The sequence below is a fragment of the Nylanderia fulva genome, unplaced genomic scaffold (assembly GCF_048542155.1).
Source record: "Nylanderia fulva isolate GAGA-0341 unplaced genomic scaffold, ASM4854215v1 Scaffold13, whole genome shotgun sequence".
NCBI lineage: Eukaryota > Metazoa > Arthropoda > Insecta > Hymenoptera > Formicidae > Nylanderia > Nylanderia fulva.
In genome coordinates this window covers 610,953-755,131 of record NW_028189518.1, presented here as the reverse complement: position 1 = coordinate 755,131, position 144,179 = coordinate 610,953, and the positions used below count along the sequence as shown (strand labels likewise).

Genomic DNA, 144,179 nt, shown 5'->3' with positions numbered 1-144,179 from the left:
GATGCGCGTGATTATAAATGAGCCGTGTAATGTAGGATATTTATTTGATTTAAAGAAGAAACAAGCAAGACGATTTTCGAAAATATATATTTCATATAAAGTGTTATTTATCTTATCGTGATATTCTCGTTGAGTAAAAGAATGTGTAAAAATTTGACTTCCTCATCTTTGTGATTTATGTTACTGTCTCTCGTCGAAGGCCTCTTAAATTATATGTATCAGGTATTTTTGAAACAGTTACAAAATCCGTTCTCGGTATTGTTGATATTCCTTCGCGTAAATTGCGAAGGAATTTCTAACACGAAAGGAAGGAAAGTCGCACGAAAGAAGAGTCGTCTGCGAGAATTCGAACAACTTGAGAGTTATACTTACAGAGTTCTAAAGTTAAATCAGTGGGCCGGCATGTGCTCTAATAAAGCTAGGAAGAAATTGCCCTTTTTCGCGTAAAAACCACCTTCGATGATCGAAGGACGACACTTCGTGATGCCCTTGGTCTTTCTCTGGCTAACCCGAAATTATTGTTCTCTCCGTGCCGATGATGATTCTTTGAATGCCAAGGACGCTCTTAACGCGGTCCTCTTACTCGACATTGAGCATTATTGGGAAGATCATTGGTGTGACCTTTTGTTAGTAATCGCAATTTGTAACGCAATCGGTAAAAGTTTAAATCAAATATATTGTACAATAATCCAATTCTCGTTTTTACTTATGTAAAACTATAAGTATTACATTAATATAACGATAAAAATACGTTTCAATTTTGTTTTAAAATTTATTGCATAAAAAAATGAGATACAATTTTCATATGCAAAATTATTATTTATTACTTATTTATATCATTTTTTATTGCTTATTTATATCATTTTTTATTACTTATTTATATCATTTTTTATTACTTATTTATATCATTTTTTATATGAAATGTCAAAAGCTATAATTTTGAATCATGTGTCAAACGTTGACACCTTGTTAAAAAAAAGATGTAGCGCGCGCTTTTTGTGTAGATTTAATTAGCGGTAAAATCGTTTACACACATCGAGATTAGATCGTACTTTGTTTTTATACGCGCGATAAGCATTTTATACGCTCGTGCGCTTCATATTAAATAGCGCGTCGTAAAATGCGCTTCTTTCCCCGTGGTTATTAATTTTTTTCACCCCGGCGAAATAATCTCCCTACACAAATCTCGGAGTCGACGAGTTACGAACAAGATCGTTGCCTCTCGCGAGGAGAGTATCCACGGTCTGCGCGTCCAGCAGGACGTAGGGTACCACGTCATTAATTAGGAGCGCGCACAGCTCCCTGCATCCCAGGGATTCATTTGGGCTCGGTAATGAAACTCGAGCAACATGCAACCGAGGCGTATCGAGCAACAGCAGTAAGCTTCGCTCCGTGTATAAATAAAGTGTGTAAAACATCGCGAGATCAAAAAGACGATGGAACGAATTGTTTTTAAGGATCTCTGGGTGTGATTCCTTTCTTTGCAAAGAAATTTATTCTTTTATTCGAAATAAATAGAAATCATCGCGTTAGACACTTTTCCTTACATCGCATCGTGTCCATCATTTATCATGAAATTATTCGTAACAATTTTTGTAGTCATATATTTTATCGGTTGTGCTATAAGATCTTATTTGCACCACTTAAGAACTGCATTCTTCGGAAAAGTAAAGTTATCTAATATGTAATAGCAAAGCGTAGCGTACAGGAAAAAATGATTAACTCTGATTTCTCGAATATATTTTGATTCAGCATATTTCTACTGCAAGGAATTATCATAAAATACATTTTAAATTTACACAATTAATGAACGTAGGCAAACCTTCACCGTTTATCTTCTATTATTAGAAATCTAGTATCTTCCACCGTGTCCTCGTAAAGTTATGTTCAACGACAATGTATTGCTGCATTACGAAACACGCAGCAAGGGCGTTCGACAACACCCTAAGTCATACCGCGCTCTGTGACGTTTTCCATCGTACTAAAAAACGTTTATTTGCATACCTATCGATTACGGTGCAATTTGAGAGAATATATGGCGAACATGGTCGAGGTGTTCGCATAATACGGATGCCACAAAGTGAAACTCGTGGCACGGCGAGTGAGATAGGCGATCTATACACAGGAGCGGATTTAAATAACACAGTTTCCGAAATTGATTATTACAAATAATTTATAAAAAATGCATTCAAGTAAATACATGTTAAATACATTCATACAAACATGCCTATTACGTTGTAGAAAAACATTGGATAATAAAAATAATTTCTATCCTATTGTATCTTATTTAGCGAAAAATTCTGTTAATAAGGAATAAGCTTTTTCATCATTTTCCACTGTATGAATAAAAGTTCAAAATTTAATTTAAAGAAAATATAGATATATAATGTATAAAAGTCCGCATATATACATATATGAATACTTAAATAAATTATAATATTCGCCTTCTCTCACACATCGAAACATATATACACGTAAAAATAATATACGAGAAAGAAATGGCTAAAAAGGACGATCGAAATTATGGCTTTGCGGAAATGACATCATCCCCCTAGATACTGGAAAGATTAAATAAATCAGGAATTTGTTCTACAAGATACGTTTATCTCTCCTCGAGACGTTGCCTCTCTAGATCCCAGTCTCACGGGTCCATGGCTAAATCCAGCGCTGGCGGCGGCGTGAAAACTCGTTTCCACGCGGCTCGCAGCCGCGGCTAGACATGCGTAGGCGTGCGTAACGTAGCGTAACGCGCGCGCGTATAAGAGGGAGGCCGGAATGGCAGCCAGGCATTTCCAGATAATGAGCGGCACTTAGGCCCGCGTGGGTGGCTGGAAATAGCCCCGTACCGGACGATACCGGCCGTCGTGTGGCCTGTAATTCGAGCCTCGGTCAGGTGCGCCGGGTCGATTACCTTAATTCTCGAAACTCGTTCCCTTCTCGATTTACAGGCGCACCCAGAGAGGAGGAAGCGCTGCATCCCGAGAGGTTGCGGTAACCTCGGTAATACCATCACCTCTTCGTCAGGCGCTAGCCCAGGGAATTGCTCACTTAACTTTCAGTTTGAAAACAAAAAAGTTACGAAATTGAAATATTGTACTTAAACGCGTATCTCGCTCGCGATTATCCTCGCCGCGCCGTTTTATTTAAATCCTCTCGGACTGCTTTTTATTCGAGCAAGATCCATCACCGCTAATATACAGTAGTCTTGTTCAGAAAAATTGCGTATTCATTTATTATTTTATATGTTTTGTAAATGTCTTTTTCGCAAAGATATTTTTATATTTTCGAAAGATTATTCTTATTTTTCTATATGCATTCAATTTTCGTCGTTTATTCATGAAAGGAAATTGACTTTAAGATTATCTGTAAAACTAAAGTACAATTTGTCAAGTGTCAAAATTTTGTAGAGATTTAAAAGAATTTTTCGCCGATGCAAATACATGTGTATATGCATCCTGGTGAACACGTCAGCGGGTCGCAGCCATCAAACTTAAACACGAACGAGTATCGGACAACGTGTGTAATGACGCTCTTTCCTCTTCGCGCCGACATTAGCCGCACCAACCATCAAGTATCTTCGCCGCGATGTTCTTTAGGAAGGAATAATAACCGAACGTACGTAGAAGAAGCTTGTTAAAACTCTAGTTAATCATGGCTCGAACATCGGTCACACGTTGTCGTGCTTAATTCTCCAAGTACACGTCGTTCCTCGTTTGTCCTCCGTTTGTCCCACACTGTCCTCTGATCCATTCTCTATCACCTGGAGAGTCTCTCTCATCTCCTAACTCTCCTCTTTTTTCCCCTTTTTCTCTCGGCGTATCGAACATCCCACATAGATGTATCTCGGTCTCCGTATCGCGGAGCTGAAAACTCAATTACCGCTTAATGAATTGGCACGAAGACTCTCCGGGACTCGAAGCAGGTCAACGCCTCCTCTTTCTTTCTTTTCTCTCCCGGTTCCGAACGGGGTCCCGCAACTTACCGATAACAAGCCGGCCGGTAACCCGCGCAACCTGCACGTATATATACTTCGGCTGGGAGGAAGATACGAAGCCTGAGATACGGAAATCTGCCGAGAATCGATTCTCCCCTTTGCGCGATCGGCTAAACGCGCGCCGTATCAATCAATCGCGCTTCATCTCTTAGCACGTACAGATCGATCGGCGACCGCGAGATCCCGTAATCGGCGATTTCCCTGATCCGAGATCGGCACCCGAAGGGGGAAGAAAGGGAGAAGAGTATCGGTCGCGCGGCCTCAAATTTGATGAGAGATACTGCATTGAACGAGATGGGCGGGATTGAAAAAGTTCCGCGTGCGCCGCTCACGATAATCGCGAGTACGTGTGTAAGATTTAATGAATAAATCTTCCACCGTGTCTGGGAAGAAGTCGTTAACTTTCGTACTTTCGGTATCGAGAAATCAGCCAAATACCCGAAACTTGACCGAAAATCCACGACTTGCCGCGATATATTACTAACGCAAGAAGTATCAAAGAACTCGATTATATATTGATTTAAACAATTCTATAAAAAAAGAAATTCTATATATAACATGAAATTAAAAGTGTAGATATGTTTACTTAAATAAATACCTATATATATATTTTCGATCATTCGTTCTCGATTTATCTGCGTTCGATCGTGAGAATCGGGATGACCGTTCGAAAAGTCGTATATTACAACGCAAGAAATATCAAAGAACTCGATTATATATTGATTTAAACAATTCTATATATAATATGAAATTAAAAGTGTAGATATTTTTACTTAAATAAATACCTATATATATTTTCGATCATTCATTCTCGATTTATCTGCGTTCGATCGTGAGAATTGGGATGACCGTTCGAAAAGTCTTGTCAAGAGATAACTTCATTAAACACAGCTGCGAAAGGATCACGCAAAATTTATCTTACCAAGGCAACCACGAACAAGCAAGGTTTTAATAAAAAGACGGGATGGATCATTAGCGCCGAACGAATATTTACGAGCGGCAAGGCGCACGAACGCAGAGTTTAGATTCTGACGTAAAAATCAGGGATATATAAAAATTGTTCTGCTCCAGCTTTCGCGCACGTACCGCCTTCTCTGCGCACTAATAGGTCGTCAGGATATACTTGTTTTCCTCTTGTATTTTGTTTCTTCCTTTTCGAACACGTACAAAGCGAAGTAAAAAAAAGCTGTGGGTTTCACGAGCACGTCTGCTCCTCCCGTAGAAGTAGGGACGCAATTAAAAAGGGCCGCATAGAAATATCGTGCGATACGCAATTTGGCGCTAAATCCATGAAATACCGGCGACGTTAATCGCCCGCGCTGCGATCATAAATGTAAGACGTAAACGCGCCGAGAACCGCTACGGTTATCTTGAACATTTTGACGAGACTCTTCTCGTCCCGAGAAAGAGAGAAAACAGCGGAACGAGAAGGAAGCCGACGAGCTTGTCAAAATGATCTCTCGAAGACGCCTCGTTAATTGTCGTCAGTAACATTGCGCTCGACGAAAAAAACTTTACCTAAAACTGAAATTTATTTTTCAGCTTGTATTAACACTAGTATATCAAATTGGAATTATTTATACAATATTTCGAGATACTTTCCGGATGGATGTGCCTCGTGTAGACTTTGATGCTTGGTAAAGCGATTAGTCGGGAAAGTTCAACGTCTGCATACGCGATGCTCTAAGAAAGCAACCTATTTCCACGATATTCTTTTATAAATATTATTAAATATATTTAACTATAAAATATAATTAAAGTATATAATTATATAACACAAATACTCATTTAGCTGTCAGATAGATTCAAAATAAATATGTTTGTTATATTGTATTCGTAGAGAAATAATTTTTAGACTTATGAAAAAATGAGCTTCTTTTGACATATCGTCTGTAGATTCGCAAATTGAAAAACAATGTTTTAGGACAGAAGAGAGCGGGAGATGTTGCCTTGTAAAAGAAGTATGTTCCTCGCGAGAGCATGTCGAGGTGTCTTTGGCCATCGCGTGGGCGAGCAACGCCGATAGAGCCTACATGCTCCACGCCAGACTTTGTGGTTGCTCGACTTTTTCGATTACCTTTCTGCTTTTTTTTATTAGCCGCTCTACGTCGGGCCATGAGACTTGTCGCCGAGAGAAAGAAAGAGGAAGAACCCGATAGTTGACGCGTGGGAGGAACGAACGGTCGAGTTTGCTTGCCTGGAGAATCGAATTTTAATAACCTGGATGCCTCGGAGATTCTGATCGATCGCGCAATTCTTGTCGTAAAAAAGTGAGCGATGTCGAGTCATGATTGTCGATATAAATATGTATACAACATATGTCGAGATTTATGCTTGTAAACGTGAAATAATATATGAGACATTGATTTTTTTTATTAATATAGTTTTCTCGATTTCATGACGCGACAATTAATCTGAAATCTATTGATAATCACTTATTATTCTCGTGGAAACGATGGAATTTTAATTAAATGTTTCTTTAACTGATACACATAAAATTAGCATACTTAATTCGATCGAATAAAAATATTCTTCGACTTTGGCAGATATAATTATCACCGCGACGTAACAAACATTGTCTTAAAAATTACCCTTCATTCCACAACAAGATACGCTAATGGGCGCGCACCTGCTCGCGAATATTGGCTCTTCCACGAAGACCCCCGCTTCGTCGAAATCGCATCGCGGAAGGTTCAAGGCACTTCGCCTGTAGATTATGCATGCCTGTCCTCCTACTCCCCCCGGATGGCGAAGTGGAGCATCGACTGCACCCACGGAATGAATATGCAACGCGCGTCCATTGCGCGAGCGTTGTATTAAGCCTCATCTTTAGTTGAGGATAAACAAGACAAGCTAACATAAAATTACACAAGTCTACCTGTGCCTATATTTAAACTTTTTTTATACATAAGAAATCCAAAGATATAATATATTATGATTGGAATAAAAATGCAATTCAATAAAACAACGAAGATATAATATCAAAAATAATACAGTGTTGCTTTTATTTTATATAATTGCATTTTTATGTAAGCTTCATCATATTTTATTATATTAATCAAAAGAGCAAGAGAAATAGATAATTCAGATTTAAATTAAACAAGTTAACAAATCCGTAAATTTAAATAGATTAAATTTTTCAGATATTAAGTTCAAAATATTTTGATAGTTCAGATGTTTCTCATCTTAAATAATTAATAATTTAATAATAATTCGAATAATCTGTATATTTAAATATTAGCAAATTCGAATTATAATATGTATTTATATCTTTTTAAAAACGTTCAGAATAGAGTACCAGATCCTTTTAAATAATATTTATTAGAAAGCAAAGTTTGAATAGTGCATTGAGTCTTACACACCACTCGATATTTACATTAAAAGTTATGAAAATTATGCATGCTTGAATGAATTAAAGACACGACTCACACGTGCGTGCGGCAGCATATGGTGACGAATATATCATAGAAAAAACAGTATCTTTGAAAGAATGCAAATATGCCTTGATTCAAGTATATTTTATCCTTATAATAGCACCAAATATAAATAATTTTGGATAAAGGATAATTTATCCTTAAAACAAAGTGCAAAATATTCTCGGTTGAAGCTGAAATTTACTTATAAATATTGCAAGGACAAGTGACAAGTGAGCATCGGATATAAGCGGTACTTTCAAGTATATATAATAATTCTTAGTTCAAATGTGACTAAGTTTGTTTTTACCATATGCAATTTTTAAAACAAAAATATATCTTAAAGATAAAATATACTTTACACAAACTTATTTATTATTAAGGCAAATGAAAATTTGTGATTACAAAGAGCATTCTATGCTTAAATCAATCAAATAGCGTTCAAGAATAAAAATATACTTGAATCAAGGATTCCTTTTTTTCTGTGATGCTGTGGATGCGGTACAATAATGTCGATAAAGACGCGTGTAAAATCGTACGCGTTGCATACGTGCATGCCGAGGGTAAAACGCACATGTGGGTGACTTATTTCTTTCTCTCTCTTTTCCGACTCCACCCACGCGTTCGCTCCTTGCTTGCCTTGCGCGATGACTGTACCTTGGATGGTAAATGGTGATAAATATCAATGAACTCTTTTCGTACCTGTCCCGCGTTAATTACCCGAGACCATTGCTTACTCACGCAGCTTGAGAGCTCCGAGAAAGATAAAGGTCCTCTTAATTACTCGTAGCGGACACCCCACTTCTGGTGCTTTCATTCAGTTCTGGCTCAAAGGGGACCGGATATTAAGAGGGTTTTCGAGTTTTTAGTACCGTTAATGGTTATAAACATTATATTAATAAGATATAGTGCTTCAACGTATAAATCTGCCATTCGAAATCTCGATAGCTCAAAAGATCGAGTAATTTAATCTTATAAATTAGTTTTATGTTCGTAGTCCGTTAACTCGTGGAATTCTACAAGTAAATGCATTGAACGCAGATTTAATTAAAGTACTTTGAAAATGCGAAGAATGCTGCTAGAATCTTGTAAAATTGTAAATAGAATTCACAGCAGGTAATGCAAAGCATTTAATTAATTATACATATAAAAATAAAATATATGAATATGCTATATAAATATATGCATACTTATAATCGTAAAAATACACGAATTTATTATAAATGCGGAACAAAAAAAAATATTATACGCGAAATATGAATGTAGACTATAATTTGTTTTTTTCATTGAAACATTTAAAAGATAAAAATAATTATGTACTTTTATCGACACTTTACGGAAGATCAGCAGTCTTTCAAAGTTGTAACAAAAAAGAGATAAATAGTAAAACGAGAGAAAAAAAAGAAAGAGTCATAGAGTAAACAATGAGAAAGTAACTTTCGACACTCGACTGAAAATGGAACCGAGAAAGAATAGATAGATATATCAGCAGAACAACTGCAATGCATGTTTTTATGTGTTTTATGTTGCAATTCTCTTGTCCGCATAAACTCTGCCGCGTCAGATAAGCCTCGATGCCCGCAAACACTTAAATTAAAATTATCTATACCTGCACACGTTTTACATGAAGTTGTGTCCTCGATGTTTCATTCGCGTTGATCTTTATATTCATAAAAAATAAAATTACTTTGTGTTCTCTATAATCGAATTTACCAAGTGCCCAATAAACAGATTGGAATAAAGAGAAATATAATAAAATTTTAAGATAAAATAATTTATAATTTTTTTGCAAAAATATAACTGTAACATATAAACTTCAACATTGCTGAAACGCATATAAAATAAGTTCAATAAATAAGCATGACTGCTTATAATAATGCGCATGCATTATTTATAAAATTAAACATCTCATTCTATACGACAGCATGTAATAATTGTGTCTCATATTTTTGCTTTATCGTCTACATTATTACGAGCGCATTATCATATGCGCATGTGTTATCAAAGCCATGTCTCTCAGAGAGATACAGGTACTCCATATACGTCGCGTGTAGAATCGATATCCGTCTCCTGAGATCTCGTGATACGTCGACTCACGCATTATGTCAGCCGAGAGAGTACCGGATTTATACACGAATCGTCGGCTGACCGGCGCTTTTATCGTCGTTCCGTTCAGGTTTTCAGGGTTGTCGAATCGGTTTCGGTTATCTAAATTGCATCGGAATCGATGTCGGTGCCCACGGTTTTGCCGCGGCATCATAAACCAGCACCTGTTGATACCGACACGTGCACGGGGTGGTCCCGCACGTTGTCGATGGACGACGTGTAAAAAACATGAAGACCGCGAATATTTTTACTTAAAGTATAGTCGTTAAAAGAATGTGGGTATTTACAAATGTAAAGACCAGAGTCGAGAAATAAAACAGAAGTTTTATGCGCCAGAAAAAAATCGACTACAAATTATACACCAAGCAGCATGTTAGAACAACTTTTCTCGACGAATCTATTTATCAGGCCTTATTTATTTTCTTATAGATAGTTTGATAAATAAACTTACCTCCATAAAACTAAAATAATATTTATCCGATTGAAAAATACTTATATCCTTTATTTTTTAATCAACAAAAGTTTATCTTTATTCTCAATACATTTACCGTTTGATATTAAATTGCTTAAAGCAATTTTTACTTAAAATAAAAGTGATTTTAAAATGATGAAAAAATGCTGTCTTCAGTAATTTTCCGTAGAAAAACATTAGAAATTCTCTATTGAGACATCGTGAAGTCTCGAGCGAACGAGCCAACAGTAAAGTGGTGCAAAACTTGTTTGAAGGTGTGTATTTTGAGTTCCCGTTGGCGCAGAAGGGCCACGAACGAGGAATTCCTCGAACTGGTCGACCACACAGCTCTTGCCGCGTGCCCGCGTCCGCCAGAAGGTAAGCCAGCTCACTACCTTTGTGGAATATTTCATCGTCTGATTAACGCGCGGCCTCTAATCACTCACACGCGCGTTTCTCACATACGCAGCGCGTACGCGTTAACTTAACTCGCGTACATACACGAGCCGAGCCGCGTACTCGCCGCGGGACGAGCAACACTTGTCACGGTACGATAATCTGACATTGAATAATGAACTGTGAATAATTACGCAAGGTGAAAGGCGCGCCACCGACTCCTCCGGCTCTTCGAGACGAGTTTTGACGTTCTGGAAGACTCGCCGTCTAACCATCGATCGTGGGTGAAACTCGCAAAGTCGAGGTCGCCACGCGACCTTCTAAGATGACCAAGACGAGACGTAACATTTCAACGTAAATCTGTCTAAACGAACTATCTCTCACATCTCTTACATCAGTATTGTTTGACAGTCTTTCATTCATTTATTTCGGATAGAAAACATTTTTATTTGCGTTATGTCTTTTTCCCTTCAATTTAAATTAAATATATGTATTATATAAATATTTTTTACATACAAATGTTATAATTACAAATTTTGTACATTTATCTCTAAATATATATTTCATTTATTTGATTCATTTGATATATTTGATATATTTGATATCTAAACCACATAGTTATTCTTCCATTTTCTATATATTCTTTTATTTTTTGCTTGTCACTATGCTTGTCGCTAATAATAATTCTTAAGTGTCATGTAATTATAATACTATTTTCATAACATAAATTAATTTCGATAATTGATAAATTATAATTTGATGATAAAATTATTCAATAACCACTAATAATTAAGTACTGATAATACTGTTAATGACATTAATAATAGAGTACTGTTATATCGCGCAACTTATAATCATATACTTTATGATTTCAGTCAATTTCTTAGGATTAATCTTAGCGGATAACATAATAATGAATATTTCACTCTTTATCTCTTTCTCTTCATTCTTCCTATAATTCTCTATTTTTTTATATATGACAAAACAGTTATAGAGAGGAATTCTTTATTCTATTTCTATCTTTAGAAAGTAGCAGGAAAGATCAGAGTTTTCAAATTATTTCTCTTTCCATGATATCGTTATGAAAGCTATTCGATTACATTCCATATCTGAAAAGGATTATGTTCTCTATAAACTGCAGTGATTTATTGGTAGATTGACGTTACGCGCTTAGAAGAGAACCGTGTCGAAACATCGAGAGACAAAGACGAAACGAGTCGGCTCTACCGACTCATTAATTTTCTCTATTAATGACTGCAATCAGCGGTACAAGTGTGCCCGGTGAGCGCTCAATTCTGTTCTCGATTACGAATGATCCTCGAGATGCGATGCCGACGCCTAATCACCATCAGTAGGAGCGCCGGTAATCATTGAAGACTCAGCAAAGATCTCTCTATCAACCTTATAATATTGCCAATTCACGTTCGGAGGATTCCGATGCAAACAAATTAAGGCAATCTGCAATCCGCAAAAATCAACTATTGGTGATACCTGTTATACATTTGAAATGGAAAAGATAATATCAGCAAATATAAATAAAATTACAAATTCTGAATAAAATAATTCTGAAGAAATGTTAACTCAAATATTCTCTCGGAGAATATCTCCTCTCTGCAGTATTTTGTATATTCTTCAAAAATAATATATGATTGACTTTTATACAATAGATTAATAAATGTTGACAAGAATTAAATAATCAAATGTTTCAAAAATAATAAATATGGAAGAAAATCTTTTACTACTAATTATCTATAATAAATGATTGCCAGTTTGGTCGACTTTTACCATTGAGGAAAGATTTTTGAAAATCTTTTACTCTACATCTTTCCAATAAAAGTATGTTAAAATATCATAACTCACAATTCTAAGAATTATGAAATATGAAGAGGAAATGAACTTCTCTAGAGAACATTGAGCAAGATGCAGATTAATCCCACTGCTTAGCATAAATAACAAGAACAAGTACATATATGATAAGTGCCTACAGGCGACTCGGAATGTCAGTTCCTCGCTAGTTGAACGGAGAGATAATCCTTCGTTGAAGGGCTATGAAAAGAGCTACTTCATGGCACGCCTCTACTCTCTAGCGAAAGGGAGAGTAAAACGCGTCCTCCTTCCTACCTCAGCTGTCCGAGTTTCCCACAGTTCCCCGCGAAGGGGTGACCTTTGTTTCGGATAAGACGACCTAGCCACCCATCATCCTCCCTTCTCTCGCCCTACCTTGCGTTTTCACTACCGGCGATTTATCGACGGCGAATCGTGAAAGTTTATGTACCACATTGCGCTGTGTTTGCGTCGGGTTCTCTTAACGACCGGTTCCATTCCGAAGGACGAATCGAGGAACGCACCCTCTCCCTCTCTTGTTCCCCAAGAAAACATGATGCGTATCGATTCATCATCCTGAAGGGAACTTTATACCATCAACGAATTTCGTGGCAAAGCTGTGTAGCTGCTGTTATTTCCTTGAAGGACGAAAAGTGCAGTGAAATTTCAGAACCATCGTTACGTATCTTAGGTACAGATGCTAAAAGCAAGAACAATAGCGGTTCATTCAGAGTCAAAGCATCAATGGTTGCTGGAAGCATGATGATAATTAGCTTTGTTATTTAAATTGATTCATATATTCGAAGAAATAGCTTTCATTCACCACTGGTTTAACAGGTATCTGGTTTTTAAAGATCAAAAACTGAATACCTATAGATAGGATCTAGCGATACGTCGATCATCGAACAAGAAAGACAATTAAAAGAATAGGTAAAAATAAGATAAAGAGAAATCGATTTAGAGTTCAGCAAAACCAGATTAATTCCATTCGGCGCTGATATTGGATAGAAAAAGGAAGCAAAAAAAGAGTTAGTGGGTGTTTGCATATATATATATGTGTTTGGCTTTCCTCTGTGCAATATGAACCGGGAGCTCGTTAATGCGCGTGCATGCCAGAATATAATGCGCCATCGGGCACGCTAATAGTTGTTTCGTTCCGACGACAACCTCGTGAAATAGGCCCCTCGGGCCGGTCCATGTATCGTACGCCGGTACTTGTACGATTCAGCCGCCCACGCGAACCGCGGATGATTCACGCGACGCCTTCTTCGAAGAGCCGACGCGACGCTTCTAAAGGACTGTAAAGTTGCCTTCTTTACTTTCTTTACTCGAGCCGTTTTGTGCTATATATACATATAATAGTATCCCTTTTTCATATAATATTTGATGAAAATTGACGACCACGCCTAAAATTTTTAGTTTAATTGTCTCATCAATATCTATGAAAAATCGTGACATACAACAAAGTATACATTATCTGTGTCTTAGAAAATTTTAATAGTTCATAAAAAGAAAGAAACTTTTTATCACCAAATAAAATTAATGATAAACGAATTTTAAATCCAAATTGAATATAATTGTTGAAATAGGCCTTTTTAAATAAAAATTAAATTATTGCTTTAAATTAACTATTTATACATACATGTTAAATATTTTAATTTCCTATTTCAAATATATTTTGTCCAACTTCGCCGTCAATTTGTGCCAACTCGGCTATAACTCTCGTTGTAACAAGCGACGTTATTACATCGTAATGTCAGAATAATGGCAACTCTTACTAGAACAATGGTGTTGGCGACACGACGACGTACCGCCGTCCCAGACACCTTTGCTCGTGGGCAAACACGATGTTTCTTTCCTGCTCTCGCAAGAAAAGGCATTGTGTGGTGTGGCAGACGCGCCATTGTGTATCGCGGTCTTCGCCACCCACGTGAAAATTTCAGAGACGCGGCGCGACGAGACGCACAACGTCTCTCTACTTTGCATGCGCATTCGGCAGGCGGATCTTGTTCCAACCAAGCACGTGTCAGATCTTAATGTACGGGATAAGGTACTGTGAAATGCGATGGTGTGTTAAACACGACGGTATGAAAAACAAACTTTCCGCATTACATTATTATCATGAGAAAAAGTTATTAGGGTATCCCATATAATTAATGATTCTTGCGTTGTACACCCAAATTTTTAATATTCGTGCAAACGTATCATGTTTCTTAATATTATAAGATTTCTTTCCTTTCTGCATATTTTATATTTTAATATCTCTCCATCAAAATTAAAATAAATAATAATCAAGTCAACTTTATTTACTTATCTTGCGCGTCTCTCGTTTCGCTCAAGAAACTCTAAGGGATGATCTCGATAATGTCATCGACCCTTGGTAAAAGGCATCCAGGTGTATGCCCTGACATGTCTTCCGGGATCTCGGCACGCATGAAAACGCAATCGGACGACGGATATTGATGGAACGCTAGAAAGAGGCGAGTCTCTTAGTTTTCCCAGCCAAACAGTAAACGGTTTCCCTTCGCATCTTGCGCAATCAAGAGAAAGAGAGAGAGAGAGAAAGAGGGAGGGAGAGACGTGTTCACGTGTAACGAAGGTGTGTCGCGCAAAAGGCAAAGGAGAAAAAAGAAGGGAATGCAGCCTCACAGTTCTTCCGAAATATGCATTCCGGCGGGACGAACTATGAATACTCGCACACGTGCGCTCGCTTCCGTCGAAAAAACGTGGGGGGTGGCGGTATGTACTCCACGTAGGAGCTTGAAAAATGTCCTCAACAATACTCGTTCTCCCACAAGCTCGATCTAAAGAAATGTCATCGTCCTTCGCGTAACGCGCATTATTCCGGCGAGTCAGATTCTGACAGTCTTTCACGAAAGGACTTTCACAAAAATTGTAATCGTACTATAAAAAATTATAATATCAAACTATCGTGTTTCCAATTGATTTTTTCTATATACACACAACTAATTTTATCGAAAAGAATTAATTATATACTTATTAATAAATTCCTTACTTTTATTAAATTCATTATTTGTTTATTTTAATCGTGTTTAAAAATTTATAAAACTAAAAAATATTGAGATTTAAAATAGCTGTTCAAAAGAAAGATTTTACTTTTTGAAAGCTGTGATTCGGGTCTTTATATAAGCGTCCGTCTTTTATTGATTTTATAGCTCATTGATTTTATAGTGAACGTTATAGTCACCTGCCAGAATTTTGGCGGGAAAGCCTCGACGAGGCCGCACCCTCGATGCATCAGATCCCTCGCATGACGTGTCGGCAGCATGTGTCGAGCATGACGTAAAAGGTTCTCCGACGAAGGTATTTTTGGCGGGAAGCAATAAGGTGTCCCGCTTTTGAGACGCGTCTGCGCAGTTCCCACACGAGTAAAACTGTACGCAGCTCCCGAGATTTCTCCTCTCCCTCTCGTCATCCCCTCGTTAATAACTCCCTCCGTGACAATAGAGGGATCCCTCCTTCGTGTTCCTTAAGCAGGCGGAAGGAGGGGGATGCTGACTAAATAAAGAGACCCGGTCACCACCTGGAGGCACCGTACTCCCAACGTGGGAGCTGTTTGTCTGTGATATGTTTTATGTACAGGCAAATTTCGAACACGTACAGAAATTTCAAGTGAACGGTATGAAAGATTGGAATGTATATATATTTGATTTAAAAGGTGTAATTAATTTTTTTCAAGCCGACGAGCAAATATTAGATATTACAAATAATTCGTAATCTATGACTGACAAAAGCAGGGGCCAAAAGTTCGTTTGACGCACAGAAATGTCAAACAGATATTGAAATTTCGTAACTCGTACTCATCGTTAACTCAATGTATAAGATACAGTTTACGATTGGTATCCAAGCAATTTGCGATCTGGTACGATTGGCGTACCTGTTGCGCGTCGACAGCACGGAAGGATCGGTCGTACATTCGTTATACGAGAGCGATACATTCGGGATTGCATTGTGGGATCGACGGGCCGAGGTCAGGAGATTCTGAATCATCTCGATCCTTATCGGTCCTGTCGACTCTCCCGAGTTGCACGGCGAAAGGTATCCGAGACAGGTAACTCTCGGTCGCCTCGGAGATAAGTCACTGCATGTCTAAGCGCCAGGGCCGATTATCGTCCTCGTCGATCGTGCTCGATTATCTGCAATTCAAAATGCCACCAAGACGACGACGACGAAGAAGACGACGAAGAGGAGGATGACGACCGCGCTGTCTTTATGCGGGAGTCGCTTCTGCCTCCGGCGAACGCCGACTCGCTCGCAATCAGCCATGTTGCTCGCATTCGCATACGCGTCACGTATAAAGGCGTGCAATTTGTAGTACGACGGATTGAAAGATTTTGCATCGGTGAAGCCCGAGTCGCAAAGTGGCCGGCAGTAGTGCAAGAGTAATTGAGAGAGTGCAAGAGGACTGTCGTAATTTCTCACGCAGAACTTGGCAATGCTCGTCCCGTCTCTCCAATTTATTTCAATTATTGATGCAGTATTTCAATTATTGATTGCGCCGCGTTACTTCATATCTTCTTATTCTTCAAGTCTTCGGAAATAAAAATGTGGGATAAAGTAATGTGAGAGTTAGAGCAAAGCAGATTAATGTAATCAATTCTGCTTTGCTATAAATAACAGGCTTCGAAAGAAACAAAGCTCGCACAAATCTGACGATCGATTAATATAATACATAGTATGATATACATGATAATAAGAAATGTATGCAATATGTAACAAAAAAAAATGGTTATTCTCGATCCTAATTTCTTTGACACAGTCGCATTGTGCCTAAACGGAAGCAAGGCATAATCATACGCGTAACGTACAATCAGTCTCGGAACAAGCAGGTCACAATCGCATTGTTACCAAAGCACAACTAGGAGCAACAACAACGGTGGACCTAATTAAAATGCTGGGGCGAATAGCGGAGGGCGGTCGTGGGAAAGGCGTAGAAATAAAGAGCGGCGATATTTTCGAAAGAGGATATCGAGAAACTCCTTATTTCTCTCCTCACAGAGGAGAGATCTCTAGCCAGGGATTTCGGCGCCCTCAGGGTCGCTCGAACCCTTAACCCCTTCGAGACGTGGACGGACGTCTCTAATTTGCATGCGCGCGCGACGCAATGTACAATCTTCTCCCTCTTTCTTCCTACTCGCATATGTTTTCGTTCTCTCCGTTTGACCAAGTGAACGGAGTGTAAAACGTGACGTCACGTCACGTTACCGAGAGGAACAAGCAACCCCCGGCGAAACAGCTGCTCGCAGATTTCTCACGCGTCCAAAAGCCACCGCGAGACAATTGAACTTGATTCCGGTTCGCCTGGGGTGGCTTCCTCGAGGTGTAAGAGACGAGGGCGAAGAAACGAGGGAGAAAGAGCCAGTCTACCCATATGAGCACGCACCTTCCGTCACCGACCGAGGAGCCCGCCCCGATGACGCTTCCGGAAAAATCGATAGACAGGTGGAGCAGATGCAATCAGATGCCGCTTAGACAATATAAAAATCGCTGTTGAACGTTTGAGGGCAAATTATTTAATAATTTAGCGATAATTTATTGTTCAAATTTTTTATTATGTTAATTGTTATCAATATCGAGTCAATTGCTCAAATATAATAATATAATATAATATAACTTTATATAAAAATATCCTAAAAAATATTTTACCTAAAAATATATATACAAAAATAAATTATGACTTATAAAATAATAAAATTAACTATCATATATTGGCTAAATAATTAATAGAAATTATTAAGAAATGAGAAATTGTAATAATCTTAAGATTAAATATTGCGCCAACTATGAAATAAATCATGCAAATCTTAATAGAAATTGTTGAACTCTGCGTAGACAAAATCACATAATTTTATTGTTCAGCTCAGAGGATCTTCTGGCAAACGAAATAAAATTGTTCTTTTGAGGACACGCACACATGGTCAATCCTGTTAGATCCTGAATCTAGGTCCTCGTCGAAACATTGTGGTTATCAAAGTTGAATTATCTCCAGACGATTTGGCGATTCGACCTCATATTCAGAGCTGTGGTCCTTGCATCCTGATCCCGCTGTTCGACTCGACTAGATATCCTAAGGTAATATGCATTCGCCGGTCAGTCGAATGAATTATGCAAACTCTCAGGGATCCGATCGGCACAGTCTTTATATGCATCGATCTTCCTTCTTTCTTCTACGTTATTTTCGTATCCTTTCTACGTCGCTCCTGCTGACCTAGAATCTACAAACGTTTAAAAAAAGATAGGTTCTAAATAAATATATTTTTGATTTTCCTTACTTAATCAGCAGTATAATAAAAAAATTTGATGGCAAAATTATATAAAATTTAAGAGATTTATAAACATAGTAGATTAAAAAAATATTCGAATAAAAGGGTAATAGATCATGTATATAAAATAGAAACAATGGAATAGAAAGTGGCACTTGTCGATTGTTTATTATTCGCGACGACGGCACTGTCCGAAATATGAAATGCGAACGTGTTGCTAAGCGAATTCAGGCCGAACCTAGTATTGGAAACTGCACTTGGCGAAGTTACGAATCTAAATTCATTTATTCGACCGCGCACAGATCAACGCAGTCTGGTATCTGTAAACGATGCAAATATTGAACGACGAGGCGTGGGTCTGTTTGCAATTGCCTCCCACTTTCTAGTGCCACTGATAAAAGATAAATGTAACTGACTATGCGAGGAAGTTTGTGTTTATTTATATCAAAAATATACAATACTTTGTAAAAATTCATAGAAAAAAATATAAAATATATAGAAAAACATATAGAAAAGAATAATAAAATTGATGTTGTATTTTTCTCAAAAATTTTAAAAAATATTTACATCAATTATAAATGTTTATATTATAAAAAATTAAATTAATCCAACTCTGAAGCATAGATATAAGAAATATATTAATTAAGAGTAAATATGTATAAATAAAAACTTGATTTTTATTTGTAAAATAAATTAAATGTTCGAAATAAAATTTTAATTAACATACAAATAAATCATTATTTTATATATTAATAATTGATTATTTCAGCAGAAAGCAATAACTAACTTTTATTTTCCATTTATTTTCCATTTTATATTATACTCGTTCTCATTTCTTTTTGTTCGATATATCCTCGATATATTTCATCGCCAATGTCGCTATTTAATGTTCTCATATAGAATCACAACGAAACTATGGCCGGATTGCGACAACATGGAAACGTTTAATTGACGCTGCACTACGACGACACGCCACGCGCGATAATTATTCACGATGTCGACAACCATGTTGCTCGGCTGCCCGTTAATCATTCGTTACATCGGTGCGCTCGAATCCAGCACGCTCTCATTCGCACTTGGCAAATGACTTATTATCAAAGATCGGAATTAAGATTAAGTAACGGTGGACTTTAATATTTATGCAGATCGCTTTTTGCAAAGCGACAATACACGAGACTCGCTGTTATATATATACATATATATATATATATATATATATATATATGTATATATATGTATATATATGTATATATATATATATATATATATATATGTATATATATGTATATACGTATATTCATAAAATGTTACTTTCGGTAAATTAAGATTCTGCATCGTATATCAACGTAAATGCATGAACACGTGTATAACCTTTCCACTATTCATTAGCAATATAATGTTAAGTTAGTACATTCGTAATACAAAGTTAAATGGAAACACATAATCTTATATGTATTCGTGCCAAAAAATTTTGCAAAAATATTTTTTAATACATGTGACATTAATTAGTGTGACCCAACAACTTTGCAGAAATAAAATGTAAAGATTCCTTTCTCGTAAATATTAATGATATTTATTTATTTAGGTCGGTTAAACAATTATTGTTGCGATCAGTTGTCAGAGACAGCACAAGAGTCCAGTAAAAATTTCAATGCGATAATTTTAATTAATTAAGCCAGAGAAAAGGTTGATCAAGGGATCTGAAAATTGTAAGAAACTCACTCTACACAAGTTTACAAAGGAAAGGGTAAAAAATGGAGAGAGGTCTATCGCGACGCGCTTCGTGACATATACGACAGAAGATGAATGCTCTGCGCTTTTGTGAGCGAGCCGCAACTTCTTGGGCGGGACGTGTGTTTCTTTCGTCTCGGCTCCGACACCGGTGTATGCGTAACTCTTATGATGAATGTCTCGACATTAACTGAAACAATAATTCAATTAAGACTACCGTTACTCGCGGTTTGTTGGCGTCGCGAGGTCGACAGGTAGGTATGTACCTCGCTCATGCGCGCGTGCCTATTGTGTACATTTGCGTATAATGTTGATGTCGATCGGAGGATATACGATTGAAAGTCATTTATAGTCGATACCCGATTTGATGTCGGCGTTACGAAGCAGAATACAATCGCGATTGTACGAAACCGTATCGCAAGATATGTATATGATTATATATTGGTGCGATTGTCGTCGTGACCTCAGAAAAAAATAATGATAAATAATGAAAGAAAAATATAATGTCTACTATCAATAAGCAAAATGTGCAAAATTATCTTCAACTTTGATAAGTTTCAATAAAAGACCTATATTGTATTCATTGATCCAAAAATAAAATTATACTTTGTTATTATTTTAAAACTATATAAATTTAATTTCTTTCGCTTATAATGTAATAAAATATAATATATTGTATAAAAATATAATTATACTCTATATTTATCTACGAAATACAAAATTATTATCTGAACTTGTGAGTGCTATTTTATAATTCCTTTTACAATTTTTTTTATCGTAGAAGAAAATTATCTTAAATTATAATCCTCGTTGCACGAAGAAAATTCGCATTCATTATTTATGACATTGATTCGATCCATTCCCAAACAAGTTTGTATGCTCTCTGGATTCGTGAATGCGCGGGACCATATTGTTTCTACGTTTCATTTGCGGCTGTCGGCTTCCACTCTCGCTCTCGGCGAGAGATAACGGCGTAGGAGAGAGAGATGAGGGTCTCCCAACCAAGTATAATTATTAGTCACGCTGTGGTCAGGGAATGTATACCTGGATGTGGCCGCGGTCCGACCGAGACCAGCGTAGATTCCATGTTATTTCCGCTGATTACATTCATTATCGGATTTAAAGTTAGTAGACCCTTAGTTAAGAGCGTCTCGAACGTGTGTGTGTGTGTCTCGTTGGACCCGCCGAACCTATGACTTTGACTGGGACTCTTGACGCACGAACACGGTGAAGAAACCGACGAGAACCGTATATTAATTTTATTGAGCCACGCACGATTATTTCGAACTCTGCTGTTCGCGTCTTTTACCGCGTCTCGTATTTCATTATTTCTCGTTTCGCCAACGCGAAAAAAAATGTACATCATTGCTCCGAAACGACTAGGGGAAATCAAATCAATTAGATTGAATTTCGTATAAAATAAAATGACATCTCTAAGCATCTAGATACACAAAGTAATTTCAAATTAGTATCCATAACTGCGTTGTGAAAATTTTACATTAATATACATAGGATACAGGATAAGATTTTTCTTTTAAAAAATTTGCCATGCAAATTTCTTCAACATTTCACAATATAGGTATAGGTATGCAATTAAAATTTTGTTTAAACTAATATTCTGTTTAATAACAAAAAATACATTTATTTCATTTATTAATACTTCTGCAGCGTCGATGAAATATCAACATATTAGTTCAATATCTTTTTGTCAAAAGAAGTCTAAATTGGTACACAATTCTTATTATGTGAAATGAGACATAAAATAATAAATTTATCAACACTATACTACCTTATATCACTAACATAAAGAATCTCTTTGATGATAAATGTTCGTTAATTACCTATATCATTATTAATGATAATATCCGTTAATTATATCATTATTAATGATTGTTTATATACCTCTTATATGCATGTGTGATTAATGATTTGAGTTTGAAGCTACGAGAGAGACAAGCTTTCAGATATCACATGTCACAAATACTTGCGAAATACAGAGTCGCTTATCAGCGGTGGGATTGCTACGCCCACGCAAGATAATGCGAGAATCGCGTACGTGTATATACGGTACATTATCGAAAGTATTCCAAAAATAAGCATTCTCTCTCTTTTTCGCGTATACACGCGTTGTAAAACGTTTTATATTTTTCTCGTATATACGGCGGCATGATATCGTGAGTTAAAGAAAAAGTTTCAATCGAATCAGGTTAAAGAGTTATCGTCGGAATTTAAAATATTTTTATCTTCTGATTTTGACACGTCTTATGATTAACACATTTTTACTCTTATTGTTAGAAAAATTAAAGGAGAAATTAATATATTTTCTTCTAATAATAAACAGAAAATCATACATTCTGAGATTGTATATTTATAGAAGATTTAATTAACTATAACTCTTAATATTCCATATAATAATAATTACAATATATAATTTAATCTTTCACTCCTTCTATATTATAAATTCAAATTTATTTTTTTTTTAAATATTTTTTTAGATTTTATTTAGATTTAATAATATTATTATACAGTCATTTATTCCCTACTCTGCTATAATATATCGAACAAGATGAGTTTAACCTTCATCTTGCAAATGCATCAAAGCATGAAATGTTTCAATGAAATCTATGGCAGCATTCTTCCACGGAGCAAAGAAAACACTGATCGAACGATGATCATATTGACCCCGATCGATACAATTGCGGCCAATTGTCGATGTTCTCATTCCCGATCAATTGAATTTGCGGTGGGTGCTGAATAGGAAAACAATGTCGTATTAATACAGATACGAACAGCGCGATCAATGAGTAGCGTTCGAGACGCCCACTCTGGAAATTACACAAACAGTTGATAAATCTGGCTTTATTTAACTTTATTCATATGTAGACGAAATATTTTGTTCAGCATACTTTTTTAATCTCCAATTTCACATATTCTCATTTTTTTCTTTAAATTAACCGTGATAAACGAATACAAACAAAAAACGAAGAGTAAAGATTTGAAAAAATGACGATAATTATTTTTTTATTTTTAAATATATAGCTATATATAATTTGTGAAAAGTGCGGAATTATAGAAAGAAATAATGTTAATGAGAGTTAATAAGATTTAGTTATTATAGTATAATATTTTAATTAAATATAAAATAATAATGTAATAAATTCATAAAAAATCATATTTATTTTTAAATATATTTCTAAAAAGAAAAATGTGGGAACAAAGTGTATCAGAAAAGTTAACTATATTAAATTCAAGAGATTAATTATTTTTATAATTAATTTTCTAACACACACAATTAGTGTATTCGCAAAGATGTAATTAATCGCGGAGGTAGGCACTATCAAACGCGCTTAAATAAAATAGAGTAAAACAACGTGTTGCATCGCGCGTGAAAAACCGTGACGTTATTAAATTCTACGATCAGCCTAATTATTATCGACGGGCTTTCTACGTGGGCTTCGAGAGCCGGTCTCGGATACGTCTCTCGAACAAGATGACGCCGGATAAACTCGTGGCCTGGCTGCACTATCGATACATTAATTAAAACATCGATGCTCCGACTGTGACTGGCAGTGAACTCACGCCCAGATTTGATCGGTCGAATATAACATCGCACTTTTATTTCGTCTCTGTTCTCTCCTCGCGCTTGACACATCTTGTTCTTTCTTTGCACTTGTTTCCGTCTTCTCCTATAAGCTCCATCAAGTTTCTTGCATAAATTAATCATTGTATCAGGAGTGGTTAGTCTGCTCAAATATTCAAAACTGTCATGTTTCAAATGATTTAGATTCTCTCCTCAGATTTTCACATCATCTTTTTGCTATATCAAGGGAATAAATTTATAAATTTGATTGATAAATATTTTTAAAATTCAATCACAATTTTTGCGATTACACTTAATGCTTTTAAGATGGAAAAAACATATTTGTAATAATTTTTTTAATTCAAAAAATTTAGAAATATATGATCATAATATAATTGTCTGCTAGTGTGATAAAAAAAATGATGTACCAGCATATTCGAAATTTAGTTTGAAATGCAAACATTCAGATGAAATCTGAAGATATTCTCTATAGACCTCGCCACCAGTTGCTTCGAAATTACATTACCCCATGTGCAGCTATGCTCAGCGTGGGACACGAATAAATCTCAACCCCCAGCGGACGTACCGGGGGCGGCAGCGGACGACTTCCGAGAGGGGCGCAGTGGCACTATGCGCTGTTCTACCCCCGGAGAAGGGCGCGTCTCCAAGGGAGGAGTCCGGGCAACGAGGATACCGAGAAGGCGGTGGAGGAGAAAGGACGAAGGGAGGAATTGCGGCGTGGGAACCTAGAGGGAGAGAAGCCTCGCCACCCTTCCTTGTTGGAAGGGGAACGGACAAGGGGGAAGGTGAATTTTGCAACCTGGAGAGATCGTCGACGACGAAAATCTACGTCGCCGCTTAGTCGTCTCTCGTTCATTGACACGCGTGGGTTTGTTTTTCAATCTCGGGATCACGCGTCGGCGAGTTGTTCAGGTGTGAAAGAGGACACGTTCCTTCCGGGTGCTAATATATTTCGAATAGTTACATTAATTTACGCGATTTTTCATAAATACGCTTGACAATAAATATCAATTTACTATGCGGGAAAATTTGGTGTTTTCATTGTTCATATTTTCACATCGGTGACTTTATGCAAGAATGTCGCGTGTTTTTAATTTTCAAGTAATCGGGTCGCCCTTTTTTTATTAATACGTTTCGATATTTTATGACATGCATGTCGGGGAAGTTGCCAAATTGCTACCTGTATAAAAATTTCTCACCATGGTGGAGGTGATACATCCGACATATGTGAATGAGGAGCGGAATTTTAAAGCGGTAAGTACATTGCGTGTAAAAATAGCTCATTGGCCAAATTATTCATTATATCATATATTGTGTCACACTTCGGAAATACTTGATAATTTCTCTGTGATAAAAATTAGCATTATTATCCGGAGAAGGATTCTTATCGATGAGATGATATTTCATATTTTACTATTATATATTTTTACATTTTATACGCTAACTGCTAATCCCATAAGTGAAAAAATGAAGGACATGTAACCATATGATAGGCATTTCATCACAATCACCCTTACAACAATTTGGTTCGCAATTTATTCTGCATTCGTTTTTCCATATTTCATCAAGCACATTATTAAGCAATTAATTAACAAATTAAAATACTGCAATGCCTGATTATTCGTATCGGTCGCAGTATTAATTTCTCGGACGTATAAGGTCCGCGTAAAAAGCGATCTGTGCACCGCGAGACGTTTCAAAAGTAACCACGTGTCTGAAGGAAGCCGAGAAGAATTTTTTCGCGAACTAGACGAGAAATCGACGTATAGTATCGCTCGAAGGAGATCGAGTGATACGGCGCGAATGAGAGGCTGGCCGGTCCAGAGAGAGAATCGTGTATATAGAAAAAGGAGGAACGCGCGCACAGGATGCCCGATGTGAAGAGGAAGGAGAGGGTGCCCCGTAAGAGAGAGGGGCCCGTACCCCCACTTTCATCTGACCCTCTCTCCCCCTACCAAGACTTGTGTCGCGTGTCCCATCTCCCACTCCTCTCCTATCGATACACACAACACCGACACTACCGTCACCGCCGCTGCCGCGAATCGGATGTATCAGCGCATATACATAAACGTCAATGTATGTGTATGTATCTGCAAGTGGTTTTGCTGCAGTTGGTGGCGCGTTCATTCTGATGGAAGACACGGTTTGATCGTTGTGCAAGAGAGAGAAAGAGCGAAAGAGGGGGTGGTCTGCGCGATCAAGAAGGGTGGTGGGTTGAAAAGGGGGGATTTGTCGTGCGTGTCGAAGATGCACACGCGCGCGGCAGTGTGTTGGCGTGTGGTGGAGAGAGATCTCGAGGAAGAGAGAAGCAGACGAAGAAGAGAGAGGTGACTTCTCTTCTCAGGGGCCTTAGTCGCCGACTGTCCGCTACTACGTTCGGTGTTACACCATCATCATCGTCATCGCGTTTGACTCTCTTTCTCTATCTCTCTCTCTTTCTTTCTTTCGTTCATCGCTCTTCATCCTTCCTTTCATCCCACTCTTGCTCTTTCTGTCTCTCTCTCTCTCTCTTATCCGTTGCGGCGCACACACCATTGATCTCAGTCATTTTCGTGCATCCCACGTGAAGATCACGCCTCGGAGCGAGTGTCCTATTCAAAATTCTTGAAGCGATTATCACGTGTCCTAGAAATATCCGGAAAAACACTCGGCACAATTGGATCAGTCGAGTCTTGAAAGGGGAATTATCAGAGAGGAAGAAATGTTTCCGACCATAAGCTTCATCATGACAGAAGATTATCATCTATGAGAGCGTAATCTGTAGAAAGAACTCTCCTCGAGAGCTTAAGATATCGAGAAGTTTCGTAATCATGATTTGGTTTTCAACACAACAGAGATAATATTGAACCGACGGTATCCTCGAAATGTCGTGAGATTTGTCTGTTGACAAAATATTCATTTTCATGATCAATTCGCGACGACATTGAATATCGGAGTATAAACAAGATCATTAGCATTAAATTCCCAAATATACCTTTCACTATGAGAACGCTGACATTGTCGAAAATATCTCGGTGTTTTTCTTTTCTCTCACACAATAAACTATGAATATGACTGTAATTCAAATTGATCGGTGTTTTGAGAGAGACGCAGGTTAAAGATTTCATGACAAAAAAACGAACAATTATCAATCAGCTTTTGAACATACCTTTCTTTTTCGTGGAAACGAAAATTGGCCTGTTTGAAAGGTGAGATTCGCAAAGTGTAAAATCAGAATGATATGAATCCGAAGTGAAGTGGAGACTACAAGGTGTGGACTGAAGTGTACTGGCATTGAAAAGTGCTCTCCATCATCGCCATCATTCAACGACCGTCGACAAACGGATTCACGCTGCCATCTGCACGAGAGGTGAGAGATCGTCATGATAATACTTTCTTGCAAATCTCAGATTGATATGATTGTTGTTAATTCTGTCGTTTCAATCGCATTTAATATACTTACATTATATAATTACGTAAATAACGAAAAAAATTGCAAATCATTCCCTAAACTACAATGTTTATACATACATTGTTAATATATTTTGATATTAAATTATATTGTAATTCAAACTTTAACTAAATATATGCGCTTTATTATGAAAGGGTTCCTAATAACTTTAAGTAATTAGCGATTGAGAAATCAGCGTTCACAATTACGAGCGTCTCTTCATTTACATTTAACTAATATCATTTGATTTAATTGCAAAACATATAATCACTATTCACGCGAATTTGTTCTATTTATGTGTGCACATTTATGTATTGTATCATTTAGAATTACTCTTTAACTATATTCGACATTTTTCTGAGTTTCATTAATAGGATAGAATAATGAATTCCTATTAACATTATGAGAGGCACTTAGACGTCACCTGTGTGTCGGAGATATCGGTAGAAGATATAACGAAAGTTAGTTTACTAATTGCACCGAGACGACGGAGGTGAGGTGCATCCGCATTCGACGCAACAACGCAAGTCATTAGAGAGAGAAGCGGTCGTTTGCCTTATCGCAAGAACATTGATATTCGACGTTTCGTATATCTTGCATCACAAAATTATATTTATCAATCTTCTAATTATCGTTGACAATAATTAAATCGCTTCTTTTATTCACCATTTGTACATGTGTCAACTAAATGTCAGTTCAGCAACAACCAGGCCCGACGTAAAACTGTCAGTGAAACGATAAGTGTGCGGTTTAAATTTATGAATGTTTTCTCGATGAAACATGCATTTGGTAGAAATAAATCTTCGAATGATATCATTCACAGGGGAGAAAATGTTGATAGAGAAAGAGTGCACATGTACGTACTTATATTGGTGTTCGCTCGCTCGCGCGTTTAATGAGTGCTAATAAAAATATTTAATAAGCTACCGCGCCACAATAATTAATTCCGGCAATAGCATTAATCGTTGGCCATCGGGGCGGCAATTATTTTTGAATGTACCGCCGTTACGCGTTTCGTCGTAAAACTTGTATACTACCGGCGCTTTTTTCTTACTCGATATCCCGTAGCGGTGTAAAACAGATGGTTCTCTCGAAAAGAGAGGCGCGGGTTTATCGTGCATATAAACGGAACCTATTTTCAGAGTACTTGAGTAGCCAGGATAAAATATTATCCGAGATTTTCTACACGCACTAGTTAAAAAAAGTTTAATTAAGAAAATAATTGCACTATATATATATATATATATATATATATAACTTTATATTTACTTACATTTATTTATACCTAAATATAAATTAAATATATCTTTTAATATTAAAAAATGTTAGATTTCTTTATCAACATATTATCAATTTATTACTATTGATTTTTTTATCATCATTTACGAAAGTTCCTGAAAGACTTTTAAAGATACATAGTTTGTCTAATTGCAGCAAAGATGGATAACGCACTATTTGTAAGCGTGAACATCCGTAAAAAAGTCCTTAATATTTTATACTGTAAGACGTAAGACTTTCCTCCATGAATTATCGCAGAGACAGAGAACCGTATAAATCACGCGTGAGTATGCGGAATAGACAGAAAAGAAGTGAGAGGTGCACACATTACATACAGATACACCGTGTAATATGGACACGCTGTCGTACAATAGCAATAGCTCGCGTATGCAAGTGTTATAACACACGTGCGATTCGGTACTTACATAATTCGCGTACGTTACAGGTAGTAATGCGGGTAGTCGACATGCAATCCGCTCATTCTTTCGCAGTAGAAATTGATTGCATCTGATACGGGCAGTAGCCCGTAAAAGCACGTCAGTACAAATAGCTCTGGGAGAAGGAAAATAGACCATTTCTTCGCTTTGCAACGCGCGGAAATCACCTTTTAACCTCTTTCTCCTTCTTTCTCTCTCTCTCTCTCTCTCTCTCTCATGTAATATATCTTTTACATAGACATTTATATCTCTATATTGCTTTAATATGAACGAGATTGAAGGAAACGGGATTGAAGGAAACGAGATTATTTATATATTCCGTTACTTACTTTAATATTATATATATATGTATGTATGTATAATAATTTTTTAAGAGCTTAAAAAATCATTTCAAAACAATTTTTTTTCTTAGCTATCATTTAAATTTATTTCAAATTTAAGTACAAACTATAACACATTTCATAATTTTTTACTCTAATTTTCTACTTAATCTCCATAGTTTCGCACATTTTCAGTTTTGATTATTTCTTGTTAATCATATAGTTAAGATTAATTTGCAAATCAAAACTTGTTTCCATCTTATACGAGATGTTTAATTTTATAAAATAATTTGTCACTCGAGAACACCGAGAATGTAGCAAAACCTTTTCAATTAGTAACCCATCTGATAGATTCATTATTCTAACATTGCTTGCATCCAGCAGTTAGGCTAGTCTTTATGCATTTCTCCTTTTTCGGATCAAAACGACCTTTCTTACACGTGCGTTCAATCCATTCATCATTTTCACATTCGTAGTACTTTGTGCAGTCACATTCGTGAGCCTTTACCTCGCCGTCCTCGCATTTACGGTTTCGATTATCACAAATCCCGCCTTTTGGATTTTTCACGCACTCTTGACACGTGCGACTAAAGCGTTTATTCTTAGCACATTTTTTCGGTTTTGGTTTACCATTTACGCATTCATAATACGATTTATTATTGGAGTCATCTGGATTAGATATCTTTGGATTAGGCGGTATGCATTTGTCCTTCTTGTAATTCTTCGGACAACTTTCGCAACCAGCATCCCATGGCCAATCGCAAACTTGTAAGCGTCTGTTGTAATGCAATCTGTTCTTCGAGCCACCCATTGTCAGAAACGGAACCCCGGAATAAGGACACTGCATCAATACTGGTCGACCCCAAGAACATTTGTAGAATTTCGTGCAATCGGTCTCATGCGGTAGATTGGTCGCATATTTCTCAGGATATTTGCATACTGTAACAGGACAGCCTAACTTCCATTCCTCTGCGCTGATCACGGTCCAGCATGCCGACAAGGCGATAGCGAATACGTACAGATCTGTGAGAAAAATTATTGCTGAGCTCTCAATTATGCGGTATAATGAAATCGTGATTTAATCGACTTTTATTATAAGAGAAGAATGTGTTAATTATTTATAAAAATTTAAATTGATGAAACAACTTTCAGTATAATAATATTAGCATATATCGATAGTTTAATTGTAGAAATTTCAGCGCTTACCCTTCATCGCCTATCGTCTAGACGATCCCTCGTTCGAAAAAGAAACAACGTATCGCGTTCGTTTCCTTAACGCTTCTCTCAATTCGTTTAAATGTTTAACTGACTGAATTCAAATAAATCGGCTTTTATATACGTATCGTTATCACACGAAATCTAACACGAACGCAGATTATCATATTTATCTAAAGATTTTTTTGCCGTTCCGGAAGGACGGATTATTGGCATTATTCATCCGCAAAAAAAGATTACGGGACACGATATATATAATAGATATGATGGCCAATTTTCGTCGGTCATGAATTGATAGTTCAGATAATATGATAAAAAGTTATAAAAATTTTTTTATTTTCTTCTGTTTTATCTTTAAATCTTATTTCAATCAAATATGACACACACAGATATATACATATACATACATAGAGACATATACACTCACATACGTAATAAATTAATAAGGTGCAAAAATAAGTAGCATAATTTAGTATAATTTTAGTATAATTTTTCTCGATTTAATAACACAGACAAAATATATAAAATATTTTATTATTTAATAAATTCTTAGAGACATTATGTTGTTTGCAATTGATTACGCAAATTTAGAAGTTTGATAACTTTTTATCAGTCCAAATCTTTCGAAAAATTTAATCTGAATCGACCTTTGGCATAATATTATCAAAGAACGCAATCTAAATTATACTTATATCTATATGTATACTATACATATACTGATATCTATATGTAAAAAGATATGATCATTAAAAATAAAATTTTATTCTATATATCTGACTAAAACGAGCGGATGTAATGGATTAATTCTGCGAGTGCAGCAGGATGTCGCCGCGCACGAATGATATATAGACATAGAACATTTTAAAGTACAATGAAATACGGTCAATGCGACGTATCATCCGTCGTCGAGAAATTCTGGACCTGATGACATTATAATTCTGACCCGATATTCCAATAGCATGACAAGTGGCCAACTGTTCTGTCGATAAAGTTTATTGCTATATTATATGTACCTTAAAAAGAAATACTCAAAGTTGGTCGTACATGAATAAACATCGTATACGATCCTTGTTAAACATAAGATTATTTCATTTATTAATTGTCAATTATTATTAAAATGTAAAGAATAATCACTATAATTATAATCAATCTATTCACAATGAATATATATTAATTGATCTTTTAACAATATATTGCTGAGTCTCTTTTCAAATTTTCTCGTAACATATATAAAAGATAAATAAAAATATAAATAATTAGGAGAGCAATAGAAATATAGAATTAAATCAAGATATAAATGTTAAAGTAATATCAATGCAGTCTCTTTGATCCCCAATGACATGAAATCGTCATTAGCATTGTGACATTATTTATTGTGACAACTGACGAGAATAAAATATATTATATAATATATTTTAATCTACTTCTAAAATAATATATTTTATTCTACTTTGTATATAATGAGTTCATTCTACAATAAATAATCTTTATTGGAAAAGGAAACTGCGGACACAGCGCGCAATTAATAATGATACAATGTCACAATTCTCAAAGAGATTTCGCCATCGATTGATTTCTTATTCATTTCGTCGTGTCATGGCGTACTGATACATAAACAAAATTGTAAACGCGAAATACAACGAAGTGAAAGTCGTTTTAGTCGGACTTGTCTCACCGGATCTATTATTCTTGATTTATTAGCAATATTGTATGACGATGACGACGTTCGATACGTCATTTATTTGCGATATATCAATGCCGTAAAGAAATTCCAATATTATCGTACATGCTAACAACAATTAACACTCAAGCTTATTGTGATAATAGATAATAGATATATCTATATATCTATATCTATTATCTATTATCACAATAAGCTTGAGTGATAATTGTTGTTAGCATGTACGATAATATTGGAATTTCTTTATGGCATTGATATATCGCAAATAAATGACGTATCGAACGTCGTCATCGTCATACAATATTGCTAATAAATCAGGAATAAAAGACCCGGTGAGACAAGTCCGACTAAAACGACTTTCAAATCAAATAATATGAAAAGCACTAATGTGTGTGTCAATTATTGAGTGTCAATTTATAAAAAGAAATCGTCAGAACTTTTTAAAAATATGACCATTTATATATCATTTATCAATTCAAAACACCTGTGTTCCTATAAAAAATACATTCTCTATACATATTGTGATTCAGATACATATGAAAAATTTAAAACTTGTGTATATATATATATATATATTTTTTTTTTTATCAAGTTATATAATATTTCATTTTAAAATTTTTAATTATTTCATTATCTTGACATTATATTACTTTCTTGATAAAATGCTTCTCATCATTTGCAAAATTTGACAAATCTAAGACTGATCGATTTTCTATAATAAATTCCAAGATCAACAAAGTTGCACTCTACGTTTCGATATGATCTATTGTAGAAACGCCATTCGTTCATAAGTCCCCATGCGATTCCAGTTATCTCGTTGAAGCGGGCTGCCGCTTGACGGCAATTTGTTATCGGCGGATTTATTGCATCTAAGCGGCTGTCGAGGAACGTCGTGGTAAACGAAAGTATCTATTCAGGATTGCGATTTCTGTCGACAGTATGTCAGCTTATAGCAAGAAAATTTCAACGCACAACACCTTAACCCTTGCACCTACCATAGCGTAGCATCTAAGGGCTGTAATATATAGAACTTGTGTGTGCGTGCGTGAATGCGTGCATATGCACACATATACAGCTCTTTCGTGTGCCCATACGCGCGCACGCACATCTGTACGTACGTCTTACGAATTGGATTACGTGCACGCGTCATACGTATAAATACGTTCCATGCCGCGATCATACGCGTATATGCGTGTACGCGTTTGCCCTAGAGGAGACAGATGCGTAGCGCGCACGCATTTGCGTTCTTGGCACGCGAGCACTTTCGTGCGACTCTTTTCTCTCGCATGACAGACTCTCCGAGCGATTCGTTCAATGAGATAAAGTCTTAGGATAAATTACATATATTCGTGTAACTATAAAAGAAAGACTATAAGTTGTTTTTTATTTTTTTGCGAACTTTAAATTAATATTTTTGCATCTAATTGATTTTTTTTTTAAATTTAATGATAAGAAGTTGAATATAATATAAGATAAGATATTGATTTGCAATGTACAATAAATCAGATAGACAATAAAACACAAAAATTTCCCGGAAACAAAATTCAACTATCTTGATTTAAATTCTTCCATTAGGGTCCGATTGCACCAACATTATTTTAGTTTTAAGTGAAACTTACATATGTATCTATCTTTGTCTTTCTTTCTAAATAAATAAAAACAAACATATATTTAAGTTTTGCTTAAAATCAAAATGACGTTAGTGCAATCGAGCCTAAGTCGTATATAATAAATTATTTTAATAAAATAAAAGAGGAGCAGAATTATGCACATTATTTTTCTATTCTTTATTTTCTTTTATAATTTTTAACTTTCCTCTAATATTTTGTATATTTCGGTTTCTTATCAAACAATATTTATTATACAAAATCATCTCAATACACTATCGATTCTTCATGCATCTCAAGATGTTCAAACAGAACTAAATCAGATCACGTCATAATTAGAAGACAAAATCGCTGCGCATTATTCATCATAGTCATGGAAGATGGATCCGATTTATATATATATATATATATATATATATATATATAAAGAGATCCATACGCGAGAGACACGTGCCGCGGAGAAATCGCAACTTCGGTGGAGCAGCTGGCGAGACGAGCGAAAAGAAACGTCGAGGAGTTCTCTGGTCTAGTCCTAGATCCGTCTCTAGACAGACGAACGGATGGTCAGACAAGTAAAACAGACAAGCAGAGAAGAGAGGGAGAAAGACAGATCGCCAGACAGAGGGCCCAAGGACCCACGACTATGGTTAGCACGTGCCCCATTCAAGACGCCGTTCTGGGGACCCTCCACCCTCGTAACTTAGCCTAACCTAATCCAACCTCCTTCTAGCCGGGGCTATTCAACTAGTGACGAGACCGAGGCTCTTTGTGACCCGATCAAAGTAGCGCTAGTCCTCGCCGTCGTCTCGCTTCCTTTCACGCTTTTTTATCGCGTCGCGCGACATCAGGAAGTTATAACGTCCGCTGCCTTTCGATGGTGCCAAAGGCGGTCCGCTCTCGAAACTGAAGAAGGCTAATCAGCGCGAAATAATAGAACAGAATATAATAATAAAGATTGGAAAGTGTGATATGTTTTTTTGAAATTTTTGTGTTTATTAATTTTTGATATCACAATGCATCGCGATAAAGGAGCTATTAGAATCCACACTTCACAGAATATCACAAATCTAGACACGTATATAATTCAAAAGAAAGATTTGATAAACAGATTTTATCCATTAATTTTTCAAGCACGAAATTGCTATTATAAATTCTATTTAATTTAAATAACATAATTTATCTTTTAATCTACATCAAAACAACATTATTGATAATAATAAATCATATTTTGATAATAATGCACCATGTTTGGTCTTATGTATCACTTAATAAAAAATCTGATAGATTATATGTATATAACTCAATATAAAGAATTAAGATTAAATCACGACTCTGTAATATATTAAATATAAATTACAAATAATATTACCACATTGTTCTTACAAATAAGAAAGTATAATCGATAAAAAGAGATTAAATTTCAAATTGTCTCACACCCAATATCATACAATGATAATAAGTCACGTATATGAGTAATAAGATAAGAAGAATCAGGAAAAATCCAAATATCGTGCAAATAATTTGTCAGTTTCCTCATAAACCGCAAGAGTTAACTACCTTCTGCCACTGTATTACAAATCGTGTCTTCCAGCTGTGCACAGTCAATCGTGTCGTCGTTTCTCTTTTTCTTCAAAGAAAATTCGGTTTTCCGATCGTAAGTGCCAATTTGTCAGAATGTCGTGGACAAACGTTTAACTCGCGTAACCGCCCTCGCACATAAATCAGGAAAAGAATATTAGCTTCAGGTTCGGTCGTATAAATGTCTTCACACGCCCTTCAGAGCGCTAGGGGGTTGCTTTCACTGCCTCTTGTAAACTCAGTATTCACAAAGGTTCGGAAGCTTTAACTTTTCTTTCGGGATAGAAAAGGCAAGAGAGCAACATGGACCAGCGCCTTACGAAAATGGGCCATTTGTGATCCAGTTTGCACCATTTAAGGACAATGACACAAGTTATACGCCTTGAAATTGCTGTTAGTATATTGTCCCCTTCAAAGAACCATAAATAACATAAGATATCCACCCGCAATAGAAAAGAGGAAGAATGAAAAATCGATTGGGAAAAAAGAAAAAACAAACCTTCCTTATTCTTCTTTGAAAGGCTTGATGATTATTGTTATGATTATTTTACAATTTTCTAATATAAGAAACTTTTATCTTCCTTAAAATTCTAGGATTTCTTTGAGACGCGCTTGATTAATATTGTTATAATTATATTTTACAATTTTCTAATATAAGAAATTTTTATTATATCTTTTATTATGTCAAATAATGTTATTTGTAATTTTACTTATATTACGACTTCATACATACTTGCACGTTTTATTCGTGTGTGTATTAATTATTATATTTATAATATATAATTAAGTAATACCAACATTAATTGAAAACAAAGCTACAATTAATAGTGTGTTTCAGAAGTCTAAATAATCTTTGTTACATATCACTCAGTTTCTTAGACGCAGTAACCGGAGAATAATGGTGATGACCTCTCATTAATTCTTGGAAATTACATCCGTCACTAAATCCATTTAATTACGTAGCGGCTAAAGAGTGAATGAAAACAACCACGCGAAGTAGTGATGGCACATAAAATTTTCTTCTTGAGTCTCACAGTGCAGAAATTTTTATTTAAACTACTAAAATTGTATATTTCACAATAATCTTAAATATTAAGTTAATAATATCCCTTGATATGTTATTGCATATTAATTTAAAAAGTCTATAAAGGAAGCCATAAGAAATATATATTATACAATTATACCAGTCTAATAATAACACATCTCATAAAACATATATTAAAGACCCTTGCAAAATTATTCAAAAAATTCAATTCTGCACAATGTTATCGACTTTAAAATTATGCGTTTAAAGGTATCTGAAGCAAAGTACATAATCCTTCAAGGCGATTATAGGAAGAGATAAACAAAAAATAAGAAACAAAAAAAATTCTTTTTTTTTTTTAAATTTCACACAATACCGGTCGTGTAATTCTGTCGTCTAAATGCTCGTCTTCCAACGTCGTGATGTCAGTGTGCTCGCATGATGCGTCGCTACCAGGCGCTACCGCGGACCAATTCAGGTTTCTTTGGGGGACTCCCCTTTTCACGTCACCTCGAAAGGAGAGCTCGATATTCTTTCAGAAGGGCGATAAAGGTACCAGACGCGCTCTCTGAAAAGAGGACTTCTCGCAGCGTGTGAAACCGTCGCGAACTCGACGCGATCTGCCGCGGGCGATCGTTAATAATAAGGCTTCATTATTAGGTCCGCGGAACGACAGTATATAGCGTGCAATTACGCGTCAATTCTGTCAACGTACATCGTCACGCCGCAGGATGCCCCGCGTTGCTGCTGCTGAAAAGGATTGTGGCACGCTCACGTGACACACGCATCGCGATGTGAAAGCATCCTGAAGAACTTTCTTCTGCAAACTAGAGCATCTCGCGAAATCCTTTCTGATCTCTTCAAAGATGTCGTCCTTTTATCTTATATGATATATGTATTCTTTAGATCGTTGTAACTTCTTGAGATTCTGATTCGAATTTATATAAGAGCTTCGTCAGATTTATCAAATAAAATTGAAACTCGTTTTAATACTAAAACCAAAATTAAGATCTTTAAATCAAATCAAATTGAATACTTAAAACGTCGCTAGTGGTATTTAAAATAGGAACGATATATTAAATTCGACCCAAACTAGCCAAGAAATTTTTATTTTACTTCCACAACGTTTCGACCATCTGTTTTTGGTCCTTTTCAAGTGAAAAATTCCTTGATAAAAGGAATACTCCGTTTTTTGACGATCCATCATAACGATAAGATGCGGTTACTTTCTTTCAAAAGTTATTTCAAATGTTTTTAAAAAATTCCGCTAATCATATTGTTTAATAATCATGACAACAGTGTCAACTAACTGCGCTTTTATCAAGAAATTTTTCACTTGAAAAGGACCAAAAACAGATGGTCGAAACGTTGTGGGAAAAAAAGAAAAATTTCTTGGCTAGTTTGGGTCGAATTTAATATATCGTTCCTATCTTTAAACAAGTCTTAAATATTAAAAGAGCAAGACTTGGAATCGTTTACAAAACTTAATATAACATTTGGGGAGAAAAGGAACATTCCTTCCTTCTCTGATATTACACTTGGTCAAAGTATCGACGTCACGTGAAGCGAAGTCCATAAGACGTATACGATCATCCCGCGAATCCTTTGCTCCCTGGAAGTCGAGGGGGTAACCACTAGCTAAAATGTTGTCCCACAGATTACATGATTTCATGTGATTTCATGATTTCATTTGATTTCATGATTTCATCTAATTACAAACGATTTCATCTGATTATAAATGATTCCATCTGATTACAAATGATTTCATCTGATTGCAAATGGATTTTTTTCATTACATATGAAATCATTTCATAAAAGTAATGATTTCATCTGATTACACAATGCATTTTCGTGATTGCACATGTAATCATTTAGGATTTTATGTGACACATAAAATTATAAATAGCATTTTATCTTGAATTTGATCGCAATTTACTACGGAAAGTGCTCGTGCCACACATGATTTCATCACAGATTTCATAATGATTACACATGATTCCAATGATTACACGAAAATTCAAAATGATTTCTGCTGACTACATATGATTTCATTATGATTTCTAATGATTCCGCATGATTTCATTTGACTTTATCAATTAAATCTAATTGCAAACGATTACACGGGATTTCATAAGGATTTCATAATGATTTCGGGGACACTGTCCCACGATTACATTAAGTGATTACCCCCTCGCTGGAAGTAGACGCGAACGCGAGACGACGTGGTGTCGCGTACCTCTCGCGAAAGATACAAATTGAGATAGTCGCGTCGGCGCAGGGTGCCACATCGCACCCCTGCAGCTTCGTTGTTCCCGCGCCATTGTCCCGTGAATGGTTTCGCGGAGCGAGCGGGCGTACGAGGGCCCTAAAAGGCACGTACACGCGTGGTTTACACGCGGAGTACAAGGCAAGCTGCAACAGCGAGCGCCTCGTCATAACGGTCGCCGACGAGGTCACGGGGTATATACGGGCGACAGCCAGCTCGGGGGCCATTATTGTGCGCACGGATCTTTATGCGAGATCTTACACGGGGTTCCACGGGTGGCTGCGGTTTCACTATATTTTTCTTTTCCTCCCCGATATATCCTCCCTCCTAAGTACCCCCGTACGAAACTTCGGTCCCGATCATTTTCTCTCTTTTCTTCGTATACTCTTTCCTTTCGCCGCCTCGTAAATCTATTTAGGCGTTGAAATGCACGGGGAAGTATTTAACGTCGCTTCCTCCCTCTATCATCCGCTTCTGTGAAAGTCGCTGGTTAGTAACTTATTTACGACTCGTTCAGCGTTCATTCGAAACGGAGGGTTTTCGTTTTTGAATTTTCGCAGGGTTGATTGGCAGATGAATTTTTGGTCTTTTAGAACGGTTTAAAAAAAAGATCTGCTGATTTTTTTTCTCAAGATTATAGTATTCTTTTTCGATGCTCTTAATTGTTTCATAATTTAAATTCTAAGTATTATAATTTTTATTCCATATATATTTTTAAGAAGAGAAGAATGTAATAGATTCTTGTGCATATAATTTATTTATATCTGTGCAAGTGTAAAGATTAGTATTCTTTATTCGATGCTTTTGATTGTTGACATACATAATTTAAATTCAAAGTATTATAATTTTTCTTCCATATTTGTTAAGATGAGATAAATGTAATTATGTAATAGATTCTTGCGCATACAATCTATTTATATCTGTGCAAATACAATGCAAAAAATGCCTCTCCTCATCAAGGTTCTAATTCCAGAATACAGTGAATACTCTCACTCATCTTTCTATCTCTTTGTCATCATCGCGATTACTCTTTGGAACATTCGCGCAATTAAACTTTGCAATGTGTGTCTGTGCGTGTATATAAAATGTCTTGCATATCTTTATAAAAACGTCCGTATAATTTCTTACTCAGCGAGTCATTATTTACCTTATGTAACCGACGTTACAGTATATTGTAAATACACATTTGCATTTAGATTCCGTCTGGAACGTATATTCCATACTCGCAGAAAATAAATTGCATTTTTTCCCTCTCCTCGACGTTGCGGTGCAGAAGTGACGGTATATAGCGATAGAGCGTGTCTGGTAGGGGCGAGTCCTAATGAGGATCCCTATTCCTCTCCTTCCGTTCCTTCCCTGCCACAACCGACCGACGCAAAGTAAATGAGCAGGTGCCTCTGGTATGTGCCCCGCCTACGCTTTCCACTCCATTCATCGTTCTATCTTTTTTTTTGCTCCGAGCCTTTCCTCTCGTAGGAGGCTGCGTCGTGGAAAAATGGTCGCCGCGCCTGACAAATTATTCGTTTTCCAGCAGCCCTTTTTCTACCTCGCCTCCTCCCGTTTCCTTGCTGCCCCTTTCTTACAACCAGGGACCAGCTAGCAGCGACCGTATTAGGGTGTATTAGGAAGGCCAACATCGAATTCTCGATGTTCCGCTTCACCACGTTTGGGAAACCTGTTGCGCTGTACGCGCCACGTCGTAGGTGGATCCTGTAAATTACTTCTGTATTCCGTGTGCCACGGGTATTAAATTTCTTCTGTATTTTTTACACTACTTCTATAGCTCGGGTACTAATCCCTGTATTTATGATATCCAAGCGGCGCTCGCTCATTATGTTATCCTATACAAGTTTATCCCGAAAGACGAAAACTTATATGTATGTATATTTGGATAGAGATATATCGTACGTCCAATAAAAATATCACAACTGTAAAATCGTTCTTATTAGTTAATTGAGATGTTATGGAGTATCTCCTTGAATTTTCGATTTAAAAAATGCTGAAAAGACGAATATATCGCGAAAAATTCGGACCTGATGTTACCTTCTTTTGACGAAGACAATTTAAAAAGTTACGAGAAGAATCGACGTGTAATCCTCTTATCTACTCCATCACGGATGACGGTCGTTAGACTTTCAACCTTGAAGAAAGACCTTCCGAAGGTGAGCAGAGAGACGGTGACACGGCCGGCTAAATCGGGAAGAGAGTTCTCGGAGCAAGACTCCTCTCTTCTAGTCGTACGTGCCCGCGAAGAGGTCTTCGAGACAGAGCAAACGCGCTTTTTTAATACGCGTAGTCGTGCGTGCACAGTTGCGTGCTCGCACATAAACGTGCGCACGCGTACCTGCACGTGTTTGCTTAAAATCTTGACGCATGACCGACCGTTTGATTTGTTTTTCCTTTCGCAGGGCCGGAATAACTGCCTATGCGAAACTGATGTCGGTTGCGAGACTCTAGCAATATTTAAAAAATATATACCTACAGATAGATCAAAGTATAGAAATATCTTACATGTAATATCTATATAAAACTTCCTGATATTAAATTATGATTCTTTAATATGTGTGTTATTTTTATAATAATATAATTTTTTATATAATTAAATACTTCATTTCGATTAGAGAAGAGCTGCAAAATATTTTTCTTCTTAACTTCTTGACGTTTACATCACGAGTGAAGTATTCTTTTCAATCAAAATGACATCGAATGAAAGATTTGATAGTTATTCTTCTTGTGCAACTTGAAATAATTAAATTTAAATTCCATGGTAAAGAATTGATTAAAATCATACACATTAGATTTGTTCGATTGCAATCCGATCCTGCTCGATTTCTGGAAGAGAGGAGTCACCGTCCGTCCTTCATCGATTGTACACTACTGACGACCTTAACGACGTATACGTCTCACTCCGTTCGTCCTCCGAAGCCGTCATATACCTTCTCTCGCCTCTCTCGGGGAAAAAGGACGAACGCCTCCCTATACGGACCTTCCTTCGCCGCGGTATGTAAATACGAGGAACGAGAAGGCTCCTCATCTCTTCTCCCGAACGACCGACCGCGGTGCATCGTATCGTATTCCACTGCTATTTGTCTTCGCGATCCGGGATTACGTTACCACGATGATACACGATGACATTTATTTTGGGATTTGTTCGGCCCGTGGTCCTCTCTCTCTCTCTCTCTCTCTTTCCTGTCCACGAGAATCCTTCGTGAACGGATCCTTTCGTCGCGCGAGCCACGCGTATTTTCGCACAGCCGGACTCGCGCGAAATTAATGTCCAAAGAAGGCATTATTTTCTTAAAGAACTGTACTTTCGCGTTATAAGACCTAAGAATCATTGGCTTCATTTAATTAAAAAGATTATTTTATGTCTCATATATATAGATATAATATAAAATTTAGTTGATCTAAATAGTCTCCAAATGTCAAACTTGCAGAATTCAAAAGAGATAAGAATAAGGAAAAATTAAATATCTAATAAATTATACAATATCCGTTATCTTTTCTCCATTTTAAATTGAATGTTTTGAAGAACTTTATATACATAATATATGATTTTATATTTTCGCAAATCTTTTCCTGAATATTACGATATAATGGCGTAAAAATATGGCCCATTTACCGTTACCACGTTCTCATATCGGCGCAGGGGATTAGCAAAATCTGATATAACGTGACATTACGAGCGCGAAGACTTGTGTAAACGCAGATGCCGTTAGGGAATCCCGGCGCAACGTAACGTAACGCGCGCAAGCTCCCTAAAAAGGGAGCGCGTGGCGGAGATCAAACAGCTGGATCATCTCGTGCGTGCCTTTAGGTAAGGATCTCTTTCTTGCGGGAAAGGTGGGTATATACCCAGGTGCAAAACTCGGAAGGCGTGCGTGACAATGCGCGTACATACGCGCGCGTGTGGTATGTACGTGCAACGTGTCGTGAAAGTCGCGCGTGAAAAAAAAAAAAAAGAAAAGAAAAAGAAACAGAGAGATGCAGAGAGGTCTTTACGCGAGTCAACGACCGCTTTTCCGCTTTCCCGGAAATTTGAGAAGTGCAGTCGGAAAAAATGCGGAAATTATCCTTATCGACGGCATCATTCATCATTGAAATCATCCTCTTGTCACGCAGTGATCAGAAATGTCATTGGATTTCTTTTTTTTTATTATACAGATATATAATTAAAATGAAAGATTAATTTGTTTGAAATCTTTAGGGTTCTCACGAAAAAAAAACAAGTGCTTTCAGAAATACATTTTATATATCAGCGAATGCAGTTACGAAATCCTCGATTGTCTGTCTTGGTACATTTGTAGATCTATTAGTCTCAGGTCATGGCACTCTCTTGAGACCATGTAATTACGTGTTAGATTTTACGAATCAGCCGGCGACGAAGTGCGTGGGCACACGCACCTCGCGGAGAGAATACCGTGTATCTCGGATCGTTTCGTAAGTGCAACGGTTTCCTAGGAGGCGTTAGGAGCCGGACTCGGGGCTCATTAAGGCTAATGACGCGAGATCGCGCAATTATTCCAATAAGCGATGGCCCACGAACCTATCAATTTATTATAATTACAGCGCAAAGGAAAGGGAGAGCAGAGAATATATATATATATGTATATGTGTGATTTTGCCCTATACTATACGTATTTACCAAATTACACGTCTTTCGATCATACGCCCGTATTGCTAGATGGAATAGATTAAGATCCATTTGGTCCCGAACGGGATTCACATTGTGACGATTCACACGAGACTATTGACCTCTCATCTCAGAGGAGAGACTATGTGATTATATTGGAGTGCCGACAAATTATTATCGCTCGGAGATTTTTGCGCGACCGTTCCTAAATTATTCAGCAATGATTATAAAGTGTGCTTTTTTTCTATATATCAGACGGTGCTCGATTGCTCGCCGAGAGTATTATACAATATATTAAACGCGAGAAAGGAGAGAAAACGGACGACGTTAAATTTGAATTCGCGGCACGCGAGTTCCTAAAATAAATCAACTTAGACTATTCTCTTCTACGGTTCTCCAGTTGGCATTGGGTCGGCCGGCTTCTTCGGCTTTAAAGAAAAAAAATGAAAAGAGGAAAAAGGCAAATAACGAACGTCTAGAAAAAATTCAAACGGTCCAGCGGCCACTTAGCGAGCACTCTCAACATGGTGGACACGTGTCTAAAGTGTGGCCGGAGTCTCGATCACGTGTCAATATCTCAAGAGGCATTTGTTTACAAAAGCCGTATAGAAGAAGAGGACGGCGCGTCGTCGGGTATTTTTATCAGAAACTTTCCAAAAGGCCTGTATTTGAGTTTCCGCGTTCGCGTAGAACGGAGCGAGTGCAACCGCGAGCTCATCCTAAAATTGCTCTCGCGAAAGAGTGCTGAATAAACGTCCAAAATTATATAAAATAAATTTATAACAACGCTAGTATAATTTTTCATTGCAATGATCGGACGGAAAAATAAATTTTCCGATAAAAGTTCTCTTGCTCTCGCATTCACAGTGACGATTCAGCGCCGGCTTCTTTATCGGGTGCACGCAGCCTCGAACGAACGCGTGGGCAATCCCGGCGAGACGCCTGAGAGAAGGAAAGAGAGACAGCTCTCTCGCACATACACACGCTCGCGTTTCCCTCTCGATTCTACCCTCGGCAGTCGGCTACCAGCGCGCTAGTAAAAACAGCGCGAACTGGTCGGGCGCGTGCACAAAGTAGGGAGATAGGCGTGGCACGGCATCCGTACGTGCGTCCACGCGCTACGGTGTGCGTGCACCCACCTAGTGCCTAACGCGCTCGGTTAGGCTGACGCGTACGCTCGAGAGAGGGAAACGGTGACTCCGGAGGAGAACTCGAGAGGGAACGATAGTGGGGCCCAGCTGGCACGGGTGTAGGCAAGGGTGGCGGAGGAGAAAGCGGCGAATCGAAGAGTGGGAGGGAGAGAGGCACCTAAGGTCCGCGGACACGAAAGTCAACCAAGAAGGAAGGGGTGGACGTGCGCGCCGGGTCGCGCACGTGGAGAGAGAGAGGGGAGGTTACAGCGCGGCGGCCGAAGGTGAAGCTGCCGAGAGTGCCGAGTCGCTGCAGCCTCGCAGTCGGCGCGAGACCGCGCTGCTGAAAGGATCACCCTATTGTCGGTTGTGCGAACGTGCGCTTGCGTTTTTTCCTTCCCACCCCATTCCTTCCTCGTGCTCTCGTTCTCTAGTTACCTCTTTTTTTTTTTTTTTTTTCATCCCCGCGCGACGAGCGAGAGAGCCGGAAATTCGCGCGTGTAAAAGAAGGACCGAAAGGGAGAGTCGCAGGGGGTTGCTCTGGAGGGAGGACGCTGAAAAGAAGCGCGTGTGATCGTCGTCGTTGACGGCGGGAACTCTCACTCGCTCGCCCCAAGTAGTCACGTCTTAATCTTGTCAGACCTCTTTGGTGGCGACATCCCGACGGGCCGGGCTAGGGTAATTCTGTGATCTCGATGTGCCTGATTGATCTTGTTGGTTGTGGCTGCCGCGAGTTTCTGCTCTGACTGTTAACGAATATATCGAGAGAAGATCTCTAGGATCATCGCGCGAGAGCGCGTCGAGTAATGGGAATTCCCGACGGTTCGTTCGCACACATGTACGAGGGAGAATTTGGCGAACAAGTGTCGCGAGCTTGATTGACGGATCGGCGAGATTTTTATATATACGCGTGTGCCGATGCGATGTGACAACGCCCCACTTCGACGAGCGATTGTTGTTGTTTGTCGATTGTTATTGTCGTTCGAAGATACCAACACGAGTAGCCCGACAGTATTATATATTCGCCCCGCGGACTGTGCGACGGCTCTAGACGTTCGATTGTTGCTGTGATAACGGAGAGAGGATGGTCTCTGTATAAGCTAAGTTCAGTGCCTGCTCTATTGTGATTTGTGACTATAAGAAAATAGATAAGAGGAGAGGAAGAAGCCCGAGGTTAAAGTGTCCCAACGTGGAGGAGGTTGAATCTACGAAGGCTCGGATGCGTGGCAACCCCTAACTGTTATCCGGTAAGCGACACGATCTAATCTTCATATTTTCGATCGATATCGCGATGTCCCTCGATCCCTCGAGTGACCCCTTATTTGGCTTCAGCTCAGGTCGAGGGAACCGCAAAGTTGCTTGTAAAAATAATATTTTATTAATAGTGATGCAAGAAAAACGTCCTATATATATACATATGATACGTTGTAATACTTATTGATGTTATTTAATTATGCACCCTTCATAATAAAATAGCATTTATTTTTTCGAATGTTAAATATAAATATTTTTTTAATTGTCAAATCACGAGACGTAGATGAAGTGCTTGATCATACGAAATATGAAAATAAATGGCAAATTCGCAAGAAAAATATAAATTATTACAAGTGCAAAATGTGATACGTTATTAGAATACGTTGCATACTGCGATTAAGTGATTATTATGCATTTTTCTTCATAGGAATATGCTGCCTATCATGTTATAAAAGTGTGACGTTAATCGAGGGTTATCCATAGAATAAAATAAGTACATACTGTATCGAAACTCGATTAACAGAGTAATATTTCGTTGTAGTTTTATTCGTTCCAACTTTATCGTTGCTTGCCCCACATTAATATCACGACTTTAATCGTTGCTTTTATTGCACGTTGAGAAACGAAAAAAAGCACGACGTGTGAACAAAAAATCATGTTATCCCTGCAAGGGTTGTATCGAAGGTTTTTACCAATTAATTAATAAATTCATAGAGAACCGATATTATTCGATATATACTGACAAATATTGAATTATATATATATATATATATATATATATATATATATATTGAATAATCATTGCTTATTGTTTTAAATAATACACAAGAGACAGAGAGCCTGTGATCGAAAGAATCAAAAGAGATAATCGCGCAAACCGCCATTTAATATCAAAGCCACTTTTTCCACCCTCGTTGACACTAGAATGCGTTTATAATCGATCTCATAGAGGCCAGCTTTTCTGTCCTCCGTTGCGAGGGCGGTTTTAACATCGTTACACCGCGCTCGTCAAAGCCTCGCGGCGCTGAGCGTCGGAAATGGAGCGGACACGCGTGTTAAAGTAAATACGTGCGAAGAGCATGTTCTCAACTGCTCGGTCTTTTTTTTTACGCTCGACCTTTTCCACCTCGCAAAAGTTTGAAAACGCGACTGGAAATATATATTTATCGATCCTCGAAGGAAATTGTTGAGAGAGAAAAAAACGTGCATCTACTTAAATGTATTTACTACATTAAATTTTTTTTATGCAACAAATGCATTTACATATGATAATACGAATATGCATTTTGTATTTTTTGACTGTTGTTTACACGTGGGATCTCTTAATTTTAATTTTTTTTTACTTAGCTTATCAATCTGTGTCATACATCACATCTGTCAACAGAATCAGCTGTACGAGTTATGGCTGCAGCTTAGCATTTAAAAATCAGACATAAAATAGGAAAAAACAGATATGACATTGTCCAATTAATCTGAAAACTTGTCGATTTTATCTGCATGACGTATTTAATGATCTGATCGATAATGAGATGAAGGAGATGTTTTTCTTTTTACTTTCCTTATTTGTTTTCGCTATTTTATTTAAAATACTACTACTTCGGTGCGTCCAGATGCATAATGTTGTCGAAGTTTTTGCGATTTCGAGATGAAGTAATTGCACGGAATTTGCGTGATACGAGAGGGGGCTTTGAAAATATCTTCCAGTGACACATTACGCTGAATGCCACCTTGCGCGCGCGAGGGTGGCTTAATGTCGGAAGTGGAGCGGACACGCGCGTTAACCCAGCCACGTAGAACGATCTGCCGAGACCAATCTCGCGCGCTTCGTCCCTTCACGCCTCGTGACTTTGACGCGTGCTGCGAGCGTGACATGTACATTAAATCTCTCTGCCGCTGCTATACTGTCGCGCACGCGCCGATTTACCGCGCGTTATATCGCTGAATTTTGTCACGCCGCGAGTGTGTGTTTGTCGTAGTGTGCAAATTGTCGGACGATACAGATTAAGAACGTAAAACGCCGATTTGGCTAAATTACAATCAGACAACATTTATTTCTCTCGCATTTTTTCGTAATTATTTTTACTTTCACAAATGCTATAGCTCAAAAAGCAGTAAAATCAAATAGAAAATATAAGATATCTATTTTGCTTATTATACGTATATATCTATCATATCACAGATTTTCCATTAAGTCTATTAAGTTCATTAAATTGATTTTTAATAATATTGACTTTTGATATTTAATAAATAATATATTCAGTAATATAATCATACGTTGGCAGATAAATTAATGATATTCCCAGAGTTTCTCGCATGCTTCGGGTTCAACGATAGTTATTGATGCCTCTAGGACAATCGTCGACGAAACTTATTTTCATTGTCTTAATGGGTTCTTAATACGACAGCGATCCGAGAAGTCAGCGTCCTTCGCGACACGCGTAGTAAAGAAAGTGGCCGGACACTCGGAGCACACAAAGTGTCAGATGTCACGGCTGCCCTGTCTCATTTGCAAACAACGCAACGAAAACGTTCCTCGAGACCTCGATTTAGCGAATAAATCCTCGGGATGTTCGATTTCACGAGCGTTTTTCAATATTTTTATCTAACGTTATTATCTTTAGAAATAACAATTTTTTTTATATATGTAATTTCAGGAAATTCTGCGATTAATTTAACGCAATTATACATTTTAATCAAATTTTCATTATACTTAAATATTTTATGGGCCGTTTATTTAAAGAGAAATTTCATCTCAACGATGGATTCTATTAAATTATATAAATCACTGCAAATTTGAACGGCTAATTTAATCACTCGAATGTGTCAATCACATTACGCGAAATTTCAATTACAAGTTATACGTCATTTCCCCAAGATATATCGTCGCTATACAAAAGGAAAGAGTGTACCTATACGTGTTTGGGGATTAGACACACGGGTCCTCTCGATCATTATCGTTCGACGATTGTCATCCGTCGATCGGTATCTATCGGCAAGCGCACGATTTATCGTGCTTTATGCGCATATTCGCGCCGACGCGATGCAGCTGCTGCTGCATCAACGGGATCCCGGGGTCCCCGCGCGCGCATAATGATACATTGCGCCGGACATGAAAGTTATAAGCTTTAATTCGAGGCTCGCGCGATTCACCGGTGCGCCGCGTTCGCCGGTCACCGTATATCGATCGCCAATTTGCTATGCAGATCGGGAGGAGGCCTTTCGGTGCGCCTCGGCGTTCCCTGACGCAGCCCCTGCAATCTTCCTTCTCCTCCCTCCCTCTCTCTCTTCTTTAACCCCTTTGCATTCCCTCTCTTCCCCATCTCTCGTTTTCTCTTTTTCTTCCTGGCGTCTCTCGTGCTCCCACGTGAAAGAAACGGCGGCCGTGCAGAAATAGAATAAGCGAGGATTAAGGTAGTCGCTATCTCGGCGATAAGATTACACGTGACTCCTCCTGTTCAGAGAGACAACTACCAGCGCGCCCGAGAGCGCAGAACCTTCTCCTCGCTGAATCTTTGTTCCCCGAAGCGATTACGAGTGGTATATCGCGTGGAAAAAAATATTAGGTAAAGATGTTTCCTAGGAAAATTCAGAGACGGATTTGGGATCACAGGATTGTTCTTGTGTCAGATCGATTTCGCAATAAATACATCTCTCACGACGGCTCGCACGAGGAATACGACGGTGCGATTTTTACCGATTCGACGGACGCGGAATGATCGAACGTGAGTAATCTCTTTGTGGCACGGCGCCGCAATTAGGAAATCCATTTGGCGTAATTGCGCCAACAACCGCTCTCGGTGCTAGCTACCGCGCTTAATCAAACGGCAGCCGCTATCCGCCTTATTGCCATTTACCTGTACCTGTACAGAGTATCTCGCAAAGCTTCGAAGGCTATAAAGTGCGTGTTTTCTTGCGTTGCATACACGTGTGCTCGAAAATCGATTTCTTTTCTTTACAAAGATTGGAAAATCCAAATTAATTGTGAAATCACTCAATAAAGGAAATTAAGAAATTTTAGATGAAGAAAATTTCGCCAAGATGTGTGTAAAACTTAAACGAAGATGCAGATGCAATTAGATGTTAATTGTTTAAAGTCCACCATCAGTGTGGACTTTAAACAAATCTCGACTCATCGAGACTTATAATTAGTCATGTTGATATTTCAATGTGGCATCTTCTCAGCTTGGAAGAAGATTAAATATAAGTAGACTCATCCTAATTTGCGGTTTATAAGTAATTTGCGGTTTTTCTTCTTTTTCTGCTTTTTCATTTCATGACAGTATTTATGTTCCAAGGTATAAATTTAAAGTTAAGTCCTTAAATATATGTTACCCAGGAGAGAAGACTTGAGCCAAGGAAAAGTTGCACCTATCAATTAAAACTTGAATCCAACAGATCGAAAATTATATAACTCTCGCAGAATTGTCGTGACATTGTCGAAAGAATAATAATTAAAAAATATTTTTGAATCTATTTTTTTCTGAAGCACATAAACTTCTCTTGAGTAATGAATAAATAATATCAAAACGATAATATTATACGGATATTAATAAAAATGTACGTTTCCAAAATTTTTTAAGTCTCTGTTTTTAGAACGCATTCTATTTTTCTCTATTACATGCAAATGTTGTTTGGTTAAATTAATCAACTCATACGAAATTCAATGAAAAAAATGCCACGTATTACGTGTCTGATCAATCAGCGATGTTCTTCAATGCGATTACATGTGTCGATTGGATACATATTTGCGATCATGATAGTCAATCGAAGTTAAGCCACCGAGGGCAATGACGATGACAAAGAGACGGTGGCGATTGTTAACGATCATAATGAGGGTCGATTAGCGATTTAACGAGCATAAATCGGGGTAGCAAACTACAACTTTAACTTTGGGGAGCATATAATATATGCGTACTGTTTACGTTCTTTTTTACGAGGAAAATGTTTTAAGCAGAAAAATTTGAAAAATCGCAGTTTTACAAACGAGTTTTCTCAATATAAATTATCACACATCCGCGTAAGCCAGATGACTCATAGGAAGTAGCACATAGAAAACCGGAGCGCGTAATATTAAATATATCTGTACGTGGTGAAAGAAATCTTAAAGGAGAACGTTCGTTATACAATGAATACAAGCGATGGACTGATAGAAAATTTTCAATAAAAAAGACTTTAGAAATATTAAATCTGTTTATATTTTATTTCTTTGTGATTCCATAAATTTCGTGAAATAAATGTTAACTTTCAACGAGTTATAAAAAAATATACTTTACAAATTATAATTTGTAACTTATTTTTAAGCAGAAAATATATCTATATTGCTTCGAACTATACTATTATATATTATATGAAGATATACAAATTAATTGAAAACTATTATATTATACTTTCGCAAACCTTTTGCGTTGGTGCATTTGATTGTTTCATTATTTTGTTTCTCAGAGAATACTTGTCTGCGATTTCAAATGTACGCCCACGAAAAATCTGGCGATGTCGATCGTAATGATCCGTCATTATGTTAATATGCGTCACGAATTGTCACCTGCGCAAAGAACGTATTGCGAATCGTATACTTGTGAGGAGGCACGACATGCAAATCATACCTCTGAGGCGATCATAATTGGTGATGTCGATTTTTAGAGACGTGCATTCAATACACTGGTCGAAAAGCATTGCGAACGTAAACGTCGCGAAAACCTATGTTTTGTATTGTTAGTCTAATGATTCGACGGATCGTATAGCCAAGCGTACACAATGTCATTAATAGAAACTCTTGAATGAAACGTATTTGACCTTTGAGAAACGATATGTGTGGCGAGAAGAAAGGCTTCAATCTGTCCCTACGTTAAGAATTCAGATTGTCCCGATTCGCATTTTTTATAAAATGATTATGTAGCGTTTGGAAAAATTCAATTCAATTCAATTTTTCTCATTTTTTTTCTTATAGTATTATTTATAGTATTAATTGTAATATTAATTAAAGTATTCTTTACTTATAGTGTTATCTATATAGTATTAATTATAATATTAATTATTCTTCTCTTATAGTATTATCTATATAGTATTAATTACAATAATTCTCATAGTAATCTACATTGCAATATTTACAAACTTTTCATTGAACTGTAATTTTTTTTATCTCTATAATATATAGATACAATATATTCAATTTTTCTTCTTTTTTTCTTATAATAATTTCTATATTGCAATATTTAGATCTACATATTCTGAATTATTGTAAATTTTAATTTCTCGAATAATTCGACAATTGACAGATAGATCGAAAAACATTTTTGAAGCATCCCCGAAAGAACTTGTCGTCAAGATTTACACGTAATGCAATCGTCTGCACCGACGACGAACGGACGCGCGCACAGAGGCGTGTGAATCCCCCTCTAATTAATTCTTCGACCGGACCGATAATGGAGTGAACGAGCTGGCCGTCGCGTAGGTGGCTCCGAACGCGGCGGAGTTTCTTCATATCAACGACCGCGTGCAGGTGTAGTCCTCGCGTAACGAACGACCAGTCGATAGCTCTCGACGATATTTTTTATACTGTTGTCCGTTCTCCCGTGGATTCCCGCCGAGAGATGTAAACCGTGGAAAGTAAATGCTTGCGTAAAACCGTCGATCGGATACGGTCTCTCCTCTACCTTCCTCTCTTCTATCCCAAGGCGCGCGACTTCGTGTGTATAGTCGATTCTGAAATGTTCACCTCGGTGGACGAGCAGAGGAGCTTCGAACGTCCTACGCTAAACTCTTCCAGCCGCATGGACACCGGGGAATACACTTGGCTTACGCGAAGATGTGGTATTAATTATTTAACGCAGCGTAACACACTTTGAAATTAAATAACGGAATGAAATAAGCGAGATGGTGTGAAATAAAAATAATTGGAATTTATAATTTTATATATAAGTATTAGCCTCCCGTTAAATGTATACCACTTTGATTATACGCGAGATTAGAGGAACATTATGTTTGCGCCCTACATAATCTCAGTGATTAGCGCTCCGTGTCAACCTATTAACAAACTTTGTGCCACTTTCAAGCTGACGGGATGACGTTGGTTATATGCTCTAGCAAGCGCGGGGGTTGTAGTCGTTAATCACGACACCGTGAAGTTTAACCGGGCGCGCGTGCCGGGTGGGTGCGAGGGTCGCTCGAGGGTAACACGGAGGGTTGGTTTCACCGGCCTTGACCGTGAAACCTCCAGCCACCCCCTCGACAGGGCACGGCACGAGGTTGCACAGGTCGGTTGGGTTCGTTCCACGGTACGATGCACACACGGTGTCCGTATCTCGTTCCTCCTTCATTCTCTCTCTCCCTCTTTTCCTGGAAATCAATATCGCTCTCTTTACTCGTCCACCGCCAGAGAGGCTGCGTCGCATACAGACTGATCTACTATAACAGGCGGTCCCGATATCGCGGTTTATCCACAATTGGATTGCATTTCGCGGATATATGTATAATTATACATGAAAGAATTTGTCAAGTGTTATGATGGTCGTGTTATATAAAAAAAAATATTAAAGATGATATAATCATTATTACATAATATCCGAATATCAGGACTTGGGATGTGAAACAAATTGTAAAACAAACGGCGGGATGCATCGGCGAAAGCACGAATACACAACACGTTGCAGGGAAGAAGCCGCGTGTGCGGGCGAGAATTACGATGCAGTATATTCGTAATACAAAACTGGTAACGAGCTGGTACAAATGTTATGACGAGCCGCGTTATGGAGTACACACACCCGTGTTATAAACCGCGTCATTCGCCGCGACCAAGCAGTATCTAGCCCAAATATATTACGAGCGAACGTTGTTACGACCGGTACACACAGTATTTCGTGCTAATAAATCTCACGAGCCTCTCGCTGGATCCCGGATTATTTTGTAAAACGATATGTGAAGACAATCTGCACCTCGGGGAGGCCCGAAAAATACTGTGTGTGAACAAATATTTTTCATTATAATCTTCAAAAGTAATATTATATTTTTATTATATTATAAATTATAACGTAAATTTATTTATTATTATAAATATCAATATTTTGCCTCAATGTAATTTTGTTGGATTTTTACACTTTTCACGTTCTTTTTCAGTGAAAATATTAAATTGATGATTTTCTTAACGATTTAATTTAATTGAACTTATTGTTAGTTTAATCGAATTGCTCAATATTTTTATCTTAATACAAAACGTGATTAGTTCAAATTTTACTTTGATACCGAAAATTACTTTATAAATCATATTTGTTATTAAATATAGTAATGATACAAATTATTATATATATTTCTTTTAAGAGGGGCAAAGGCTCTATTAATTGCAAAATTAATCAAGATTGATGAAACTGGCTAGAAGAGGGAGAGATAGACAACCGTAGCCTAATTTCACGTTATAAATCACATTCGTTATTAAATTATAGCAATGATACAAATTATTATTATATTTTTTTAAGAAAGGCAAAAACTATTAATTGCAAAATGAATCAAGATTGATGAAGCTGGGCAGAAAGAGAGAGAGAGAGACAACTGCAGCCTATCTTCCGTCGAGCGTAAATATACTTGCAATGTGTCCGGGACGCAGGCCGCAACAGCGGTCGTATCTGTCGACGTTTTATATACACATCGCGATATGTAACACACTCCCACTAACGCGATGCGACAGATTTAACGGAGTAATTAACGCCCACGCGTGCGACTTCGTACCGCCAAGTGTGCGTTTGTTGGCGATCCGTTGTATGCAAATTCTCCCTCCGATATCTGGCGGCGAGCAGCAGGATACATCCGCGGCGACGGATGTGACGCGGCGGATTCGCGATTTCCGGCGATGAATTTTTTCATATTTTTCACCAACGGGGGAGGATCGTTAATTGCTCGGCTGCGGCGGGAGACGACATCGCTTTGTCGCCGGCGACTTGCGTCAACTAACAAAAATCGACGTCCACGCGACAAGCCGCATGTTTACTGTTAATTGGACGCCGGTGAATTTGCATTTTAATCGATCGCCGGTTCGAAGAGTCGAGCGCGTTTTATTTACTCGTGAATCATGTTTTTGAAATTTTCAAAGCGACGACGATGGGGGAAAATCGAAACAACCAACGACGGCAATTTGAAAAACTAATAGGTAGTAACGTATATCGACATTGTCCCTGAAATAACCCGTCCGATAATATCTCTCAATATCTCGTTAACGGTTTTAGCGATGGTGCGCTCCATTCAAAATTATTACGCAATATGTTTGTAGGCGGATTTACGTAAACACATCGCGCTCGCTTTATCGCGTGCGGATTTTTTATATATATTTATATTTTTTTATGTATGTATATATATAGTGTTAAAAAAATTTGTTTTTTCTACTATTTACAGACTGAAATTAAAAGATAAAGCATATCAGAGTGCAAAGATCTCGTCGTACAGTTTTTATAATTTTGTTGGATGTTTACACGCGAGAAAAGTTGGCAGGATTCTTCATATTCCCTCACGTATTCCCTCTCCCGGAATTCCTGATGTTTATATAGGTCAGGAGACGCGCGTGGCGCCTATCGATCGACCCTGGGATGCGAGTTCAAGGTCGCGCATCTCGCGTTTCAGAGATGCTGCGCCTCTCTCTCTCTCTCTCGCTCTCTCGCGCGTATAGAAACTGCTACACCATGTTACTGCATGCTGAATACATGCGAATGATAAACACAATGCTCTCCGAATTTTTCCAATTTCGAACATGCCAGTATTGTGTTGCGTCGATATATTTAATTATCGAAAAATTACTCACGCGATATAATCCGTGCTATTGTTTTAATTTCAATACGTCAATATCGAAAAAGAAACATATTTTGTAATATAATATATATATTTTTATTTATTAGTAAATATATTTTTTAATAGAAATATTAATATTATATATACATATAATATAATTTGAAAATATGTTATTGTGTAGAATAATAGAATGCAAAATAAAAAATTTAATATACAAGTTTTCGCACATGAAGATTAGTTGAAATACGATATTATTCACGTGAATGATATTAATATCATATTACAGGAGATAGTAATATGATATGACAACGTTTTAACAACAAATCTCCTTCTTTATATGCGAATACCGTCGTCGATGCGTGTTTAATATGTTTCATAATTCACAAGATTTTTTCCAACGTAGCATTATATGTATAATTCTTACGTAATATTTCCATAAATGTACGTAACTGGTTTTTTCGAGCTTTAAAATATGGATACGATGTTCACCTTCCAAAGTATTGCGACGCTTGTAATAAATGGCTCTTCGGCATCGTTATAAACACTCATGCCGCTGTTCACAACATTTCGTGTAGAATAAAAAGATGTTTAAGATATAAAAAGAAATTTCTTTCTCCCGCAGTGGTTAGACTTTTGTCGCACACTGTGAACAATATACCACATTTTAGTATTATTACATCGTGGGCGTCCGCAGGATTTTTTGCAGATGGAAGCACGATTAAAATTTGTTGTTCCTTATTTTTTTAGTATTTTATTTTCAGTTTTTTATATTAAATATGTGCAAATAAATTGCAGTGTTTACTCAAAAGGAGAGTAAATGGTTAATTCTTTGACTAATTTCAAGGGCGGGCAAATACCCCTTATTCTTGCTTCCCTTTCTCCATACGTAATAAAGATGTGTAAAATTAGTGAGACATTCTACAATGATGTGTACTTTATCACATTTATTGGAATTATTACTCGAAGGTAATACGGTGGAATGAAGATTTAACGATGTATCGATCGCGTCGCGGGAACGCACTGATTTCAGTTATTTAGCGATAATACTCGATTCTCGCTGGGAGCGTTAATCTCCGGACGGTTCATCTCTCATCCGCCTCCCTGCAGCTCGCTCGCTTCCGCAACAGTTGCTTGTCGCTGAGCGATCGCCGGCGCTAGGAAAACGATCATTCTCTATGGTCGAACAGGTAGCTGGGTTGGGCCCGGTTGGGTCGTTAAGTAGGTGTATGTATACCTGCCGCGCGTGATCGCGAAGTCGCCAAAGTGCCACTCAGCTACCGGAGTTAACGAGTTAAGTCGAGCTTAGCTCTTTCTCGTCAGATTCTCGCGATCATCTACTCCCCATTCCCGCTTCTTCTGGACACGAGAAATATTGAGGAGAAAATCGACTCGGAAATCATCAACGTCGAGTATTTATAGATCCTCTCTTCGAAACGTCAAAAGGGGATAATGCGTGATTTTTTTTTCACACGATTGATTAATGGTCTAATCGTCGATTTATTCATTACCGTTGAAAAATCGCGCTTAATTATGTATATTAATGATAAATCGTCTCGTTCATCCATTCTGCAATAATGATCGCATCATTAAACAACGATAAACTGTAAAAGTAACAAGACATTAAGAAATGATTGTCTTACGTACGTGACGCTCTCCTGAGGAGCGTGATATACTAATCTATTTGAAGCAGTATTGAGTTGTTGAAAAATGCGATATCAATATTTTATCGAAGATAAACGCCAACTATTATAAAATATCAATTTATTAATAAATCGAAATTTAAATAACCAGTTTTGAAAATTGCAAGTAACAAGATAAACGAGAAGAAGAGAGAGATGTGTGTGGTATCACTTTGATTAATCGATCAAAAATATCTCTAGTTCTTCGTCAACCCGACTGGTATCTGCGTTTTCCACGCGGGAGGCAACGCGTCGCGAGATATCGATACTCGACCACGCGCCTCGAGAGCAGAAGATGAGATACCTCCGCCTTCATCTCCGGCGCTCTCATATATTTTCGCGTATTCGCGGCTCATATACATACAGAAAGCGGCTCTTATCGAAGATCGGATCGCCATCCTCTTACTCTTACGGCAACCCCACACGTTTGACGTCCCCAGGCTCTCGGTCAGTGGTTCCCAAGGATCGACTTTACGCGTGCAATAGAATGCGAGATTTCGCATAGAAATGCATCAACTGAAAAGCTTTGCGATTTCTGATTTTTAGAGACTGAAAAAATGCCATTTTTTCTAAATCATAAATTTTTAAATCTCAATTACAATGTAAGAAATAGTTGTTGACACCTTAAAGAATCTCTTTTTTGATCTTGTCTTTTTATGCTGATTTTATGATGATTTTTCAGCTTATTTCATTCATTGAATATAGATTCGTGCGAAGGTATTTAATGCCTATTTAAATTACGATCGAAATCAAAATCTACTAATGACGTGAATTGTAACCAATTGTTATATAAACATAGCCCATTGGACTTTCAGTTGTCCCCAACAGCTATTCTCTGAAATTGAGACGCGTTGACACGTGCGCCCGATTTGGGACGCATAATTTAGAGCCTGATCACGTGCGAGAAACACATTCAATATTGACTCAAGTCAATGCAAACATCGAAAAAATATTTACATTTTTGAGTACGCCAGCGTCTCGAAAATCCTGGTATCCAAATATAGTATTCAACTAGTCAAACATCCAGATGTTTAAACAAACCGTCGAATTAGCCATATATGTGAAGAAAATATCGACTACTATTATTTAACATAATACCAGTATACCTTTTAAATATACATAACATTAAATATACAGATAGACCCCAATTTTGATATGTAGAACAATATATTTACTAATATCACTATTTTTAATACGTAATATTTTCAATATGTAATATTTAAAAAATGACTAATTAAAATTTTGTTGCCCTTTTTTGTAATTTATATTTTAATAGAATATTTAAAGAAATAGAGAAAAAAAAGAAAGAAATGGTCTCACACAAAAAAAACATCATCTTTCATATACCTACCTGCTTCGAGGTACCAACATTTTATACCATCAGACATGTTATTATCACTTTTTCGCAGGCTCATCGCCTTATGTTATTATTATTTCAATTTATACCCGGGTTTGCCGCGTAGGAGAGTTGGGTGCGAATATGGCACGCCAGGTGTGTGTCTTCTTTGAAAAAATAGCTACGGGCTCGATACTGGTCGCGAATCTTCGAATACCTTCCGGACTACGGCGGTGATTAATTTTAATTGGCCCATCTGTCCCGCGTTGCCAAGTCGTATACTTCGCTTTTTTCGAATATCCTTAAAAGGATGTCTTTATCGATCATGATTTATGTACGGTGATCCCTCTTTAAATAAATTCGCATATGTAAGGACTTGCATATAATATTCATGTACTATTAACGTAGATCATCGGCATGATAGGTAAAATTTGTCTGTAGTCTGAATTAACGCAGTAACATTATAAATTCAACCAAGATCTTATTCCAATTTTGTCTTATATCAATGTATGCAATTAGGATGTCATTCTATTTCATATTGTAAAGATGTCAAAAATATTACTCCCTAAAAAAATCTTTAAATTGCTTAGACTTGTTTTTCTTTTTGTCACGAATTGGTGATTACATCATTTGGCTACCTGAAGAAAAAAATGTTGTGCTTCGGGTTTGATGCAAGCAAGCGAATTAGGTCATCCCTCTTAAAGTCTTGTCACTTGAATCCTCGGAAACGTTGCTTGAGAGTTCTCAATCTGGTTTACCGGTGATAAATTTTCAGGAATTTAAAGTCAGCACGCGGAACGGTTAACTTTGTCACGGTCGGTTAAACGGATCGTTCTTTTTCAAAGTGGAACGTTTATAAGTATCTAAAATATAACATAATTTATTTTCTTATATGTAATATATTATATATAATTTACTGTATATAATTTATTATATGTAATTTATTTTGTTTTAATAAAAATATATAAAATTTTAATTATGCATATATATTATTAGAGATTAAATTTATATAAATATATATATATATTTATTTTGAAAGTTAGAAAAATAATGGCCATAATGATCTAATGATATATAAATGTCTTTAATTAATTTTTCTTCTTTTTCTATTGCCTATTTTTATAAATATCCACTATTGATACGTCAAATTCTTTTAAACATTCTATAGAGGTGTCTTTTTTTTGTTATCGATATAATGAAGAAATAACCTTCCTCCGTTCGTCCGTAGAGATTTATCACCTTTAGCTACGACAAAAACGGACGAGAAACCGTCTTCTACACTTCCGGACGTCTTCTGTCGACCGCGCATTTCCTTGATAAGATCGGTCCCTCTTACGGAGTATTAACTTTAATCTTCGAAGGGAAGCGGCTAACCGATGCGGAAGTCGATTGCTATACCGCACTCTCAAAATTATGTTGCGGAAAGTACATACGTTGGAAGATTAATAGTATCATTCAGATTTTCCACAAGCCATCATATCATCAAATTGTATTTTATTTCCTATTGACTAATCGAAATTAAAATCAAATTTGGTTTTAATGTGTTATTAATTTTTAATTTGTATATATTATAATTTTCATTAAGCATATTTTTTCTTTTTAATTATCTCTGCCGTGCATTTGAGATCTGCCATCGAGTTGCATTACATCTGCCAATAAAATCAATAAAAACTGCTGGTTATATGAAGCAACATAATTGTCGTTTATGTAATCATTTTTATTTTCGATAATTCGATTCTTCAAATTATTTTCGTTCTTTTACTTTGCAGCTTTGTCTCTTATCATGAAATTCTAAGATTCTTTACCTTGGAATTCACAACGTGAAAGCTATTGATAATAAATTTTCCTAGTATGTCATTGAGATAAAAATATAGATAACAATAGTTTGAAAAAAGAAAATTCGTTTTTCATTCTATATTTTCTGTTTTTCATTCAATATCGTTAAAATAAAATATATTCTCAATTATATTTGTCGATTATAGATATAAAATTTCAATAATTTCATGTCCAGTTTAATTATAGATTAGAAGTAATGCATCGATTTTTCATATTTTAGATAACAAAGTTTCTGCTGTGCAAAGTTTTCTTATCTCGCGATGTTAAAGTGCGAAGCACAAAATGAAAAATGAATAGCTACGTCGCAAACGTTGAAACAAATATTTATCGATTATTGCTATTACAATTTCTATTAAACAAATGTTCACAGTCACGTCGCGAAATACAAAAAAAACCAGCAAGTACGTGATGCATCACATCAATATCCATAATTATTTTCTAATCAGGTGAGATAAAAGTTTGGCAATTTAAACAATGTTCAATAAACTTAACAGGATGAATAATAGTCGAAAATTTCGCAACCAAACACACACGCATAGCAAACTTCCTATTCTTAGTAAAATTTTACGGGACACTTCAACCAAAGATTCGGCGCGAGAGAAGTTCTTCGAGACTGCTCCGTAGTTAGGGCGAGGCACTGTAGCGCAGCGAAGTCAAAGTGAAGTCAAGGAGCCTATTCTAGGTTTAATGCACCTGCGACCACGGTTTTACGACCGGCCGGGAGATCGACGTCTCCTCGCGAAAATAGAACGTCATTTGGGACATTGTCGCTGGCTCTCCTTGCGTGCGAGCGACGAAGATATGAAGCAACGAGGATGACCGCAGGAAAAAGAGAGAAAGTAGCGGAGAGTGGCAGTAAGTGATTTAGAAAACGGTGTCCGCCAACGCGTCCGCACAAAAGCGCATATGTAATTTCCGAGCTAAAGCTCGCCCCACACGCGGTGTCCATCTTTATTCGAGACGCGCCGAGCTGGAGAATTGTTCATCAAAAAATTTATTAACAAATGTGTCATCAATTCTCTCACAAAATAATTAAATGCTAATATATATTTTAACGATAAATACTTTAATATTGTAAATTTTAATTATCATAATTAGTAGAATCATTATGAAAATTGAAATTATTAATTATTTAAGCGAGAACAACATAAAAAAATTCTTGCTCAGAGTGTCTTCTAATATTATCCTAGTGTATGTACTGTTGAGATATGCAATTGACTTTAAGATTCATACGCCGATGCAACGCGGAGGCGCCGTGGTGACTTGTACAAACGTGAGGAGATCGACGCTAATGTCCTTTGTTTGTCCTCACGCGGAATCCAGGCGGAGTGAGTGGCTTATTTGCAATTTCGTCCGGTCGAAAATAAACAATCTCGTAAGAGATGTCGGGAATGTCGCGGAAACTTTCCAGACATTCCCGTCGTATGCATCACAAGCGTTTCTCCATCATCGTTTCCACGTTTTTGTTTTTTACGGGCGGTCGTCGAAACCGTCGGCAGAAATGAGAAATTATCTAAGAATCTCAACGAGAGAAAGAGAAAGAGAGAATCTCCCCTTCTCGTAATGCATGAAGATGATGCAGATGATAAAGGGCCACGATTACACATCGGAAGGAAAGAATCGCGCGATAATCGTTCTCATCTCAAGACGATTCGTCGTCTTGGAAAAGCTCTCTCTCGGCGCTTATTTCCATTAATTCTCAACGAGGATTCGGGAGATGGTAGTTCTTCGGAAGGACGACGTCGCGACGTCGCGTGGGGCCGTCATTACGTGGGTCCCGCGAAACAGCTGTAATATCTCGCCGGGCCTCCGCGGAAGGCCGTAACGCAATAATGTGTCGACTTTATGCGACAATTATGGCAAGAGCTCATGGCGCGGAAAGACGGCGAAACCGCCGGCGAGATCCCATTAACCGGCCATAGTGGGCGCCCTAGCGTGTGGCACCTGTCCGGGATCACGTATTCTCCCTTCTTTCCTCGAATTCTACGCCTCTTATTTGGTCTTCGCCAGTACAACTTCTCTACGTACCAGAGATCGTTCGAGGAATCTCCCAATAGAAGATACGAACATAAGTTAACCTTCTACTGACTCTCTATGCTCTAATTCCTCTTCTTGAAATTATATCACCTATTCCGATTGAAACAAATGTTTGCATGATCTTTGGAAATAAGATTTGGATTTTTCTTTGTGACAAACGTTCAATAAACACAAGAAATTTCACAAGACAACTAGAATTTTTATAGAAAGTCAAAAGACTCTAAAATCTTTCAAAAAGATTGAATATTTATGACTTAAATATTCAATTAATGAAGAAACATTTTTTATTATTACAAAAGCACGTATGAACTTTATGAATTATTATAATATGTAGATTAGTACATGTATACACGATATAAAATCGCTATAACGATATATTTTTTTTTTAATTTCATTGATACACAAAACAAATCGGTCGTCAATCAAGTCAATAATTAAACGGTATAAATTAGTCACTTGGGTTTTACGCGGATGAAAGTGCCGCGTAAAAGCGAACCTGCTGGCGTAATAGCCGTGCATACAAGTTATTCTATCTCCTGTTTGTGCGACAGACCGTATCAAAGCAATGATTATCGATCTCGATCGGAAACCGGAGATAGCGGGTGCCGTTCGCGAAATTGCGCAAAATCTCATCGACTTTAATCGCTTTACCACGAATTCGCAAAGTTCCTCTTATGACAAGCTTTTGTGCACGCAAGTTTTTCCTGAATTCTTTCTGAAAAATTATATGTGTGATTTAAACTCACGAGATACAGAATAAAAAGAACAAAGTACACTCTCTTAGCGCGTATATAATCGCTGTTATAAAATAAACTAGACTTCATTGTTCATCATAGTTTTCTTTATCTAGTGCTATTATTATAATTCTACGAGTATATTAACAAATTATTTCAATATTTTTATTTTAGCTATTAAAAATATTATGATTAAAATTCTACTATACCTAGATACATTAATATATACAAAATAATTTTGTAATAATAATAACATAATTATTTTGCTACAATGCATATACGAAACACGCAATTGTGATAATTCCGTTCTGTTCCGTATAGCAATATCGTCACATTGACGAGATACTATAATTTTCTTTTGTGCGAGTGATAAAAAGCATATCAAAGCGCAACGATTCATCGAGTCAAAAATACTCGACTGTCCTTCTTTATGGCGATAAGATAGTTGATGCATAAAACGACAACAAAGTCATATTGAGACATCGTCGACATCATACATGGATGATATCTCAATGTCTCAATATTTGCCTCGATTCAAAAAGCGATATGTTGCGTGCACGTGCACTTTGCAGAGGCTCAATGAGATGTATTTGAATTTGATTTGTTACAGCAAGTGTGCTGTACTCATTTGTTGACCTTTCCTCGCAAACTGTCTATTGAATTAGCTGATGAACTCTCACAGATTAAGCCACACGCGATACGGATGAAATAAATTAAATTTAATATACTGTTAAATTTTATAACATGTCGCCAATATTTTTCAAAATATCCTTTTTATGAATAGTCGAAGCTGTCATTATTTATCATCTGTAATAACATAGGAATATTTCATTTAGATTGCGAGAGCTAGAGGGGGAGATTTTTTTCATTTAAACTAGAGTCTATAATAGAATCTAAATAATTTAAAAGATACCAAAAAGTCATACCTGATAAAGTGAGACTTGTAATGAGTAATAGATCCTGTAACATGTTTCTTCACGCGAAACCGGATGTTTCTTCGGAATTCTCGGTTGCACCGGAGATGAAAGCGGCACGTTTTACTTCGTTAATAAATCATTGGCATTAACAAGTCGCAATGCGAGCAAGATGAAAGTCGATGACTCGAAAGATTGTTAATCGATCGTCTTATTTTGGCGAAAATGTATCACGCGTGCGATCGCGGTAGGAGAAGCTAAGGGAGGGAAAACCTCTTTGTCGCGAAACCGGCGCATTCGTCAAAGTCTTCATAATTATTTTTGATAAATGAACGAGCGGTGTTTGATCGGTAGGTACGCGGTCGATTCGGTGATTTTCGATCGGCGATGTGGGCCGAGCGTAATTAAAAATGTGTCATCGTTATTAACGATCGTTTCATCTTTTTCCGCCGAGCTCGAGGAAGGGGAAAATCGCCGATGATTCAAACAGGTTAACACCCGTTAATTAAATCGCCGATCGGGAGGCGCGTTTTCTTAATTGCATTCACAGGGTGAGTTTTCGTTTTGCTTTTCTTTCGGTGAAAAAAAAGCCCGTTTGTATTAATCGTGGATTTAAATTAGGGATTTTAAAAAAGTCAGTGGCAGTATCGCAAATGTGAGATAAAAATATCGTGATATTTAAATTCGGATCAAAATAATCAACATTGAATCAGATATATCAATCATATTGATCGAACGGTTCCTTCTTCTGAAGAGAATTTCTACAAATTTCAAATTAATTTGTAATACTAATCCTTTTGTTTCACTCAACTTCGTATCATTTTCCAGAAATCATTTATCAAATATTATTAATTATGTGATTATCGGATAAAAATAAATCAATATCGCTTGAAGGCGCAATCACCGAGTTGGGCAACATTTTTCCTTCCGCCTTATAAAGACATGCACGTAGTTTGGAATTCCGCGAGGCCTACACCGATTACATACGATTTCCGACGATAGAAACATGATTGTTTTATTATTTCTTTTTCTTTTTATCTCTATCTATCTTGCTATCTCTATTTTTATCTCTATTTTTTCTCTGTCCCGCTCGTCTACGTCAATCTTGGCGCGAAGAGAAACTACTGCGAAACATCTTTATTGCGGCAATCAAATCCGCGTTTCCTCGTGGAGAAACTCACGATCCTAGAGAAGAGGGATCGCTTGATCCGCCGATGTAGTCGTAAAACAAAAAAAATCTGCAAAAACGGGAAAGGCGACCGACTATCCGTAGCTTGGTTGAGAAACGGTGGCATAAATCAGTTTCTGTTATGAGTTCTGTCAGTCAGAAATACACGAAGCAGTGCATAAACGCAGTCATTGAGAACAAGATTACTGATACGTATACATACTACACTTAAAAATTTTTATATTATTAAAAAAGAGAGCATAATATCTTACTTATTTAATTATTAATTCATCATTATGAAATTAATTAGATTTTATGATCTACGAGAAGTTAACATTCTCATTTTTCTATCTGTAATATATCTGTAATATCTACCAATTTACATTTCTTATCTAGTTTCCTTTATAGAAATTTTAGTTTTCTTTTATTCGAATTTTATAATTTTATTTTTTTATTACTTTTTAAATTTATTCATTACGATTTTAATGTATCTAAATTATTATTATTTTGGTGCAAATGCTATTAATATGACATATGTTTATTAATTAATTAACTAAAATAAAGAAGAAAAGCTATATATTTAATTTACATTCGAGGCATTTATTTAATATTCGAAAAATGTGTTAAGTTCCGCACACGCATAGGAATAACACAAGTTCTACACCCGAAGATTCTATTTGTCTCCCACATTATCTATTTTCTGAAATTAGTCGCGTAAATCAGTTTTCGTTCCGTGCATTGCCGAGAAATGTTTCTGCGGGTCGAAAACGCGAAGAGGAATAAGAAGACGACACGCGACGAGCTATTCCAGACGTCAGATTCCCGTAACGCGATTTTCTCATCCCCTTTTCGCCGGTTATAACATATTCAATCTCGGTTTGCAACGGCCTGTAACAACAAAATCTATATCCCTGATACGATATATAAATTACAAAATAAGGAAAAAGAAATAAAATTAAACGCTTCGCAACACACATTCTGTTCGGAGTATAATTTCTTTCTTATTAAAGGTGAATTTTAATGCAATTGTGTACAAAACAAATTAATAAAGATCTATAATAAAATGTAACAATTTTTTAACGTTAACCAATGACGTGGCAGAGCATAATTCTCGCGTCATTGGCTTTATATTTATTATTTTTTTGTTCAACAGATTTTAGAAAGTACAGCTGCGTATATTCGTGCGATATTATACAAGATATATGCGAGAAATCGATTCTAATTTACGCGAATATGATGAATCTTATTCGAATCTGTCATTAATTATTCAGCACATGGTATATTCTTTTTTTCTCCAACATATGCATGTTGGATTACTTCTTTCTTAACTCATTCTGAACTCCATACAAACATCTGTTTATATTTTATATACAATATATATGCAAAAAATATTTATATTACTGCATCTCATAGTTTGTAAATTTATTTAATTATGGAAATTGAAGACATTTTATTTTCAAATTTTTTCCTTGATCTTTTTTTTTGAAAATAACTTTATTTTCGGAAAGAAAGCTTTATTCTTTTACGACTCGTCCGATAAACAACGAGTGCGGAAATGCAACGGTGATATCCGCGAAAAATTGGTGGGTGCTCGTAACGTGAGCTGTGCAGTGACGTGGTGCAAAGTCCGGTCGGTCATGCGAGGATCACTTAGGGAGGTAATGACGATCGGTCGGCCAGATGGTGGCCGCGATAAAAACTCGCCTTCACTACTCGCCATAGTCACCATATAATACCTTTGCCGTCCGTCCATCTATCCTAACGCATCTTCTCTTCGTCTCCCTTCCCTTTCTCTTCCTCTCTTGCGGATCATTTACCTTTCCGTTCTATCTGTTGAGCTATATTTTCCTGTGTTGCTGATCCCTCGCACCTACAAGTCTGCTAGATAGCTCTAAAAGCTTTTTGCAACGTTTCCGAGTATTATTTTCTTTACCGTAACATTTCCGTTTAGCTACTTTTTACTGATAATAATTTAAAATCTCAGTCGCAAAAGTCGTAAAAATGTAAGTCTTTTAAGTAAAGTGGATGTTAAAAAAGAGAATTCTCGCAATGTTATAAGATTTAACTCATTTCTTGGAATCGTACAGTTGATCAAAATAAGTTTCGAGTTACGGTACATTCAAGTTTTTTCATCATGTGAAAAAAAAATATGATTTATCGATATTGTATATTAGATTGCAAAGTACTTTGCTGCTAAATAAGAACGAAAACTCATCGTGGCCTAAGAGGTATGAGAATTTGGAAGACAAAAAATGTATAAAATCAGGGATTGCTTCTCCGAAATACAATTAAGTAATTAAATCGGACGTATCGTTCTTTTTTTTTCCGGACGTGATGGATTCGTAGGTATATTATCGGTGCCCCATAATAATCGCGGACATGATCGCATGAGAACCACTGCGATACGGTTAATCAACACTTTATCGTTTTTGTCACGTTCGCGGAACGGGACCGTTAATTTCTCGCTCTCTGCGCCGTGAGATTTAATTTCGTAATTTAACGAGCAGCAGCTCATAAGATGCTTCTTTCCTCCGACGAGAGATCGAGTCGATCTATACATATATCGAAGCAGGTAGAGATACATCTCGATCCGTATCGAGGATGCTTGCTCGCAGTCGACGACAACGAGCGCCCACGCTGTTGGATGGAACGGGTGTCGAACCGAGATCACTTCGGATTGATTTATGATCGAGATGCGTTCTATATCGATCGGTCTGTGCGCGCCGATCGCCCCTAGATCGCTTTGCGAGCGTTCGCAGCCGCCATTGCCACTGCTTGACAGCTATCAGCTGATCGCTCGATCTTGTCATTCGCATTATCCACAGCAACTCAAACTCAAATTTTTATTGTATCATTATTTTTTTTAATATTCTTATTTTTTGCAGTAATCAAAGATATCCTAATCAGGTTCTAATAACGCTTCAAGTGAATTGGATATATTTTAATTTATTAATCTCCTAATTTAAAAAATTTTATTTGATTAATTTCAAATATTTCGACTATTATAGATTATAATATAATAAAAGAGAATAATGGATTATATTTATTATTTTATAAAAATAATAATTATTATCTCGATAAAGTTCCTTTTTCTTCCCGATAAAGCTGTCAAGTCTCGCAATTGATTTTCTCTCCCGATCGACCATCAGCGAGCGGCAACACTGCTCGGGCGGTCGATTTGTTGAAAGACAGAGAAAGGCAAAACGCGTGTGCGGAGAGAAGAAGATCGACCATCTCGTATTGATACATCGATACGAGAGGAGAGGAGCGCATCTCTCGCGCTCGATGACTCGGCCCGATCTGCCATCCAGATACCGTGGCGGCGATATCGCGCCATATTCCGCTCTGCGAGGAACTCTGAAAATCCGCGGGCGGACTTCTCCCCGTCGTGGCCGAGCTATATAATTTCAAAAGACTCTCTCTCTCCGCGACGGGTGATTTATGTAGGACGCGTCGCGCCCGCGTTGCGGCGTATGAAAACCACCGGGGATGCAAAGAGGATGAAGGGAGGAGCCATCCTGTGAGAGAGATCGCACTTTGGATAATTCTGTAAACTGCGTATACTTCGCCTTTACGATCCACCGGTGCATTTTCTGTTTTTTTTTTCTCTGATGCTTGATGTCGCATTTTTTTAATACCGCCGACAAAATCGCGCGAAATTTCTCACCACATACTTTATTAAACGAACGCGATCCTTTGCATTCATCGCGAAAATAATCCTAAATCCGGCGAATAGGAATATGATGACAAAGATTTATAAATATGTAGTTTTTTAATTAAATTTTAGAAATATGTAAATTAATCAAACTTTATTTTTAACTAATTTTAATTGTATATTTTGTGTTAATTGACAATAAAATTGCTAAATAACTTAATTCGAAAAATACTTATGATCGAAAATTTAAATTTACTCGATAAAAAAAACGTCTCGAAGAAGAGTAATAATAATCCGTCAGCATTCGGAGCAGTTTACTAGTTGCGATGGAGCATTAGTTTTGTACATGCAGATACTTTCGGTCAGCATCTGTAATTTCGTTTCGCTACGTGCACGTGAATGTAGAACCCGTGAATTTTTATATACCGCCCTCTATTCTCATTTTTCCTCGCATTTTTTGCATAATACACAACACGACCAATCGTAATTTTATATGCCTTTGTAGAAAATATTAATAAACGCTCGTGCAGATAATATGTAGAGTCACTTATTGCAATAAAGTGATATCAGGTTTTCGAAAATATTTTGACAAGTCCGTTCCGCCCATCGACTCAAGTCACGCGCAAAATTAGCTCGTGATTTACTATCGGTACCATTTCCGTGCGTATTTACGATTGAAATATATTCCGTGCAAAGAAAAAATCATATGTTAAATAATATTTACATATGTATTTTATACATTTTCTATTTATCCGAAACTTACTAATGTATAGCAATTTTAGATAATTAACATAATTTTTCATATACTTATATTACAAATTTAACATTATACATTTTACAAATATAAAAGCATTTAACCGAGAAGCAAAAGTACTTATTGCTCTTTTCATATTTTTTTATTTTTTACTGATGTCATTCAAGTTTTTTTAGCACTTTGTTCTGCTAAAAGAAAAACTATGATTTCTAATGTGGAATTAATGTCGTTAAATTGCAGGCGCGATCGGTTGATTCGCAGGAATGCGACGATCAAACAACGGGAAGTTCGTGCACGTGATGTTTCGACGAAAGAAAAAAATCGCGCCGTCACGAATTCGTGTAATAAGTAAACCTTGCGTTTTTACGCTGCGTAATGATCGAGTAGAACCAGCCGGCGCATTTTCGCAGGAAGGAAAACCGATAAAGGCGCGCGTGTCCGGTCGACTTTTTTTTCCAATTTTCGCGATCGCTCGCCAACAGCGATCGTGGTCGTTAAATCGGCACCTGCTTGCGGGACTCTAATTATAATGATGGCGAGCGCGAATACTGTTTACATGCGGCTGCAGAGAAAAAGACAGATGACAGCGAGAAAAAACCAGGCGGTTTGTGCAGCCTCTAATTCCTATCTTAGGCTTGTAAACGCGGGTTTCTCTGTTTCCGTCGGCTGCTTTTCTCGGCATCTCGGCTATATCGACACGTTAATTAATTGCGCTCGTCGCCCGTTCGGGCAACTTTAATTGGAAACTCCAATTTTATGCGGCGCATGCACTTGACTCTGTTGTCTGCGCAACATCGAGAGAATACTCCAGCGAGTAATTTAGAAAATCTTCAAACTAAGACTTTGACAATTTACCATTGAGATCAGAAAAACGCATAAACATTTACTTCTTTAATTTAAATAACAAAAAAATATTAATTAATTCTATCTTGTTCTAATATTTAATTAATTTTAATTCTAATATCTAATTAATTTTTAAAATTATTCCAATATTTAAAATCATCCAATATGATTTCAAGAAAATATATAAAGAGTTATCAGTACAAATCACACATAAATTTCTTTTGACATAAAAGAAAGCTCACATCTGTCGCATCATTATTCCTTGGAAACCGAAATAAAAAAATTATCTACGCACATCATCTGTTTGCACTGCGCAAATAATAATTCGCGCGTATCCTTGAAGTAACGATAGACAATTATAAAGATTACTGACAGCGTGAAGAAATAGGGAGCAAGGTAAGAACGCTCTCGCGCGCGACACGCGACGTTCATTAGAAGCCCCCGGGGTCGGGCTGCTGCGGGCCCCTTTTTTTTTTTCCTCGGTGTCCCGGTGCGATATCGCGCGCCTCTGTCCCTCGTTCGAGCCGTTATTCGTCGGCGCGTCTCGTCGGGGGTGGTTAATTTACGTGCCGACTAATTTACGCCGGCCACTCATCATCGCGCGCGCCAGCTTATTACTACTCTTCTTCTCCTTGTTCTCTCGTTCACCCTTCTTCTCCCGCTTTTGTCGCGTCTCTCTCCTTCTCCTTCTCTCGGATCTTTCGCGATGATCGCGACCATCGGGTGAAGATACATACTCCTTGACGGTTAAGACAAAGTACGCGCGTCTCTCTCTTCATCATCGCTGACTACACGCTCGCGCACCGTGACGATTGCATGCCACATGCGACCGAGTTGTCAACGCTGCCGCGATTTCTCGCGACACAATGTAACTTTGTACAATAAAGAACTTTCAAGAAATTGTCAACGGAGATCAATTTGGAAATTGGAATTTGAAAATTTTTTTTATCGATTTTTTTTCTTTCCGGAAATATCGCATTAATTTTTAATATTATATAATATCAATTTATAAGACTCTCATTTTATAATTTTACAATTTTTTTCTTTACACCTATTGAAATGTTAGATGAGCAAATTATTATTATTATTAAAAATTTACATATTCTAATTTACGCGCAATGTTTAAATGCCGATATATGCGCACACGTATAGCAAAAGTATTACAACCTATTAAATAGCATACTCGTCATAATATTTGCGTTTTGTATGCGCGGAAGTTCACGTGTATAATGGGAGTTATAGCGGAAACCCATTTGCCAGCGAGACCACATATCCGGTAGTTCTTTATTCAACTCTGCGCGAAAGTGAGTCATCTTGGCCCTTGGCACATTGGTCGCTACTTTCTTCCTTCGTGTTTTATGATTTGACCTCATATAACAGTCTATACATCTTTTTACATATACTGACATTTATTTTTCTTCAACTTTTTAATGAATTTACTCCAACATTGAGGGAAATAAGAAAAAATATAAATAAAATATAAATATTCAAAATATAAAATTAAAAAGAAACATACCACTCATTTATTCAATACCAATTAAAAAGAAATGTCTTTTGGTCATATGACATGTCTTGAATTTCCTTAAATCTTCGAATGAGAATTATTCTTGATGGGTTTCAATCTGATAAATAATTTCGAGCATAAGAAATCGTTCACGAGTATAGAACGACGACAACCGTCAAGAATCGAGATATCGAAACGCGAGACCGAAAAGGGGCAAGCACCTCTTTAGGCCCGATGCAGACTGCCGCTTTACGCGATGGCGTGCAAACTACCGTACGGGACAAGAACGGCAGGTAAAAAGGAACGAGGGAGGTCGATGATATTTGCATACGGGAGATCGCGCGCGGGTTCGCCGCGAATGAGGGGAATGTTTACGATATCCGCATAATGAGGGCGTGGGCGTTTCTATTAAGGCATACGGGTCCGGGTCTATACCTGCCAGCCAAAGAGAGGCCCCGACCTATCCGAGGCCTGATCTCTCTCTCGGCAAGCTTACATTTTACACACGCGTGTGTTAGTTATACATAACGCACCGACACATGAAAAATCTTGTGTGCGCCATCGGCAACCGAGAACTTGGAATCGCGATGCTCGTATATCCGACTGCATCGGCATCCTCTTCTAGGTGCCACTCGTTCCTCAGATTCCTTTGCTTTCTCCGTTTTCAATCCCGATTCTTTTTTTTAACCGTATTATGAACGAGCGAATGCCCGCGCATGTGAATAAATGATTAAATCATGCTCGATATCCCGACTTTGTCGAGATTGACTTTGTCGGTCTTCAGAATTTCCTTCGCTCTATAGAGCTTATCGATATACATATCTAGAATTTTGCATTGCGGGTCATATCAATGCAATAAAAATAAAATGTGAATTAAATTAGCTACGTTTTCTATCTGTTTATTGCTGTTGCTTAATGTCTTTTATGCATAAATAATTAAGGACTTGCACAATTAGAAAAATATGTCACAAAAAATATTAGAAAGTTATTTCTTAGAGAATATTAAAATAAAATCATTTTAAAAAATGTCATAAAGATATTGCTTAAACAAAAAATTATTTTATTAAAATATTATAATTTTTTAATATATATAAAAACATCTTTAATATATACATATGTATAGATATATACATAATTTATATAATTAGATTCTTAATGAAAACTTTTTGCAATAATTTAAATATCAGAAAAATAATTATATTAAATTTAAATAATCGAGAATATTTTTTAGATGAAGATAAATTCTTAAGATTCTTTTAATAGCCTCAATAAAATGATTTTCATACGTATACCCGATAAATCTTACGTGTCTCCTCTTGTGTACTGAATCCGAGAACATTGTAAATGAGCCTCTAGATTTCGCGCGCCTGATTTCCATGTAAATTATAGCCCGAACAATCGTCGGTCTCGCGCGACGAAGCGTAAAATATGTTCAACGAGCGCTAGACAGAGATCCCGAGAGACTACTAGGAGACGTCTCTGTCATTTGGCGAATGCGGTTGCGTGCAGCTACGCGAAACGACAAAACGAGACAGGCCTAAGGAATCGCCCACGCCTTGTACGCTGTCGCCTGCCAGCCTCGAATTAACCCGCAATTACGCGATAACGTGCACCATACGAATGCTGTGGTTGTGCCGACTAGTTGCGAACATCACATTTGCGTGCGTTTACGTGTATACACGCGCGAGAAATAGTAAATACATAAATAGTAATTGAATTTATTAAAAAATATATTGTTACTTTTATAATATTGGATTGTGCAATATATAGACTGTCAACTTTTTCACATTAGGAAATTAAATTTTTAAGAGTTCATTCATTCGTTATAATTTACAAAATTTCATTATCGAGATTTATTTTATGCTGTTATATTGAAATTACATTTTATTATTAATAATCATTATATTTTAAAGCTATTGTCGACATCGATTTATTATTTACACCTCTGCATATACATGTATATAGATATGCACGTGTATTTCAAATAATCGGTAAAATATTATCTTGTAATTCATATCATCTTAATTATATTTCAGATTAATCGATTATTTTTCAATATGACTATATACGATGTCTTATTTGCGCTAACATAATTTACTATATAAAATCATAAATTTCATGAACGATGCAACTGTTGACACGTCAAAAGTGCTCGATTGATAATTAGTAAATATTTAATTTCTATCACTTTTATCATTAAAGAAAAATAACTGTAACGCGCGAGATAACCAAAATTGTAATAAATACAAACTCGTTGGTGCGCAATTAAACTTTAATATAGTCTCGCACCTCGTAATGCATACTTGTCCAATTTTTTTTGGCAAATTTCCGGTGCCTATTGCATTTTTCCGGCATAGTTGCGAGTTTTCGTGACCGCATATGGCCGCATACTGTATTACATTTTGGAGCCTGCTGCAGTCCTGCTGCACTGCAGTGCCATGACTCTTCCGATGCGGCATCGAGACAGCTTTGCGCGCAATACAGCATCCTCTCGCCCTGCATCATTTCGCGATGTCTCGGACCAAAGTACGCCCCGAAAAGAGCGTTCCATTTGGTCTTATTATTATGGCCAAAGTTTTGCTTATTTTTGCGCAGAACTCTCTTTCTTTCACTGCCATCTCCAGCTTATTTACAAAATTTTGTCATTTGTAAGCTCTATATATGATTATGTATTTTCTTGCATACAATATTATTTTTAATTATAGATTATAAAATATAATTATCATTGCATATTCGAACTGTAATATACTATTAATCGAATTATCTAAAATATTTTTTTATTGTCGAATATTATATCGGAATAATAATTTAGAAGATAATTTTATAAAACGTGTTTTTATTTTATTTTTTCCTGAATTTTAAAATCTCTTTGTGTAAAATATTCTTCGGAGAATTCAATAATTCTTATATATTATGATTTCCTATTTCGTCACGCGTTCGTATATTTAATAGTCAATCTCGCAGTCAGATGGTAGCCGAGATTTATGTCAGAACAATCGGACAGTGATACTTTCTCGTACTCATTGCACGGATACCGAATGCACAGCATTTAAAGGCACGCTCGTGAATCGCGTTTTTACAGCAGCTCGTAAAGAATCAATGTTCCTTGATTTTATACGCGCGGTTTTCTCTCTCTCTCTCTCTCCACCGATACAGAATTATTTTCTACTGAAAGCCGCTCCCAGCAGCAGAACATGATTCTATCGCATTCTATTCGCGAATCATTTTATGCATTTCGGTAGCAAGTTGCCGGTTGCAATTTCGATATTTATGGTCCGCAGTGCATATATCGTAATGACAACACGCAAACGTATAAATCGCGAACACTCCGTTATAAACGATACTGTTTATACTGCGCTGTCAATGTTATGAGTTCGTGGAACACTTTAGAGTCGTGTGACGCAAGAAAATCGACTGCGAACAATACGTACAGCGGGCAAGAGCAAATGTTAAATGAATTGGCTATTTATTTGTCGAGCTGCTACTATCGGATTGTCGTCATCTCGCTCATGTAATATTCTAAATTGTCACAATATTCGCTCATATCACCTAAATCATTTTGCGACAGCCCAAATACATCTGAATTAATTTAACTTGATAAAGAACGATAAAGTTTGCAAAATTTAATAAAATTTGATTAAAAAATCTATCCCATTTATCAGTGCACAATTATCATCCGTGCATCAGTTTTAAAGATCTTTCAAAGTGTGTCGCGACTCTCCTTGGTTCTAAGAGAAGCGCGCTAGGTCGTTAATGATTGCCGGTCAGTTTTACGTTGGCTCTCGCCCTCTCTCCGTCGTATTACGGTGTGGCATGGTGTGCAAGGTGCAAATCGTAAAAAGCCAACGAACGACGGCAAGCAAAGTCGCGCGAGAGTTTAATTACCGGTACGCCTCTCTTTCTCTCTCTCTCTCTCTCTCTCTCTCTCTCTCTTGACATTCGGTGAGGATCCCGAGATCGCGAGACCGACTGACTAACGACTCGACGATCTTCGCCGCCGCGGAGAGAGATCCCTTGGCGGATAACGATAATTTCAGAGCGTATTTTCAGACTACCTCGTTCAGCTCCTCTCTTCGATCTCTCTCATCGTCGTCGTCGTCGTCGTCTCCCTTCCGCAACTATAGCCGACTCGGCGCAGCGAGAGAACGCGGAGAGACTTAAATAATAACGTCTCGGCGGAAACTGGTCCACTCTAGGCGGCTAGATATATCTAGAGCCCGCACCTCGGAAAATGAGACGAGGGAGTATCGAGCGTTTAAGCATCGTAATGGGACGCGTGAGTTTTGCGGCGATGGCCAGATGGAATGAAATGCGAGGCGGCGCCGCGGGAAAACGCGCGATGACCGAATGAGAGATCGGGATAATCGGATTATACGCGCCCGTCGAAACCAACTTGCCTTAATGTCGATAGAACGGCGTGACATCGCGATGCGCTTCGGTTGACTAAAATATCGCAAGGTGTGGTAAGAGAGTTTGATGGATATTCGGAATTATGACAGGCGGTATTTTAAGCTTACTCCGATAGTCTAAAAATATCGTCATTGAATACTGAATTCTTTTTATAGACTAATGATGTGATGTGAAAATAGTTTTGCAAAAATAGAATTTTATATATTTAAAAAATTAATAATTTGATAAAATTTTTATTCTTTATAAAACTTATCAGTGTATCTCTCTAAGAAAAATTGTTAAACTGCCGCATATCGAGAAATTTCGCTAAACAATTATATCAAAAATGATTGAAAATAGACCACATATATATTATCTGCGCACGCAGGAGTCGATGATTATGAAAATCGATAGACACTGGAAGATAATAATTTATCTATGCTAATGATGCGAACTAAAAATGCGATGTACCTTTAGCGTACTATTGAACCGTAATGCATTTCTACATAAACGCGCAGATAAACAATTGAACTAGAAACTAGCGGACAAAGAGAGGAATGAATATAGTACGCAGGAGAAAATATATATACAGCATGCAGGTAGGTATGCCTGTTTTCTACCTCCGCCTGCACGCTGTATCTATGTATATTGCATTAAAACGAAGAATACGGAATTAATGTCTTATTAAATAATGCATGATGCCGTTCCAAGCGCGGTCGAAGAATACGGGGCGTTATTGGCATCGGCCAATTACCTCGACGAGATCGGTGTGATTCAGTGAATTCTAGGCCCCTTTCCCTTATACAGCGACGAGGACGATCGATTACACGCCAATCGGATCGCGCTAACTAGATCGTAAGAGTCGAGGACGACAACGACTCTCTACATTGCACCTGACTTTACGAGAGCCAAGTCCCGCCTCGTCGTCGTCGTCGCGATCGACAAAAAGCGCCACTCGGGATGACATCTTTTCGTGGAAGTTATCTAATGGAGGAGAGACTCTTGGCGAGACTCTTCGATGATCGTCGCGGTTCTCTGTGAAACGAAACTACCAAGGATGCGTCATTTTTATGCGCTATAGCTCCAGAATGCACTCTCGAAAAAGATATTTATGAACGATAAGCAAAATCGATTAAACAGTTATCAATTTTTAAATATGTGAATTTTTTGCCGGCAAATATTTTGTCGCTGTTCTTTCAATAAAAATCTGAGAATGTCTGGCGAGCCTATTTTCGTTACAAAGTAGAATCGAAGTCGCACCGTCGATCGTGCTACGCTTTGATATCGTATGCGTCGCGCTGCACGCGACAGAAAAAAAAGGAGACGTGGCGACGCGTTAGCATCTTTGTCAGGGAAAAGGATAAGCTCTGACGAGGATCGAGAAAGAAATATAAAGAGAGAGAATCGCGCGCGCGCACCCGTCTTGTTCGTCTCGTAAAAACTTTAAATCAACCCTAGTTGGCCTGTCACTCGCGCCGCGAGCGCGAGCGCACGCACTATATCTGCACAAATTGCCATGCGTTTAATTACCGTTCAATATCCAACGGGGGGCCATTAATCACTCTCTCGATAACCCGTAATTTTCCACCGACGATAAAATCTGTCGCGCGGCCGGACGCGGCAGGCGACTTCTTTGCATCGCTCCGAAGAGAGAGACTCGGGAAAAAGAGCCTTACAGAGTAGATGATGGAAGAAAGAGAGGGATGGAAAAAGGAAAACAAAGCGAGGAAAGTGGCGTGCTTCTCTCTGTAACCCGTTCCGCGGAAAAGTGCATATGTGCGTGAACGAACGAGTCCTCCGGCATGCAGCTCGTGGGCCTGATATAGGTTGTCAGTCTTCTCCTAGACGAGCCAAACCGGGGCCTGGTGTGCTGCCGCGGATAGACTTAATGGTTAACGAGTGCTCGTTCGTCGAGACAGATCGTCGACCTTCGATCGCCGGCCGACTCGATCTCTTTCTCTCTTCCCTCCCACGGCCCTCTGTTTCTTTTTGCGGACCTCGCCCTCGCGGAAAGATACGCTCTTCCACTACCTCCGTAGCCTATATAGATACCAACCACCGGCTTCCCTTCGGTAGCCCGTCTGGTTTTTTGGTAGCAGTTCGCCAGAATCCTATCGCCACCGCGGTAAGCCTGTCTTGCCCTAAGGCTGCTCTTCCTTTCTGATGCAGAAACGCCGGATGGACGGCCGATGTAGCGATGGGCGCGGGCCGCATTCACATTTGTGTATAGATTATATACATGTGTAGAGATTACAGAAGGCATCATTAAGGCCTTCAAGGCATTAATCACGCCTTCTGTACTTGACATTTCTTGCTAGATTTCTCTCCTCGCACTATACTTTTTTTTTAATTAAATATATCTCAGTTATTTATTTTTAGAATTTTTTTCTTTTTTTTTTTTTTTTTTTTAATGTTTTATATTTACTATATTTATCTTTTTCATTAAAATTGTGCTACGTTAATATATAAGCTGTGTTATATATTAATATGTAAATAAATCGCAGTGTGTTACTATGCGTTTGAAAATATGTAGCTATTTCGGTTACAAATTTTGGAACAATAAACTAATTAAAAATATGCAAAAAATGTATAAAAATTTAAAATAAAGACATTTTCTTTGAAATTTTGTTTCTCGTGCAACGTGTCTGTTATATATCTAAAAAAATGTTATAAGAAAGGCACATTTTTAAGAAAAGTGATTACACGAAACTACATACATGTGTCTTTAAGAGCATGTAGAAACTCGCGCGCTGAACGTGCCCATCGCTAGCGTGGTGCAGCGTCCACTATATGGGCAGATCGTGCGGGAGAGAAAGATCAAGCGCTCCACCCACGCCCACGTCTCAACCTGTTCTGTTTCTCCCGTCGAGCCATGGTTACAGGTGCCTGCCCGAGGGCATTCCTGCTGGAATTCTTCACCGATGATCCTCGCTCCGGCTCTCCTACAGACTCACATCCTCGAATCATCGCGCGTGTAATCAAACACGCGTGGATACAAATATCTTTCTCGTGCGCTTCCGATACGATTATGTTGCTTACGTCAAACGAAGATGGTTTATGTTTTTCCTTTTTCGCGGAAAAAGAGGAAAATCCGTAAGCCTGAAGCTATTTTGTAGTCTCTTTACTTATTTACACAAAGAAAGTGAGTCTTGTAAAAATATGCGTGTTATATAAATTATATTGATTTATTTTCTTCTTCTTTGATATTACTTTAAAAATATTTTTCTATCTTATTCAATGAAGAAGTTTCATCTTTGATTTTATCCATCACTCCCTAAACTCTAATTTTTTACTGTATATTATACTCTAAAGAAATTATTATAACACACGTTCTACATGACTTAAAATGTTTTTGTATTTTGATACAATTTTAAATAGAATTTTATATTTAAATTTCCTAATCTATGCAACTTTTTGGAAGCAAAGTTTTTCCACTCTTGAATTTTCCATCTCAAACTCTTCAGATTTCAGCATTTATTTGAAAGATAAAATTGTTTCTGATTTTTCTAGACTAATAAAATAAAAAAAAAAATAATAAATAAACTAAGTAATGTAAAATATATCGTAGCAGAATCTCTGAAAGATCCGAATATCTGTCTTGTCCGAAGAGAAAGGGGAGAAAATCAAAGCAGTCAGTGTGGAAAGAGAGTAAGTACGCCCACACCGCCTTCTTCTCGGGGACCTGTTCTCGGCGCATTTACGTTCTGACATCTTTTCACTCCGTTTACGAGTCCCCTTTACGTTTTACGACCGATCATCGAGGCCCTTTCTCTCCGTAAATGAAGGCGGGGAAGGATAGGACATACGGCGGCGGCGCCAAGAAGAATAAAAGGATAGCCACTGTGGCGATCAGGGAAGAAAGACTCGAAGCGCCAGGCAAGAAAGACCGCTAAACAAGACTCGGTATCCATCGCGGTTTTTTTTATCGAAGTATAATGCTTCGTAGAATGCATATTCAGTTCTAAGAGATCTATCGTACATTCCTTTTTTATCAATGCGGTTTTATAGTTAAAAAACCGCAAGTGTCCATTTGTAGATATATAATTTTTGTTAAAGATCTTTCTATCTCTATACACATATTTCTCTCCTTTCTCTTTATAACCAAACACTTTACATAAGAATAATCCTACGCGCTCTTTTTTGCAACACGCCCCGTTATCATGCTAGCAAAAACAATCAATAGATTGATGATACTTTAATCTATCTCTTCGAGAAAACAGCGCGAGAAGACTTTCGAGCGCATAAAGCAGTTTTTTTTTTCTACGACAAAGGCGCGACAGTTGCGAGTCCTTATTCTAGAATCCCGAGAATGGCCCGACGGTGCAAAGTTGAAGGACGTGCTTGCACGTGGACTGGAATAAATCGCGCATTAAGCCGCGTCATTTAAGCGGTTGTATCAGAGTCCGCTTCTCGACGCGACGCGACACCGAGACCTATGGCCAGGAGGAATTCGCGTATTTCGTCACGAATGCTTTTCTCGGTATTCATCGTAGGCAAGCGGGACCGACCTGTCGGCCACGAAGATCGGTCCCGAAGCAACTTACGCGCTATACGCATGTATACGCGTCGGTATGCAACGCGCTGGAGCCGCTGGAGAACCGTTGGACGGTCCTCCACGTTTAGTTTTACCTAGGAAGCCTAGTAAGAATCTCTTATTCTACGATCGTGACTTGCTATTGAGACCGAAGGCAGGCCTGCAATCGAGAGATTATGCACGCACGCATGGCGCCGAGATACCGTCGCAGCGAGCCATTAAATGCCACCGGTTTTCAGGAGGCGCGTCGTGATTACATTTTTTTTTTTTTCATATTCGCCCTGCTATCTGCATCGAACAAGAGCGAGAGCCTGATGGGAATTTTATTTCTCTCTCTTTTACCAGTTTTCACTTTTCTTAATTTTATTTAATACACACGTTCGGAAAATAAACTGATTTATCTTCACCATGCTAAAGAAATAAGTTGTAGCTATTTTAATATGTACTATCACTTTTTTATGTTATCATTGAAGATGCGTGTAAAAAAGAAAAAAAACATATATGAGATATAAATTCATATATATATTTATATAATCATTCTAATGTATCGTGCATCTCTTAATATATGTGCTTTTGCAAACCAAGATAACGCGAAGCCTTAAGTTATAGTATTATGTAATTAATTGTTTTTGATGTAGAAGAAAGGCTAGATGGCTTCTCAGATAATTAATTACACTATACCATATGTCTAATCTTAAAAATTCTATTAACTTTTCGCTCATAAAACAGCTGCAGATAATCGATAATAAGGTTTCGTGTGATAATTTTAAACGAAACGTGCAATGATATTTCGTCCACACTGTCAAAAAGAAGAAATGAAACGAGCACCGAATTAAATGCCAGTCATCGCTTGTCCGTCCGTTGATTCATACGTTCGTGTTCGTAGGCGATTTAAATTTCAAATATTCAGCAGATACATCTCTCAAGTTACACCGCGCACAGTCTTATGACAAAGTACCGTTGTCACGTCGAACAAGACGAACAGAGTGTGGTCCACCGATGGATTAAAATAAATACCGAAAAAAAAATCCACGTGACACGCATCGCTTTTTCCCGTCCATCATTTCGTGGGAATTGAGACTCCGCCGAGAATTCTACCCAATATAAAAGAATACGGCGTGTCATTATTTACGTGTCGATCGCAAAAATTGTCAAACTTTTTTTTCTCCTGCCACTCTCCGAAGTAGCAGTGGCGATTTAATGGACACTCAAATGAATTAACCCGTGATAGATCCCTTCCGTCTGTTATTAATTAATTTTCTCGGCAACGGTCTCGCCGTCGATAAGTGCCGCCTGTTTACGTTAAAGTGGGCGAGAGATTCTTTTATCGAGAGAACGTTGGGAAAAAAAGAATGTTCCGTTATTCGGCGCGGAACGGCCGAAATATCTGCGCGTAGCCGCGATATTGTATAATCGAGCGCGATCTCGCCGGGAGGCGATCGTCTCTTCTTATTAGCTCTTTTAATGGCGGCCGTGCCGCTAATGACAAATGGCCGACCGATATCGCTGCGCAAAAACGCGACGAATATTCTAATCGCGTCTCGTTACGACTTGGCTCGGCACTTTTTTTAATCCCGTCCCCTGGGAGGCACCTCCACGTCACCACCACGACCGACATACGTTCTCAGACGAGCCTCTACACCTGTTGCCTTCGCACGTCGATACCTGTTCTTTTGGGATCGGTAAGACGGCGAGAGATTCTATGCAAACGATCGTCCGTCGCTTTCGCAATAACGATGTCAACATATGCTTTCAAAGTTTTGACAGGCAGCCGGAGAGTTCGCGATAAAGTCTCGGCGTTTTTCATGCTTTGACGTTTACCTCGTTAACCTGTTCAGTTTTAACGCGGACAATATTCCGCGATATAAAAACAGCATAGATACATAAACTAACTTGATATAACTTGCCGTGAAAAAAGTTTCCGTTGTAAAATGCATAATAAATACTATTCTCTCCTTCTGTTTCATTTTACGACACACAGTTCTGCTTTTTATATTAACCTCATTATTATTTTTTTCTTTCAGCCGAGTAAAGCGTATGCATGTTTTAGAAACTTGGATTATTATATTAAGGAATACCTTATTCAGTAATGAAATTTTTCTCTTATACGTGGTGATTTTATCGAATTTTATTTTGACAGTATACTATCATTATCTATATCGCAGCTACAGTCGATTCTGTCGTAAATAATATCATGTATAATTACGAAGTCATGGTTTATTAGCACCTACGAGTCTCAACTTTGTTCATATAAATGTCACCGCGTATGTGAATTACTATCATTAGCAATCCGATGTTGTTAACAACAACATTACGTCAACAAAAATACCATTTAGTCTAGTGGCGATTAAATATCTCCAATAACAACACATAATCGGAAGCTATTTTTTATGAAAATTAATTTGCGTGTAATCGAAATCATGTATATTTAACGAAACTCAAGGTCGTACACATATTTCGAATAATTTATAACGTGAATTAAAAATGAGAGATCCCTCTTTCCTTTCTCTCTAAGCAAGCAAAATAATACATATGTATATCTATATGAACGGGCAATCTAATTTTTCACAATTTATACATATGTATAAACAAAAAATGCTCGCACGTGTGTTGTTTCAGTATCATCAACGCCGTATATTTAATTTATTAATTATTATTAACAAGGAAGGATTGAAAAAAATTGCTGAAGAATTTAAAACGTCAATACTTAAAACGAGACATCCCCGAGTAATCGCACCATCCTCATTCGGATTGTTTCAGGACGAGGTGGGAGGTAGTACGGTGGTAGCCGAGGGTGTCGTAGGTGGCATAAGGGGCCCAGGCGGCGGGTGCCGCGCATCCTCGATGACGATGGCCGAGAGCGCCGTGGAGGACGCCGCAGCCGCGCCCCCGGGTCCGGCCAAGCCGCCCCCACCATCTTGCACGAACAACAACACCCTCGCGGCGACGGCTAACCGTAACCATCGGAACCCCCGTAAGAAACGGAGACGGCTGGAACAGGTCGTGGACACGTTGCAAGCTCACCGGAGCTCGCCGTCCGAAGGCGAGGTCTTGAGATTCGAAGGTAGCGGTCCCGTATCCGAGGAAGAAGACGTGTTCGGCTCGCCTAGATCATCGTCGTCGCGATCCGCCGCTGATACCACTCCGGTAATCGGTCAGCTGCCGTTGAGGTTGAAGGACACGGAATCGGTGACGCCGAGCGAGGAGGAACTCCACGAAACCGGTCAACAGCATCATCATCATCATCATCCCCACCATCGACCGTATCGCTCGTACTCGTACCATCATCATCATCATCATCACCGGCACCGTTATTCGCCCTACCAGAACAATCACCGGCTGTCGACGCCCAAGTATCCCGACTGCATGTGCAGCCAGTGTTCGCAGTCCCTGGCCGCCTCGGCGGCGGCGGCGATGATGCTGCCGACGGCGACGTCTCTCCAGACGCCGCTGTCGCGAACCAGCTTCGCGTCTTACAGCAGTATATGCGGCACGTACAGCATATTCGAGCAGTATATGCACAACAAGTACCTGACGCCGTCATTGTCGTCGCCGGGCGACACCTTCCGCGGGAGAAGTCATTCTGACTCGGATATGGTGCCTAGATGGGACGACACAAGGGTGCCCGCCTCGACTACTCGCTCGTCGTCGTCTTCCGTCGTCAGCCATCCACCGCGAAGCGGTTCCCTCGAGAGCGATGGCACGAGTCCCCAGGAATCGCCGTTGGATCTCTCCATGAAGAACCTTACGTTACAATCCGCCGCAGCTGCTGCGGCGGCAGCGGCTGCGGCGGCTTCCGCTAGGTCGCCGTCTCTTCAGCTTTTGCCGTCCGGCGTCGTGACACGCGGTGCCGTAAACGTTCCCGTAGTGAGGGGCGATGTTGCGTCACCTACCACGAAGGAGAGCGTCGCGGTACGCTACAACCTGGAGGTTTTACCGGTCGTCGAGGAAATGGCACCTGGCGCGGACGTGGCTTACGTGTGTCCCGAGTGCGGGCAAATGTTCAGTCTGCACGATCGTCTGGCGAAGCACATGGCGTCTAGGCATCGTCGGCAGGGCCTCCACGATGCCTCGGCGAAGGCGTATCTATGTGACGTGTGTCAGAGGAGCTTCGCTAGATCCGACATGCTAACCAGGCACATGAGATTGCACACCGGCGTCAAGCCGTACACGTGCCGGGTCTGTCGGCAAGTGTTCAGCAGATCCGATCACCTCAGCACCCACCAGCGAACCCACACCGGCGAGAAACCGTACAAGTGTCCGCAGTGCGCGTACGCGGCCTGTCGCAGGGACATGATCACCAGGCATCTCAAGACCCACAATCGATGCGCGGACGGCCCGACCCCGAAGACAGAACCGGGTCTGCTCGGTAGCGAAGAATGCCCTCCTTTTACCCAGAACGTGACGGCGGCACCGTCGGCGGTGATCAAGGCCGAATGACGACGGCCAATCGGATGACCCTGGTTGCACTCTGGCAGCAGCAGATGCCAGCGAGGACATCGCGGCAGGATCGATCGAGGATCCCCAGGGACGACTTTCGCGGTTCGATCGGGGCTCCGGAGAAACGCTTCGAGGGAACGAGGTCGCCGCTCGGTCAACACCGCGACATCAGCCGGACGTTAGAAAGATTGATGCTTAATGAGATCGGAGGATTCTTTTGCTATCGAAAATTCAGGGCCCCGACAGACGCTATTTAGAGTCTGTGATTGTGGTTAAGATTATGGAACGGCCACTATATTTGGGAGGAATTGCAGCTAAGACGCGTCAATTTCACTCTTTCGCTGCGTCGCGTTGAAATTTGCATATTGAGAAACTCGAAGAACTTATTATATATTATTTATATATTAATATGGAAAAATATGATTATATGGTGATAGTGTGCGCGTAACATTGACAGTTCACAGAAATAGTTTTGCTGTCAAAGAAAAACAGTTTATTTCAAAGTTCTGCGATCTTTTCAAGCTTTAAAATCTCCCTTTACACGTCGTTCTCAGCGAAAGAGTTAAATTCACATGTCGAAATAGCATCATGAAGAACTGAGTGATGGATAGAAACTTCGCTCCCGTGAGTATATTATATTTATATTATTTGTCAAAAAATAAATGATTCTTTTTGTTTCATGATTCTCCGCGAATTGCCTATAGAGATCAATTATCCTTTCATGTGATCGCGCCATATTCACACGCGAACAATGCCAAACAGTATTATTGTACGTCTTCGATCTTCCGTCTGATTCCGCATTCGCAAATCATATATTTTTAACCTCCGAAATTCGCAAACCTTTCGTCGCGGCACTCGTTTACGTGGTGACGTAAACATAAATTATACGACTTCAGCCGGAAAACAATCCGACAACACAACATGCAGTTTTGTAAAAACTTTATTAATTATGGAACAATCTGTTAAAAAAATTTCATATAAATTACTGTAATAATTTATTAACAAATTTACTTGTCTTTCCAAATTTATCTTAATAAATAATCTGCAATTAAATGTTTCTATTATTTCTATTAAAATTTTCTTAAAACTCGATTAATCACCGATTGTTCTCGAATGTTTTCCGACCGTCATCGTGAAAAATTTATTATATCACCGATACTCTCTTTATACATCTTCTGCTCTCTCGTTCTCGATGCGTAAAGTTAAGTAACAGAAGCTGAACGTAAAGCATTCCTGCTCGTCCGCGCAAATGCAGCGCGATGCACGGAGATACATGAAAGCGGTGCTTAAAAGTGCTTGGCGTCAGAGTCGAATCGTGTTTTTCTTTTTTTTTTTTTTTTCTTATATTCGTAAAACGACCACGTGTCCACAATAATATCGTATGTATATAATCGATCAAGTCGCGCATTATTTCTTCAAAGACTTTCCCAATCTTTACCGTTGACTGTTAGGAAAAACTTGAACGTAGCCCGTCGGCGACGCGAATACACGTGCCAAATTTTTTGTAAACCGACATTTCGGATTATACGCATGTCAAATCCTCACGTTAAACTGCACATCGAGATCTAATGAAATCCACGATTTTGACACATAACGTTATATATTTCTATCTTTCCTATTCTTTGTATTTTTTAGCTGAAAGATATATTAATATATAATGCAAATTGTTGTGCATAATATGGCTTAAATAAATCGTATTATATTAATCTCTTATATATTGAAGATATGGCAAGAAATATGGAGAGGATTCATTAGACTCCAATGAGCAGTTCTAGAATTACATTGTTTAGAACATATCCGTCAAGCTCCGTCGCGATTTTTGCGGAGAAAAATTATTGGTGACGAGATGGTGAGGATTATCTCTCGCCAGAGTAATGCAAAACGAAACATCGATCATTCAGGACCAAGTCTACACCGATGAAAGGAGATCATTTCTCTCTCGTCGAGAGTTTATTTATCACCAATATTTTTCTCTACGTGTCTATATATCTATAAATAGCGAGTCGCCATTGGTTGCCTCGTCGATTCGCCCGAAACCTGCTCAAGTTGTTGTTACTTGAAAAATTGTTAAGATGACTTCCTATAAGAAAAGCCGAAAAAACTTGCGAAAAACGGTGATATATTAATAGTTATAATATGTAATCGCGGTCGTCCTTTTGCAGCGGACATTTCAGAGTCCATCGATTGCAAGGATATTGCAAGGGCGATAGTGTAAAAAAGAAAAAACATATCTGTACCTGCAGAGAAAGGAAGAAAGGAGAAAGCTCGACGTTAAAGCATAATAAAGCGTATAGAAGTAACGTTAATTAGTGAGTAAATACTATTGACATTATTATTGCGTTCATTATTATTGTAACTATTGTAATTATTCGCGCCGCCGCACACTAGTAGGCAGATACAATATTTTTTTATACGTGTCTAACTCAATTATATAAATGCGAGGCTTTAAGCTAAGAAAATTATGTCGAACGTCATCAAAGACGATTTGGTTGACGTCGATCAGTTTTTCTTTTTTTTTTTTTTTTTTTAAGTGAGAAATAAATGCTGTCGGAATCGATATACGGTTTCCTCAAGTTTTTTAGCATTTTGCTATAAAAATCAAGTGTGTATACGTTGCGGCGCGATTAATCGAAACTGGTTGTGGTGCTTAAGCGAAGAAGGGCGAATCGGACAGGTATCTTTTGCGCTGTGAATCGACGAAGACAATCTTAAAGTATATTCGAACTGTATGATCTCCGCGCGAATAAGGTCGCCGGGTCGAGTGAACGGCAAATCGAATACGCTAATGTCATTATAATGGAATCACGGAGCACGGAAAATGTCACTCCTCTTCCTTCCTCCTCGTCGAAGAGAGATACAAAATTAGAGAGGAAAATAAAAGAGAGTGATTCGATTATATATGCACGATTAACGATTTGATAACACTGTTGAAATTATAATATTTATATATTAGTTAGTACAAATGATAAAAGAGGAAGAAAATATTCCGTCTCTCTGAATCGCATGTATGACATATCGCTGTCACGTAGTATTATCCGTTTGTTCGGCTTCGACGAACAAGTTCGTCTCTCGTCTCGGAAACGTCAATTCCACATAGTTTTACGACAAATAGTCAATATGGTGACTCGCTGAGCAACATAGTAACGCCGACATTAATTCTCGAGCTTATTCAGTTTCGAGGGACCGGATGCGAGCGCGTTTCGTCCTTAAAACACTCTTATCCTATATATATATATATTTATATTTATATATATATATATATAACTCCGTGTACTTCCCCCCCCCCTCCCCCGATGTGTCTCTTATTCCTCCTCTTCGCCGGTAAATAGAAAAAAAAAGTATCAGCGCGCACTGATACGTGGCACGCACAATTGCGCGCCTATAGTACGTATATCTGTATTTTTGTATATCGAGGTTTTTTCTAATTATCTACCTAATACCGATTAAGCGTTTCCAGAGGAATGGGACGAGTAAGTAGCTATTAAGGAGAAGGTATTGTCGCTCTCTGCTTGCCATTTTACTTGCCCCCTCGATCGAACGATTGCTTGGAAAGCGGTGTTTATATAATACGATGCAACGTGCGAGGGAGAATTGTCGAATCGGATGATAAATAATTGTTTCATCCTTTAATTGATAATACTCTAAATATGAACGCGTGGTAAAAAACCGACCGTACTAAAAAAAAGTTAAATTATTTAGCTCTTTCTTTAAATTTCAACTTTTTTGAATTGTTGGTGCTTTCGTGAACAATGAGTTAGAAGTTAATCAATAAGTAAGTGCGTGATTAATATATAGCATGTGATGACGATAATCATTGTCGTGATATGATGATAATAATTTAATTATAATTATTATTATTTAAATAATTATTCTAGATTGCAAATCATTACAAATTGATAAATTATTATGTTTGTTTCGTAAATTAAAAATTAAAAAACTTTTGCAGCGTACTGTTTCGTTGTCGATTTATTCTCTATTAATCTCGACAATTTCACAAGTGTGTCGTTTCTAATTTTTTAAAAGTTTGTTTCGTGTAGCGGAATAATAAAATTAATTCCAATGCTCGCATAATTAATACTCATAGGTTAATGAATGGATTTACTCATTTGTATATCGCATTGAAAAGTGAATTGCTCAATACACTTCAGGATCCTATATAAGCGGAAAATAATTATTCGCACATTCAAGTCATGCGATTAATTCAAGTGCCATTCAATCTTCGATTTCGTTCTATTTATTTATTTTTTTTAATTTTTTCGACGATTGTCGAGAAAAAAATTAAGATCTCTGACTTGACATTATCCCTCGCACTGATTCAGCCTTAAACTGACAGAATCTCTTGCGTAATAAATCTGTAGTAATTTAAAGTAAAGAAAGACGTGAGGAAAAGGAACAAACACGTTCGACGTGTCTTCGGGCAGTTAAGCGATCGCCGTGCCAGACTTGTTCTTGTAATTATTAACAAGTGTAGCCATTCGTATGATTATTATTTTATTTCTATTATTAATATTATTAATATTATTAATTATTATTATTAATATTATTATTATTATTATTATTATCTCTAGTTACGTTGTTAAGTGATTAATCATGTTTAATGCTTCTATTATTTATTTTGTTATTCATGAGTCAAGCTTTCTATTCTCTCCTCATCTATTCTTCCTCACTTTCTTCCTTCTTTTTTTCTCAGCCCTGTTCTAGTTTCCCACTTTACTCATTTATCTCTTACCGTCATTCCGTCACCGAACCGGAAGAGGGAGGGAGAGAGAATTCAACTTACGTGGTATCATAAAAATAATGCGTTTATAATAATATATTTGTCATGTTCTCGACTTTATCAAAACAAAAAAATATTTTGAATCTCAAGCTCATCCCCCTTCCTTCTTCTTATATGGCACAAAAAAAAGCTTGTCTCGGAAAGAGATTTTGATCTCCGACTCCCAAGCGAAAGTATATTATCTTTTGTAACGATGAAACACGAGATTTGTGTAAATTATTGAAGATGATTGTGTACGTTAATTTATAAATTATGTTGTGTTTACGATTCGTGCCAATGAATGGAAAAAATATAATTTTTCAACGATTCACCTTCGTATTTTGTCATTTTTACCCAATATTTTTCCTGTTATATTCTGTTGCAATTTTTTCCTTTTTAATTGTGTGTGCGATTTATCTTTGAAATTAATTCTTAAGGCAGTAACAAAGTTGTATAATATAATAATATTGACTGAGAAACATATTTTGATATAATTAATAATATAAACTGATTTTGATTCAAAGTATAGAAAAAAATAATTAAAGACTTGAGGTGATTTTAATTTCAATTTTAATTTAAAGCAATTAAATTATATATAATTTTCATTATATCGGAAAGTATGTGGTGCCTTGCAATGTTTAAGAGCTCGTATCTAGGGTATAAATAAATGAGTATGCGAAGATGTCGATCACATATCATTTTAAGGCTGAAAACAAAGATAATTATGTAGAAACAGGTTCCGAGCGAATTATTTTTTTCATGCGATTCTCGGATAAGAGAGTTAAAAAGCTCTTTCCTATCTATATACGTAATTAAGAACTCGTAATCTATCTATATACACCGGCAGTTAGTGTTGTGCAAGACAATCGTGATTATTATCTAAATAAAATGATACCTAGTATCAAGAGTATAGATGTTAATTAAATCCTAGTTCAAGTGCTACTTTATACAATTTGATCATATATCATACGAAACAATTGTTTGAAAAAATCGATTAAGCGATAACTATACCGATTTATATAGCAAGAAAATTGGATTAGAGAGATTATTGTACAACGCTTGATAACGTTTATCTATATATACATATATTGCACAACACTACTTACGATATCTGCTGCAGTATTGTAAATATTTCAAGGCCTTTAACAAGAAGGGCATAAATTCATTTTGTCATCTTTGTATTCTTTTCTACTGCCACGAATTTATAATCCACATATCTGTACATCGAAATAAAGACAGGAACCTGTATGTGCTGCACATCTACGATGGAAATATATATATATACGTTACTTGTTCCTTGCTAAAGGACCTCTCTATAAACTTTTGCTGTATATTTATTTCACTCCTACCTAAAATTTAATTTTGTCTTGAATAGTTTTAATCAAAAATATATTTTTCTTCTAAAAAAATTTTAATTATCTAAAAAAACAAATAAATATCAAAATGTTAAGCAGCTCATAATTCATTTAAAAAATATTATATATCATGTTAGTATATATTCAAAACATTTATTGACAGCTATAGAAATATCTACGAATGTACAGCGGACCGTACAAAGTGTTTGACTGAGGATGTAACGTGAAAAAGGAAAGCAGATACGTCATGATGGAAGCAACATCGATAACCCGACCTGACCCAACCGTTTTACAAATTCACAAATAATCGATACGCGTTCTTCTTCCGGCGTTAATGGATGCACAAGCAACGAAGAGGGTCAATGTCATATTTTCTTACACTTAAAGTTTCCATTATGTGATTCATTCATCAAATTTACATTTACATATTTATTGTGATTAAATTTATCAAAGAATCTCGTTAAGTTGATGAAATTATATATCGAAAATAAAATCATTATCGTCAGTATACAATTTTTATTACATAACTCATAAAGTGAACTGACTATATTTTAAAGATTCTTAATCATTGCGAGGTCAGCGTATTTATCGTAAAATCCAAGATAAATATTGCATATTATAGTGATATCGTCAATTTCTTCTGATACAACTCGCTGAGAAAATAAAAACAAAAAAAAATGACAAACATCAAATATATCTATATGATTGTTTTTTTTTCAAGATATTTTCTGTATACCTAATCAGAAACGAGAATTTCTCAATCAGTATCGCGATTAATTTCTTTTTCATATAAACACGAGATTTTATTTTGGAGAAAATCGAATTTGAAAATTTGCCGCGTACGAATTACATCCTTATCACAATACATACATATATATATTGCGTATATTAAAACGATAAATACAATATATTATTGTACTGCTCCAGATGTTGGTAATCGTGAATTAATTAATCGCTGTCAAGGGAATGAATCGAAAATTTAATGCAGCATTTAGAATGCAGAACGAGAATCGTATTATATCTATAACCGGAGAACGAATATCGGTAATCGGCTGGACGTGTTTACATCACGCGCTCGAACTCTGGAATTTCAGGTATACACCTCATTATACGCTCACCAAACGTACATCTCCCTTTCAGCGCGATCGATATCCCGGATAAGCGGTAATGGAATAATCGACGTTTCGTGTAAGGGATATACGAATAATCGACTTGCCAATGCGCTATCTCCGTAACAATATCCACTAATACACGACTTTTTCAAGTGAACTGCAGTTGCGACAGGCGATCATAATTAGATGCAAGGATCTTGAAAAATATAAGCATCGCACCGAAATTCCTTGTGTTTTTCTTCCATGTGAATGCAAATATCAGCTAATATCGACCAAAATAGCCCTTATTTACCGTGCGTTCGAAGAATAATTAATACTACATTATCAAACAGTTATAGTGGCTCGATGTATTTATACATGGAGTTTCACTTTTGCTTTACGTATGCTGTTTTTCGTGTTTATCAGAGGCACATTTTATCCTTATAGCATTATTTTCACAGATTTGTAGAAATTGATATCAGAGAGATGCGCGAGATTTGTGTTATCACATTTTTAATTAATGTTTCGAATTACCTTATTTTTTTTCACGAAAAAGAGAGAGAGACAAAGAGAAAGATAATACAATATATAACAATGCAATACATGTTATTATCATATTTTTACTTGTCATAAAATTTGTATTTAATTCAATCTCACTTAACTTAAATTATTTCTAAAAAAAACTAATCCATTTTATGTATGATTCCTTGTACGATAAAATAAAATGTAATTAACATCTTATTTAACTGTCATCGATCGAACAAAGCGCTTTTAATTATTAAATATATAAGTAAACTAGAAAAAAGTCTGTTGGTACAAGTTCCTTATTTTTACTATTTTTATATCATTCTTGCTGCATGGAAACAACTCTCGTCATCTCGTTATCTCTGTGCAAGAACGTGATGATGCTATGATACTTTAAGAAGTACCAAACAGCATACAGCCTTGAAAAAGTGTCGACAAGGCGAATCGTGCTTCTTTCGCCTATTCTATTTCATTATAGTTTTACTCCGCGAACATTAGCCGTCAAACAATCTTAAATATATTTGCGAAATGCGCACGATCTGTTTTCTATTATATTTCACTAATAAACATAGGACAAATAAATGAAAATAACATTGAAAAATATTTTGCTGTCTATATACAATAAATAATTATTCTAAATTTGAATATATATGCAATTTCTAAGAAGTATCTATACATATTTGTAAAAATATTTATTTCCGTAATTCGTGAAATTAATTAAATGCCTGACACACACACAAATATCTTCAATTATAACATACAAAAACTATTTTTATTTTATAATTTATTAAGAATTTTATAACTTTATTTTATTTTTTAATATTTTGATTTTATTCATAATATATTTATTTTATAATAATTCCACTTTAAACATTATTCTGCGCTCACTTTTGCAAGGATCCTACGCGCAAATAATTACGAGAAAATATCAAACAGTAGCAGCTTCAGTGGCAATTTATGGATCTTCTCCTCCCACAGTCGCGAAGTGCCGCCTTTCCTTTCCGCGATTCTTGCGTCCGTTTCGTTTCTTCGCTCATTCACGCGGGATCGCCGGTGCAAATATAAATCATCAGTCGGAGGAAACGATCCTGAGACGTGGACGCGAGTAAAAAAAATCATGTACTCTGCGCGTGCGATTCACTAGAAATTATAAGCGCCACTCCCCATCTTCGAGAGATCCCGGTCGACTCTTTCGTTTTTTTTTTTATTATATATTTTTTTCTTTGTTCTTCCTTCGATAGATCGACCCTACCTGTCACCGTTCTTCGTTCCACCCACGTTCCACCGCCATGCTTGGGCTCTCCAAAGTCCCCGGACCGGTCCCACTTTTTTGTCGCGACAACCTTTCTCGCTTCCCTTCCCGTGATCTATTTGTTCGTATTCTCTGCTCGTTCGCCGACGTCTCTCTCTCTCTCTCTCTCTCTCTCTCTCTCTCTTTCCTATCTCTTTTTATCTCTCGGTCGTCTCTTATGCCGCGGAACCACTTGCCCGTCTCACGGAAAAATATCGATCGTTCGCCAAGATAGTCGCCAAGACTGAAATGAGTTGTCGCCGCGAATTGGCACCGTCATTCGATCACTATACTTGGTAATAATAATGATCGCTGCAGCCTACCCGATCGTATTATTGAGAATAGAAATAATTTGATCGTGTTGCATTTCTCCTTTAGAAAGATCTTATTTCTCTGCACTTTAATTTTTTTTCTAAAAAAATGATAACAGATATATATATATATTATAGATTTTATTTTCTTCTTATACAAGATTTTCAACTTGATAATATCAGAAAAGAGGCCTAAATAATTCAAAATAATTTTTTGAGAGAGACTGTTGCAGAGAATTGGAAATTCGAGATAATAATCGATCGATTGTAAGGATCGATATCTTTGCCAGCGAACAACGGAAGCGGATAATCGTCATTGATGATGAGTGCGAGGGGTCCGTGCCGAATCGCTCGATTGCTTTGATTCACGAGCGCGACGCTAATTGAAACGTACCGGCGAATCGAACCGTTACAATTATCGGCGCCTCCAGCCGTAACACCTAATTTCTGGTAATGAGCGCCGTCAAGTCCCGGCACGGCGTAAATCCGCGGATTCGCGCGCGAATCGCGCGAGCGCTAAGATTAACGAGCGCGATGCGTTCGTAAATTACAGTCGCGAAACGGACGATGAGCTGCGACGAACTTTGCTTAGGACCGACCAGTCGCCAAGCGAGTCGGTTTAATAAGCATCGCATTTGCGAAGGCAAGTCGAAGATTAGAATAGCACATTGAGTCACGCGCATATCGAAATTATATATCGTTTGCCTAAATATTGTAATGAACTCCTCCTAAGGTTTCATCCATGGACGTCCGCAGAAGGAGGGCAATCGTTTCTTCTTGAAATCAGTAAAAAAATTATTCTCTTTTTGCATAAATACTGGAGTTTATTTGCATATTTAATGTAACAAAAATTAAAATAACAAAAAAATTAAGGGAGAACAAAAAATAAGAAATGAAAAATTTTAATTATGCCCTCCTTTCTGGAAAAAATCCTGCGGACATCCTGGTTTCATCCTTCGGTTCTTATGTCATTCAACTATATTTACGAATAATCGAAATTTTAATATTATGTTTCATTACTTAATTTAATTAATTAATTAATGTTTTTCTAAGTAAATCTGTGAAAATTAGCTTCGATCCATTTATTAAGTAGCATCTGTTTTTGTACTTATTTTTGTATTTTCTAATTTCTCCATGCAAATATGTGTCTTGTCATTCGCAGTCTTACTTAAGCCGCTGTTCACGATACCCACAACCCATAATTACGATTTTCATACTTTTCCCGCAAGCAGTCTAGATATCACGTCGATGCCATTAAACAGACGATGTTTTACATTATTGTGTTTACACGCATACATATACTTTCTAAAGGCAGAAAGCACGCACGATTGGCTGCAAATTCAAAAATATAATGATTATTATACAGTCGGTGCTGGATCGAGATCGCGCTACGTTTGTCCGGCAACGTGACATTAGAGAGATCGCGACAAAAACCAGTTTGCGAGAGAGGCGAGAGACCGGAAACCAACAATAGACAAGTTCAAGCGTGAAAGAGGATGCGGGAGAGAGATGTAGCGCATTCGTATATACATACATATAGCGAAAGAAACGCGTGTGCGCGCCGAGGAAAGGAAGCATGGGGATGCGCAACTTTTCTTGCAACGATATGACCTCGAGGCATCCGGTCTCTCGCACGCACGTCGAGAACTTCTTCGCTGATTAGATCCTCGCGGCGTCGTGAACGAGAAGAGCTTCACAGAATGGCCAAGAAGTCTCTTCGAACTGTTCGGTCGACCTATAATGACGAGTATCGACGTTGCAACTCGATCCCTGGAATAGCGGAATCTCCTGAATTTCGCGATATCTCATTTTAAATTTCATTTCCTTCCTTCTTCAAAGGTGTATCCTACTTATTTTCTCGAATTCACGCTTATCATTAAATAAGCAGTCGGAACTTCGCAAAATGCCGGAAAACTCAAATAACTTATGTCACTCCGCATGTTATCGAGTAACAATTGGCAATTCTATAAAGTAAACCGCGAGAGCTGTTTGGCGAACTTAACAAAAGATCTGTTGTCGCGATATTGTAATCGAGTGTATAATAGCTATCGTAGGGCAAAATTTATCGTGTTCAGTATTCTGTCTGTTGAGTAAAACGATTCTATCGGCGGATGTTAAGGAGAAATATCATGCATCGCTCGCGAGAAGAGGGAAATAAGGGACCAGTTTTGCGATGTGACGTCGCTGAAGAGTCACCCTGGCGTTTAGGCGTAGGCGGTCGCGATAGCAGCAAATCGGCGGGATACTTACATCCGGATACCTCTCTGTATGTACACGTATCTATACGGACGCGTGCAAACTCTATCTCTATTACCTGGCTAATTTTACACGGCACGGCACGGAACGCCACGCGAACGCGAGCCGCGGATATTAAAGTCTCCGAGGTCTCCGAAAACGAGTTCACAATGTAAATTTCGCGGCGAGAAACGCGGAACGGCGCGAGAAATATATTTATTGTATGTATATAAAGGAGAGCTGCGAGTGTTCAATAACTTTGAATATCGCGGTAGCCGACCCTCAGCCAACACATTGGTTCACGATGTACACGCCCGTGTTCTTTTACGAGTCTGTTATCTATCGCGAGATCGTCTCTCGCGAGCAGAATCTCCTTTTTTCTCTTTCGTCTTGTAAAGTCTCGTTTTTTATTCGCGACTATATCTCGGCTGTATTTCTAACGGTTCTCGTTGTTCTAAACAAGTTTATCGCGTTGAATCGCTGAATTAGCCAAGCCGTATACTCTCTTTAAGAGTCTCGCATACCTTTCAAATTCTTTAAATTTTATTTTTTCTTCTTTCATCTTTTTCTGGATAATAAATATCAAGTATTTACGCACTAAATAGTTTGATTTTTTTTTTATTAGTTTTAACAATCTATTTTTGCTTCTTCTGTGATATTACGAGTCTTATATTTTTTAAAAATATTTATTGATAGAGCATAAGATTTTAAAATGGGACTGAAAACATTTTTCCTGAATTTAATTCTTTCCTTATTCTGTACCTTGACTGTTTCTCCATATTGGAATACGAAAGACATATAATTAATGTTTCTTCATATTTATAAATATTTATATGTTACGTTATTGTTCTTTCTTTTTACAGCGCTTCTCTTGAAATCAACATTTGCAAAAGCGTCGGCATAACGAATCGCAATTGCGGATAATCCATCTTTATCGCGTTTTTCGCGTTATTTTTGTGGTGTTTATGCCGCTCGCCGCGCTTTTAAAGCCAAGGAGTCGAGATCTCTCTGGACAGTATCCGAAGATAAAAATCCCGAAGATCGCGCGGGGTTTGCGGTGCGATAATACGCTTATTCATAGCGGAATAATCCGCTTAATACGCCGCGACACTTAGTTATTAACACGCGCGCGCCGGTCAATTAGCACGGTTTTTCGACTCACGTCTGAGATTAAAGCGCTCGGGATTAGTATCGGTAATTATACTGTATCGGGCATTAATTATTCCTCTGTATTACTAGTCGCGCTGCCAGCGTATACATCATGATTCTTCGGGAATAGACGCGATATATCGCTAATAATATATGCGTTTGGATATCTGGTTGAAGATCTCCCAACTATTCAGTATTTAATGGAAAAGTCATCGTTATTTCATATATACGATTATTGCGTTTCATTAAGACATATCTGTCCTCGAGTTTATTGATATTAAATTGTCGAGGTAATAATACGTAGATTGGAGAGATTTATGGCAGAAATATTATCGTCGGATGAGAAAAACAAAAAGCGTTAACTTATTAAGTATTTATATACGAGAAAATCAGATATACACGTATGCACGATATATCGGAAAATATATACATATATATATATATATATATATATGTGTGTGTATATATATATACATCACGCGGCGACGGCGATAAATAATCGACCCTCGCTCGCGATAATACCAAGATACTAACGTAGAAATATACTGACATATTTTTCACTAGTAGAAATTATATCCGACGATAACGAAGTAAGCAAGTAGCATTTGACACGATTGCTATTAAAAGCGATATCGTATTTCTCCGACGCGATTAAATTGTATCAAAGTATCTCCGGCGAAATTAATGCTGGCGCATAATCGTTATTTCTCCTGACGAACGACCTCTTACCGAATCGCGGTCGATGCCGCGCGCAAATAAAGCGAATTCCGGAGTAGTGCGCTTTGCTCTCCTCACCGGGGACATGCATTTTCTAATCTAGAGAGACGTATCACATCGATGTACCTCCGATTCTATCGTCTTCGCGATTCATTTATCCCGGCAGTAATGGGGCATCGATCGGACGCCGATCGAGAAATACGGGCGAGTGAATTGCGCGAGAGAAATTGTTAGCCGACGGGATCGTAATTATCCCTCGCGATCATTAGTCGGGAATATATCAGCCGGGTGACACGCGAAAACGCGCACTGACGTGCGCACGCCGACGGAAGATGCTTATCTCGGAATATATATCGTATGCACCTTTCTTCTTACGCGACGCGGCTTGCTGCCGCAGGTGATCGCCAGCAATCGGCGCTCTTCGACATTGAGATACTTATTCGCACGGGCCTTAATCGCCTTATATACTTGCAGTTGGCGGGCTATTATTGGGCAACGAGAACATTTTATGCCGATCGATATACGTATGCGCACCCGCAAATGTTCTTCGCCTCTCAGTAACAGTATATAGCGACATTATACGAAAAATCGACGAGATGTAAACACGAGACTTGATCAATTTACAGGTGTGTGTTCCTTTCCAGCTTTATTTTTTATTATCGTTTTTCTTATATGTCGTTTATTTCTTTTCGAAAAAATATACGCAGTATACATTTTTTATTTTTAATATTTTATGACAGCTTAATAAATTAAACGAATAACTTGCTCATATATATATATCTTCGCATAAAACCTAAAAAGAATCAATATATGTAGAGCATTATACCGCTTATTTTATTTAATTTATTTTAATCGAGAGCAAAATTAGCCAATTAAATTACTGAAAACTAACGAGATTAAAATACTAAAAAAATATCAAAACGTTCTTGCTATTACAAATGACTGATCAGCTGATAAATCATGTAAGATCGATCCACATAAATCTTATATTCAATTTTCTATTTTTAATTGGTCTTCCAATCTACCTTCGCGAATGTCAATTTACACAAAGCGTGGGTGTATAGAAGATCGTTTATCGATCGTTACTCTCGACTGAGCATAGACCGGCCGGATCGAGCCTTTAAGGCTCAATTATGTCCTTAAGGTCGTCCTCGATCGTCATCCGTTGCGTGTCGCGCGAGACCACACAGAATGATCGACCGAATTGGGTGGGCTTAATTAATCGACATTAATTCTTTTCGACTCCTCTCGCCGAAGAGTTTCGCCCGGATCATACCGATCGAAAACGCTTCTCGGGAATTTCGCGGACAGGGAGGAGAAGAAGACGCAAAACGCGACGAGAGACGAAGAAAGATAAAGTGAGGAAGGCGTGAGACGCGAAGGAGAAGAAGCGGGATGAGAAAAAGGCAAAGGGAGAACCGTAAATTTCCGTTATGGGACTCCTCGTAAAGCCGGTCGGCGCGATAAAAAGGCCAGTCTGCAGGTTGCTGCTCCCGAGGATGACTCCTTCCTCTCGCTCCCACGCCTTCCTTTCTCCTTCTTTTGGCTGAGAACGGTCTGGAAAACTGTGCGAGGAGAGACGGCGGCTGTTGTCCCTCACAAAGGTATATCCTTTAAAATTCGTGGGACACCACGATTGCGGCAACGTTGAAGAGAGAGAGAAAAAAAAGGGTATTCGATCTGGAGAGCCGCTCGTTAAGTCAACGCCGGCTTCGCTCATCGGTTGCTCCTCGCATCGTAATTGCCGATGTTCGCCCACGCGAAATCACGCAAGGCATATTTACGGCTTAATGTCCTCCGTCTCTCTCTCTCTTTTGCTTTCTTTTTTTCCTCGTCTGCTTCTTTTATCATTATCCGCGCTCGTATTCGTGGTCTTTCGTCGCTCGAACAGACACACGGATGATCTCGTGCCTTTTCATTTTTCATATTTGTGCTTCGAAGAGAAATCGAGGTTTTGACAAATTGGGAAATAACTCGCAATGAATTAATCATTATGACATGATTGCTCGATTATTTTTGCATCGCCGCAGTTTTAATATTGGCATTATGATTATTAATCAATTGTGTCTGCTTTACTGAGAATTTGTACAGATTAAAAGGCACCAGGCAATAAAATAAATCTCTTATCATTTAGTGAAAATAAGCAGAATTCCACGGTGTATTTAGCAAACGATGCAACATTTATACCGATTTAAAAAACAATTATATACTTTTAAGTGATTGATTTTAGAAACTGCACGTTTATGAATAAACCAGAAAGCTTTGCTTTGCTCTATACCTATTATTAAATGACGTAAAGCGGGTCGCCAGCCGAGATCAAATATTATTTTATCTTATTCGGAAATACCTTCGCGCGAATTTCATCCATTAACAGAACGTATCGTAATAATTTGAGCAGTATGCGGCATCCACATTCAATAATACATCCGGAATATTCAATTTGGTTAACGTGATTGACATCTGCACAGGTTGACTGCATCTGAGCAAGAGAGCTCTAGAAATTTCAGCTAATAAATAACTGAATCGTTGTGAGAGGTCAGATGCGCGATATAGATTTGCCTGTAAGTAATTCTACTGTCAGGATATATTTGAACATCCAAATTATCTTTCGGATGTCAATTAAGGGATCTAGGTCAACGTTAGAGAAGCCACGCGCGAATTTTCTACATATTTCAAAAACGATTTATTAAATAAAATAGTATCAGAACATAAATAAATACAGCATATAGAATAATTTATTAAAGTTATAATTTTTTTCAAAAAATAATTATATTTTTTATATTTTTCTCATAAAGAATATCTACGAGAGAAGGATAGATTTACGATACTTCGCTAAGTAGAACAATTTAATATTTTTTGTGTCACTTTTATCTATACCTTTTATCGATCTCGTTTATTCATGTTTACTACAAGGCATTATTTTCCAGCAAGTAATAAAAAAATCGCAAAAATAATATACACGGCCTGATCCGGTGTCTCCCATTTCCGATCATCCTGCGCTATAACTCGCGAACATTATTGACGTACGTTTACATTACAAGTGGCTCATTGACATCGAGCCGTACGATCGAGCCGTTTGGAATAAAAAGATGAAAAGCGTTATAGTAAAGTCCGACGACCAATAAATCGCAATTCTATCCGTCGCGGAAGAGTCTTCCCGACGTAGTACGACGAGTAATAAGACAATCGTTTCGCATTTCGTTTTCCCGATTCAAGCAATTGCAAGTCGCGAGCTGGATTGCCAGCGAGATATAAATAATGTAGAGCCATCGCGATCGTTAGAGCTCTAAAAGAGCTGCCTGCCTTCCCGCATTTCTTACATCCGTCGTTGCTCTTCATTTGGACAGATTGTCGAGGATTGCAACGCCGAGATCAATAAACGGCGGTGATCGTCTAAAATTATCGCATCACGATCGTTTTCGTCGACTCGAGAAAACCCATTTGCATGTAATATTCTCTCTTAGACGAAAAATAATTAAAATTTAAGCGTGACATATAGAGGTCGTACGAACTCTTCTCTCGATTTTAAAGATCTTCTTCTTTTCTATTACATAACATTTATTTTAAAAGTAATTGATTTAGTTAATTACTCGTTATCTGAATATCTATAAATAATATAGTAACTCAGATTTATAGCAATAAAAATAAGAAACATTTATATTAATGTGTTATATTTATTTTACTTATTAGAATATTATCTCGACCTCCTGAATAAATACTTCCTATTTCGAGCTCTTACATTTTTTAGCTTTCTTATCCTTAAAAAGGAAAATAAAACTATGACAGATTTACTAGTTCCATGACGAATGCGTGAGAGAATACAATGATAAATGGGAAAATCTGTCAATTTTGTCAAAAAATTTTCTGTCAATTATAATACTTACGATTTTTAAAAACCTCTATTAGCTGATTTATAAATAACAAAATGTAGAAACTGTGTAAGCTTCTGATGACAAATAACTTGGTGATGAATTTAAAAATTAAAAGGAACACTTAATTCTTTAGAAATAGGAATATGTTAAAGAGACGAATATCATTTTCGTCGCAAACGGAACAATCGAGATAGGAAAGCTGAGCAGTGTTCATCGCCATTGATCTTCCCACGAATGAAAGGCGCTCGTGCGCGTCTCGGTTGACCATTAACTTCGAAATCTTCGATTTACGATCAGTTTCTTGCACACTTTACGTGTGCGAACAATGGCCGCCTACACCGGAGCATTATATTTATTCGTCGATCGAACCAATGTATGTACAGATGTACACACATGTGTATAAGTATCTATTCTCCCCCGCGTTACACGTATACATTTATAATACTACACAGGATATTCCGGAGCGACTGTCGAGTTTTTCAGAACAATTTTCTCAAAAATGTATGATAATAGAGAAAAGTAGCACAGGACAAAGTCACATAATAATGGTTATTTTTCTATCAATAATCTCATCTTTAATTGCATCAATATATTTGAAAAATATAATATCCGAATATTGAAGTAATGGATCTATGATATGTGTCACATATATTTTTTTGTAATGCATTACTAACAAGATATATAATTTTCATAGATCCACGTTACCTCAATATAAAATAAAAATATGTCACTCACCGATCGATGCGCAACAGGAAAGATCGCATTTAAACTACGTTCTGCAATACAAATAAGATATAAATTATAACAGCGTTCAAAATAATTTATATTAATATTGTATTATATAATATTAACAAATTATTATTATTATTATTATTATTATAATATATTGATTAAATTTTATATTTGATATGCGTACAATAAAAAAGAAACAAATATTTAATAAACTAATTTTTATAAATTCTGAAAAGATTTTACTTCTTTATTAAATAGAAATTTTTACAGAATCACGTATCATAGCTTTTATATAAAAAGCTTTTCTTATACTTTTCTCTTGTTCGAATTTATTATTATATTTAAAGACATCAAATTATACGATTAATCATGTAATTCAAATTTCACGCATACACGATTAATATTAATATGCAAATAACAAATTACCTCAGTGTTGCTCTGCATATGCCCGATACTTCTCCAAAGCCTCCTCCTCCTTTCTCAGGTTGTCAAAATCTTCAAGGAATTTTTGGTTAAATCACACGCGCGATACTTTGAACGACACTCCCGTAATTACACTTTACACGGCACTTCCGAAATTTCGCGATCACGAAGCAATATGTCATTTCACGCGAGAATTATACGAATCAACGAGATAACTTGGAGCAAAAGTTAAACCCGAAACGGAAGAAGATGGATAGGATCGAATGATATTCACTCCGACTCTTGTCTCAAAACATATTCGAATCCCAGAATGTTCTGTAACATACAATTAAAAGATATAAATTATAGCAACGTTCAAAATAATTAATTTGTATTAATATTTTATTAATATTAAAAATCATTTGGTTATTTAAAAGAATTATCGAATATTTATTATATATTGAGAAAATTATTTTAATCTGTTTATTAATTAACAGACTCTAATTTATCATTGTCTCTGACATTAAGTCGTTAATTTGACAGTTAGTGACGTTTCATAATCTATTTATAAAAGAGTATATTTTACAAGCTCTTTTAAATTAAATTGAGAAGATTTTAGTGCGATAAAAGCTAGGTCAACGAATATTTTTATAACTTCTATACGAGAAATCATAATCATTGTATTAAATATTTAGTCGAGTTAGCAAAAACGACTCAAAATTTTATATAAAAAAAAAGAAAAGACAAAATCGTTTTAATGCGAATAAAGAACATCGTTCTTCATTAATATGAAACTTGCCAGGTTCAATCAGTAGGGAGGGAATTGGTTTTGCAGAATATATAGTGGATTATAAAATGAAGGAAGTTTTTGAAAAGGCAGCGTAACAATGAAAAATCGATTAGACGCCTATTTAGCGGGCTACGGAATAACAATGTAACACGAGGCCAGCGTCGAGCGATTAAAGGCAATTTCGTCGGATCAAAGAAATCGGGCTGACGATATCAGATTTTTTGTCGTATCGAGCGAAACTCGTTCTCCACCTGCGCTTCTTCCACTCGTCTTCTCTTTTCGAAGAAGGTGGACCGCTTTCAGAGTCATCTTTCGCCCTTCGCTTCGCTCGCGGAATCGCGATCTCGTTTCGGATTTTTTGTGGGTGCATCGCGAACACGCAGGCACACCTACATCAAATCGTAAATACATTTATTCATGTCAGGCAACGACCAAGTATTGTATTCCGTTCGAGCGACTTGGTAGACAATAAAACGGGGGCGTTTTCGTCAAGTCTTTTATTGAACGTACCGAGATAGAAAGGGAGAGAAGTTGTGGATACTTTCTGCGAGAGATGGTAACGTTTTTAAATTTATCTTGCCGGCAAAGATGTCAATTATCTCTCTGATGATGACACAAAAAATAAGGTTTTTAAATTAATTAGTACAACACATGTGTTAATATTGAAAATGCTATTTCTATAAAAATTCAAAACCTTTGCTGATTTTTTGCAATGGTCGAATATCGCAATCAATCTTTACATAATTATTTTATAATCTTTCTTATATTATATATAATATAAAAATATATAATATATATTATTACTAAAAATTGACGAAAAAGGAAGTAATATCTGTGGATTCCTTGATGGAAGGATATCCATTGCTTTCTCGCAATTGGCAACAAGGACGAGATCGATGCGTCGGACGTTTAATTGGCAATTATTTGTTGAGGCAACGAGACCGACACCATAAAGCATTGTAAATCGACTAAAGGATAAATCCTCCCTTCGCCGAAAGGACGATCACCGACGATTCCCCCTTTGTCTACAACGAACGAGAAATACATCTGAATGCAACCACGAGACACTTTCCTCCTCGTCGCTCTCCCTTCTGTCCTTGCCCTTCGCGATTCCCTCTTTTATGTACACTCGGACGAAGATGTACGCATAGAGATGCACAAAGAGGACCATTGTGCGTCCGTTTGCACACACTCGGGACTCTACACGATCGAATGACAAGGAGGAAAATGTTGCGAGAAACTTGGAATTGTCGTAAAATATATGACCAATCAATCTCTTTCATGCTTGAAAACGTTTCAATACATATTTCGATACATAAAATTAATGAGTTAACATCTGTGTATAATATAGGAAAAAATATAGTTAACATGGCTAATGGATTTTTTTTTAATTCTACTATCCATAAAAATCTCCCACTACGATTTTTTCAATAAGCGTAAAAGCAATATTGTATGCTGGTTGTGTCATTGAAATAATATTACTTGATGCGAAAATTTATTGCATCAATTTTTTTCTTATTCTGTATTAAATTAAATAAGAAATAAGAATTTTTTTCTAAAAATATGGGGATCAGAAAATTCCTTTTTCCAGATGAAAAAGAAGAAAGACTTTTCCTCCATTCCAGTGGTGACAATTTTACCTCGCTGATGCAATGTCAACTTTTATTTGATAAATATGAGAAATCTTTTGAACCAAGCTAATCTGCTCTTTCATTCTCATTGTCAATTCAAAAGCTGTATAACTATATTTAAATAATGTTTGACACAGTTTTCACGTGAAATAATTTTCTTTGTATTTAAGTTTGATCTTTCTATATATACACCCAAAAATTATTGAGATAAGTAGTACGCGCGATCCTGGAAATTAGCACAAAGAGAAAGAAAAGAAGAAACACATCGATCGACTCGTTAGCCACATGCACCTGCCTAGAGATGCACATATAAGTTGTGCACCGCCGTAGCGATCATGTGTGGGCCGATCTCGCCGTCCGGCGACCTCGGGGGCTGTTCCTGGCACTGTGTGTGTGGAGAACCCAGGACTGCAGGGAGCCGCTTATTACCGATGCGGAATCAATTTCAATTTTGCGCGGGTTCACCACCTGCGATGCCGACCGTCCGGTCGCGAAGGCCGCGCACCTCGCCCTGAGATTACCCGGCAAACTCGTACGAGCATCGTAGCTCCGCTACCTCGCATATACACGTGTTTTCCGCACGTTCATTCAATGCGAGCTATGCGTATACGAATCACGTACGCTTAGGGATTTAGTGTGCGAAGCTATTGAAGCAGGAAACAGAAACAAGCTGAACTGACCGAAGGCTTCTTATATTATTTTGTTTCATAGTTTATCTATCATATATATTTACAAAATATAGTTATATTTTATATATATTTAGCATTAAATGAATATTTTTGAAATAAATATTTAATTTTTGATATCACTTTTCTCATTATTTTCTTTACATTTTAAATAATAAATGATAAAATATGTAAAATGTGATCGGTTGGTAAAATTCGAATATTATTTTAAATAAGAATTTTTAATGAATCTAAAATTATTTTAATTAATAAATTATTCTTACGTATTTAAATAAATATTTTCGTATTTCATATATTTATTATACTTCCATCATCCTTATGGAAAATAAATTTTTAAATAATATTTTATTCAAAAGGCGAGAGAGGCACATCTAAATCATTTTTGATAGTCTATGTAAAATGTATCTATCAAACAGAAAAAAGAAATATAAATGCTGCATTAACAGATTTCGAAATTACGAGCCACAAATTCAAGATCTCTATCTTTATTATTGCTTAATATGCTAAGAAGGTATTCAATAGATAATTGAACAATCTAATCTCGATGATTATAAAACATCGAGCTAAGAAGCGCTTTAAACGCAACCTATATATACCAAGAAGGAATATGATATCTGTTTGTGCCGTGCAAAGAAGAGTCATTCAAAATTTATTACCGCTGGTACTTTTCGATTTCTCGCCAACTGTATATTAGCTCCTTTATCGTAATAACTCTAGTATATATTGTATCCTTCTTCTATATTCAATACTATTGCCTTTAATTAATTACTGCCGGTATACGCTGCGCCGTTTATTACAATCTTTACACCGATATCAGTACGATATACCGCGAGTTGCGATGCAGCTCGCAACTCTTACTTCGCTCTGAGATTACCCGTGTAAATAAAGTCTTACGATTACCTCTCGCAGCTGCGAGATACTAAAATTATATACAAGAAGTAGGCAAATCCGAAGTGTCATTGCTGCCGCGGCGATTGTTACAGACATAGATATTGATTAATTTTATTATTACTCCTATTCATGATTTCATTTATCTCGTATGTTCCATATCCGATCGGCGAATGTATTGTGATAAAGAAATTATATACAGCGGAAATTGTCGCAGAATTGTCCATTTATTTCTCGTTGCAACGGCAAAACTTTCCTCTATTTAGCTCTCACACGCGAGAAATTTTATTATTCAACCATCAATGGATTGAGTGCATTAAAGTTGCGGTACAACTGTTGTAATAATGTTTTCGTGCAATATATAGCACTTGCTGGTATTTTATCGGTTTACAACTTATCGATTCTCACGTACCTTTATTCATTCCTCCAAAATACGATCACGCGCATAATCATTTGCACGTGTTTACGCCGATACGATTTTATATTAAGCTGTAAATATTAAGCTTGGCGCTGCGCGAAAGCAGGTAAGGCACGATTGTAAGTCGCGCAGGCAGGTGTAAAAGTCGGCGAACATGCATATGCGATCGCACAATTTAAAATATCGCCGATAAAGTTTGCCACTTCGCCAAGAAGCCAAGATGCAACTGGTTGAAATCGCGAGATTAACACTATATAGATATAACCATACTAAAGCGATCGAATCGACCACTTCAGCGTCGCTTTATTTGAGAAGTTAACAACTGCCGAAAGCAAGTAGCCTTACAACTATGAAAAACGTCAATATACATGGATTTTATTAACTTTTATCACGATGTACATGTCTTTTCATGCATATTCGCGATATGTGAATCAAACTATTATGCGATATTCTTTAATTCTGTACCATCGCAGCTTATCCGTTTTTCAAATATCGAATCCTAAATAATTTGAATTCTTCCATCCTGGATCTTGATGAGATCGATTAATATATAAATTTTATATTTATTAAAAATTCACAATACCTTCATTATAAAAGTATATAGAATAATATATAATCTTGATTATTAAATAAATACTCCGGTTATTAAATTCAGCATAAAATTTTCTAAATAGGACGCAAAAGCTACAAGTGACGTAAGTTCGAATCGGGATTAATTTGCTTCACCATCATTAAACTCTAGTCATTGCCATTCGATTTTCACGGGGTACGTGGTTTGCTATCGAGAATGGGTTGAATCCGAGTGAGTTTCACTTTCACAGCGAGGAGTAGTATCTGTACACGGATGCTGCTGATGGATTTGGCTCGCTTTCGTTCCGTTCGGAGGATGAGCGACGACGGCCATCAGGGCGATTATAGAACCGTAGCAATCGCTGTGGAAGAAATGAGGGAAAAGAAGGGGAGACTCTCTCGAAGAAGACGTGGAGGTGGCCGCTCTCGAGAGGTTGATTGAGGTTGGTGGGTGGCCCCGCTCTCTATCTTTTACTCTTTCTCTCTCTCTCTCTTTCTCGATGCTACCCGGTAATGCCCTCTAATCACGGGCCAAGCATTAACCATTATGGTTAAATACGATTTTGAACGATCTCAAGCGCGGCAAATTCGATGGAGTTAGTCGCGCCCTACTTGCTCAATGTAGGATACGACACTATGGGTCTAATATTTTATTACGTTATAATTAACGCGTAGTATTTTGTTAAGACTCGGCCCGGTGATGCAAATGATTCACGCACGGATTTAATTAAGACGTCTCCTGGAGTAATGTTATGGCGAAATCATACGCTACGTTTCTGTACGAAACATGAGCTCGTCAGACATAAATTTCTAATGACATGCGGCTCAATTTCTCAGATATAGACGAAATTTAATTAGAATATCGTAGATGAGATATGAAATTGAAATATTTATTTGCAATATCGAAGTGTGTGATTGTTATTTATCTAACTAGATTTTATAAGTATTGTATTTCTATCCTCATATTTATATACACTCATAAAAATGTTACATATATATTAAATTTAACTAATATATGAAATTTTATGGACACATTTTTCAGGCTAAAGTTCTTCTATTTTTATATTGAGCTAAAAGCATATATAAATGTAAAAAGCTAGATAAATAGATAGTGGCATTTATTTGATGTTCTACAATCATATTCCGGATATCACGATACATTAATCAGCTGGCAAAATTCCGCAAATTCGAGACTCGGATCAGCCCATAAATCGTACACGCTAATTAAGCAACGGTAGACACCAATTCACACCATTCACGCGCACGAATACCGTTAAGTTTTATCGTTTCACGATGAGAAATAGCAATGTAGAATGCTGACGCGAGCTTTATCGGTCGGAAAAGCGACTATCTGATATTTACGGAGAAAAAAATCGTGGAATACCATAGATAGAAAATAACAGATACACGACGCTGCATCCGCAGGGAGTCCAAGCAAGAATCGTTCTTCCAACTGGACCGTAAAACGTCGCCGGTGAATTTATCGGACCCGGGGACTTCTCGCGCATAATACAAGATACACTCCTCGACGTCTGTTCCGCAACGCGGATTATCGCGGAAATTGCGAAACTGGCCGCACACGGACGATCAGCGTCGCCGGTGAGGCGTACGGCGTAAAATCGCTCTCCTCTCTTTCTGGCGGCGGAATTCTGCGGTCGCGGCGGCGGAAACGAGCCGCGAAGATTACGGCAAAAACTGCTCCCTCGCGCTGGCTCTTTTACACGTGCTGCGATCCGCGCGAGTGCAGGCGCGTAAGAGCGAGCGCGTAGAACGAACAAGTCATCGCGTTCGACTTTTCCGGAAAAATTCTCTCAACGCGAGAACGCGCGCGCGCGTTTCCTCTTCCTGCTACCCGTTACCGACCATTTGTGTCTCTTCCACTGCTTGCTACCCTTCGTAATAATCAAATTGAATAATTTAATTGTCTTTTCAAAGCTAATGTGTAATTGATACTTATTTGTTGAATATATCGATTATGAATGCAACGCCAATGTAAATTATTTCCAAGGTATAATAAAATACAATATTTGTTTTGATCAATTAAAATATATCGGATGTGGAATCATATATATATAACTTATTATTAAATTGAAAGAGATTGCACCGCAATATATATACTGCAAATAATTAATTTTTAAAATAATCAGAATACTTTTACGCGCCGAAGTCATTTTATTTGCAAACGCAATATATTATTTCTGTTTTCCGTTATATACATTTCTTGTTATTCGTTCTCTTTTTCTTTCTCTTTTTTATTCCTTTTTTTTTTTTAGCGATATCCGACATTACGATCAGTCGAACACGCCCCTGCTCTTCGCTGTTATTTGACATGGCGAACACGATCGTGGGCGGAAGTTCGTAAATATATTTCTTACAACGGAAAAAATATTCAGAAAACTGTTAAATATTCGAGGTCTCCTCGTAAACGCGGCGTTGCGGGACGTGGAATTCGTTTTAATTATATAAATCGCTTCCTCTTCCGCGTGCACGTACTTCTAATATGCGCGTTGTAATTTCTGCCTTCGCGTATGACTCTTCCTCGAGTACTCTCAGTATACAAGGATTTTATATTCTCTCCCTCCTTCTCTCTCCATCTCCTTTTCTCTCCCTCGCACTCTTATCGAAATAAAATTTTAAGTACAGGTTTTGCGGCCGAAGTTATATCGGCTCTTACCTACCGCACGAAACGCATCCGCCCGCTCGACGATTTTATGGTGCGGCTCCGAGATTCGGGGCGCATCATCGAGACCGGAGCATGGTTTAAGTGCCAATTAAAGTACATTTAAAGAGAAAAGACTTCATTACTCGACTGGCGATTGCACGCCACGTATGCCCTACTTATTCCCGACATTTCGTTTGATTTATTAATCAGGCTCTACCTAGTTCACTAAAACTTTCCTCGCCGTAATCATCGTGAATCCACGTGATAAAGCGCGGAATAATGAAGCATGTTATTGCTCCGCTAAAAATAAGCAGCCGCTAACCGCTAAACGAACGTAAAACGTGTTGTTTCATTTATTCGCTGTTTAACGCTAGACCGACCTGAAGCGATTATTTTGGCCGGTGTTTTTTAATTGACTATGAAGAGTTTATACTATCTTTTAATCAACATTATGTGAAGAATAAGTTTAAATTATGTTTTTCATTATTTGTGGAAATAATTTTTACATATTTTTCTTTCAAATATTCTGTTAATATTACGATGAAAAAAAAAACACTTTAATTAATAAAAGATTATTGCATTTATATTTCTCTCTCGTGCACCTGGATCGGATATGTGTTAAATTTGATGTAAACGCTTTGAATTCCTTTTTCTGATCTTTTTCTATCAAGTAGATTTAGCATTAAAATTTAAATTTAGCATTAAAATTTAAGCGATACAAAATTGTATTAGATAAAATTAATCTCTCTCATACTTTATTCCAAAAAATATGTGCGTCAGAAAAAGAAATGAACTCTGTACAAATATTTAAGAATTAAATATTATTTAATAATTATATCTCTCTTTTAAAGATCATATTTTATTCCTTATTGACACTTTTCGAGAGAAATGTCAATTTACTAAAATATCGCCCATCAATGATATAACAATTTTATGTCGCATGATGTAGGTTCTTGAATTGCATATAAATGCATTTTATTAATTCCGTTAATGCAATTTGATGTATTCGAAACTCTCGCTTATAATGAAAATTTATATATAAATTAATGTTTGCTCATTATAGAAATGCATTAAATGAATTTCAGGCAACTTTTGATAATCCCGTATAAATAATCCCACCGTGGCGCGACGCTTTGAGCACGTGCCGCCGCGGGTAAGCCCTTTGACTCGCTCCTCGATGCATAAGCCCGACTTACGCACGCATGCATGTGCGTACGCACGCATGTAAATCCTCGCTACTGCCGCGCGCACATTCAGAATACTCTCGCGGCCGCCGCCGCGCCGTGTCGCGCACCACGTCCTTGTAAGGCCACTTGTTCACCGCTTGCAGACTCGACTTGCCTTGGTATAGACGAGTAGTGTACGCGATACGTGTGCGTGCGTCGCGCACGCACACACACGTATAACAGCGGCGGCCGCACTGACGCAACGGTATTTACTCGCAAATCGATTCCGTAGGAACAGACGGACACGTGGAAGAGGTCGTGTGCTGGAGCACAAGAAACTGCGCGCCTTAAGCAAAAAGCACAACCTCCTCTCCCACTGACTTCGACTCGTAACAACTAGTATTGTCGTAATAAATGGTGTTATATCGGAGATATGTATGTATGTGTGCGTATACCTTGGATCATTACTACTTCACAACCGATCGACTTCTATTCGAGGACAAAGTTTGTTAAAGATTAATTGCATGTGCATTATTGGAGACGAAACGTTACCAATTTGTTGGCTGTCGAAGCTTGATTGCGATCTGTACTGCGAATTTTTTTTGCCGTCAATTAATAATTATATTACATAATAATAATAATTATATTACATAATAATAATAATAATGATAATGATATAATTTCTCATCATTATAACCAGAATTTTTAATAGTTATATTAAAAATTTTAAATTGGTTGATAAGAAAATGAAAAATAATTAAGAAATTTTTTGAATTCATCCAACATCTAGAAATATAAAAGGAACAAGGCGGTAAGGAAGATGAATTCGTAACCTCGTGATACCGGAAGTTGCAGCACGTTGCAGTTGCTTGTTTGTCAAATGCGTCGTACGCAATTCCTGAGGATCGCTGCGAGCTTAATTGCATAATTTCGTACTGCAGCACCTCGTATATTGATTTACCGCGTCTCAGCGCGTGGATGACTGGCGAAGACAAATCGCGCTTTAAGATTCTCATCGCGCCACGCAATTTCCTATGCTAATTTTCTCTTGTGGCTGTTCCAATAGGTGTGTCTATCCAGCAACTGCGACTTCGTATCGCATCCAGCTAACATGTAAGAGAAAACAAGAGATAGGGATATAGAAAGAGAGAGGGAGAATCCAGAGATCGATCGAAAACTCGCCGATTATAATGAGATAATTTAACGAGCAGCTCGAATCGGCCTCTCAGACACGCGTCCGTCACGCATCGAGCGGAAGCGACGAATTGGATTCGGCCCCGAAATGAATATCTGCTCTCTTCGCGATTCCCATCTGCGAAATACAGCCAATTTGCGATTTCTCCGAGAATTATTCGTAGAGATTTAAAAATCTATGAGCAAAAAATAAATGTTAACCAGAAAAGATTAAAGAACCCCATTGCTTCATTCATGTCATAAGCAGTCAAATATTGGGAACATGCGATTAGCAGTAGCGGAATTTTGTAAATTTAACAAAAAATGTCCAAAAATCTAATTACAATATCTCTCACGTTGTTCGTCCGAATTGTATCAGACATTTGAAATATTATACTTGTCGAAAAAAAAAACATATCTCAAAATATACATATCTCAATTTTTTCTTGGATCTGAATATACGTATATTTAAAAAATTCGAGCAAGAGAATTGAAAGATTTGAAATATAAATACGATTGCGAATAATAGATGCGCGTGGGACGAAAAGCCATGTCCGAGATGTCACTTCGCTCGGATCCGTCGTCATCGCGTATCGAGAGTCGATCTCTCCCGCATCCCGCGAGATATCTTCGGCCGCGGGCGAAGCTGAAGAGACTGTCGAAAGTGAAAGGAGGCGAAGAAATCGAGAGATGGATCGCGGCGTTCGTTATAACGCGGGTTCACTCGCTGCGTGCGGCACGCACCTTCCTCCACGTGTTCAAGGACTCGCGGTGAACGCGCGCGACTATCGATAGCACTGATCGATAACGTGTGTTTTCGCTTTGCGGACGCCGAAGAAGCCGAGGAAGCGAAAGACTGTTCCGACAAAGCGCTTAAAATGCATTTGTCAATAAAATTCACGTCATCTGTTAAAATATATATAGATTTTGATGACGAGAATATTATATATAATATCGTGAAACAGGTTTTATTTAATAACTGCTTTCCTAAACATGTAATTGTCTGTTGGGTTAATAAAAGGATTAATTTTTTAAAACACAGAAACATGAATGAATCGAGTAATGAGCGAAATATTGTTGATAAATATCCTTTCATTTCACTACCTTATGTTAATAGCTTAGGCGATATCGATCGAATTTTTAAAAATATCGGATTATATTTTTATCGTAAAAAAATTCTAATTTGTCGAAAAATATGTTTGCAGCAAAACGTTTAAAATGCATCTGTCAATGAAATTCATGTCAACTCGATATCTCGTTAAAATGGATTTTGAAGTTAATATTGCAATGATTGAAAGCATAATCTGTCTCTTATTTCGTGATTAATTTTCTGATTGTATATTTATCACAAAAAATTTTGAATTGTCGAAAAAGGTTTGTGGCAAAAAGCGCTTTAAATCTAACTATCAATAAAATTCATTCAAACTCGTTATCTCGTTAAAATGGATTTTGATGTTAAGTATTGATTTATCTTTCCATAAATTTGTGAAAGCATAATCTGTCTCTTTGATTCCGTCAATTTTCTGGTTATATTTTTATCGCAAAAAAATGATAAATTGTCGAAAAATATGTTTGTGGCGACGCATTTCGCTGCCACATTGTTCTGGCAAATAGCAAAGATAATGCGAGTCTCTCCGAAGAGACGAAGGAACCGATACTTATGCTCGCATCTCGGTACTCAAAGTTGTCTTGAAACGAATTCCGTTATGTTTTCGTCCATAAAGCCTAACTGCCGTCCGTTACGTTCCAGTAAAAAGGCCCTAACAGCGCTCGTTATAACAATTTCGGCGTATCGCCGCACAATCTCTTCGGACAGTAAAGGAAGATCTTCACGATACAGCGAAGCACGCACAGATCTTTTATGTTAGACATAACGTATAAATATTCAAAATAATTATTTTTATCGCAAATTCTATAAACAGCGAGAAACAACTAGCTAGCACATTGCTCATATTTCACAGTAACCTGTACGTAAATACACAACACCGAATAAGCGAATCAAATGTCAAAAGTAAGCATTCTTCATCATCACACAGATATACCGAATGGCCAAACAATCGCATATTTACATAAATACGCAAATAACAAAGTACTGAAATGCGCAAAAAAAAAATCAAAAAATAATCAGATGTCAATATGGTAACCAAGCACTCGAAATCCCGCAAATATGAAATTGCTCTAAGATAATTAAATATTCACATTCAACGTATACGTAATATTTAAGAGAAATCTCTCTCTCTCGACTATCCAAATATTTTACAAATTCTCAAGCACGTTCAGCATTGAATAATACAAATCCTCGAATATCGCAATAATGATGACTTCGCCGAACACAGAAGAAGAAAACATTAATCGGAGCGGCAATTTCGTCGTGTATTATTCAGACAAGATTCGCGTATACTCTGTATATACTGTCGAGTTTCGTTCGACCCAGCGGGATTCAGCATGATAGATTCACTCTTCGGGGAGCGAGAAAGAGAAGGAGACAGAAGCGCTCCAGATTGCCGGTCAAAAGAGACACGCACATGCGAATGTGCACGTCACGTAATCGCCGAGTCCTCCGGGGTTGGCGCGAGAAGAAAGAGAGAAGGGCCCGGTGTTCTCTCTCCGGGTAATTTTGTGTGGGATATAACACAGAGGGATCGGCGAGAGAAACGAAAGCAAAGGGGATACAGGAGGAAGGTGAGGGAGAGAATTGGCCGAGCGGTACCACGAATTTAACGATTCCGTCGACTTTACGACGGCGATCGCACCGCCCTTATTATAACGCGGCTCGCACAGGGCCGGTTTCGAATCGCCCATGGGAGACACTCTCTCCGGCTTTCGGAGAGGCGCACCCGCGCCATTACGTCATTAAGGCGTCCAATAAACTTCTTTTACTACTTCCTCGAGAGAGAGAGGATGCACCTCTTCTCCGTGCGGCTACGTCGCGATTCCGCTCGCGACATTCCGCGCGTCGGTCCTTCACCTTCTGCGAGTCGTCGCCCTTTTCCAAAGGACGTTAGAAAGTTTAACCATTTTTTTTTTTTTTTATTTCGAGAGGGATAAAATAGTTCAAAACTCTAAAAACAAAGTAATAGCGTTTTGGAAAAAATAGAATTAATAGGGATAATTTAATAGAGAAAGAACTGGAATTTAAAATAAATAAATAAATAAGTCAGCAAATTTAAATAGAAATCTAGAAATAAATATATAATGCATATTGAGAGCCGAATTATATTCTTAATAATAGAAATAAATATTTAAAAATAAAGGAAATAAAGAGAAATGAGAAGAATTGTAGTAGTTAAATTTCTATTAATCTTGAATTATATATAATATAATTATGAAAAAGAAAGAGGACTAAAAATGTAGAAATTTATAAAAAAAATTTGTAAGAAAATTATCAATGATTTTATATCTCCAATACTTTTAAATTTTATATCTCCTATGATTATTAACAACGTGAAGAATATTAAGAATATCCTAACAACATTGATTGTTATCTATTCACAGCTATATAATTAGTCGAAAATTAACATCGTATCGTATCTGAAGATAAGAAAATATCCTGTTTCCGATTATTTTTAATCGAGCCTCGCCTAAAAAAAACGGCACTAAACGATGATATGCGACTTTTATAAGGACTTAGTTATCCTAGGAACTGCAGTTTCATTTAAATTCCGTCGCGAGACGAGCGCTTGGAATTTAAAAATAGATGGTAGATCCGATATTTACGACGATTCGGCGACGACCGACGATGACGAGGACCGTCTCTCTATCTCTTGTGTGAACGGCGAGATTTAATTTTCTACAATATGCCCGACCCGGCGCATTACGTAATTCATGAATATTGTGCACGTTGGAGATTTCACTGTTTCCCACAGTTCCGTCGAGGCGGATTATCGCGTCGTGTCATCTCTCAGCGGACTCTTTCGACCCTTTTCTTCCTTCTTTCGTTCAAAAATCACGAAAGGATGACGTCGCGTCGACAGAAGACGCGAACGAAAAGGAGCTATTTTTTTCTCAAATATATGTATATATATATATATACATATGTATGTGTGTATGTTTGATCGGATTTTTTTTTTAATTATTTATTTCTCTATGCGACTCTTGACGGCGCTCCGATATGACCGGAGAGTTCTTCGGTCAGTCGGTCTTCGCCGGAAAAAGTATTGTCGACCGACATTTCTTTGGCGTGACGAGTTTGCAGCGCAGCATCCCGGTCCAGACTTTCGCGGTGCGTGCTCTCTCTCGTTGTGTGTGCTATTGACCCTTTTTCACTACACACAGGTGAGCTGGGATGGGCCTCGGACAGGTAGATACACCTAACCCACGTACCGTAAGAAACCGAGACTGACGTCTAACGGGTGTTTGCGCATGAAAAGCATCTTTTTCTTTTTATTTTACGTCACGTGACGCCTCGTTTCGCATTCCATCTCGATCAATTTGCAAATCATCCGATTGGATATTTCGAGAAAATACATATACGTCGAACGAATTATATACAACCGTATAATTTTCGATCTCTTTATTGTTGAATTTTTAATCAATGCGAAAGCAAGTATTCAAGAAGAAAAAAGAATCCACTTAATTGCGAAATGATAAACGGCGTAGGCGACCGCTTACGTCAGAACAATTAGAAATACGATTGTTATCGGACATTGTTAGCTTCAAAAATATTCACCCAGTATGTAACGCGGCGCGATGCTGTCTAGATATGCAGCAAGAGTGAGCATAAGGTGCACAAACCATGCTGCATGCCCTTGCATGGTATTCGTATATTACGACACGCTTACTCATACTCGAGTGGCGTGTATGCGTGTTTTGTGTATGTACATGTACACGAACGCGCAGATCTGATTACATCGTTATCTTTGTAGTCATTAAGTACATTGTGTTCGAAGGTGTTTTCCATAATAGATTCCCGTTGTTTATTAAAACCCTTTACAAAGTGCTGCCGTTCGCTCTCGACGCGCATCCATCCTGAAATTATGTCAGTCTTCTCGTAATATCATTTATCGGTCGAATACGCGCAATTAGAAGAGTACGAGAGTCCAGTGTTGATTTATGCACGTCTCGCCATATCGGATGATTGGGAGGAATTAACTCGCCGATTAAACGAACGTCGAATAACTTATAATTTAAATTATATATTCATTGGCAATGTGTCATCGTCGCGTTTAATATGTCCTAATTGGTCTTCTGGTTATGGTTTTATGTATCGCAAACCCTTTTCGTTTTTAGCATACATATATCTCGCATATATTATATTTCTATATCGAAAGTGTATAAGTTTTAAAGTTGAACGAGAGATATTACACAATTATGTATTTTTTATTAGAAAAAAATGTATATGTATATTAATATTACAGGTATCCATGAGATAAAAAACGTTTTATCATGAATGAAATTACACGTGGAGATATTCAGTTAAGCTTCATTAATGTTTCACCGACGCAATGAACGGTAAAAACGGATCGGAAAAGAAATGAATTAGCTCAATGTCGACTCTCTTATGAAACACGACACACAGACCGGAAATTTTTTTCAAGCGAACTATACCCTTCATCTCCGCAAAAAAAGCGCATAGGGCCGCGACGCAATCACCCGTTACGACAAAAATGCAAATATTATATATCCCGATAAACGACGCGATTCGTGCGGGTATGCATAGAAAATTACCTCGATTTAGCCGCAAGATAATCTCGAAGAATTTTCTATTTTTTTTTTTTTTTTTTTTTTTTTTTTCATCTCGCTGTCTGCGCCGATATTACGGTCGCGGTGCGTTGTGTTACGGCATCGACGCACGTGCGTGCCACGGCGCCGCGAGAAAGGCGCGTGCGTATTGCGAAATATCGAATTTAACGAAGCCAGGGAGAGATAGGGAGAACAGGTGTACGCGGCGCAATATTGGAAACCTGACGCGCGCGCGCTCTTTGACTTTTTCCTTTTCTCAGCCTCCTGGCAGCATGATAATCAGAAACGATAAGTAAGAATGGGGCAGCGCGAATTGCAGAGAGAGTCTTCTCAATTTATATTTAAAAATTATGTCAATTATTTAAATTGTAATAAGATTTCTTTTCTTAATGTATGTAAAACATAAATCTCTATCTAATACCAACCGGAGGCCGGTTGTTCCAACTTCTTGGAGTTTTACCCGACAGATAGGATATCTTTGTCTCTTTTTTTAAAACTTATCTGAAAAGAGACAAAAATATGCTATACCTGTCGCGGGTGAAACTTATCAAAAAGTTGGAAAAATCGGTCCTAAGTATCAGATCGAGTCTTATTGTTATATAGACAAAAATGTTTAAGTAGTACGACATTTGCGTTATAAATAAATTGGAATTGTGCAAAACTCCAGGCCGCTTCTAAGACAATTTTATACTTTTCTGTGACTACTTGCTAACTGGAACTTTAAAGATCCGTTAGGAAACTAGGGATCAGGTCGCCCGAGGAAATCGAGGCGCTTTGGCGATAATAATCGTAGCGCACAAATATTGTGATTATTGTGCCCTGCAGTCCGGCTGCTTCGTTCAAACGCGGTCGTTTCTCGTTGTATAATCTGGCGATATACAATCAGTCCGTTCCTTGTTGAGTAATCTACCACTTTATATTTAGAATGTTTTACGATTTGTTATTCTGATAATATTATTCTAAACAATGTAATACGTTTACGATAACTTGAAAATAATCTGTATCTTTCATATCGATCGTAATTTTATTATATAAGTAATCTGTTTATTTAGTATTTGATGTTTAATTACCGAGAAAATCATGTTTGTAATTTAGCAAGACAATAAAAAAGGTATTGTAAACATATCAAAATTTAAAAAATCATAATTTTTTTATTCTTGTATTTTGAAAACGTCTATTTAAATTCTATTTAAATTATTAGTTTATTTAAATAATTTCTAATACATGTAATGAGAATCTTTCTTTCCAATTCTTCATCTATTTCTCTGCACGTTGCAGCACAACGACGGAGTCATTGCTCGAAAGTGACAGTACGATCGAGAAAGTAAGGCAAAACTCTCAGAGCCGCAGATTGATAATCGCGTTCCGCAAATATCGCGATTATCCGGTGTAATCTGGACACAAACGCGAGCTCGTTGCGATCAGTTGCTCCGGTCTGGTAGAGCAAATAGAACTTCGTAATCGCGTCCACGATCCTCGCGGGCGGCACGTATGATATAGCTATAATGTTGCGGATTTGCATCGGGGCGAGAGAGCGCGTATTGAATTTTACTTCCGGCACGTAACGAATACGATCTAATCGAAGATTCTTAATCGGCTCTTCGCTAATTTGATCAGTCAGCCCGGCATCACGCTTGGCTGCGGATTCGTCTTTTCTCTGTAGTTTTTTTTTTTAATGCCGCACTTTGCTAATAATCATCGCGAATACTCGAGTCATGAAGCGCATCCTGTCCCTGGATATATAGAGGGATCCGACCCATTCGCCGATTTTTTCGCACATCCTTCGTTCTCGCGTATACTTCGTCTCGAATCCAATCAGCTTAACCGAGGGTTAGAGGCTTCTCGTTCCGGTTATATCGACATCTCAACTCGTTGCTCTTTTTCTCCTTCCTCCTACTCGTTCGCCTCATCATCGCTACCATTCACCGGCCTTTAGAATAATATTTGCTTAGCTCGTCTGCCTCCGTATGACAATCGTTTGTATCAACAGTTTCTCAGCACGATAAAACGGCTAAATCTGAACAATCGTGTGCGTATGTGTGCGCATATGTGTTTGCATATTGCATATGAATAGAAAGGAAGAAGAAAAGAAAGAAAAAATTCCGAAAGAGAGAGAGTCTGGGCAATTTGCCGAGTTCGATTTAAAAGCGAGGGAGATTAGGGAAGTGAAAGCAAAACTTGGGGTTCCCCTATTTCGAGATTTTCACGCGCATGCAGCGTGTACGAATTGTAATAATACGCAAAACGTGATTGCATTCGCTCGATCTCGCCGTTGCGTATCGCGATTCACATTAAATTTCTTAGAACGAAACTTAGTTCCTTTCTAGCTGAAAAGTTTTAAGCTACGAATCTGCATGCTACTTGCACACGTCATCATATCGCGATACATCATAAATAGGAAATATCAATCTATAGGAAGAATAATTGCAAGAGATTATATAGCAAAGATTTTCTAATTTATCAGATAAAAGATCAGATAAAGATATAAATGCCGATTGGACTAACTCGCAAACACAAATTACAAGATTGAGAGTCATGTAAGTAATAAAGATGCGTACTTGAAGAACGTTCTAATGCTAAAAGAGAACTATAAGCCTATTTCAGAGAATCTAACGCGAACCATTGAATGCGCAAAATTACGAGCTATAAATAAACAAGCGAGACAACAAATGAGTGAATAACTTTTCTCGAAAATTATTGCGCCGACGCGACGCGTTGCCTGCAATCTCGCACGGGTTCGTTTGTCGTAGCTGACCGCGCCGTAAAGTCGAGCAGGATCTCCTCGCTACGGCCGTTTCCGTCGTCCGCGAAGATCCTTCCGAGGAGATTAATGGCCGTCGTAAATAAACGACGTTTTCCCGGTATCGGTCGAGTCTTTCTCCATCGAATGCGCATACACACATACATGCAAACGTGGTGCAGCGCGCGCTGCAACACGTGCGCAACGGCGCAGTCACGTTTGCGGTGCACCTGTGTAAACGTTAACCGGCCCGCGGAGTTATTACGGCGGCGTTAACTCGTTCATTCCGCGAGATGTTACCTGCGTTACGCAAAATTAATTCCGCGACGCGCGCGCAGCAGGTAGTTTGCGACGTACGCGTGTATGTATGTATGTGTGTGTGTACATGTATGTATGTATATGTATATATGTATGTATGTACAGCCCATAAAATAATAATACGTTGTAACGAGGCGTCACCCTCGTTATTACGCGAAATGGATATTCGAATCGCGCCGAGTTTAGTCGACGATTCGACGCGAGTTATGACACCATCGGTCAATAGGACGTTGAATATTTCATCTCGAATTCTGCGCGATAAAAGAGGCAGAGTTAAATTGAGAAGCAGAAATTATGCATGTTCTAAAATTTAATTCCATCGTCGTTTATTTAATATTAAAAATGTTCCAATAAGATGCAATATCGTGTGCAATACCTTACTTGATGTATATTTTATAATTATAGACTATTGATATACAGACACGTAAAATGCATTTGCGAACAAAGAATGTAAAAGCATAATAAGTCCGTATATACATGTATATTTTTTACTGCAGTAATAAAAATAATAGGATTAATTAAAAATAAAAAAGTTCGATACACCAAAATCTTCTTACATCAAAAGTCACAAGTGTCATAATTTAATTGAAAATATAATATGCAACACGTGAAAAAAATTGTTGTAAAGCAGCGCCATACATACAAATCTCAATATTTTCATTTTCTTTATTTTTAATTAACCCTTCAACTGATGCATAAAATTTAAAACGATTGAAATTTCCCAAGAGTCTAAAGAAATCGATATAATTTCTCAACTTTTCGACATTATAAGAGACCGTTTTGAAACTCAAAGTTAAGACTCGATGCACTTTATCGGCACAAGAAAGAGTGAAAGGGATCTGCTGTAAAAAGTTTGCGCGCGATAATTAGTACGAACTAGGTGGATAATAGGCGTCGGTATAAGAAAGACACTACATAATATAAGAAAGCGAACAACACGACAGTCGAGTATTAATTAAGCGAATGAGAAATAATCGAGCTTGTATACATTTACACCAAAGTCATAACTTAGCAGTGTGCGGCTATGTACGTATATGTATACTTGTATATGTATGTATATGATGCTGTAGCCAAGCATCTCGCGAAAAAACGTGGACTCCTGTAATTGCAACTGATTTCGTGAGCCGCGTTCGCGCACGCGTTCTACACTATGAGAGATAAATTATCGTGAATTCAGTATACTTGTGTCATGTTGCTATCTTTTACACGCTACATATACTTGCGAATTTATCCGTTAATTTATAACGAAACTAAGCCAGCGAGAAGCGAGTCACGCAACCCACACATCGATTCAATTCAGAAAATTCTTCTGCGCTGCACAAGACAATAATACAATAAAAGTAATGAACAACCCAATGGACCGATTCAAAAAGAAGTAAGGACATGGTCGAAAGTAAAGCCAATTGTAGTATAGAGATTCTAAATAACTAACATTTCGAAAAATATTATATGCAACTAAATTTTCGATTCTTTTATACAGACATTTAATAAAAAAGATTTATCTAATTTTGGCAAAAAAATTTTTTAGAAATATAAATTTTTATTAAATATGAATAAAAATTTAATTTTTGTATATAAAAATTATCTAAATAATTATAAATCTTGATTAATAAATGTTGAAATATTATATATATCTACATGTAAATGGTATATTTGTAAACATATACAGGGTGTCCTGCAAGTGAAACTTTGTATTCTTGGGATTATTCTAAGTCAAAAAATCTTAATATATATATGCCCTAAAGTCGATTGTTTTAAAGTTAATTTGAAGTATAATTATTTATATAGTTGCAGGACACCCTATATACTCATACTAAAATATTAATTATTAGAAATGTTTTACATATTTTAAAACAAATTCTAGAATAATTTATATGTATTTACATCACGTAATATGTGATGTAAATTTAATTACATTGTTAAAAACGAGAAATTAATTTAAGAAATAATAAATAGTAAATTAAATAATTCACGAATTGCTAATCTCATGATTGTTCTGTCGATACCTTCTCGGATCTTTTCCTCCTTTGTTATTTACATATCTTTTGTTGTTCGTACACAATACTCACTCGCGAAAACACGGTTAATTACGATCACACGGTATTAATAAACAGAATACGTCGATCGCGCGTTTTGTATGCCACTCTCAATATTAATTGTACACAATGGATACATTATTTAGAACATTGTGGAGAAAAATATGATCGTATACTGTTTGCACGATTAATTTCAATTGAATAGATTTTCCAAAATATATGTTCTAACAAATCAACATTCAAATGCAGAATTTTTGCTACGTAGTTGACAAGTATTTAATTACGTGCGGTTGAATATTACAATATCTACTAATTAAACACGTCAAAGTCGTTTTACATTAATGCAACTTTTTGTTAATGAACAACGTCATTTTGATATCACGAGATATTACGCGAACTAATTATTATACGATAATCGCGAAAATTACTCGTTCATGGAAATTGATTTTCAGTAGTTATTATTTTACCAAATATATATTTTCTTGTTTAAATATTAATAAAATTAGAAATTGATTTTTTATAAAAATAAATTTTTAGATTCATTAATATTTTATTTAATCAAAAAATAAATATTTAAATAATGATTTCCATTAAAACAATTCAATATTTTTGAACAAATATCTGCATTTAAAATGTGCTTACTGTTGAATATCTCTCTGCACGGCCGTAAATAATTAGTGGACAGCCAGATAGTAACCATTATTTGAAATCGTTTCAGCTTACATTTTGGTGATAGATAGGTAAGTAGAGAAAACGTATTAGCACAAGGGTCAGGTAGCGAGAGTATACTCGTCGAAAAGTATCGTGGACGCGGCAAGAAACACCGCGGTTTGCAATTAAAAAACGATTTAAATGCTAATGATTGCGTGTAATTAATGCGTCACATGCAAACTCTACGCACTGGCGCTCCGCGAGAGCCCTTTTCCCTCACCTGGTGTCAATTATTATTTCACCGAACGATCCAAAGTGGAGACCTGCAGCGCGGACCCGAGGGAGGCAGATGTATCGATTTTACGAGACACACGTCCAAGCTGTCGATGGATTTATAATAGATTACTCGGCGGAGAAGAGTATCCATTTTGTGTGCATGGTGAAGATCGTTAATACTACTCGGCGCGACCGACAGCTCGGAATATCATTTTCACTTTACGGGGGAGCTTCGTGAATGGCACCCCCGTAGGAGGTACGCTAACATTACATTAAAGTAACTTCAATATTTTGAGCTCGACTGATTTTCGCAATCTGCGCTTCAACTCTCTCTTTTCACTGTCGAATTAAAAATAATCATTCTGTTATGTCGCTGATACATTTTCCATCTTGTGAATATTTCACGATTATTGAAGAAATAATAGCAATTTATGCCGCTATTGTGAATAATGAAACAAATAATTAATTATGCAGTAATCAGTACGCAATAAAAAAATAATAAAATACTAATCGATACGACACTTCCGCAATAATCTATATATTTATCCTTGTTAATAAGAGATATCGTGAAATGTTTTCCCATATCGGATGACAAATCCTCGCCTGAATATCAGAGAATAATTTATCCGCGGCTTGCCAAGTAATTGGATTCCGTTAAAGGGTCGATATCCGTTGTCTGGTCGTGATTGGGATACGCTCGCCGCCACGATCTGGCACGATCGTAAATAGATTTTTAATCGGGCGATATATCTTCTCTCTTCCGAACGCTCTCTCGGCTCGGCGCGCGCGACACAAGATCCGAGAAAAAGTATCGGAAAAATTGACTTCGGGAAAGTTCCATTAACCCATTGCCGTTTCGAGCCGCAGGACGACGATTTCTCGGCTAAGTGACTTCGAACGAGCCACTTGACGGATACACGAGTTATCGCGTGATATCGTCCACTATCCGGCACCCGTACGTGTAAAAATCGTAATAATGGTTATCGCCGTCTGTCAGTCGTCGACGAAGTAGGAACTCATTAATTCAATAAATACGACCCGTTGAGAGGCGGTAAACGTGTCTGAAAAAAAGTCCGCTCCACGAAAAAGACGCGCATGGCCCCAAAAGCTGTCGAACGTAATTTCCGTCTGACGATAAAATAAATATACATAAGACGGTAGAGCCAAATAAAGTATAGTGAATATCTTCGAATATCTGGCGAAGAAATAAAAGTATTTTCAAAGATAGGAGAGTTGAGAAAAATAAGAGAAAGAACGATCCTGCTAGTCTTAATAATTGAAAAGATCTTATTTCAGAATCTTCTTGAATAGAATCTTATAAATATTATATACGGTCTCGATTTTTCAAATTGTAGTAATCATCTTATTATCTTGAATTAAATTAAAAATAATTGACGTGATGGATGATTTATTTTCCCCGATATGAAATCAGAAAGGCACAACTGTGCTCGCGAGGATAATCTCATTGAAATATTTCCAAGCAAGCGATTCTCTTCACGCGCACGCCCGACAACGCAGCGCCGTGAACGATCCGCGATTGGCAATCGATTAATCGGCATTATCCGACAATACTGACAATTCGTCGCGCCAATCTCCCGGTTCCCCGTTTGCCACTCGCCGTGCAAAATTCTACGTCAGTTTCCTTTTTTTTCATCGAGGTCGAGTCGCCACGTTTCGTTTTCTCGATTGTATCTTGGCTTTTTGCCTCGACTGTGTCGTAGCTAATTCGTTTCTGCAATCTAATTTCTGGCAAACTACTTTTTCGCAGAAAAATTCAACATTTTTCTCTAAACATTTCCTGACAGTTATTAATATCAATATCTTATTACCTTTTTTGTAGAATAAGGACTTTAAATCAGTCGGTCATAAATCTATAAAATCGTGTCTTCATCATTAACATATTAATTAATTATTGAAATAGCCATTTCGATCAAGACTTTATTCTATCACATATTCACATATATCAAATCATACATATCACCGTAATATATCTCTGTCGCAATTAATTTCAAAATATACATACATAATTAAAAAATCGTCCTCATATTAATATGTCAAACTAAGAGATTACGGAAAAATTTATTCCAAACCGAAAAACTCATAGAAAAATACAGAGGCAATACTTGTGACTACATTACATTTTTTATGGTAATATCGTCGCTATAGGAAATCATTACCTTTAATGTTGTAACGAACGTAAACATCGAATGAACAGCTGACAAATGATCCGAGAAAATCACGCACACAGAAAATTGATTTATCTCTATCTCGACCCTTTTTTTCTTTCAGTATAATAATAAATCGATACGATTGTGATGTATCTTCGCGATTCCTTTATCCTTTTCCAAGTTAATAACCGACCTCGTCAATTAAGAAGTCCTCTAATCGAGACTACGGGTAGGCATACAAGTTTTACATTATTACGCGTCGTTCGATATACAAACTAATCACTCGAATACAAAACTCATATCCTTTAGCCCTTCCTTAATTCTCGAATGTTTTCTCGACGGCTCGTCCTTTTTCTCTTTTTCCCGCTGTTCATCGTGTATCATCCCGTATGGGCGATTCGGTATACGTTGATGGTTGACCCCCAACCGCGGCTGTCAAAGAAACGGAGTGCTCCGTCGTCGATTAAGACGTGACCGATGAAGAGAGAAACCTATCCAGGTAATTCCGTTTCCTTGCGAGACGAGGCCTCGTGTAGGTCGATCATTTTTCTCTTCTCTCTGTCACCTTTTCTCTCTCTTCTTTTCCAAGAGAATTAGCTAATACGAAGTGGCCAGTGAAGGAACGACAGTTTCCGTTAAAAATAAATAAATAAATAAATAAATAATTAAATTCATTAGAATTCAGGCATAATGATGAAGCACGGCTTCCGGTGGCAACGACCTAGCAAACCTCCTCGCGGCGAGACGAGATAGGATCGATGACATTATACAACGACGTATTGGCGAACGGGGAAATTATTGGATTTACATGAAAGAGCGAGAGTGGCGTTTAGTATCCTTCCTCGTCGCGCGGTTGTTTATGCGCTTACTATATATCCAAAGCGCTCTTTCGCGGTGATGTTTTTCTCAGCGCACGTCGACAAATCTGTTGAGTCATGCCCTATCTTTAGCACGAGTGTGCGAAGGTCGCAGCGATCCGAGGAGGATGCTGAATCCCCGGGTTGCGATATCGCGCACCTTCCGCGCGAGACAAATACATCGTACCGTGAGAATGACGCCTACGACGTGAAAACGGCGTGTACACTCGTGAAACCTCGAGGAATCTTTGAACGGCCCGCGGGATCTGAAACGACGATCTATATAACGTGGATCGTGAATCCCGCCGTCCGGTCGTTCAACTCGCTCCACGATCCTTCGCGGCGCGCCATAACGAGAATTTTAACACCCTCGCCCGGGTCTTTGCCGGCCATGCCGAAGGGTATCGCTTCCATGTGACGGCGTATTCCGACACGTACGTGTCTTTCCTTCTCTCTCATTGCGTCGTCCTTAATTCCTCAGATAAGAAACATCGAGTAACTCGTCTGTCCCGGCTCCGCAGCTCCAATTCTTAAAAAGTCGACTTGCAAAGATCATCGCGGATAAGGTAATGTCGTTGCTCGTTGAGATACGAAGCCAGGATACTCCGTGGTGTGATTCATGGGAGTGAAATTGCGGAGTTTTATATATATAATATTCTCTTATTTATATAATTATTAAATAATGATTAAATAAAAATTAAAAGCTCTCGAATTGCAAGAATCGTATTGTTAATTATATACATATATTTATACAACTGCAATTTTCCAAAAGTTCGAATAAAAAAAACAGACAGATTATATTTATATAAATAAATTATAATTTTCGAGCTTTGCCTCCTTTCGTCTCCTTTTCTATGGATTTTCGTGTAACATGTTGCCGTGTTTAAATAGTGTGCATTTACCTGTATAGACCTGGTTAACTACATACGTTTTATATAAAGAACTGGCTCTCTCTCTCTACTTTTCTTTTTTCTCATCCATAAAACCTCCGGAATCACATATCTCTTCTCTTTTATCTGGCCTGAACGCCACACAGAATTAAGCAATTACGACATACGCGGATATAACGATCCCGTGAGTCTTTTCTTTTTTTTTTTCAGTATCGCTGCACGTTAATCGAGGTGTTAAAATGCTCCGGTTTCATCAAAGCACGCCCTCGCTTTTTTTATCTGATACTACACACGCGTTTCATGGAGGTGCTATACTTTTTATTACCGGAAATCTCTATAAAGTGTTGCGCTTCCTCTGCAATTGCGGTGAATCAATATCATTTTAGCATTTTATCAATGTTGTCACTCATATTAATAACAATGTATATATAATAGACGCGAGATTATTCATTTATATTTATTTATAGATCTTTAAGACTCTTATGGATTGAAGAGATGATTCTTATATAATCTCTTATCCAATTACGAATGCAGTACCTTTTTTCCAGAAGATACAAGTAGTATCATATTTTCCAAATATTTGCACGTCTGTATCCCAGAATAAAAGCAAAGTGTAGTTTCTGCATATCACGTCTATTTATTACAATTCTCAATCGTTCAGACAGACTCGATATTACCGTCAGTTTATTTGCCCTTTCACTGAGTACGCAGGAAAATATAGCGACGCTTAATCAGCGATAAGAAATCGAATGTGCTATTCCGTTATTTGCTCGTTTGCAAGTTACACGCCCGCCCCGAGTTGCTTCAGTCACGCGATGTCTGATGCGATGATCAGGAACAAAGGGAAGAGTTGAGAAATAATAAAACATATATACGCAACACGTACGTCTCCTCCGTACGCGTAGTTTGACTTTTCCATCATTTTTTTCACGCATATTACAACTTGATTACAAAGCTCTACTGATTGCGCAGCGAATACCGGATACAGCTAACAGGCATTAATTATTGCATACAGGGAAACCGAACTGACAACCTGTTGCGTTCTTCTTCACGTATGCCGATACCGCCACGAAGAATGTGTTTACACGACGAGTTTCGCGGATTTCCACGATAATCTTTCGATACTCGTGTACTTACAATCTTTTAACAGCCAAGTCATATCTTCAGGCTTTTATAAATAAATAAAAAAAAAATAGATGTAAACTATTTTTAAATATACATAAATCTCTATTAATAATTTAATCATAAATATAAATTCAAAAAATACAAGCATACTAATTTTTTTTTTTTAAATTAAATTTCCACTTTTATTAACTTGCTCTAATATGTCTATTATCTAAATAGTGCCATTGTAACTCTTCATGCAGCAATATTATTGATGCGCTAACTATTGCAAAATTAATAATTTAATCATAAATATAAATTCAAAAAATACAAGTATACTGATTTTTTTTTTAATTAAATTTCCACTTTTATTAACTTGCTCTAATATGTCTATTATCTAAATAGTGCCATTGTAACGCTTCATGCAGCAATATTATTGATGCGCTAACTATTGCAAAATTTACCATAAATATCCACAACAATTATTTAAAAAAATCTCTATCAAACGCAGATGAGTAAATTCGACGAGAACTCTCACGGGATGCAGGATACATGAAGATACCACGAACGGTAAAACGGTGCGTCGCGCTGTCGCCGGCCAGGATATATGAGCTATCGCGCGTTGATGAATCGTTCGAAAGTTCGGGGACGTTCCGAAACGGTCCGGTATCGCCGTGCAACCGGCCGGCCGCGCCGGTGTAAACGGAACCGTAAATCGTCGGGACGATAAATGACAATTGCGGCTGACACACGATCGGCTGCCGTATGCGACGCCGTGCCGCGCCGGTAAAAGGGGTGAGAGAGTAGCCCGAGCGGATGCGAGATAATGCGTGCGTGGGATGTTAATAAATTATTATCGCGCTTTCTTCACCCGCGCGAATCCTCCCCGAATGATATCTCCATTGTCCTTCGGCAAATTAATAGCCCGCGAAGGCAACTGCGGTTAACTCCGCGTACAACCGGCTAACAGTTGTCTAAGTCTTTAGGAATCGCGTGATAGGATCAGGACGGCGATGATCGACGACGTGTTGCTATCTCGGGTGCTTGCGGAATTTACGAGACGATGTTACGCGATAGATTTCATCGCGGAATAATGGAAAGAGAAGGGATAAGAATTTGAAAGGTATATATGGCATGTATTCGGAAGAAATCCATATATACGTCAAGTCGCACATAATGCGAACGCATGAAACCGCACACGTATATCTACTCTCCAATGATACTCTGTCTTGGCCGAACGGTAGTGTATTTGAAAACGTGGGCGAGTTTCGAGCATTCACTAAAATCGCGAAGATGAGCCAAGCGTGAAAGTCTGGAAGACTATTATCGAGTATGACAGGTCGGTTGTACCTAATTTATCTCGCTTTACTTCTTGTATCTGGCACTCGTATTATGCGAGGACGCGCCGCACACGGAACAAAGATCTGTCTCTCTCTCTCTCTCTTTCTCTCATGTTCCTACCCGGCGATCCATCATCGTAACAATTAGTGTTGGCCACGTTTCTTTATCGGCTCGCACGTGGGAGGTGTAGGTGGAGGATGAGCCTTCGTGCCCGAGGATGATTCAACGTCCGATTGCATTAATGGCATCGTGGAATGTCTTTGTCTCGATTTGGTAGCGGAAACCGTGTATTCCGACTCATTGTGCTCTTTCACTTTCATTTTCCTTTTATCTGCTTCGTTAAATATTATATCGATCTTAACTCTCTCAACGAGATGCATAATTGAAAAATAAAATATCTACTTGAGAATAATTTTCGTCGAGTGTTTTTTCTCTGCTTTATTTATTACTACGTAATAATAATTTATTAAAGATATCGCGAGAGTATATAGCGTTTCAAGAGAAAATTAAAGTATAATAATAAAATAAATAAAAAAATAGATAATAATAAAAATGTGGTATCGCTTTTATAGAGCTAATAAGTGGAATATGAAAATGAAGAGAGAGTTAACGGTGTTGTAAGATGATTTAGATACGGACTACTTTTAACATACGATTGTACAGAATACAGTTACTAGTAGCCGACGACGGTAATGACATTAATAAACTTTTCTTACTCTCGTGTTACACCATCGTACAACGATAAAAGGCTACCTTCGTATCGACGTATACCCGTTAATCATATATGCCAAAGAGTATACTGCGCGGCCGGGCTACTTAACCGTCGGATCAATCATCTAAATATATTGGCGTCATTACGAATGCGGTGTAACGCCGATAAATCTATTCCCGTCGCGCCTTTACGTTCACTGTTCTTCTTTGTTCACCTCCCTGTCGCCAAGAAGTATCATTCGCGCAAGCAACGCCGACGAATGACGTTGACGTTTCGCCTGGCAGTGTGACAATTATTAATGAACATACCCCGCTGTGCATTCTGCACAAACTCTTTACGACCCGTTTATGTCCCGCGGTTTGTAAAATGTGTTAAAGTGAAGTATCCACGAAGTTTACGGTAGCGGAGATTGCGAAAGGGACTTTTGTCGCAAACATAACGCGCGCATATTGCGCAATTGTTATGGTAAACATCTGTGCGATGCTTTAAAGTTAAAGTCTAATTATAACAGATGAATGTTCGATGTTACTCTCTATTCTTGCATTTTTTTTCTATTTAATATTTTAAGATCTGGTGAAATTGCAACTTCTGTAACAATATTTGTAATTTCAAACTTTACGATGATCTTTTTAACAAGAATATTATTTGACAAGAATATTATTCTCGATAATCTGCTCACGTCAATAATATAATTATACAGAAATATATGCAGAAATTAGGAAATTCTGTCGTGGGAAAAAAGCGTATTGTACTACTGACCATTAGGCTAATGAACCGCTGCTATATTTCAGAGAATTTGTTACATTTGCGATTAGATGCCGCGTCATCATTAATAAAACGAAAATATTAACATTTCATTGAATTAGCAATCGACTCCGAAAACCTGCCGAGAACGCGATAAAGACTCTGTTAATGGTCTCGAGTTGGTGTTACACCTGGACGGCTTAAATTTCTCACCGGCGAGTTGTCCACCGAATCAGGCGGCCGAAAAAAGCCGGTCTCTCGAGACAGCGTAGATTTATTGCCGTTAATATCGACGCGATATTAAAATGCGCGCGTTAATTAGAAGTTTCCGTCCCACGGTGCCTCGAGCACACTTTGTCGTTCTCTCTTCGAAGTACTGCGCGCTCATAATACATTATATACTTTACTTCATTCTCGAAATAGCTTTCCAAGATTGTCGGTTAACCGGGCCGCGTCTTGCAAATTCATGCCTTTTGCTTGTCAAATTTCGTCCTGTCGCGAGAAACGACGGCGTTACCAGCGTAATTAATTCCTCGATAAACTGTGACGGAAATACCACCTCGATATACATTTAGGCAGCCCAACGAGCTTTATCCGTGAGGATTTTTTGCATTTATTTTGCGAGATTATATGTATATCGCGATGCACATTGAACTATAACAAATTTGTCGTCTGTCGCTTACGTCGAAATAAAAATGTTAGCAGTTTTAATTAATATTTCAGTTATTGTAGTAATTTTACGTTTATTGTAATGCTCAATCGAAAAGAGTCGATGAGTGACAGCCACGGAATTCAAACATTTTGCAAAAAAGAATGAACATTAAGTATATTATAAACATTTTGTAGTAATAAAAAAAGACGAAAGTATGAAATAATTTACTGGTTTACAAATAATAGAAAATAAAATCGTATTGCTTTTGAAAAATTGTTCCCTAGCAATTATGAATTAGTGCAATTTATTTGATCTCAAATTATATATAATGTAAAAAAGTGAATTTCTTATTTTTTGTATAAAATAATATATAAGTCAGGTATAATAACTAATTGGTTTTTGGCAGCAAAAATTCAAGCCGATATAATTTTTATGACTTCAAATTTCGATGTTATAACTGTTTGACGAAAAAGATATAAAATAATTAACTTAAAGTGGCATTAAAAAAACTGGTTCTAATTTTTTATTTTTTTCAAATTTAAATTTAACTCTTATATTTTCAACAAATAAGTGATTTTTATTATTTATCTGCCTTGTCAGTGTTTTATTTAGAGTTTCATTTACGTTATAAAAATTGTAATTGGTGGAAAAAATACATTTTATCATAGCTATAGCGTTCCAAATTAAAAATAATATTTACTTCTTATTTATACCTACATATTACACGTAATTATATCACTTTGCATCCTATTTTTCGCCAAGCGTTAACTTAGTTATAAATTGGCAAAAATAGTTTCTTTGATTCAACGATAATACTCAATAATAGCTATTTTCCAGCGCTCGATCTCGCTGGTAAACGCGAGATGGCTTCGTGGCTCACCTCATCTCGACTCACCTGCGGTCGAGGCTGGTAACACCTGCCGAACGAATCGGCTCGTCGCGCTCGGTGGTAGGTACAGCACCACCGAAATAGCTTGTAAGCTATATGAGAATGTCGGTCGTTACGTCTATGTGCGCACATACGTTACGTACATATTCGATATGATAGCAGCTATACAGGGTGTCGCATTATACGTGGAAAGTACAAGACGAATTTAGTATTTCAAAACAAGAGAAAAGAATTTACTTTTTTTATTTCCTCTTGTAACAGATAGCCAAATATATTTTTTATATTATACAATTTTTTATATATTTTTTTATACTATGCAATTTAAAAACAAAATTTCTATTAGAAATTGCGACACGAGAAATTTTATTCAATCCCTAAGAAAGTATTTTATGACATTTTAGTATATTAAAGAAGTTTGTTGTTTAATAATGTTTAATTGATTTCTTAGAGAGATAAATTATATAGATACAATTCCAAAATATCATTTTTCAACGTGATGTATGCAAAATAAAACTCCACTCCACGATACTTTTCACATGACATTCCGTATATGAGCAAGTCGTGCACACTCGCGATTATAAATAGAAGTCAGCGTTATGTGTGGCGCTATTATAAGAACAACCGCAAACCTGTCAGCGATCAGTATCGAATGAAAAAAAGACAAACGGACGAGATGTGTTCGCACACGAAAATTCCTCCCTTTCGTTTTGATGGTCAAAAAATTCGACCACCAGAGAAAACGACACTTGTCTGTCATATGTCAATCTCACCCTCTTCTTCCTCCGTCTCTTCTATCGTAAGGAGAATTAACCGGTTATTCTTCCGTATGCAAAATGCGATAGCTGTGAAGCATCCTACGTGCCGATTTTTCGATTTTTTAATGGCCGAAAAAATTAGAAAGAGTAAACGCTAAAATAAACTTGCAAGATCTGCGCGATGGTGAATTGTTATATACAAGTTGAATCTGCTGAATCATAATTAATTACGGCACAAACTATAAATTTAAAATACCGCGAAATAATAATCGATACTTGGAAGGTAGATTTTGATGAAATTTTATAACTGATTGTGAAATATTAGTAGGAATTAGCGATATAATTAGTACTTACAGTATTATTCAATTATTGTAATCAAATAATATCTGTTCATCCTAAATTTATTATACTGTTATACATATATTATTAGATCTTTAATTTCTGTCAATAGTTTTTCTCTCAGTACCAGAATTAAAATGTTCAATATTTCAGCGTAATTCTTACCTTTCAACGTAATTTTTAAAGTCAGCAATTAAGGAAAGTAATGTTTCTTCCCAGAGACCGCCAGTATAATAAAACCGAGATTAAATCACGCTTGAGGACTCTTTTTTTCAGCGATATATATTCGCCACTTATTTATAATATAACGGTGAAACTTTGATGAAACCGGTCGGATTATCCCGGACATAACATATCGCGTTATACGAACGATATAAAGTCGGCCGGTGATAATCGCGTAAGTAACGAGGCTATATTATATCGTCATTAGCTCGCGGTGCCGTTTAAACGCTCGGGGCGCGTCCGTCACGCGCGATGCCTAATTATACATCCCGCGATCCCGTTGATATCCCGAATTACGTGGGCAGAGACGTCGGAATGACGGACAGGGAGAGATGGCTCTCGGTGTCTCTCCAGTCCATTGAAATCTCGCGAAAACGACTGAATGGGGCTTCGCGGAAGCGGATAATGGGCTGTGGCGGGTGGCACAGCCGCGCGGTTATTCGCTCGCTCGCGAATCGCACCTCTGTCAGCATCGTAATCATCACAGCGGCCCTGTGGTTGGATCTCGTCGCGGCGCGATATGACGACAAACGGCCGGCACCGTCTCGGAACACCGGTCATCGTTGTTCGCCTAATGGGCTGCGCATTTCTCCGTCTGCTTTCACAGCCAGCTGATTATGACATGTTGGTCGCGTCTGCGACCAAGCGAGCGAGAATCGGATACATATACCCCATACCATGTGTTTCAGACACCGTAACATCATTTGCCCGGCTAATGACTCCCTGGCACTTAGTGTGTTACTCGTGGTATTCCACGTACCCCTTTTGCTTTTTGCGTACCCACGCATTTTCAGACGGCTCTATTCGAGAAGAGATCGCACCAAGTGTCGCCGAGGAAAACCCTGCAGCTTTTATTGCTAGTTGATCGCGACACTCGATAGCGAATCAGGGTGCGTTGATGTATTTAAGCGCGAATTAGTGCGGCTATTTACTAGGAGATACGGTAAGATATTAAATAATAGATTTGTGTGAAAATAATTAAAGCAGCTATTACAAGATTAGCACCTGCTTATGGAGAATTTTCACATTTTAAATGCGAGAGAGTATAAAAGCATGAAAAAAAAACTCTTAGAAGATACTTTTGCAATCTGTTAATCTTCCGCACCAATGAAAATCACAATTATGCTATTAAAGTTAAAATGCATGATGTATAAATTATATGATATAGGAGCTGCGTGGCTACAAATAATTATATATGAGCATAATTTGGAAAAGTTAGCCACCGTAGCCTATGGCAAACGAGCGTTTTCCGATCCTGCATGTGGGCAGGTTAATAACGTACTATTATAACACTATCGCGGGATAACATAGAAATGAATATGATACAAATCTTAGATCGGCTATCTAAAGATATTTTTCTACGCGAACGAACGCACAGTAGCATTACGAAGAAAAGCCTTGGGCGTCCTCATAATTTGTAAGAAGTATGATATTAAAGATACTTAGGATTATTAGGCGATATCGATACTAAGTTACGGCTTTGACAATCTGAAAAATGGCAAAGTTTCGCCGCGAGCGCGTTGGAAGCTGTCCCGATCAATGTAGATTCGTTACGCTCTCGAACGAAACGAATCGATGGAACGGGATTAAGATTGGTGAAGACGTCAGCAACCGCCGACTCCATAATTCTCGCGAGTATAAAGGACGCCCTCATCGGCGTCATCGTCGTCGCGTCGCGCTCGTCGTCGTCGTCGTCTTCGTCGTCTTCGTCCCGATGTAGGAAACGATTCCGTCGCCGACGTGGAAACCGCGTCTTGTGCCTTGGCGGCGTGACGTCGCAATTATTCATCGCGTATGGTTGCGAGTAACAAATCGCCAGTCAAGTGGCAACAGCGTCGGCAGCTTGCGCAAGAGACGCGCGAGAAGGAAAGAGAGAAAGAAAGAGGGAAGACAAGATCGAAAGAGGTTGCAGGGAGGAGAGAGAGATATATAATGATAATGGTGGGCCGCAAGGGGAAAACGCAGAAGGACTGATAGAGAAATGAGAGAGAGAGAGAGAGAAGGAGATAAAGCGAGAGGCGGACTCCTCCCACATACATACGTCTAGATTCGTGTCGCCAGAACGTAAATTTAGCACTAACGCATTATGCACGCTCGGGCTACGTCGCATTGGGCGTGCGATACCGACAACAGTGCCCGTCTATCGCTGCGTCGGATGTGTTTGCAGACAATATGAGGAAGGGCGTCGGTCGGACCCCCTTATTTCGCGCAAATGAGGTGCGAAAGTCACAGCGAGACTGATTGCGAGAAATCGCGAGTATCGGGAAAATGAGCAAGCTGTCTCTGCCATTTAATCATTATAATCCAAAAATCTGCAATATCTTAATCAATTGTATTTTTATTACATGTTTATATGCACTACCTTGTTGATACAAAATTGACGAAATTTTTAATATACGTGAGATATTTGAAAGTCTGAAGAAGTTGAAATAAAAAATTATAGGGTATAAGAAAAAATTAATAAAACTCGATATCAGAATTTAAAGATACTAGGAACGTTAATTTTTCTATAAATTGTAGGACAGTTTTTAATTTTGGAGAAAAAGATGAGACAATGTTTCTGATTTTCACGGGCATTTCAAGGTGGCCTTATTGAAAATAATCGTAAATCAGCAGTAAACAACAAGCGCAAGGTCACTGGATCGCGCCATAACGGTCAGAAATCTCAATTAGCCCTTTGTGCTGGATGTACGCCTGCGCCCGGATTTGATTAATGTACGTTTTACCGTGGGCTGCCTTTGTGCCTCAAGTCGGTGGCGGCGGAGAAACACAATTTACGCCGACCGCGATGGCAATATCTATTTTACGCTCGCAACGACGACTGAGGCTTTGTGAGAGCGACTTTGTGATCCGTTATGATTTACATGGATATTATCTACAAAGGACGAGACTAGAATAGTCAACAGAATAGAACGACAGATCTTCATTATCGTGACATCGATATAGTTTTCGATTCTCTTGGCAGGACCAGACCAAATTAATTCAAATATTTAAACGTGACATTCAAAATTTTCCAAGAAATAAATGAATAATTGTTATATATGTAATAGTATAATTAATATATTAATATGTCATGGGGGGTGATTTGTATAAAATAATCATAGTTGACCGAATTTTATAAATTTAATTTTCGTACAAGTTTCTTTTATCTTGATTTTTAAAATATCAAAAAAGCATTGATTTTTTTTCTTGGTATAAATGCAGTTCGCTTATTTCCAAGCTAAATCCGTTACGTTTTCGTTATTCTATTTCGTGTTCTGTGGTAATTTGGTCCCACACTAGTATCACGAAGACAAATGTTAGCGGTAAAGTCACGTAAATTGATGTACCATGTACAGTCGCGCTATTTTCTCGCTTTATAACAATCATTCTCGGTCACATCGGGCACAATTTCCACGATTCGTAATGATATTTCATATTACTCTCGCGCGCGCGTGCGGACTGCGATTGGTTGGAAGAGTCATTCACACGTCTCTCGATGCTCTTAGAAATGGAATTATGCTATAATAACTTCACTCCGCGAGGAGACACATTGAGAATGCGCAATGAGAAATGAAATGGCCGACGGACTTGTCTCTCGTACAAAAGCGCGGGAGGATTATAATTTGCGGTTAAATCAGAACGAACGGCTGGAAGAAGAAGTGCCTCGCGGGAGCATAATCCGGGACATTAATTAACCGTCTAGTCATAATACTGTCCGGTGATAGAATCGAGCCTCTGAGAGAAACGTTTCTTCTTCGCCCATTGTGCATGGCTATCATCGAATCAACAAATGGAGAAAGAGAAGATGAAAGAGGGAGAAAGGGAATGCTCGCTCTTTTCCAAGAGAAAAATTTCAGAGGAGATTTGAGGATGAAAAGAGGTGAGCAAACAGCGAAATGCAGTCAGGAAGGACAATCCGGAGACAAAACAATTGTGCGATTTCGCGCCGACGTAGTCGTCCCGAAATGCAATGTCACGCCGCAACGAAGTGTGAGTAAGCTAAAAGCCAAGTATTTCGCTTGACGTATGTATGACATACTGGATCGCGTTGACAAAAGAAAATTCTCGGTAGCGAGATAATAAATCCGGCGAGATAATAAATGAGCTTTCGTTACTTTTCTATAATCATTAGTTCTCTCTTGAGAAAAAAATTGCAATTATGTATAGCGATTGAAATCAATATTCATGAAATACGAATGTCGAATATTTATTAATCAGAAAATTGCGCTAAATCTCGTAAAAAAAAATAAATAAATAAAATAAAATAAAATAAATAAGCGGAGAAATATTTCTGAGAAATCAATATATTGATATTTAATATCGAGATCTAGAAGGTAGTTGCAATCGATCAATTTGCAGAGAGATCGATGATCGTGTTATTACGTATAATCTTGTTTACGATTAAACATCAACTTGTATAGACAAGATTTCAGTTATAGAAGCTTATAGCACAGAGAGCAGAAGTTGCCTTCCTGCAAATCGCGCTCACCGATCTCGCGCCTACTTGAGATAATTACGTCGAAGACGAGATGATTCACTGACCAGAATGACTGCATGGATTTTGGGTCGGCGATCTATTTCGATCTAGGTACCAACTTCCCTCACAAAAGAGCTCCGATATGTACAAGCTATATTTCCTTAAGATAAACAAGTCAAACTTATTTGTGCATTCTTTCTTTCTTTATTCTATCCGATAAAAAATATGTACTCAAATATGTGTATGTGTGTGTGTGTATGATTTTAGCATTTTTAATTTATTTAATTACAACCTTGAGAGCTTCATCGAAGATCAATATATAATTTAATTGAAATAATTCCACAAAATATATGGCATATATTCTTTAATAGATATCCCATGTATATTATTATCCCAATGACGCGTTGTACTGCGAGTTCTCCTCTTCTCTCTTTCGATTATCATCATTCTTCCTAATTTTACACGACTGCCAGCATAAAATAAGTTATCCCGTAACACACGCCACAGTCGTGAAAGAGAAGAGTGGCGTAGAGGAGAGGATTCTCACAATGCGCGTCGACTCGTCGCAAAAGGAGGATAGCACATCGAGCTTTCGCGCGTTGGTACGTACGTTACCACTGTCTTCTCTTTTATCTCCTTCACCTCTCTCAGTATCCTCTCCCGTTGCGCCTCATCCTTTTTCCTTCCCCAACGCGCAGCGCTTCGCTCCCTTCATTTACCGTAAGCACGCAAACCCGCGAAGCGGATCCCGACCCCTCTCTTATTCTTACGAACAAAAGCCGACCGGCTGTGGCTGGTCTTCTTTTCGGAGATACGCGACAAACTCCTTAACTCTCTTCTCTTTTCATTCCCGACGAGGGATTCCATCTCTGTGATACTCGTATTGTTTTATGTGGCCAGCGTTTAATTAGAGCATCGCGTCTTAAATACCACACCAGCAAAAATACGCGAAAAAAAATCTATACAAATTTATTTATATGAAAATTTGTCATTTTATTTTTATTTCTTGAACGGTTCATGAACGATATTTTTCACATTTCAACAAATATATGTATATTGTGTATCAAGTGCGGAAAGTTGACAATTGGTCACGAGTGCGGGTGATGGACCACCCCACACGAGTGAACAATTGTCAATCCGCACGTGATACACATACTATTTTGTATTACAAGTGCAGGCAAAGTAGCTTTGTGCGCGTTTTCTGTGCGCTAGGTGGCCAATCGCCATGGTAGGCCATCTTGCGGCGTGGGAAATCGGCCGCTTTCCGCACAGAAAACACGTACACAAAGTGCCACTTTGCCTGCACCTGTAATACAAAAGTATTTGTTTATATTTATAAACGCTATATCGAGAAGTCACGTAATAATTTTAGGATTGACAAGGATTCAATTGATTGCGCGCGAAAACGCAAAAAGTAAAGCTCTCGTCCCCGATGTAACATCTTGGCTTCTCTTTTCAATGGGATTTACGACAGCCGCGACTCTTCTCTAGACCTCCATTCGATAGTAGTCATTCGTTGCCTTCGCGATGCATCACGACGTGCATGCGAAGTGCAATAAGGGGAGTTGGTGCGCGCGGTCGACGGCGTTCACGGTCCGCTCTCTATCTCTCTTTCCACGCCGCCAACTCGAATAATTCACATTGTCCGTCGGGAATGGTGGGCAGTCCTGGGTTTTCTTTTGCCAATTATTTCGGGACACGCCGGTGCGAGGAAAGAAAGCCCCGCGGGACAGAATAGGTCGCGCGATTTTCTCCGGACTAATTTAGCCGCGCTCTGTTACGTGCGAGACGCGACGTAATGAAATGTATATAAGTAATTGTTCGTTTAGAAGACTTTATTTGAACCAGAGGAAGTTTTTAGCTTGAGCTACGACAGAAGACTGACTTGATTCTCAAAAAAGATCTTTCCTCGAAGGTTAAATAATTTGCAACATATTCTCTCTCTTTCTCTCGCGTTCGCCTCTTCCTCGTCGTTTACGCCTTGCTGAATCCATGTGGCGTGTGCCTTCTTGGACTCCGGATTATTCCCTCATTAACATCAACCGCGTAGGAAGGATATTTTACGCCAATCGATCGACCGGTTATCTATTTCGGCTCACCGAAACCACTACTCCGATTGACAACGACAACCGATAATCCGTGAATGGTCGATTGATCAAATCAAATTCCTCCGCTGATTCCCCCCAATCTATATTTTCGAACTATTAATCCCGTCGCAGCTGCGTTAATATGCGCATCCGCGTCTAATTTTAACGGATCGACTCGCCGCCGCATCGCATCGTTCCGAAGACGGCGCGCGCTCGGAAATTTCTATCGACGCCGATCTATCTGCCAGATAACGGCAGATTAATGAGAAGAACAGAATTAGTTAGCTGCTCGCGAACGAACCTCGGGATATTGTGCTTTTTTCACTTTCCAGTCTGTTATCGCCAGTTTTTAACTGGATACTCTTCAATCGCTTCAATTACGCTGATGAGAATTATTGTATTTTCTTATATATTTTTTTAAACGCCAAACTGTAATAAGAAAAAATAATTTTGGACGCAGTTCTATGAAAATTTTTCTCATTGGAATAATAATAATAATATATATATATATATCGATCGACTTGAAATATTCGATAATTTTCTTCTTAAAAATATATGTAGCTTAAAAGGAAAATAATATAGAAAAAAGTCTATCTATTAATATTTTACATACATATTATACTCGTGGCTGTTTTAATAAAAAATATAAAATTAATAAAATTTCTATATTTTAATTTCGTAATTTTAACACGAAATGGATAATAATTCGTTTGCATTATTTCGGAAATTCGAAATCGTTTCGTCAGCGAATTCGCGCGAGTTCCAATCAAAGTTCTTCGCGGTCGTGCCCGTCGGGAGTCTCTTTTCTCTCTGCTGCGCGTCTCCGCCCTCATCGTCGCCGCTTGCAATTTTCGACGCGCCTTCCCTCGCCCAGCGAATTAATGCTCGCGGTGTTTCAGGGATCGCGCGCGCCATTCATAACGCGAATGTTATTAGTGCAGATCGCAGTCAGATATACCGCCCGGCCCGCGTCGTGTGGTTAAAATAAAGATGATGAATGCCCGGCCGTCCCTCGCCGCGGCGCTGGATGTAGATTAATATCGGTCCGCGCGCGCCTCCTACTAATATCTACCGTCCGTAGTAGATAGGTAGTAGGTACACGAAGATCCCTCTCGTATATTCCCTCCTTTGCTCTCTCTCTTTCTTTCTAGTAACATTTTTTCTTATCGAAGTCTTTGAAAAAAAAATAGATATTCTTCACTAATTTTCCAAAAGCGATGTAGAATTGCCCAAAAAATTCTACATTAAACTGAAAACTATTTCTTATTTCACATACTCTTGAGAAAAAGGACGATATTTTAATATCTGTTAAATGTGTGTGTGAGACTTATAATAATAATTAATTACTTCTGAATAAGTGTCAAATGATTATTTTATATACTATTTTTATGACATATCTCCTTTATATATTAGAAAGCTAAGTGATTATATTTAATGTAAAATTGATTTCAAAGCAATAAGACACATAGTTATCCCGTGTCCTTATATAAGCTCGCAAAAGGTATTCAATTGATTTTCTAAATAACATGTTAAATGAATAGTAACGATGCGTGTTGTCTCGTAATTCTGTTGGCGATATCGCATACCCGATGC

The 144,179-nt window shown here is 37.7% G+C and overlaps 2 protein-coding genes across 3 annotated transcripts; one reads left to right on the top strand and one right to left on the bottom strand.

Annotated features, from left to right (window-relative positions):
* Positions 1-25,729: 25,729 nt before the first annotated feature.
* Positions 25,730-90,331, top strand: klu (zinc finger protein klumpfuss). 2 transcript variants are annotated; one of them, XM_029304822.2, is made up of 2 exons: positions 25,730-27,149; positions 83,565-90,331. In XM_029304822.2, the coding sequence occupies exon 2, from the start codon at positions 83,649-83,651 to the stop codon at positions 85,242-85,244; it is 1,596 nt and encodes a 531-aa protein (XP_029160655.2). In that variant the 5' UTR covers positions 25,730-27,149; positions 83,565-83,648; the 3' UTR covers positions 85,245-90,331. The 2 variants fall into 2 exon arrangements, with proteins under 2 accessions (XP_029160655.2, XP_085335867.1); XM_085479741.1 differs by lacking the exon at positions 25,730-27,149 and adding an exon at positions 44,729-45,646.
* LOC114932445 (uncharacterized) lies at positions 29,405-30,551 on the bottom strand. The gene is made up of 2 exons (XM_029304645.2): positions 30,472-30,551; positions 29,405-30,288 (listed from the first exon to the last, which is right to left on the bottom strand). The coding sequence occupies exons 1-2, from the start codon at positions 30,476-30,478 to the stop codon at positions 29,627-29,629; spliced, it is 669 nt and encodes a 222-aa protein (XP_029160478.2). The 5' UTR covers positions 30,479-30,551; the 3' UTR covers positions 29,405-29,626.
* Positions 90,332-144,179: the final 53,848 nt, after the last annotated feature.

Bases quoted from the DNA above. Each gene is read 5' to 3' on its own strand.
- klu (XM_029304822.2), top strand. From the start codon at position 83,649: ATGACGATGGCCGAGAGCGCCGTGGAGGACGCCGCAGCCGCGCCCCCG.